The following is a 144,179-nucleotide window of genomic DNA, read 5'->3' as shown; positions in this document are numbered from 1 at the left end:
GACAGGGTTGTATGACCCCCTGCACGTGTTTCGAGGCAAAAATATCAAAAAAAAAAAAATTTAAAAATGACATTTTATTTGCCGTAGCAGTTTAAAAAACCGCCTGCGGTCATCGAGATTGCTAGCGGTTAGCGATAACCGCCTACGGTAAAACCGCCGGCGGTCCGTTGACCGCAGTGGCTCCGGTGACCGCTGCCGCTCAGTGGCCTTGCCGCCGGTGGCGCCTCCAGCCCACCACCGCAGCCACCGGAAGCTCCGCTCAGCCGCCGCTCCATGGGTGGCACATTTTTTTGGGGGATTTTAAAGTTTTTTGTTATTTTTTTATTAAAAAAAAAAATTTTCATGCATTTTTAGAGGCCCTATTGGTTTTTTCTCCGTAACTTGAGCATACGAACGTATTTTTTTGATCCAAAAAAAGTGTCAAAAAGCTGGTTCTGAGACGAAGATGCTGGTATAGGTGTTTTTGGGTTTTGATGTAGTTTGGTTACCTGTTTTGGCAGTCAAAGTTGAATGTTCTATTTTGCACTCTGAGAGGCGTATCTTGAGCTTCCGATCCTCGATTTTGGACTTCTTTATATCGTTGGAAAGCTCTTTCTACGCTCTTTCTAGTGATGCTAGTTGTTGTTCCAGATTATGTTCTAGGAACATCCTATTCAGTCTTTTGCATTTTAGCATTCTGGTGGATATTCTGTTTGTTTCAGGTCCGGAGATCGATTTTGTTGCTTTAGTTGCTTCGTTTTGGGCTTTAACTTTTGTTATTTCAGCCTTATGTTTTTTTTGATCATTTTTGATATTCATTGTAAGCATCTTTATGCAACGCACTGAGATAAAGTGCCACTCTTGCATTTCAGGATCTTTTTCATCATTGTGATTCGTTGTACTCGCACTATTTTATAAAGTGCCATGGGGGGGATAGTTGTTTGCCACTTATAGGCCCTCTTTCTCCAATTCCTCATGCAGTGTCGATGGCACGTGCCTTTATTGGTGTTTTGTACCTCACTCTCGATGTGTTTGGCTCTTGTGTTGTAGGAGATTCTTGGCCCATCTTTTCAGCTGCCTGTCACCTCACCTGCCTTAAGGGGAGGTTATATTGCTGTTCTATGCTTCTTTGGTTGATGGTTTGTGCCTTCTATTTCCATGGAGGTTCTACAGATCAGCATTTTGACAGAGTTTTGCGGTTCTTCATGCTTCAATGATTCTCTTCTGATCTCTTTGTTCCTTCTTCTGGAACATTCTTTGCTATCTCTTTTTGGAGTAGGGTTTTTCCCATGTGGATTTCTCTATTTCTCCTCTTCATAGAGATTTTGTTGTGATTGGGTACCTAATCTGGCCTTGTTGCCGGGACCCAATTCTCTTTCATAGCTGTGCTACGTTAGCTTCCTCCCAAGCTTCGCTTAAGGGGGGGTGTTAGAGTAATTATTTATTCTAACTTATTAATTAAATCAATTTGATTTAATTAATTAAGTTGCCTATTACTCTAGTTTTCTTAAGCTATCTTGTAGGTGCATATAATTAATATTTTATTAATTATATTGTGCAACCCTAGCTTTTTTAGGCTTTAGTTTCCCTTTTCGAGTTTCGTGATTCCTCTATAAGGATTCACCTCTTTGTATTTTAATCATTCACTTATTGGATTATATGTGATATTGCTCTTTGCATGTCCATAAGATGGATCTAGCTTTTTGGCCTCTATGATTTTTCCTTGCCTCTGTTCTTTGCTTCATCCATGTGACAGGTTTATGCATGTAGGTGTTCTTGGGAGATTAGTTTTTCACCTACTCTAACAAGAGTTAGCTCATTCCATTATAATAAGGAAACATATGTTTGGTAAGAATTTTTTTTTCTCCGACACTCAATCAATGATATTCAATGTGACTATCACCTAAATAGGATAGGGAAAGCTATTATATTAAGTACAGAAGGAAACAATATCTTGGCATTTTGAATCCACTATAATGTATCCAATAATAGATCAACTTTTCTTCAGCCCTTTTGGAGCAAAAGGGACACCATCTTATAATAGGTACTGTTAAAATATTATTATCTAGGTTACATTTCTATTAAGTTAGTGATCTAAACTAACTTAATGTAGGTTAACCTTACCAAATGAGAGAGATCATAAAGTGCCTTTCTAGAGATATGCACTTCCAATAGCTCAATAGCTCTCTCACTAGTGAATGTGGTATTAAGTTCATGCTATTGAATAAAATAATATATATAAAATAAGTTCATGCTTCAGTAAGCTATTGTCTAGTGAGAGTGCATATAAAATAAACTAACTTTGTGATTTATGTGTCATTGGAATTACATTTAGAGAGAGAAAGTGAGAAGAGAGAGTGAGGAGAAGGAAGTAAGAAGAGGGAGTATTAGAGTGAGGAGAGAGAAAGTGAGAAGAGGGATCTAGAGTTAGGAGAGAAATGTTGGAATTACAATAGGAAAAGTAAACTTGAGAGGGGGGAAGGGGGGGAAGGAGGTGAATCAATAGTTTAAACTTGGACCCATAGAACTTTCACCATACATCCATCTCATGCATTCAATAAGTAAATTGCAATAACATATAAAGCATATACATCTAAATCATAAAACATGTAAACATTCACACACATAACACCAAATATGATTACCCATAAATCCTCCAAGTGAGAAGGTAAAACTAGGGTGGGGATGACACCCACAAATCTTCACTACTGCAGCAATAAAGTGTATCCAATGAAGGTTACAATGTTTTGACCATGAAACATGATCTACCTTGTGAAAGGTCTACCCTATTAAAGGCTTACAAAGACTATTAGGTCTCACCTTGTTAGAGGATTTCAACACCCTATTAGAATGTCTCAGCATAGATCCTGTGGTTGGCACTTGCTTGCCTAATAACAGATCACCTCTATACAATGTCTTCTTGATCCTTATTGATTAGATGTCTCAATGTTGTATCCTTTTCTCTATCCTCTGTTCTGACCTAATTGATTCTACAATTCACATTTTCTTCAAAAATTCTAAGTCACCTTGAATGCTCTGTCTGTGCATGTAAACTATCCTCTTCACTCCTTCAACTCTCCTTCATCGATTATTCACCCATAAATAGTTTAGGGTTTTTTCTTCCTTAAGAAGACTTTGGTGGATTAGGGTTAGGTATGAATCTATGATTGAGATTCATCCATTTTGTCGCTTAATCCTTCCCTTTTTTTATTGGCTACATTTAATTGCATAGGGAATCCAATTAGAGATTCGTTCTTATCTCCAAAATATCATATTTTACCTCCAAGATGGCTCAAAAATGGTTTACATAGTTGTTTGTGCCATTACAAACAAATATGTCAAAACTATGTCACTTAGCATCTAAAGTTTTTGATGCTCTGCATGCACTAATCTTCATACTATGACTCAACACCTACATTGCTCAACATCTACTATTTACTCGATTCCTAAATCACTTGGCATGGTCTATCTACTCGGCACTTGAGTGACTTGGCACATGAGTGACTCAGCACATACTATAGCTTATCATGGTCTAATATTTATATGTTGTGCCCATCATGTATTACTAGTTTGACATGAACTAAGTAAATAGCTTAAGTGTGTTGACACTCATTTGTCAAAACCAATCTGAGGTCAACAATCTCCCCTTTTGACATTAGTGTCAAAAACACTTGAATTATACATTAATGTCCTTGATCTCTCGAGCATAACATATCCATGACTTGGTTTTTATACAAGACTTCAAAATTTCAAAATTTGCAATAACTTGTATACCTCAAGATTTGATAACTCCCTTTGAGTTGATATGTCTATTCTATAACAAAAATTCTATGCTCCTTTTGAGTAAATGTGTCTTTGTTGATACACTTTGACTTTGATGCCCTATTTTTGCTGATACTCTTTCATTTGATATGCTCTCCCTTAGCTGATATCTACTATTTTTCTCTTTCTCTACTTTATTTCTCCCCCAAAAATGTATATCTCCCCCTTTGTTCTTATTCTCATCAAAAATATTTCTTTTCCCCCTACTACTATGATCCCCCTTTCTATTTCTCCCCCTTTTTGATACTTATGTCAAATGGGCTATATACTTATTGTGTGTTTGTCCAAAAATGATTTATGGACATCCAATATGATCTTGAGGGAAACATCCCAATTATCACATGCAACATCCAATGACCTGAGTTGGATTGCAAGCTCAATAGCAAGGTGGACTAGACCATCTAAAGTAGAAAGATTGGGGTCTTTCTTTAGTAGAGTTTCAACATAGCCTAGCTCCTTGTGCAATATTTCCATTTGTGGGGTGAGGGTTGCTTGTATGCTTGTCAGTTTGGCTCTTATGTTAGTCTCATCCATTGTCAATATAGCTAACTGACTTTGTCTTTGAAGTAATGTCCTGAAATTCTTCTCACTTTGAGCTAGATTTGATGGTAGTCTTGCACTTGATGCAGAAATTTGACTTTCCAGACTTAGAATGTGACTTTTAGCCTCTTGGGTGAAGAGTGTTGGACTACACAATTTTGTGTACAATGAGAGTATGTTCTCAAACTTACCTTCTTCACATCCTCAACCATAGTTGCCAATGCAACTTGTTGTAGTTCTATCTCTCTGGATATTTTCTCATTGACCTTGCTTTGAAACTTCTTTTCTGACCATTCTAAAATTTTGGCATTTGTATCAAGGTTTTCATTACTAACCTTTTCCACTATATCTATCAGTTGTTCTATTAGTGGCTTGGTCTCCTCAGGAGCTAGTAGAGTAAATACATCTAGAAAGATGTCCTTAATGTCTTGAAGTTCTTGCTTTTGCCTATGTTCTCTCCTAAGAATTTCTTGATGCTTTTTTTCTTTCTAAGGCTTGTTGCAATATACTTATTTGTTCTAGTGTCATAGTATCATAGTCATATTTTGGAATAACAATTTCTTTATCAAGGATTATGTCTCCATAATGAATTAACTTTTCAACCTTTTATGAGCTTGGGCTAGGCATTGCGATCTGCAATGGAATAGCTTCTGTGTTAAGCTTCTAAAGAGTTTGTGTAGAAGAAGTGCCAGATGTTGGTAAAGCTACCAGTGCTTGGATGGCCACTTGTTCCTTCACCTTAGGTGTCTACTCACTCTCTTCAGGCTTGCCCTAGTCTACTACTATGACTTGAATAGCACCTTTTCTTTTTGTGTTATAGGTGCAGATGAGTCTATATGGCGTATTTCTTTCTACTATCCTACTATGATGACTTGCACTACTACTATTTTCTGCTCAACAATATCAATCTTGACAGATGTAACTTTAGGCATTTGCACCAAAGGTTGTATATTCATAACTAAAGGGATGATGGAAGGTGGTTCTTTTGGATTCACCTTTTCCCTTGTAACATCAATTACTGACTTTAATAGTTCTTCTACACTAACCAAAACATGATTGCCACAAAGTTTGGCATGCAATTTAGATTACATCCTTGATAGTTATAGTTTCAATTTTCTTTTTTATGTCATGGGGAGGACTGACACTCAATAATTGCATGTCATGCACACTTTTTCCTTCTTGTTGCTTAGGCTTAGCTGTTGCCTTGTCATTTTCTTTCATTTTTGTCTCTCCTCCAACTGTGCTATCTTTTTCATCATCTTCTTTATCATCATCTTCTTTTTCATCATCTTTACCCTTTGAAGGTTCAGGTTCTCCTTTCTTTACAGTGGTTAACCCATAAATGAGTTTCCATAATTGTATTGATTTCTTAACAACATCTTCAATATTATTTTGTAGAATGCTAAAGGCTCTATATTTAGGTGTGAACCTAACTACATACTTCTTTACAACCTTAGCAATTTGCTCCTTTGTCAATTTAGGTATCCCTTTGGCTAGTGTTGTCTCCCTAATTTGTCTTTCCACGTTTAGACATTGATGCCATTTTTGCTCAACTATGTCATAAAGACTTTTAGGTACCGAGTTGGAAAATTCTAAGGGTGTTGCCTTGAATTTTGACATCATGACATATAGGGCCTCTTCCACTTGATTTATCTCCTCTTTACCTAATTTATCAAAATCAACATGACTAAAACCTAATAGATCTACATTGTTCTTAACATTTTCACATAAATTCTCAAGATTTGAGAGAGGATTGTGACTCACCACCTTAAATTGGCTTTTTTTGTGTTAGTCTATCTTCTCTTCATTAGAATTTGGTTGTGTCACATCTTTCCTTTATCTTTTTTGCTCTTGACCTCCTTGCTCTATTTTCTTTGTCTTTTCTTTGGCCTTTTGAGTATTTGCACGTGCTTGCTCTTGTTGTAGGTGAAGTGGGCTTTGGTTGACTTGGTTTGACAAGTTTCTTGGTCCTTTCCACAGGTTGTGCCTTGGTCTTCCTTTTCTTTTTCTCGAAAGGAGTGGGTGCTTCCATGGCTTCTTCTCCCTTGGCACCTTGAGTTTCCTCCTCTTCTTTATCTTCTCCTATGCCTTGTGTCGAAGCTAGAGGTTCTTGCATTTGAGTTCCTTCTTCTTCTTAATCGTCTTCTTCTTCTTCCTCTTCCTCCTCGACATCCTCTCCAAATTTGGCTCTCAACTTCCTTACCAGCTTGTTGTTCTTCTTGATTGTAGAGGGAGTCTTCAATTCCATGACAATTTTGGATTTTACCATCTCATAGTTTCCAAAAACTTTTGTAGTCTTATCTACTTCTTTAGCTAGTAGAGTTGTGATGGCTACAGAGGCTTCATCTACATTTACCTCATACCCTAAGGGTCTCAACCATCTTACCCTTGGTGTGGTAGCTTTCAAAAATGTATAATCAGCATCTACAAGAGAACATACATCATTATAATGCTTTTCAACCAAAGATACTGGTATCCTTAATCTCTGCTTCATTGAATTTTTGAAATCTTCAAAGTAACTAGTCATTAAGGATTCAAAATTTTCTCCTAGCTACTCAATGTACTCACCAATCTTACTACAATTGATCTGTTGGTCTTCCATCTAATAGTACTAAATGAGGGGAATGTGTTTTGTACATAAAAGAATGTACAAATCAATATTGAACCAAATTTGCATTATGCACTCTTTGTTTTCCTGATTGGTCCAAGGTTCTCCATTAGTTGTTGTAATTGTAGTTCTACTAGATCATATGCATGATCTTTCTTGACAATATTATATCCAACATCAACTATATAGGGTACACTATTCAATATACTAGATTGATAGAACTTGGGTGAAATTACCCTTACAGTGAAGTTAATAAGAGGATCAGTGATTGTATCTATAGTCATACCTCTTTTATTCTAGATAGCTCAAGTATTCTTCTTAATCACTTCCTTGGAATCACTCCTTAGTTTTTTAGGCCAATCTAGGGTTGGGTAGCCAATAACCCTATGAATAATCCTCTTGGTAATTTTGATAGGTCCACTCTTAGTCATAAGGAATCATCATGAATTTGGCTTAGCACTATTCATATCCACTCTGCCTTAAATACATTTGGAAAATCTAGGGCTCATGTTAAACCCTTTTTCTCAACAATTTTATACTCTTCTTTCAAAACACCATTTTCACATAACTTGTTGTATGAACCTTTGATTTCCATGTCACCAATGCTTCCTATCTTGTAGTTATAACATTTTCTTACATCTTGTACCATTATTACATTTAGCGAGATCATTGACAATGCACCAGAAGGGTCTTGTTTATATGCGATGTCAGGAATGGCTTTAAACCTGAGCCGTTTAACTTCATTGCTCATTAACTGAACTTTTAAAACTTCCTTCCCTTCAACATTTTTTGAACTTGATGCCATTGTGTCAAACTAAGGTTTATGAAAATTAAAACTACATAGCTCAGCTTTTGATAAATACCTTTGGAAATCTGATGAACTGGAATGAGATCACTGCTAGAATCTTTTGCAAATTCTTTGAATGGATTTCTAGATTGCCTTCTACTCTTCTCTCTCTTTCTCAAATTTGAAATGATAGAGAATGAGCTAAAATTGATCAAATATCCTTTAAAACCGTTGCATTTAATGCTAAGTGCTTATACAACTATAAGATTGGCATCAACCAATTTTAAGTTCACTCGACATCCATTAACATTTCCTCCAGTTGGAAACCACTACGAGTTTGGCATCAACTAGCTAGATTGCTAGCTCAATATCTTCCAACATTCCACTTGGCATACATAGGAAAATTTTCATGCTTGGCAACAACATGAAAAACTTAAAGACTTATCTCAAATTTCTAACAATATCTTGCATCTTTATTCATGCTAATGTAATATTTTTAGAACTATCTCCTTTTGGAACTAATATATGATATAGCCTTTAAATATCAGTCCCACATACCTCTTGATTGTTCAATTTGATGAGATGTGATCACCTAACCCATTGGGTGAAGTGATCCCTTCTCCATTTGATGTCCTACAATCATCTTTCTTTTTCCATGTTTTATTCATCTCATCTTTGATGTGTTCAACATCTGCCTTGCCTCTACCTTTATCAAATTCACAACTTGGTTCCTTTGACCTTGTTTGAAAATACCTACTAATGTGACTAGTCTTCAAATAGTTGAAACATGTGGTTTGACTCAACCACCTTTTGTAATTTCCATTAAGTGTTTCCTAATATAATTCTCAGGAACATGTCCATATTCTTGACAATAATGATAGGTATATCTTGTATTATAATCCCAGTTGTAAGAGTTTCCATTGTTCCTTACCTTTGTTTTCTTATTTTATGACCATATGGGTTTGGATCTACATTAAAAGCTCTATGTCCATACTTCTAATAGTTGTAGCAACATCCTTCAAATCTTTGTGTGTGCATGGTCCTTGTTCTACATTCATGTGCTTGATGACCTTGCTTGTTGCACTTATGACAATGAATCATGTTCTTAGGCTTGACATTCTAATTTGTAATCTTGCTCCTACATACATTAGTAGTATGTCCTTTCTTACCACAATTATAAAAAGTAAGTTTGGAGTTCTTATCTTTGGTGTTCCTTTCTTTTGTACTTTTGGATGACTCTCCTTCTTCAATGCTTGTATATTCCACTCCTGATGTATCATTCTTGGATCCAGGGGATATCAATAATTGCTCAAAGTATTTGATGGCTTCATCTGTTTTGTTGAAACTCTCAACAAATTCTTTTTCTCTCTTTAGGTCATTCTACAATTGTCCATTTTGCAACTTCAATCTAGTTATCTCAATGTCTTTGACATTTAAATCATAGTTGGCATTCATCATTTGAGTTAGAGTATCCAATTTTATGTTGGAAATCTTGGTTAACTCTGTTGACTTTTCTTCAAGTGTGTTGTCCAGAATTCTTTTGTCTTCTTCAATCATGGCTTTGTGTAAGAATTTTCCTTAGGGAAAAATTCACCTAGGATCCAGGAACTTAAGCACAAGCATAGAATAGACCAGAGTATGATGAAAATAATAATATAGTATTTAATTGATGTACAAGTACACTAGGAGTGCTGATATATAAAGGCCTCTAAGATGTATCTAGAATGCCTAGAAGTTAACAACATGTTAAGTCTTACAACCAGGTACATGTCCATTGGGTGTGGGTTATCCCCCATTAAGCACAAGAGTAAGTGCAATGATGAGAGAATAAGCCTACAAAGGTGTAGCACAAAAAATAATGTTGTAGACACCATGCACTTAATTAAGAGTGCAAATAACTATGTTGTTTACATGAAAACTCAGTTAATTATGAAAACTCCAGTGTTGTAGACACCCTGTGCTAAATTAGAGTTGTTTACTTGTGTGTTGTCAACATGACAACTCATAAAAGTATGCAAAATCCTAAGTGTCAACCTAATAAATAATAAAATAATGCATTGACCTAAGTAAACTTAAGTAAAGTGTGAATAATGAATACTTATTTACACCAACACCCCCTCTTAAGTGCAACTTAGGGGAATGCACTTAAGCTCACAAATGCATGATGGGTTCTGGCTACGAGGCCATGTTTGGTACCCATGTACAAAAGAAGTGCTCTACATACAATGTGATGCAATGCAATATCTCATAAAGAAGAGAAAGAGGGAAAACCTCATGGGAAAAACCCTCCTCCAAGAAGAGAGATAAGTACAATAAAGAAGATGATAGAGAAGAATACCTTAGATGAGGAAAAGATCCCTCCCAAATGAAAGAAGAGAGAAATCAAGGGACTTCCCTCTCTGCAACATTCCACACCCCCAAGAGATTTTGCAAATGAATATACTTAATCTTAGTTAAGGGTTTGGTGAAGATATTTGCGACCTACTCTATTGTAGGACAATATTGTAATGCAATGATCTACTTATGTATCAACTCTCTAATGTATTTCATATGAACCTCAATGTGTTTGGTATACTAATGCTGAACTAGATTTTTTGAGATCTTAATAGTAGTTTGATTGTCACAATTTATGACTATAGGTTTAGGTAGATAAAATCCGAACTCCTCTAGGATGTACTATAACCAAAGAGCCTTTGTAGTTGCATTGACAGCTCCTTGATTCTCAGCCTCAGTTGAAGAAAGAGAAATATTATTTTGCTTCTTACTCTACCAACAAATAGGGCTGGAACCAAGGTGAAACCTATAACCTAAAGTAGACTTGCAAGAATCAAGATCCCCTACATAGTCTAAGTATGCATAGCTAACCAACTAAATACCTATACCCATTGTATAGTGTATCCCATGTGTATGTGTACCCTATATGTAGTGCAAGATGCACTTGGCAACCTTCCAATGAAGCTCACGTGTCTATTGCATGAAGTGAGAAACCATGCCAACTGCAAAATCTATATCATGGCATGTATGTGTCAAGTAGATGAGACTCCCAACTAACTATCTATAAAATGTAGCATCAATAAGTGGAGTGGTACACTTGGCCTCTAACTTGACACCTAAAAGAAAGGGAGTAGGAGTAGGCTTGTAGTATTCTTCCTTTCAGCAACACCATTCTGTTGTGGCATGAATGCAATTGAATGTTGAAGATCAATACCCTCATGAGTGCAAAAGTCTATAAACTTGGAGTTGACATATTCCTTGCCATTATTTGTTCATAGAATCTTGATGGATTTCTCTGATTACTTCTCAACTTGAGCTTTGAAGGTGATAAAATTATCAAATACTTCACTCTTATGAGAAAGAAAAAAGGCCCAAGTGTAGCATGAAAAGTCATCAATAAAGATGAGAGCATAGTGAGCCTTACCAAAAGATGGTATTGGAAATGGGCCAGCTACATCACTAAGAACCAATTCAAGAATAATAGTAGCCTTCCAAGACTTCCCCTTGTTATATTTCTCTTCAAGATGCTTGCTTGCTTCACAACCTAGACATACACCCTCTGAATACTTGACTTGAGGTAGATCAATGACCATATCCTTGCTGCTGAGTTGTTGAAGGTAGTGATAATTGAGATGCCCAAATCTCTCATGCCATAGTTTATTTTGTGAATTTGAATGAGTCAACAAGGAAAGGGAAGCATATTTAGGCACAAAATGAGAAAAAGAGTAAAGTCTTGTCTCATGATTAGCCTTTCCAACTGCCACCATAGAATCATCTTTGAGATTTTTCACCACAACTATATCAGGAAGGAACTCCACTTTGTTGCCACATCCATAGTGAGTTATTTGGTAGATGGAAAGAAGGTTGGTGCTAAGGTTAGGAATATGAAGAACATCCTTTAAGACACCATTTTCCAACTCAACATTCCTTTTCCCTTCAACTTACACTTGAGTGTCATTGCCCACATAGATGTAAGGTGCATTTGATGGTTTTAAAGAGTAAAAATTCTCCCTTGAAGCACCCATATGATGTGTAGCTCCTGAATCAAGAATCCATTCCTCACCATTGTTTGTACTTGTTACCAAAACTTGTCCCTTACTTTTTGATGTGGTTGAAGATCCCTTATCCTTATAGGCATTTGGTACATCAATTTTGTGTTTCCTCATTAGGTTTACCAATTCATCCATCTACTTATCCTTACACTCATGTTCATCATGACCGTTTTTCTTACAATAGGCACACATTTTCTTCTCCCTTTTGTTGGAGTTGTTCCCCTTCTGACTATTTTTGGAAAAAGACTTGCCTTTTTGTGAGGAAGATTGTTGAGTGGAAAAAGATTGATGCAAAAAATTGTTTTTTAGAAAAGGATTGTTGTGTGTAATCTTATGGCTTAGCCTTCTACTACTTTTGCTTCTTGTTGGAGTTTTTACCACTTGAATTCCCTTCATTAGCTGCCAAGGCTTTGGTCATGGAAGACTAAATAATTCCCATACTCACTAAATTTTCATGTTCTAAGACCAACATTTTTGAAAATTTCTCAAATGAAGGCTTAGTGTAGGCACTCTTTCTTGTTATTTTGTGAGTATTATAACCAAAAAAAAAAGGAGCATATTTAGGTGGAAGATGAGTCATTATATGTTTAATCATATTTTCATCCTTGATGGGTTCAACACAATCCTTAAGTTGTGCCATATACATGTCTACTTGGGTAAGATAATCTTTAACGGTGTTAAAATTTCTAGGATCCAACTTGAGAAGTTTGTCCTTAATGGTGTAGGCCATGTCTTCATCTATGGTCCCATACAATTCTTCAAGTTCAGCCCAGAGCTCTATTGGATTGGTAAGTTTTGTAACATGATATTTGATGGGAATTGAGATATTATTTAGTAAGGTATCTAGGGCCATTTCTTGTTTGGATTCCCAGTCTTCTTTTCGAGCTTCATCAACATCAATAGGAGGTTTCTTTGCTACACCAGTTACATAACACAAAAAACCTTTTTCAACTTATGGTTCCTTTATGTTTTCTTTCCAAGTAGCATAATTATATGGAGTTAATTTTGAAAAATAACCCATAATGCAAGAGCACAATATCAAGGAGATAGACAACCTCCCCCCCCCCCCCCCCCAAAATGAAATATTTTGGTACTTTGTATTAGTGCATTTACAATAGGCTACTTGTCAAAATGGACAAAGTGGGCTTCTGATTTTTCTCCTTTTGGAGTTCAAATCTGGAACTTTATAATGTAGTTTAGAAATACAACAATTTTGAAGCAATACAATACAAAATAAGACCTATTTCTAAAAGTGGTATTTTTGCCCACACAAGCCTATAATCTGATTGTAGATCTGGAAAGTAGACAAAAAATTATTTACTTTAAAAAAAATAAAACCTAACTATGTGTCCAGATGAGCCCCTACTAAGCATTTAAAGTTGCAAAAATTGAGATTTGCAATTTGTAGAAAAATTCAAGAATAGAGAGCTCAAACATCCTGCACCAATGTGTAGATCATGAAAATTTACCCCAAAACAAAAAAATTGCTCGCAAAAAGGAGTCTGTATAAAGAAGATATCACTATTTGAAAATCACCTCTGTTGTTATTTTTCCTAAATCGCTTCCATCACACCTCCAAAAATAAAATGACTATAAATTTCACCTCAAATGTCCAATTTTGGTGAAACAAAAGTCAATTTTGTGGTTCTTTGACCTTCTGAATATGATACCAATATATGATTTGCACTAGCAAGTAGTAATCTTCAACTGCAGAAAGTCTCTCCTACTGGCTTGATGGCCAAAATTTTTTGAAAAAAATATGTAGATCTGAAAAATAATGTAGAGAAATTGCAAAGACTGAAATAAAATATAAAAGTCTGAAAATTAAATTCTAAGATATGAAATGATCATACTAATTTTGCAAATCGGGCCTTTGGGTGCCGGTTTGCTAAAAAAAATTTCCTCAATTTTGACTATGGCCCAACATAGGTGAATTTATAGTCAATTTTCACCAAATCAATGCTCTAGATGCAATAGTGAGGTCTACTTTGGCTCTAGATACTCCCAGTGACTACATATTCTCTAGACTGAATTGGGTTCCTTCGAAAGATGAAGCAACAAGGTCTATAATGGCTATGTGAAGATAATCTCCCTTAGCTCTGATACCATGTAAGAATTTTCCTTAAGGAAAAATTCACTCAAGATCAAGGACCTCAAGCACAAGCACAAAATAGACCAGAGTATGATCAAAATAATAATATAGTATTCAATTGATGTACAAGTACAGTAGGAGTGCCAATATATAAAGGACTCTAAGATGCATCTAGAATGCTTAGGAGTTAGCAACATGATAAGTCTTACAACTGGGCACATGTCCACCATGTGTGGGTTATCCTCCATTAAGCACAGGAGTAAGTGCAATGAAGAGAGGATAAGCCTACAAAGGTGTAGCACAAAAAATAATGTTGTAGACACCATGTGCTTAATTAAGAGTGCAAATAACTATGTTGTCTACATGACAACTCAATTAATTATGCAAACTCTAGTGTTGTAGACATCATGTGCTAAATAAGAGTTGTTTACTTCTTTGTTGTCAACATGACAACTCATAAAAGTACACAAACTCCTAAGTGTCAACCTAATAAATAATAAAATAATGCATTGACCTAAGTAAACTTAAGTAAAGTGTGAATAGTGAATACTTATTTACACCAACACTATGTCTTCCATATCTTTCTTCTTTTGTTCAACCACTTCACATAGTAGTATGGCTTGTGTTTTGCTCTAATTTAAGATTTATGATTTCCTTAGCTTGGACTCTATTCTTTTCCTCTAGATCTGCAACTATTGCATCAAATTCGTTAGAGTCTCCATCTGCAAATAGCTTGGTAGTGTTGATCTCTTTGTATAGTGTGTCATTCTCTGCAATAGAAATTTCTTTTCTTCTCTTCAAAGATTTCTTTAGTTCTTCTTTTGCTTCATTCAATTAATGTAGAATGAGATGTATTTCAATCTCCTAGTTCTCAATGGTCTCTCCCAACTTGTAGACTTCCATTTCAAGATCTTTCCTCAAAGATGCAAAGCTTCTCTTTTAGAGAACAAGGCTCTGATACCAATTGTTGGAATTACAATAGGAAAAGTGAACTTCTGGGGGGGGGGGGGGGGGGGGGGGGGGTGAATCAGTAGTTTAAACCACCACGCATTTATATCATGCATTCAATAAGTAAACATCAATAACATATAAAGAATATACATCTAAATCATAGAAACATGTAAACATTCACACACATAACTCCAGATATGATTACCCAGAAATCCTCTAAATGAGAAGTTAAAATTAGGGTGGGGATGACACCCACAAATATTCACTACTATAGCAATAAAGTGTATCCAATGAAGGTTACAATGTTTTGAACATGAAACATGATCTACCCTATGAAATGTCTACCTTGTTAAAGGCTTACAAAGACTGTTAGGTCTCACCTTCTTAGAGGATTTCAACACCCTGTTAGAATATCTTAGCATAGATCTTGAGGTTGGTACTTGCTTGCCTGATAATATATTGCCTCTATACAATGTCTTCTTGATCCTTATTGATCAAATGTCTCAATGTTGTATCCTTTTCCCTATCCTCTATTATGATCTAACCGATTCTATAATTCACTCTTTCTCCAAAACTTCTAAGTCACCTTGAATTCTCTATTTGTGCATGTAAACTATCCTATTCACTCCTTCAACTCTCCTTCATTGATCATTCACCCATAGATAGTTTAGGGTTTTCATCATCCTTAAGAAGACTTTGGTGGTTTAGGGTTAGGTATCAATATATGGTTGAGATTCATCCATTTCATTGCTTAATCCTTCCCTTATTCTTATTGGCCACAAGTAATTACATAAGGAATCTAATTAGACATTCATTCTTATCTCCAAAATATCATATTTTACCTTTAAGTCAGCTAAAAAATGCTTCACATAGTTATTTTTGTCATTACAAACAAATATGTCAAAACTATGTCACTCATCATCTAAAGTTTCTGATGCTTGGCATGCACTGATCTTAATACTATGGCTTGAAACCTACATTGCTCAACATCCACTGTGTACTCCATTCTTGAATCATTTGGCATGGTTTATCTACTCAGCACTTGAGTGACTTGACAAATGAGTGACTCGACACTCAGTATAGCTTGGCATGATGTAATATTTATATGTTGTGCTCGACATGTATTACTAATTTGGCATGAACTAAGTAAATAGCTTAAGTGTGTTGACACTCACTTGTCAAAACCAATTTGAGATCAATAAGAAAGAGAGAAGAGAGAGTGAGAGTGAGGAGGTAGAAAGAGAAGAGACAATGTGAGGAGAGAGAGAGTGATGAGAGAGAAACTAAGAAGAGGGATCTAGAGTGAGCAGAGAAAGTGATTGGTAATAAAATGACCCGTGGAAGAGGCGAGTCTGTTAGAATTCTTTTAGAATAACTGAGAGGTGGGGTTGAATCAGTTATTCAAGGTCCAATAATGTCCAATACATTTTTTTTGAGATGATCCTTATTATTTTATTTTTTTAATCAGGCGATCATTAAGTATATGTAAGATTCAGCAAATAGGTTCAACAATAATCGAATTCAAGATATCTGGTTGTTACACTTATTACCCGAAAGCCAAGACAATATGGAGCGCTTGAGCTTTAGCAACATAAATATTGCTTTGCACACGAAGCGGCTATGTCAACAATCCAAATCCGAGGAAGTAAAGATAACGCACAACATCCATTTCAGAGAAAAAGGTAATGTAAGGCTTTAGTTTGCCACTATTCTGGATCACATCCCAATCTCCTCAATCTGTTTGAAGGATGAAGTCGTACATTACTGGCAACGCTTCCGACTGAGTCTAGACCCGTGCCCGTCAGCAAATCGTTTCTCCAGATCCGCGCGGATGATCCAAAATTGACTGTAATTGTCGCCGAAAATAATTAATAAACGGTCCTCCTGCTCGAATTCCTTCTCTGACCCTTTGATCTTTGGCGTGTATTTCCCGCAGCCGTTTAACTGAGAAATTTCGGGTGCGAGTTATTGTTTGCCGGCTAGATCTTCTGCAATCCAACCCTGGCCGAAAGATACTAAATTTCCTCCCCAATACTATCGGGACATCCACCTTTCATAACACCTGCGATGGGAAACTGGATGCTAAAATTGGAGATGCCTTAGGGTATTATACAACTCGTCCAAGCAAAAAATTCTGAGTCCTCCAAACCCTTGCGAGGAACTAAAATCTGCAATCCTGTCTCTTCCGAAAATGATCCTTCATGAAATTAATACAAGTGCCATAAAGTCGCCACCCTTCAAACAATCTGAATATGCAATAAGCCCCAAAGAAATGGTTGAAGACCACTTCCAGTGTGCAACCCTTCGGAGGATATCTCACCACCTCAGTTATGCAGATCCCAGGGAGTTCTTGTTCCCAAAGACCTAATGGAAATTTGCAGACCGAAGACCACAAATTGCTCCAATATGATAAATAGAGAAATCCACAAAATTGCTTGCTTCAAAGAGAGCCCTATGTCCTCTATTTATCTCTTTGCCGGGAAGTTTCTGGATATTATCCGAAATCATCTTGCACTACAAATATTAACTTTACAAAATTAAATAATTAACTTTATAAAGTTAGAATACAACCTTTATTTAATATTCGAATGAGTAGGCCCCGCTTACTTAATTGGAAGACAAAATCGACCCTCTTTCCCATAATTATTTGCCTACGAGAGTCAATGATAGGCAAATCCCCTGTTATAATTATGTTGCTAAGAGAGGGACATGACAGTCCGCCCTTCCTGATATTGCTTGCCCTCAAGCAATCTCAGAGCTGGATGCTGCAAAATGGTCTCATTCTCCCAAGTAGCATCTTCGACTGGTAGATCCTTCCATTTAACCAAATATTCTCTGATTACTCTTCGGCGAAGCTTTTTTTCTCTGCTTTCTAAAATGAATTCCGGTACCATGATCAATTTCCCTTCATCATCCAGAGGCGGCAAGACTGCAGAAGGTATCACATTCTGTCCCAATGCCTTTTTGAGACGTGATACATGGAACACATTATATACTTTGCTGTCTGCTGGAAGCTCAAGTTCATAAGCCAATTCCCCTATTCGCCTACTGATCCTGAATGGTCCATAATACCTGGGTTTAAGCTTCTCTGACCCACTCTTTTTGAGAGTAGATTGTCGGAATGGTTGGAGCATTAAGTAAACCATGTCGCCCACCTCAAAGCTTCTCTCCGTCCTCTTTTGATCTGCATATTACTTATACTGATTCTGTGGTCGAGCGATGTTATCACGTAGAGAGCTAATGATATCTTTACTTTCTTGCAGTAATTCTCCAGCACGTGGAACCCGAACATCACTCATCAATAAGTCAATGAAACTGGGTGTATCATAGCCGTATAAGGCTCGAAAAGGTGTCATTTGGATAGACATGTGGAAAGTGGTGTTATAGCAATACTCACACAAATAAATCCATCTTACCCAAGCCTTCTGCTGATCAGCTACGTAATTCCTTAAGTAGCCTTCCACCCATTTGTTAACTATTTCCGCCTGACCATCAGTTTGCGGGTGATAACTAGTACTGGGTGTGAGCTCAGTGCCGCATAATCGAAACACCTCTTGCCAGAAATGACTCAAGAATCTACTATCCCTGTCACTAAAAATACTGCGGGGTATCCCGTGTAACCTGAAAACCTCCCTGAAGAATACTTCAGCTACCTGTACTGCGGTATGAGTAATGGTGATGGGAAAGAAATGAGCATATTTTGTTAGCCTATCCACCACCACATAAATGCAATCACGTCCTTGAGCCTTGGGCAACCCGATAATGAAGTCCATGGATATGCATTCCCACTTCTGACACGGAATGGGAAGTGGCTGTAGCAGCCCTGCTGGAAAAGTGAGCTCCTATTTATTCTGTTGGCAAATGGAACACTCACGAACATACTGCAAAACATCCTTCTTAAGTCCTTTCCATGTAAACCGTTCTCGCACCTGTCTATATGTTTTAAAGTATCCGGGGTGACCAGCTATAGGTGAATCATGAAGAGCTCGCATAATGAACTGTTTCACCTTCGATCCTGGGACTAAAAATATCCTGCTCTTATAAATAATCAATTCATCCACAAGTGTGTACCTGGTATCAACAAGGGTCCCATCAACTATCCTTGATGCCCATGAATCTCGGGCATATTCTGCAATAATCAGATGCTTCCAATCCTCAGAGATTTCAATCATTGAACTAAGATGTGGCCTGCGTGACAAGGCATCTGCTACCACATTCTGTGTGCCCTTAACATAAGATATATTGAAGTCATATGCCTGTAACTTACTGACCCATTTTTGCTGTCTATCATTGAGATCCCTTTGCCCGAGGAAATGTCTTAAACTGTTGTGGTCAGTTTTTATGCAGAATTTGCCACCTACTAAGTACTGCCTGAACTTAGCTAGTGCATGCATGATAGCTAACATCTCCTTGTCGTAAATGCTGAATGATTTCTCGAGCCCACGGAGTTTCCTGCTTTCATATGCAATTGGGTTTTTATCCTGCATTAAAACAGCCCCAATACCATCTCCTGAGGCATCACACTGGAGTTCAAATGGTTTCGAGAAATCAGGCAATGCTAGTACCGGACATGAAGTCATGATCTCCTTGAACCTGTCAAAACAAGCCTGTGCCTTTGCTGTCCAAACAAAAGCTCCCCTCTTAAGCAAATCGGTTATAGGAGCCGCGTGTCGTGAATACTCGCAAACAAATCTGCGGTAGAATCCACATAAACCAAGGAATCCCCTTAACTGAGTTAGGTTCTCAGGAGTAGGCCACTCTACAATAGCACGAATTTTGTCAGGATCCATCCGTACACCTTCTCGGCTGATAATATGACCTAAGTATAACAACTCAGTCATTCCCAAATCGAATTTGGATTCTTTGGCATACAAGGATTCTTCTTGCAAAGTCTTCAATACTGTTTCTAGATGCGCCATGTGCTCCTGCCATGTTCGACTGTATACCAAGATATCATCAAAAAATACCAACACGAATTTTCTCAGCTGATGATGGAAGACCTTGTTCATGGTAGACTGGAAAGTAGCTGGTGCATTGGTCAATCCAAATGGCATCACTACAAACTCAAAATGCCCACAGTGGCACCTGAATGCCATCTTCTCAATGTCCTGTTCTCTGACTCTAATCTGGTGGTAACCTGATCTCAAATCAATCTTACTAAAGTAGCATGCCCCATGCAGTTCATCTATTAGCTCATCAATCCGTGGAATAGGATATCTATTCTTAATGGTTTTCTTATTCAGCATCCTGTAATCTATACACATTCGTAACGAACCATCTTTCTTCTTAACCAAAACTACTGAGGAAGCAAAAGGAGACTTACTAGGTCTGATGTGTCCCATTGCGAGAAGCTCCTTGATGGTTTTTTCTATCTCATCTTTAAGCCTTTTGGGATGCCTATATGGAGTAATCATGACTGGTTTAGCACCTTCTTCCAATTCGATGATGTGCTCGATCCCTCTATCAGGTGGTGTACCAGGTGGGATATCGCTGAATACCTTACTGTACTTTTCCCTCAATATCTGTATGTCGGAATGATATTCTGTCTTGGGTTGTTCCTCCTGTGTAGGCATGAGAGTACACATGGCTGCCCATTCAAGATCCTCATGTCTCACCAATCTTTCCAATCGTCTAAGAGAGATCGTTCGGATATCACTATTCCGAATAGCTCTCAATACATGCTGCCTCCCATCTACTTCGAACTTAATCTCCATGTCCCTGAGTCAGAAAGTAACTTCACCCAATAGACGTAACCATGTCATTCCCAAAACGATATCCAAATCACCCATATTGACCACGTGGTAATCTACTTTGAACTCATAATTATTCAGGCGTAAAGGCATGTCTCTGACTATCTTGTTACACTTAAGAGTGTATCCGTCAGCAACCTGTACACGAAGACCTTCAAATTCTTCTGTTTTAATACCACGACGTTCGACCAATCTTGCATCAATGAAGTTATGTGTAGCTCCGGTATCAACTAATGTAATCACCTTCTGTCCTGCTAGGACACCACGTAACCTGAAAGATCCTTCCTGTTGAATGCTAGACAAGCGCCCTTGCTGTAGATGCAATTTAGGTTCTTCTCTCTGTTCTGACTTTTCGGTCTCTTCCTCAGATTCTGAACCAGTATGTTCATCCTCTTTTGCCGTACCGTCAGAATCTGATCCCTCGTAATATGCCTACATGACTCTATTGGCTTTTCCCTTTGGTCGCAAGGGACAATCATGATCCCTGTCATATGGACCTTTACAATAGAAGCATAGTTTCTTCCTTCGCAAGTCATTTAATGCTTCTGTATCTAGGGATGTGGTAGATTTCCCTTTGGTTTCAATGCTTTTCCCTTTATTTTTATCAAACCTCCTATTGTCTTTGAAAGAGGTAGTACTTCTGGGAGGGAACCGGCTAGAAGGGGCTGTAAGTTCCATACTTCATGCTTTCCTCATGGCTTCCTGCAGTGTTGGTGGATCAAATGCCTTAATCCATCCCTTGAGGGGTTCAGACAATCCTTTGGTAAATAGGATAACTAACCTCCTTTCCGAAACATCTGGTACCATGACTGACAACCTCTGAAATTCACTAATATAAACCTCGATATTGCCAGTCCGTCTTAATTATGCAAGGTTGCGAAAATAAATTTCTGGATCCTTCTTATCAAAACGCTCAACCAATCTATCCACAAAGTCCTGGTATGATGTTACCTGATTGTGCTGTAAAGTAACCATTCCATGTGACCACCAATCATGAGCTGCACCTTCCAAATGCAAGGTGGCATACCGGATGGCGTCTATTTCTGACATAGGCCTTAACGCTAAAAAGGTATCCAACTTATGAATCCAAGCTTGTGCCGTCATCTGACCACTCCCATCGAAGAAAGGCAAAGTAAGTTTACTGACAGCTCGTTGTAACTCACTTTCATGACCTCCTCTAGGTCTCCTATTCTGGTGGCTATTCCTCATATGTTCTCTTCTTTGGTTTAGATATCGATCAAAGTTTAATAACTCACACACATGCGGGGGTAATGCTTGCCATTTTGCCGTAGCAGCCCTAAGATCATCCTGAAAATCTTCTGGTGCATCATCTTCTCATATCTCCTGAGCCTCTTCCCTTAGGAAGGTGGGATGAGTAGGCCTATTTGCTGTCCATGATCTGCGCCTAGGAGCACCTTGTGATCTTGCCACACTCCTATCATCGTGATCAGATGTACCTCTTCCTTGATCTTGAATCCTGGGCTGAATAACTCTTTCCATTATGGTAGTCAAAGCCTGTAGTGTCTGAGTTATTTCTTGTTGTCCGTTAGTCATGGTTCTGTAAAATTCTCTGGTTTCATCATCGTCGACTCTGGGAAATCTTGGCGGACTCTGTCTTTCACCCATATCCCTGTTCTTGAATATGGTTCTCGAGTACAACTCCGAAAATTAGAGTACTTTTACCCAATCAGGATGGCAGGATTACTGCTCTGATACCACTGAGATGATCCTTATTATTTTATTTTTTTAATCAGGCGATCATTAAGTATATGTAAGATTCAGCAAATAGGTTCAACAATAATCGAATTCAAGAGATCTGGTTGTTACACTTATTACCCGAAAGCCAAGACAATATGGAGCGCTTGAGCTTTAGCAACATAAATATTGCTTTGCACACGAAGCGGCTATGTCAACAATCCAAATCCGAGGAAGTAAAGATAACGCACAACATCCATTTCGGAGAAAAAGGTAATGTAAGGCTTTAGTTTTCCACTGTTCTGGATCGCATCCCAATCTCCTCAATCTGTTTGAAGGATGAAGTCGTACATTACTGGCAATGCTTCCGACTGAGTCTAGACCCGTGCCCGTCAGCAAATCGTTTCTCCAGATCCGCGCGGATGATCCAAAATTGACTGTAATTGCCACCGAAAATAATTAATAAATGGTCCTCCTGCTCGAATTCCTTCTCTGACCCTTTGATCTTTGGCATGTATTTCCCGCAGCCGTTTAACTGAGAAATTTCGGGCGCGAGTTATTGTTTGCCAGCTAGATCTTCTGCAATCTGACCCTGGCCGAAAGATACTAAATTTCCTCCCCAATACTATCGGGACATCCACCTTTCATAACACCTGCAATGGGAAACTGGATGCTAAAATTGGAGACGCCTTAGGGTATTATACAGCTCGTCCAAGCAGAAAATTTCGAGTCCTCCAAACCCTTGCGAGGAACTAAAATTTGCAATCCTGTCTCTTCCGAAAATGATCCTTCATGAAATTAATACAAGTGCCATAAAGTCGCCACCCTTCAAACAATCTGAATATGCAATAAGCCCCAAAGAAATGGTTGAAGACCACTTCCAGTGTGCAACCCTTCGGAGGATATCTCACCACCTCAGTTATGCAGATCCCAGGGAGTTCTCATTCCCAAAGACCTAATGGAAATTTGCAGACCGAAGACCACAAATTGCTCCAATATGATAAATAGAGAAATCCACAAAATTGCTTGCTTCAAAGAGAGCCCTATGTCCTCTATTTATCTCTTTGCCGGGAATTTTCTGGAAATTATCCAGAATCATCTTGCACTACAAATATTAACTTTACAAAATTAAATAATTAACTTTATAAAGTTAGAATACAACCTTTATTTAATATTCGAATGAGTAGGCCCCGCTTACTTAATTGGAAGACAAAATCGACCCTCTTTCCCATAATTATTTGCCTACGAGAGTCAATGATAGGCAAATCCCCTGTTATAATTATGTTGCTAAGAGAGGGACATGACATTTTTTTAATAAAATAGGGGTGAATTAGAAGTACTAGCCTTTTTACTTTCTTGTCAAATCCTTACTGGCATATAATTGAAATTATCATGCATGCAATTAAACATTAAACAATAATGAAAAGTAAACATGCATCACCTCATAACACAGGATTTTGGTGACCTAGAAACCCTCCAGGAATAAGAAGGTAAAACTGGGGTGGGGATGACACCCACAAAATAATTGTTCAATTGATTTCAACCACTTCTAATGGTTTTTCCTATTAAAGGCCTGCCTTGTTAAAGGCTTTACACACTGTTAGATGTGACCCTATTAAAGGATTTCTACACCCTGTTAGGAGTGTGCCCTATTAGAGGACTTAAGAACATTCAACTTAGAATGCCACCCTATTAAAGGATTTACACAGAGTTGTTAGGCCCACCCAAGTCCATGGGATTTACAGTCACCTTCTCAAAAGAATCTTTTATCCCTCTCTAAGGATCTCCTATCCTTCTCTTGAGGATCTCTTATCCTTCTCCTAGGGATCTTCTATCTTTTTCTTGAGGCTTATCCACCTAGCTATTAAGCTAACCTAGCAATGTAGGATTTCAATGTCTAATACAATGGTAAGAAAGTATTAGAAAGGTTTTGACCTAATAAAGATTGCAGCTCTAACCTTGCAAATTTCAGATCACTCTTCAGTTCTTTTCTTTGCTTGGCTTTTCTTCCTTGCAGTGCTGACAACTTGTCCACCCTTCAAGATCTATCTCCTTGAGTTCTTCCACTTGTTATGCTAATGCACTCTATGGTCACTTGATCAACTCAGAGTCTTGATGCTCTGTGCTTACTCCTCACGATGTCCTCTTCTTGACACTTCACACTAGCCTTCTCTTGGCTTCTTCACATGACTACACTTATGAGAAAATCACTCTCTCATTTTTGATCTCTGACCTATAACTCCTTATAAATATGTTTTATTGTTCATTTTTTGCTCAAGTCTTCCTGCTTATCAATTTGAATTGATTTTAGAAATTGTTTTCCCTCCAAACTGTTTCTTCTAGAAAATCCATCAGTATTTGCTTTGAATTGGTTTGCATGGTTTACATAAAATTCGGTGACATCTACTCATCATCCTTATCATCCAACTGATTCACAAAATTCAATGTAACAAACTTATCATTACTGATCTGGCAATTCTTTTGACTTAACAAATAATGCATCAACTTAGCATCATTGGTTTACTGATGCTCAACATTAACTGGGTTACTCGGCTTCTACTGCTATTTATTGATGCTCGTACCCTAAGAGATTTGTTCAACATCTAAAGAAATTTTCTTAGCATCCACTACCTTTTTTTGATGCTCAACACTTGAAGGATTGCTTGATATCTGAAGAAATTTTCTCAGCATCCACTACCTTTTTCTGATGCTCGACACCTGAAGGATTGCTTGGCACTCACAGATGAACTTAGTCATTCTTTGTAAATGGTTTAGTCAAACCTTACATTTTGTAGTGTTCATTCCATGTGTCTTAAAGTATGTCATTAATACATGATTTCATCATTGTCTTAGCTGATCCTTATACTTCATTACAACATCATAACTTCAACCTTTCTCTAAGTGTTCTAGTTACATCTTGTCAATCAACTAAGTGATAGTATTTGGATCACTTAAGCAATAGTCATTCCTGTAGTTAGAAAGTTTGACATCAATGAAAAAATAATGATTGAAAGAATTATTTACCAATTCCATCATTCTTCATTCAAAGATATTTTCAATCATTTCCAACAGTCTCCCTCTTTGGTATTGATGGCAAACCAAACTGATAAATTGATTGAGTTGATCAATCTAGTTACCACCAAAATTATATACCAAATAGAAAACTTGTTGTCATTATATATATCTTCCTTTTTGTATCATGTCTCCCTCTTTTACTGATACAAACTGAATCCTTTGCTCTACTTCTCCCTCTCGACTATTGCATCCTTACTCTGTATTCCTAATCCTTTATAGTTTCTTGCTAATCAATTTCTTATCTCTTCTGAATCTCTCTTTTTTTTTTTGGTCTACTACTGATCTCATACATTCTCATACATCTCCCTCTTACCTTTTATTGATTAGTTTCTCATAAATCTCCTTCTTTAACATAAATGCCAAAGGTGTAGCATCTTCAACATGCTGGTGTAAGCTTTGCATCTTATCTCTTTTTCCTCTGTCACCATGCTTGTGCCTGATCTAGAATTTTTGTTCCTATTGTCATCCTTTGCATTATTCTTCTGATATTTCAATTATCTACTCTTGTTGATGCAGGGCAACTTCTTTGTTGCTTTAGACTTCTTGAGTTAGGGGCTTTACCCCCAACTTGCCTCTAAGATATTCATAAGTATCCTTGGGCAATGGTTTGGTGAAGATATATACAATTTGTTCCTTTGTGTGAATGTACTCCATCTTCACTTGTTTGTCTTCCACCAATTCTCTGACATAGTGATACTTGATTGCAATATGCTTGGTTTTTGAATGCATTACTAGATTCTTGGATATGTTTATAGCACTTTTATTATCACAATACAGTATCAAAGGTTTGTTTACCTCTTCTTTCATTCCTTTCAATAGATTTTTGAGCCACACAATGTGTTAGGATAAACCACGACATAAATAAAACTACATGCAAATATAACCAATAACAAAAAATAATAGATCACACAAAAATGAACACAAGGCACCAAGATTTAACGTGGTTCACCCAATCCCTGGGCTATGTCCACCAAACAACAAATCCAATCTTATTACAATCTAGTGATTACAACCTGAATACAATCCGTAATCCCTTATAGCTCAATACCACCGCAAGAAGCAATTTTGCATCACAACATAATGAAAAATACCTAACCCTAAACCTTTTTATACAAGCATTTTATGCCATTTTAGGGTTACAACATGTCGTCCATATGTCGGTCATAACTTTAGTGGTGAATCTACGAATGGCAAATAGTACCAAAAAAATTTCTACGAATGGCGAATAGTACCAAATTTTTTTTTGGGGTGATGCCTCGAACACCACTAATTATGAAGTATGTACAATACTTTCCTGATTAGTCACCATAATTTAACAATCTTCCACTTGGGGACTGATCAGGCTCCACACTAAACAACAATCTCCCACTTGGAGACTGATCCTATAGCAATACCACTACCACATGGGGCTCCCACTGGATCAAACCACCCTGGACTCTGCTGTGCTTTTATTCATGTTCAGTCTAAAAGACCAACCGAAGCTAAAGATGAGTTCAACTTCTCCCTTGTTAAAACCTTTGTCAACATATCTGTTGGATTGTCATTGGTATGTATCTTCTCCATCTTTAACTGTCCATCCTCCAAAACTGACCGAATGAAATGGTACTGCAACTGTATGTGTTTGGTCTTAGAATGCAGAGCTGAATTATTTGCAAGATGAATGGCACTCTGACTATCTATATATAAATAATTATCCTTCTGGGGATGTCCCAATTCTTCCAAGAAGAACTGAAGCCATATCATCTCCTTGGCTGCCTTTGTAGCAGCAACATACTCTACCTCTGTAGTGGATAGAGCATTAATCTTCTGTAACCTAGAAACCCAGCTCACGACTGCCCCACCAATAGTAAAGACATAACCTGTAGTACTCCACCTGGTATTAATATCCCCTGCCAAATCTAAGTCAACATAGCCCTGTAAATCAGTAGTAGAGCCCCCAAAGTGTAAACACTTATTTGATTTTCCTCTCAAATATATGAGAATCCACTTGACAACATTCCAATGCTCAAATCCTAGATGACTCATATACCTACTAACAACTCCCACTGCATGGGCAATATCTGGCCTAGTGCATACCATAACATACATCAAGCTTCCTATAGCTGAAGCATAGGGTACCTTGGACGTCTTATCCTCCTCTTCTCATGTCTTAGGACACATCTCCTTAGTCAATTTCAAATGACTAGGTAAAGGTGTGCTGACAACTTGAGCATTCTCCATCGAGAAACGTTGCAACACCTTCTCAACATAATCATCTTGAGATAGCGTCAATGTTCTGTTCTTCCTATCTTTGCAAATCTTCATACCAAGGATTTTTTTTGCTGCCCCCAAATCCTTCATAGAAAATGCATGTGCTAACTGGCATTTCAGCCCCTTAATATGATCCATGTTAGACCCAGCTACAAGCATATCATCAACATATAAACATAAAATAATGTAGCTATCATAATCCAACCTCTTAAAATAAACATAATAATCTGAATGAAACCTATTATAGCCATGCTCATGCATAAACCTATCAAATTTTAGATACCATTGCCGAGGTGCTTGCTTCAAGCCATATAAACTTTTCTTCAATTTACACACTAAGTTCTCCTTACCTTTGACCTCAAATCCTTGTGGCTGAGCCATATAGATTTCTTCATCCAATCAGCATGAAGGAAGGCTATTTTAACATCCAACTACTCTAAATGCAAATCTTCAGTAGCCACAAGACTTAAAATAGTACGGATAGAAGTCATTTTAACAACAGGAGAAAATATCTCATCAAAATCAATTCCCTTTTTCTGTGCAAATCTTTTTACAACTAACCTAGCCTTAAATCTTTTCTTACCTCCTTCATCTTCTTTCAACCTGTAAACCCACTTATTCTATAAAGCCCTTTTACCTACAGGCAACTTGCACAAACCCCATGTCTTATTCTTCATCAAAGAGTCCATTTCATCTTTCATTGCAGACTCCCACTAAATCTTAGTATCCACCTGCACAGCTTCATCATAACTTTCAGGTTCACCAGCATCAGTAAGTAAAATAGAATACAAAGAGGGAGAAAATCTTTGTGGAGGTCTAATTTGTCTTGTTGACCATCTAACATTCATCGGTGTGTGTGGTATTTGGTGTTGCATTTGTTGCACATCATGAGGAAAGGTTGGAACATCATTTTTTGGAGTATCATCCAGCACTACATAATCATCTTCTTTCTTCTCATGTTGCTGCAACATATCTTTGTACAACACTTTCTCATTGAATATGACATCTTGACTTCTAAAAATTTTATGACTTTCAAAATCCCAAAGCCTATAACCAAATTCATTAATGCCATATCCAAAAAAGACACATTTCTTTGATTTAGCTTCTAGCTTGGTTCTATTTTTAGAGTCTATATGAGCAAAAGCTTCACAACCGAAGGTCTTGAAAAAAGAATAACTTGCCTTCTTACTAGTCCATGCCTCCTCTAGAATACCACAACCCAAAGGAGTAGAGGGACCTCTATTAATCAAATATACTGTAGTATTGATAGCCTCCATCCACATGTGTAAGGGTAACCCAACATGCAACCTCATGCTCCTTGCGCGCTCCATTATAGTCTTGTTCATGCGTTCAACCACTCCATTTTCCTGTGGAATCCTTGGAATAGTTTTCTATCTACAAATACCATTAGTGGAGCAATAATCTTCAAATTCATGACTGCAATACTCACCACCATTATCAGATCTAAGACATTTTAATTTCTTACCAGTCTCATTTTCAACCAAGCATTTCCATTTCTTAAAAGTTTGAAATACATCAGATTTTTGTCAAAGGAAATAAACCCATAATTTTCTAGTTGCATCATCAATAAATGTAACATAATAATGAGAGCCACCAAGGGAAGATACCTGAGATGGTCCCCATACATCTATATGCACAAGCTCTAATTTCTCCTTTTTGTTTTCCTTTCGAGTCTTTACAAAACTCACTCTCTTTTGTTTTCCATACACACAACTTTCATAGAAATCCATATTAACACATTTTAGACTTGGTAAAAATTTCTTTGAATTTAGTACTTTCATACCTTTCTCACTCATGTGCCCAAGTCTGTTGTGCCATAGCGTTGTATCAGAATCTATAGCAACTATTTGTTCTTCTTGCTCAACTACAATAATTGTTCCTGAACATTCATTTTCTCTGAAACAATAAAAGTAGAAGGAACAATATGACCTGTACAAAGATATAAGGTGCCTACTTTCACACCTTTTGCTACTATAAGGGAACCTTTTGAAACCTTCCAATTTTATCATTAAAAGTAACTACACAACCCTCATCATTGAGTTGCCTTGCTGAAATTAAATTCCTACTCAGCCTTGGAACATGTCTTACCTCATGTAGTAGCCAATGATTTCCATTCTGCAACTTAATCTTAAATTTTCCCTTTCCAACAATCTGACAGGGTTCATTATCCCCCAAATAAACAAGCCCAAAATCCCCTTGGACATAATCAGTGAAATAACCTCTATGAGGTGTAGCATGAAATGAAGCACCAGAATCTAAAACCCATGAATCATCAACACTTTCTAAAGATAGAAGCAAAGCATCCTCTTCAGATTTGTTACTTACCACATTTGCCTCCTTGTCTCCATCTGATTTATCTCCATTTTTCTTTCGATTCCAGCAATCTTTCTTTTTGTGCCTTGGTTTCCCATAGTACCAACAATCGTTTGGTCCTTTCTATTGAGACCTCCTCCCCTTTGACTTTCCTCTTGATTTCCCACATTTCCAGAGTTACTTCCTCTCTCAATCATCCTGCCCCTGCTTTGTGCATTCAAAGCACTTCCTAATGTAGATCCACTTGAGGATTTTCTACGAGTTTCCTCACTCAAAACAACACCAATCACATCATCATATTTTATGGTACTAGATCTAGGAACATAATTACTCATCACCATTACCAAGCCATTCCAACTTTCAGGCAAAGAACACAAAATCAAGAGAGCCCTAATTTCTTCATCAAAATTGATACCTACAGAAGATAATTGACTAGTAATAGTATTAAACTCATTTAAATGATTTGCAATAGATCCACTTTCTACCATTTTCATATTAAATAAATGCTTCATGAGAAATACCTTGTTTGCAGCGAAGGGCTTTTCATATAGTGTCGCTAGGGTTTTCATCAAATCTTCTGTCGTCTTTGATTTTGTAATATTAGATGCCACCGATGGTGCCAAGCATAACCAAATGCTTCTAAGTGCCTTTCTGTCTAAAAGATCCCATTCAGCCTCTGACATAGTTCCCTAATTCTTGGCTTTGCCTTCCAATGGCTTCCATAAACCCTTTTGATATAGATAGTCTTCTATTTGCATCTTCCATAACTGGAAGTTCTGCCCATTAAACTTGTCAACCCTCAGCTTACCCTCATCTTCCATTGCTCCCACTCAACTGTGAGACTCCCACTCAACTGTGAAACTTTCCTATAGAGGATAACTGAAAATCAGCTAGTCTCTAATACCACTTGCTAGGATAAACCACAGACAAAAATAAAACTACATGCAAATATAACCAATAACAGAAAATAATAGATCACACAGAAATGAACACAAGGCACCAAGATTTAATGTGGTTCACTCAATCCTTGGGCTATGTCCACCAAACAACAAATCCAATCTTATTACAATCAAGTGATTACAATGTGATTACAATCCGTAATCCCTTACATCTCAATAACGCCGCAAGAAGCAATTTCGCATCACAACATAATGAAAAATGTCTAACCCTAAACCCTTTTATACAAGTATTTTATGTTGTTTTAGGGTTACAACATGTCAGCCATATGTCAACCATAACTTTAGTGGCAAATCTATGAATGGCGAATAGTACCAATTTTTTCTTATGAATGGCGAATAGTACCAATTTTTTTTTATGAATGGCAAATAGTACCAATTTTTTTTTTCGGGCCGATGCCTCGAACCCCACTAATTATGAAGTATGTACAATGCTTTCCTGATCAGTCACCATAATCTAACACAATGTTTGTGCAATTGATTTTTGCTCCCACATATTCTACTTCTGCAGTGGACTAAGATGTGCATGTTTATTTCTTGCTAGTCCAAGTAACTAGCCTTTTACCTAAGAAGAATGCTCCTCCACTTGTGCTTTTCCTTTCATCAATGTTGCCTCCCCAATCTACATCTATGTATGCATTAAGCTCAAACTTCTCATTCTTTTTGTAGTATAGGCCAAAGTCATCAGTTCCTTTGAGATACCTCATTATCCTTTTTACTGCCATAAGATGATTTTCTCTAGGATTAGCAGAGAATCTAACCACTATTCCAACTGCTAATGCTATGTATGGTCTGCTATGTACAACATATTGTAGTTTTCCAATCACGGATCTGTACATTGTTTGATTGACTTCAGCTAATTCATCATTTTTGGATAGCTTATGTCCTATTGTAATTGGTTTGCTGATAGGTTTGGAGTCTTCCAATCCAAATGTCTTGAGTATCTCTTTGATGTACTTTGATTGTGTCATGAATATACCATGTTTTAGTTGATGTACTTGCAATCCAACAAAGAACTTGATTTCTCCAAACATAGACATCTCAAACTCATGTTTTAGTTTGTCAGCAAAACTTTTGCAAAGCACTTCCTTTCCTCCAAAAATTATGTCATCCACAAAGATTTCAGATACAAGGATATCCTTACCTTCTTCTAATTTGATGTACATGTTGTTGTTATCATCAGTTCTTTCAAATCCTATTTGCACTAGATACTTGTGGAGTCTCTCATATCAAGCTCTAGGGGCTTGCTTTAATCCATATAGAGCCTTATGCAATTTGCATACCTTGTTTTTGTTATTTTCATCAATAAATCCTTCTGGTTTCTCTATGTAGACTTCCTCTTCAAGTATACCATTCAGAAATGTGGACTTAACATAAATTTGATAGACTTTAAATCCTTTGAAGGCTGCATATTCTAGTAAGGTCTTTACTCCTTCCATTTTGACAACTAGAGCAAAAGTTTCTCCATAGTCTAGTCCTTCTTCTTGTGCATACCCTTTATAGACTAGTCTTGCCTTGTTCCTTGTGATTTCACCATTCTCATCTAACTTGTTTCTAAACACCCAGTTGGTTCCAATTACATTCTTGTCAGTTGGTCTTGAGACTAAGGTCCATGTCTTGCTCTTTTCAATTTGTTCTATTTCTTCTTTCATAGCATCGTACCAGTCATCATCTTTTATGGCTTCACTTATTATTTTTAGTTCTATTTTGTTTTGCAGACATGTCTCACTTCTGAGTCTATTCCTTGTCATTGGTCCTGCCTCTTTGTTTCCAATAATTTGATCTATAGGATGATATCTTCTTACATACTTTGCCAATACTGGTTCTTTCCTTGTTTGCATGTTGTCTCCTTCAGAATCTGAATCTTCATGTTTATTTTCATCGGATATTTCTTCATTTCCTTCATGTTGACAGTTCTCAGAATCTGAATGAACATTCTCTGTATTTTGCAGCTCAGCTTCTAAATGTGTTTGCTGCTCAACATTCACTATCTATGACTCGATAGATACTAGATTTTGTTGCTAATTGTCATTCTGAGTTGCAACTTCACCATTATTAGGTATACCTTCATAAAAGTATACAAAGGTCTTGTATTCTTCTTCTTTCTTAGTGTTCTCAACACTTTGAACTTCTACAAGCTCATCAAATTTCACATTTGTGCTTTCTACTACTTTGTTAGTGTTAACATTCAAGCACTTATAAGCTTTGCTTCTAGTAGAATAACCAAGAAATGTGCCTTCCTCACTCTTTGCATCAAACTTTCCATTTCTAGACTCTTTATATATATAGCATTTGCATCCAAATATTTGGAAATGTTTTACATTAGGAGAATGTCCATACCATAATTCCAAAGGTGTTGCATTTGTACCTTTCTTGGCTTGAACTCTATTGAGTGTGTAGACTGTAGTACTTACAACTTCTCTCCAGTACTTGAGTGCAACATTTTTCTCCATCATTAAGGTTCTAGCATAGTCAATAATTGATCTATTCCCTCTTTCTGCTATACCATTTTGAGGTGGAGTCCTGGGTGTTGATGTCTGCCTTTTGATCCCTCTTTCATTGCATAATTCTTCAAATTCTCTTGATGTGAATTCACCTCCTCTATCAGATTTGAGACATTTTAGGCTCTTCCTAGTCTCTTTCTCAACTCTGGCCAAGTACCATTTAAACATTTGGAATGCATCTAATTTTTATTTCAGGAACATGACTGTCATCCACAAATAGCATTATGTATCTATCACCTTTGAAGCTTTGCACTTTAATAGGACCACACAAGTTAGCATAAACTAGCTCTAATACTTCATTAGAAGTATAAGCCTTACTTTTGAAAGTTGACTTAGTCATCTTCCCTAGTTGGCATTGTTTGCACATGGTGTTATCAGGCTTCTTCAACTTTGGTAGACCTCTGAATTTCTTCGTTTTGTTGATGCTTATCAGATTGATAAAATTTACATGACATAGCCTCTTGTGCCATAACCATACATCATCAGTTCGAACAATGAGACAAGAAACATTTTCCATGTCTAGCTAGAACAAATTACTCCTAGTCTGGTCACCTTTTCCTATTAGACTTCCTTGAGAATCATAGATCTTGGAAAATCCATTTTCAAATTCAACCTTGCATCCTATGTTGCCTAACTGCGAGACACTTAACAAGTTATAATTTAGGCCTTCAACATAGTATGCATTATCACATGATATCTTTTTAGTAAGCTTGATACTACCTTTCCCTTTGATTTGACATGGTGCATTGTTATCGAATCTAACTCTATTTCCTTCATATTGAATAAAGGTAATGAAATTACTTTTATCTCTAGTCATGTGATGAGAGCATCCATTGCCTATGATCCATTTTTTATTCTTGTTCATGTAGGTTACAAGGGCAGTTGCTTCATCTTCATCTGATTCATCTTTCATAGCCACATAGACTACTTCATCATCATTCTCATCAGAGTCTTCTTCAACAATGTAGCATCTTTTGCCTTTACCTCTGTAGTCCTTGTTGTCCTCTTTCTTGCTCTTGAGGTTGCCTCCATCATTGTAATTTTTCTTTTGTGTGCATTTGGTTGCAATGTGACCAACTTCATTACAATTGAAACAAATGATTGGTAGCTTACCTTTGAATTTGCCTCTTCCTCTATGAAATATTCTTGTTAGTAATGCCTCCAATTGGTCCACATCATCTTCATCAGTGCTACTGTCACTAGATACATACTTTCCTTTTCCACTCTTTTTCTTTGTTTGCACCTGCTCGTTGTCTTTTATTGTCTTCTTGGCTTTGAATGCAGATTCAAAGTTTTTTGGCTTGTAGTTGTCAAATTTGGATAGCTCAAAGGTAGTGAGTCTTCCAATTATTCTTTCAAATGACATTGTGTTTCCTAGTACACACCTTAGCTCTTGGATGGCTAATACTCTTATAGCATAGATAGGAAGCAAAGTTATTAAGTATTTGCTACATACTATTTCTTTTGATAACTGTCCTCCTAGGCTTCTTATGGCACTTACCACTTCTTTCATTCTTGCACCGTATTGAGCAGCATTCTCTCCTTCCATTTTCATGTCATCAAAATTTCCTCTTAGGCTCTCTCTTTTAGCTCTTTTGACATTATCATCTCCTCCATAGATGTTTGATAATGTTTTCCACATCTGATGTGCAATACCATATTCTTTGATGTCATCATACTCGACATAGCTTAGTGCTAAAGAAATCTCTAACATCGCTTGATTGTGCTCCTTCTTCTTGTTCATGTCTTCTGTAGTGAGGGCTCCTGCAAGGTCTACATGATTAGCTATGATTGAGGTCTGTGCATAGTCACCTATTGATCCAAGATGCAACTTCATCATACTTTTCCATGCAACAAAGTTGTCTTTGTTTAGCTTGGGAACTTCTCTCTTGGACATCTTGATCTTCCTGCTGCTAGTACCTTGAAACAAATCAGCAGTGGGCTCTAATACCAATTGTTAGAATTCTTTTAGAATAACTAAGAGGGGGGTTGAATCAGTTATTCAAGGTCCAATAATGTCCAATACAATTTTTTTAATTAAATGGGGGTGAATCATAAGTACTAGCATTTTTACTTTCTTGTCAAATCCTTAATGGCATATAATTGAAATTATCATTCATGCAATTAAACATTAAACAATCATGAAAATTAAACATGCATCACCTCATAACACAAAGGATTTTGGCGACCCAGAAACCCTCAAGGAATAAGAAGGTAAAACTGGGGTGGGAATGACACCCACAAAATAACTGCTCAATTGATTTCAACCACTTCTAATGGTTTGCCCTATTAAAGGCATGCCTTGTTAAAGGCTTTACACATTGTCAAATGTGACTCTGTTAAAGGATTTCTACACCCTATTAGGAGTGTGCCTTGTTAGAGGACTTCAGAACATTCAACTTAGAATGCCACCCTATTAAAGGATTTACACAGAGCTGTTAGGCCCACCCAAGTCCATGGGATTTATAGTCACCTTCTCAAAAGAATCTTTTATCCCTCTCTAATGATCTCCTATCCTTCTCCTAAGGATCTCTTATCCTTCTCCTGGGGATCTTGTATCTTTTTCTTGAGGCTTATCCACCTAACTATTAAGCTAACCTAGCAATGTAGGATTTCAATGTCTAATACAATGGTAAGAAAGTATTAGAAATGTTTTGACCTGATAAATATTGCAGCTCTAACCTTGTAGATTTTAGATCACTCTTCAGTTCTTTTCTTTTCTTGGCTTTTCTTCCTTGCAGTGCTGAAAACTTTTCCACCCTTCAAGATCTATCTCCTTGAGTTCTTCCACTCGTTATTCCAATGCACTCTATGGTCACTTGATCAACTCAGAGTCTTGATGCTCTGTGCTTACTCCTCACTATGTCCTCTTCTTGACACTTCACACTAGCCTTCTCTTGGCTTCTTCACATGACCACACTTATGACCAACTCACTCTCTAATTTTTGATCTCTGACCTGTAACTTGTTATAAAGATGTTCTGTTCTTCATTTTCTACTCAAGTCTTCCCACTTATCAATTTGAATTGATTTTAGGAATTGTTTTCCCTCCAAACTATTTCTTCTATAAAATCCATCAGTATTCGCCTTGAATTGGTTTGCATGGTTTACATAAAATTTGGTGACATCTACTCATCATCCTTATCATCCAACTGATTCACAAAATTCAATGTAACAAACTTATCGTTACTGATCTGGCAATTCTTTTGACTTAACAAATAATGCAGCAACTCAACATCATTGGTAAATCGATGCTTGACATTAACTAGGTTACTTGGCTTCTATTGCTATTTACTGATGCTCAACACCCTAAGAGATTTTCTTGGCATCTGAAGAAATTTTCTCAGCATCCACTACCTTTTTCTGATGCTCGACACCTAAAGGATTGCTTAGCATCTGAAGAAATTTTCTTGGCATCCATTACCTTTCTCTGATGCTCAGCACCTGAAGGATTGCTCGACACTCACAGATGAACTTAGTTAGTTTTTGCAAATTGTTTAGTCAAACCTTGCATTTTTTTAGTGTCCATTCCCTTTGTCTTAAAGTATGTCATTAATACATGATTTCATCATTGTCTTAGCTGATCCTTATACTTCATTACAACATCATAACTTGAACATTTATCTAGGTGTTCTAGTTACATCTTGTCAATCAACTAAGTGATAGTATTTGGATCACTTTAGCAATTGTCATTCCTATAGTTAGCAAGTTTGAGATCAATGACAAACAATGATTGAAAGCATTCTTTACCAATTCCATCATTCTTCATTCAAAGATCTTTTCAATCATTTCCAACAGAGTCGTGAGATCATCGAGCAACATAGAAATTTTCCATTAGCTATCAAAATGATGGCCACATATCTCAAAAAATATTTTTTGTATCTTTATATTTTCCTCAAGGATATATAGTGGGAGAAAATTCTATATCTTTGGATACCAAAGGAGTTCATCCAACTAATAAGCATAGTGTGTCATACTAGCCAGATTCTCTTCTATAAACTCTAGGTATACCAACACGAGAAATGTTCTCAAAGATGTAACTTTGGTCATACCTATGTGTGAGATAGAGGTGAAAAGAGGATGGAAGATGAGCTCGTTTGGCACCTACTAAAGATGCATTGTATCACAAAAATCCATCAATTAAAACTATAAATATTGTCAATTAAAATATTTTGAGATATAACTCTAGTTATTAATTTTTAATTTTAATCAATTTTGTATATAGAATAATTATTTAATGTTAAAGAAAAAATTAAATTTAAATAAATTATGAATTATAGAAAATAGTAACAAATTATTACATTGTTATTATAGTATATTGTAATGAAAATAGTCCCAACTTAGAAAAGATTCTAATAGTTTTCCATAATGTATACCATACTAAGAAAATTGACTAATTTGTATGACATGGATTTCTAGTTATTTAAGTTTAAATTATTGTATTTAATCCCCAAACTAGAAACAACAATTAGAAGACCAAAAGTCACAGTTTGAATTCTAAAAAGATGTCTCTCATGAGATTTCAAGTAGAATCTCCACAATGAGAACTCAATGCTTCAATGAAGCTACACCTTTGGAAATATTTATTCTTAATTAAAAAAATTTATTGGTTTTATTAATGTGTGTATTTGACATATTTTGGCTTCTGATTTACTCTACTCTATTGAAATACAAAAATAAATACAAGTAGAGACGAGGAGAGATATATCTAGAAAATACATATATAGCACTTATTATCTCTATCTTTATACATCTTTTATAAATATGTGTATTTTAATATATTTTGACTTCACATTTAGTATACTCTATTTAAATATAAAGAGAATTAAAGGCAGAGATGGGAGAGAAATATCTAGAAAAATATATATAACAATTATTATATCTATCTTTATACATCTCCATGCCTACTCATCTCTCATTGTTTGCAAATTTATCTTTCCCTATCTATATCTCTATTTCTCTCTCTTTTTGTCTACTTTTATCCCTCCCTTTATGTGTTCATTTCTATCTTTATCTTTGCCTCCACCTCCACCTCCATTTTCTTCTATATTTTTCTCCATGTCTCTTTATCTCTTATAATCTTCATACATATGATTTTTTTCACATGAAACATGGTCATATATAACCTATAAGTTTCTACACATTTTATGAAAATTCACTTGCTATTCTTGAAATTAAAATTTAGAACAAGGTCAAATTAAAAGTATAATATGCATATGCAGCTCACTTGATATATTGAAGGGTTGTTAAGATGAAATATGTTCAAATATAATCCATCATCAATATTATACAACTTTCATAAAACTATTGGGTTATTATATTTGGGTCATATGATAAAATATACTTCATAATAGATAAAGCTACAACTCATAAATAATATTCCTAATATTTTTCAACATGGCTCAAAAATCAAATGTGACCTATAATTGATATAAAAAATTACTCTGCATTCATAAAAAATAAAAGATCACATTGTTTCTCATTGAATATTACAAATATAATCTAAAATTAATATTATCCATAGATCATATAAAATGATGAACATAAGGGAAAAATAATAAAATGCTTTCTACTTTCCATTAGCATTGTTTACTTAGTCACTAGATGGAGGAGATTTAGTAGGGAGATGAAGGCTCCTATAGTTACCATTACCCTATATTCTAGGGATTCAAACACAAACATCTCATTATAGAAATTCAAACTTTCTTTCTAAGGAGATTTTGATTTGGCTTTTTATCATGCGGAATGAGTGAGTGAGCCTCAAGTTTCTAATTGGTATGACAGAAAATAAAATGGTGAAGGGTAGTTTAAATTTGATAGGAGTGGGATCATACATTTGGTAAACACCACCAGTATGATATTTTTCACACCCATGCACAACAAGGTTAGATATATGAAATTTCTTTGTAGAGTAATGCTAGAGAGTGATGAAATCATTACACAGTATATGTAGAACTTGGATGAAAATGATTCTTCTTAGATGCTTGTATGGAAGCTTGTGAATGACTCATTTAGAGATGTTAAGTAGGGATATTTAGTATATAAAGTATTTATGGAAGTAAAAGCTAATAAAATATGACAATATGATAATATATGTTATATTCGAAATATAGAGAGGGAGAGATATAGAGGGACATAAAGCAATAGAGAGAGACAAATATAGAGGTGGAAAGAGTGACAAAGAAGGTAGTTATGAGATAGAGGTAGGGAGGAAGATAAGGATAGAGTTGGAGATTGATATGGAGGAAAGGGATATATAGAGAAGAAAATGTATTTATAAAGACAAAAAAGAGAGGGGTGGATAGATATGGTAGAGATAATTATATATAGAGGATACATAAAGGTAAAATGAGAGAAGGGGAGCTAAAAAATGAAGATAGGGATAGGAAGTTATATAAAAATAGAGATAGAGAGAGGTAGGGACCTGGAGGGATAGATAAAGATGGAAAGGTAATGTTTGTGTGTGTATGAGAGAGAGAGAGAGAGAGAGAGAGAGAGAGAGAGAGAGAGAGAGAGAGAGAGAGAGAGAGAGAGAGAGAGAGAGAGAGAGAGAGAGAGAGAAATATATTAAAGAGAATGAGATAGGAAGAGGTATATATGATGAGATAGATTGATACAAAGTTGAGGAGAATTAGAAAATATGAAAGGGAGAGAAGAAAAAAAGGATAAATAGTTAGTTGAACATCCATATATTTTCAGTGTACCCATTACATAATAAGGTGCAATTGCTAGTGTTATAAGAATGTCAAAAAGATAAAAATAGATCGACGCTTCATATTGTTTCAATGGTAGTAATTTTCTCTACACCATTTCCCACCTTTGGATTCAATTTTTAGCTCCTCACATTCATATAGGGAAATGCCTTGTAACAAGAAACAATTTTTAAAAAATAAACTAGGGGAGAGGACCCAATACTTTATGCATTCCAATTGTTGTAATAGAAGTTGTTGACTTGATACCTGCACTTATTGACTTAATTTCTAATTTTTTTGACAACATTGTACCAATACTTGTTACTACAAAGTTGTTAGTACAATGATGACTACCTAAAATTGAATAAAATGTACCCTTAGCTATAAAAATTAATCAATGATGTGATGCCATATCAGCTTTGCAAGTATGGGTACCCTTTATGCATGATCATTGGTCTCACTTTTTATTTGGCTTGTTTTGGAAAACTTGGCAAAAAAATGCTGATGTGGCATCATAATGGGTGATTTGGACTTGAAATCTTAATTATAAGTAGATTTATGTGAAAAATCGAGAGTGATTTGACATTTCCACATAGGATTTTGATAAGCATGAAGTTAGGGTGTTCAAGTACCAGATCCTCTCCCCTAAATACAAAAAAAATACTCATGGTATGATTTTTGATTTTCAATTTTCATTTTTGGTGGTTTCATAGCATGCCATTCAATCAAGATCTTCCTATCAAATGAATTGTCCATCTCCATTTCTCATGATTTAGTGTGTCTTTGGGAATAGTTTTAGTGGGAGCAAAGGCTAATATCTCAATTGGATAAGCTTAGATTGTAGGAGTAGCAAAAGAACAAGGTGAGGAAGTTAAAGTTTAAAAACCATGGCCAAAGTGGGTAAGTTTCTAGAACATGTGTTTCAAGTCTGAGAAATCTCTTTATTAGCTTTTCAGTCCTTAAGGTTACTGTAATGCCCACTATGTATCTTAGTGTTTCTATTCAACTTAACCTATCTGAAGGGGTTCTGTGCTCTACAAATGCTGCTAATTCTAATTATATCAAAGGCTTTTAAGAATATCCAAATCTAGTAGCTTCATGCCTTGTTCAATTAGAGTGATACCAAATTCATATGGATTCCCTAGGAAATGGAGAATCATGGCAAGCAATGAAGTTGTGGGAGAAGAGGAGAACAAGAAGACTACCTCTATGGAGGAAAAAACCCAAAAGAAGTCTATGTTAAAAGGTGGTAAGGATTTGGTCACCTAAATCAAAATCCCTAGCCCTAGTGAAAAAGAAAGGTAGTAATGGGGCTAAGGAAAACAAGGAGAGAACGAGCAACATCCCTATAATTCATAGGACTCTTCCAAAAAAGCCATTTTTAGTTCAAAAAATTGAATAGAATGAGGGTGCTTTTCTTGCTGCTTTTGGAATCCTGATTCTTGTGGAGGGAGTTGTTTTGGCCACATCAGGTTAAGTTTATTCAATTTCTATTATCAGTTATCTGATACATTGATAGTTGTATTTTACATTTTTGTATAGTATGCAAAAAGGAACCTAGTGTAAACAATAGAAATGGAAGAAAATGAAAAACCCAAAAGGTAGAGATTACATTGCAAAATCTATTTAAAATTTTCAAGTGAAAAATAGGTTTAGTCACATATTAATCTAGTCATCTTTACTGAACTAGTTTTCTCTAGTAAGAAATAGTTGAAGAGAAATAAAGTGAGGAGAGAAAGTTGGTTTAGATGGCATTGAAAAGAGTGACACAAAGTTCATTCTAGTGATTTATTAACATATATCTAGTAAATTATATTTTGTTTAGATCTATTGATACACAATTCTTCAACTATAATTTTAATTATTATTGATTTAATTCTTTCGATAGGCTATATCTCATTATTGTATTTTTTGAAGGCACATACTATTGCAATCACTTGTGCATAACAAGTGATTAATTCTTCCTAGTTCAACCAATGAAATGCAAGTTTTTTTTAAATTGGTAAATGGTCGAAGCATTTTGATTATATTACTTTAATAAAAAAAATCAAAATATGTTCATTCAAGTAGGCACTGGTAGGAAAGAACAGAGAAGAAAACCTCTAGTCTTGCCCGAGACCATGGTCCTATATTATTACATTATTAAAAGGGGCATACCCTAGTTACCAACTTTCAACTTTTGTTTTTAAATACAAAATAAATGACTAGATTTCTTCTCTACATTTTGTAAGTTCTAATGATATCTATCATGATTACTTATACTATTCATTATCTAAGATGAGTGTGACAAAATCAACGAGATCTTTATATACCTTGTAATAACCTCTTCTTTTATTATTCTAGATGATGGTTACACCTTGCTAACCTACTGATCAGTGATGCAACTCAAAATAATCATTAGTACTGTTAGTTAAAAGCAACATTTTAGATAACCCTAACTTTCTGGTTGGAAATCATTATGTTTCTTTCATTTAACATTATGGATAAGATTATTGAAATCAATCGTAAATTTTTTGAACAATCTCACTCAAACTCTAACATATATTAAAAGTTATGGTGATATTATATTGTTTGTATCCCTATCATCTACATTATCCATCAAGGCTAATTTAACTAAAAGGACTTAAAGTTACATTATCCAGTTTTGTTTAATACTTCTATTTTCTTTCTGATAAGTTTACTTAGAGTTAAATATTTAGAAATTTTCTCCATTAGCTCCTTTATTTTCTAACTAATCTGCTTCTTTATTACCTTCCCAAAAAATATGTTGAATCTAAATTTCTTCAAAATGGTCCAGAAGATATAGTACTTCTTCCAATTTGGAGTTAAGAACCCAATTTGGTGTCTCCCTTTTCTTGATGGTATTTAGGACAATCTGAGAGTCTTCTTCAATAATCAGTTTTGATATACTTAGATCCAGGCAAATTTGGATACCTTCTTGAAGGGCTTCTAATTCAACGATATTGCTAGTCGTTGATCCACTAAATTTGGCCCTTTTAGTGATCTAATTGCTAGAGTCATTATTAATGATGTATCCTATTCCAGTAGTACTAGGGTTGCCTCTCGAGGCTCCATCAAAATTTAATTTGGTCCATCCTATCAGGGGTGGGAACCATTTACATTTGTTCCTTGCCTCTTTATTCTTGTTTTTATACATAAGCAGAGGGTTAATTAGGTTTTTGCATCTTTTTGTCATAAAACCATCCCATTCTGAAAATGATCCTTACTCTTTCAAAATTTTCCTAAGGTGAGAGTTTAATGTTTCAACTATACAAGCTTCAATTTTATTAGTAATCTCAAAAACCATTATATCTTGATCATGAAATATTCTCCTATTCCTTTCTTTCCATACTTCCCAAACAAGGATAGAAGGACAAATATTCTAGAGGTTACCGGATACAACAACTACTATTAGTGGACCAACCTTTAAGTAGATCGTTCAGAGTTTCAAGCAAGGGTGTGGTCCAACCCAACATCTATCTGAGCCATTACCAACATTGTTGTGTATATGGGCACTTATATAATAGATGATCTGAGTCTTTTTTTCTTTCTTACATAGCACACATCTAGAAGGCCCCTCAATGCCCATTTTTCTAAGTTTGTCAATAGTTAGAATCCTATTCTGAGAAGCAGTCCATAGAAAGAAGCCCGCCTTTGGTAGACAGGAAAAGTCCCAACAAAGTCTAAGAGGAGTGAAAACTTCTTCCTATCTTTGAGACTAAGTGATTGCTTTATATCTATTTTTCATGTTATATCTTCCATCTTTTGATGCTGCCCATATAAGTTTTTCATTTCTCACTAATTGTTTTATTTTCCTCTTATTAATGATATTTTCATATACCTTTTTAACTGCTGGTTGTAAGTCAATATTATCTAAAGTTTTCCATTCCCAACTTATACTACCATTAATATCTTTTTTGGTTTTATAATTTTTGACCTTGCACCCCTAGAGTTTGACTAAATGGTCTTTAAGACCAGTTGGGATACTCATTTTATCTATTGGGGGATGCCCATCCCAAGAATCCTCTTAGAAGAGAGCTTCCTTACCATTTCCAACATCCCATGTGAGATATTTTCTAATCAAGGGTCTTTTTTTAACTATAAAATTCCAGCTCTTAGATCCTTTAGGAAGGATCCTCATTCTAAACAAGGAGTAAGGATCAACTGCATTTTGCTATTTGTTACACAATTTTTTTTTCCCATTTTTGGTTTCTTTCTATGAATAATCTCCATGTCAATTTGGCCCCTAATGCTTCATTTTTCCAACTTAAATTTTTGATACCCAAATCTCCTAGTTCCTTAGGTTTACATAATTTCTCCCATTTTATCAGAGCCATTTTTTATGTTCTTCCATGTTATTCCAGAAGAAATTTATAAGTTTTGCCTCAATCTTCTTATTCAGACTTTTAGAAGGAGGTAAGCATGAATGAGGTTATGTTGGAAGGGTTGATAAGATTGCTTTGATCTTTAAAGCTTTGCTAGTTTTTGTAAGCCATTTATCTTTCCAACCTCCTTTTTCTTAATCCATTTTTTCAAGAATATTATCCCAATCCGTATTAGTTTTACTACCTTCCTCTAGTTCTATTTCTAGGTATTTACATGGAAATGTTCCTCTTTTATAACCCAAAATATTAAAAATCTAGTTTTCTCTTTCAGGTTTACTATTAATGATTTTTTTTTCCTAATTTTTTGGCATTCACTCTTTGCCTTGAAGCTTCCATATACTGTTGAATGATTGATTTGAAGTTTAGGGCTTCTTTTATTGTACTTTCTCCTAATAGAATGGTGTCATTTGCATATTGTTGATGTGTTATATTAGGAACATTCTCAGTTATTGAAATTCCACTAATTTTACTATCTGAGTATGCTTTGGAGATTGCTCTACCAAAGGCTTCTGCTATGATGATCTATAAGAATGGAGATAGGGGGTCTCCTTGTCTTATTCCTCTTGATGTATCAAAGAATCCTTTAGGAGTTCCATTGATAAGAACTAAAATTTTACTTGTTGAAATGCATTGGTATATAAAATTAATCCATTGGTTTGAGAATCCGAAGGCTTCTAGAGTTTTGCATAAGAACCTCCAATCAACCATATCATATGCTTTATGAATATCCAATTTTAGGAACATGCTTGCAATTTTATTCTTATTGGTTATGTGTAATTTTTCTTGTATAATGATTATCCCATCTAGAATTGATCTTCCTGGTACAAAACCCATTTGTTCTTATGATATAATCTTATGTAAAATTGGTTTTGTTCTATTTGCTAGAATTTTGGATATGATTTTATAAATGGTGTTCTAGAGAGCTATAGGTCTGAAATCCCCTGAGGTTTCAAGATCATCTTTTTTGGGTATTAAGGTGAGAAAGGTATTATTAATTTTTGGAAGTAATGATCCACCATTTCTCAAAGCTTCAATGGCTTTCTAGAGATTAGTTTCGCTAATATCTCAACATTTTTGATAGAAGAAAGACTGGAATCCATTTGGACCTGGTGAACTATCAGAATTCATGTTGAATATAACAATTTTGACTTCATCCAAGGATATGGGTGTATTTAATGCTTTATTTTCTTCTATAGAATTTGAACTATCAAAATTATTTAATAGCTTATTGAAATGCTCTACAAATATCTTTGCTATATTCTCTAGATTTTCAGTAATAGTTACTAACACATCTTTAATTTTTTATAATTTTTATTTTTGTTCTATTGTATATAATATTATTTTGAAAATATTTTGTATTACGGTCCCCTTCTTCTAAACATCTTTCTCTTGATTTTTGCCTCCAAAAGACTTCTTCCTTTGCAAGAATGTTTTCCTATTTTGTTAGTAGATCTTTTTCTAACACAAAAGTCTCATTATTCATATGTTTTTTTACTTCTATATTTAATTTTTTTAGGCTTTCCTCGATGCCTATTTTTCTTTAAATATATTGTTGAATTGTTCTTTATTCCACTTAAGTATCTTCTCTTTAATCATTTTCATCTTAGATACAAATATGTACATTTTGGAGCCTTTAAAATTGCTTTGATTCCACCATTTTCTTATGAGTTCCATGAAATTTTAATCTAAAAACCACATTTTTTCACATTTAAAGGATTTTTGATAGGTTTACTAGGCTCTCTAAATTCAATTCTAATAGGATAATGATCAGATCTTGCTATAGGTAGTATTGATTCTTGTAAGTCTAACTCTAATTCACTTAATTCACCTTTGAACAAGAATCTGTCCAGTTTTTCAGCTATAAATGCAAAGTCTTTCCTTCTATTATTCCATGTGTATTTACCATTGTTAATAGGAATATCAATAAGATTATTAATGTCTATCTAGTTTTTAAACTCTATTGATGCTTGAGAACTTTGCTGGACACCTCCAAAATTTTCATCTACATTTATGATCACATTAAAATATCCACTTATAAGAATGCACTCATTCCTATGATTTTTTATAACTGTACTTATTTCTCCCCATATCAATTTTTTATCTATGTTCTGGGTCAGTCCATATAAGTTTATTAAAAATAGTTGTATGTTCATTTTTATGCTTTTAATTCTACTACTCATCCAAGAATTATTTGAGTGTATTACTTTTTGACTTACTTTCCTAGGATTCCAAATCATTCCTAATCCCCATAAGGCTCCTTTGGATTCAAGTAAATTGACGTTCCAATTACTTAATATCTTTTCTAGCTTAATTCCTTCTTCCTTATTCAGTTTTGTTTCTTGTATCATTATAATTTCAGAATTGAATTGTTTTAAATTATATTTTAGTAATCATTTCTTGCTAGGTGCATTTAAGCCCCTAGCATTCCAGGTAGTGATCTTCATACTACCTTGGGAAGGATCTTTCCCTTCCTTGTGTTAAGTAACTGACTAATCTTTTGTTGTTCTCTTGCTTGACCATCTACTTCTCTGAGTTCTTTTAGAGACTTCCTTCCTCTTTTAGCTTTCACTTTTCCATATTTAGGGGAATTTATCCCTTCCTTATTCATCAAAATACCCAGTTGCTCTATGTTCTCTTGTGAATTTAAAGAAAATTTAGATTGCTTTACCTCTTTCTCACATTTTTCTTCTTTTTCTAATTCTTTCATTATTTATTTTGCTAGTCTTGTTTGATTCCCTACATGAGTACCATCTACTAAGGATGGACTATACACTATTCTATCTAACTCCATACCCTCTCCTTGATATGTTATTGTTCTAGTTTTGGTTGTTTGAAAACTCTATTTCTCTTATCTTCATCCTCAATGCTTAGCATGTCTCTTCTCAAATCTTCAAATGTGTAATTATCTCCACCTATTTTTAATACTTGTTGTATTAACTCCTCTTTGTGTAAGTCACTACTATTATTAATATTGTCAAAGTTAAAAACTCGAATCAATTCATTAGTTAATAGTTCTAGGTTCTCTTTGTGTATCTCATTTGAAATTATCATTTCCATATCTTCATTCTTTGGTACATCATTATTTAGGAAGTTGTGAAAATCTTGTATAATAATTCCTTTTGTCTTACTTTGATACTTTCCCTTTGTATTTTACTCACTCTTCTTAGAGAAAGGAGATTCTTGAGTTGTGGTTGGTGTCTGCCAAATTTTGGTGCATCATTTTATTGCCTCTTTTTTAGTGTCTATGTTCTCTTTCACCAGTTCTTCTGTATTTTGTTGTGGTGTTTCCGTTATTCCTTTTAAGCATTTAGCATTTTTTCATTTTGTGGACTCCTCAGCAAAAAGAAGTTTTTTTTTTTTTTTTTTTGCCTCTTCAAGATTTTGATTGTTATTCTCCAATATCTTTTCCTCCTGGCATCTCAATTCCTTTCCTGACATTTTCCATTTCCCATTTATATCCTTACTACTCTTAGTTTTTTGTGTCTTCCTCTTCTTTTTTGCTTAATCTTTTGCTATTTTTGACTATCCTTAACTTCTTTATTTTAGAAATCTTAACTTTTGTTATTTCTTCTTTTCTCCTTTTGATTTCTTTATCATTTTGATCTACATAAGTAAGCTCTAGAGTCATTTGTGGGGTAGAGCCCTTACCTTCTTCCATATTCAATAATTGAATGGTTTCTTTATTGTTTTTTGGAATTAAAATCTTTTCCTTCTCTATGATTTGAGCCTCTTTTCCTTTAGATTCTTGTAGTATTTCCATTTCTTTCTTCTGATCTTTTTTGGGGGTTAGTTTGAAACTATTGCCCATTTCTATAGTAGCAGTTGTAGTTTTTATTTTACCAAATCTACTTTTCCCATCCTTCAATTTTGTTTCTACTTTCCTTGATGTAACCTTACTAGATTCTAAACAATCTATCTCATTTATGATCTTCCCCTATTTTTCTTTTTTATTTCTAATATTAATCATGGAGAAGATATCCTTAAGATTTGATGTCAGTTGAAAAGTTTTAAATGATAGCTTTCTCTCATTGTCTAATTTGATTATTTTTGATATTTTTCCTTCAAATCTAAGATATTTCAATTTATATATAGAGTTGTCTGGGATTAACTTAATTGTATTGTGTTTCAAATTTTTATTCTTATCATTAATCAAAAATTTAACAGTATTACAATATTTATAAGAAGCATTGGTTCCTATCAAATTACCAATAGAACGTCCAATTTTCCTAAGAATCTATAAATACATTAGTTCAGGAGGTAATGATTGAATGGTCATCCAGGGTGGCATGGAAATATTTAACTATTCTTCCTTACAATCTGGCATCCATTCAATGAATTTGATAGCATAACCTTTATAATAGCAATCAAAACTAAAGAGGAAATATTTTTTCACATGCTTATTACTACAATGAATATATATCAATCTATTAGAGTGGTGAGATATACTTACTTGATTTTCACAAAATTCCTTTATCCAGCCAATGAGATTGGTGATTTCCTATCTTGTTCCATTCCAAAATGCAAATACACAAACCTTTTGACATTCCTGCCATCGCTCTTTGCTGACTTGATTGCTTATAATTAGAATAATATTCTTTAGATTTATCATTAGTGATTTGCAATGTCATAAGGGTTTGAATGGGGGAATGACAAGGGAAAATGAAGGGCCCATTCCTGCGATGTGGTGGGATATATGTAGATTTAATATGTGGTTGGGGTTTAGTATTTTCTGTCATTCTAAGATCAGTTTCATGGGTCCTAGCATTAGATTCAGCAAGAAATCCTTTCTATTGGGAATAGAGAGATAAACCATTTTGTGTTGCATATTTTTTATGATTAAAGAAGAAAATTTGTTTGTCTAAGCTTGCAGTGGAGAAAATGACATTAGGGAAAAACCCATACCTAGTCGATGTGTTGCCTACTTTGAAGAGATCATCTCCAATAATGTTTTGAGGAGGTACCAGAGTCTAACTTTCCTTACATTGATCAAATGAGGGTTGGGATGGATTTGCCTAGTTCTTTTCTAATTTGGGTCTCACTTTGTTGTTCTTATTGACTTTTGTGACTGGTTGCAACCCTAATCTTTCTGTGGATTTTGCTATTAGCATTTGAGTGGATACGCTTGCATTTTTATTATCAATTTTCTTAGTATGTTTTTCCTGTGAAGAAATAATCTACTTGAAATCATCATAACTAATTAAGGCTTCAAATGGATTCGATGTTTTAACTGAAAGTCAACAATTTACACCTGGAGAAACATTGACACGTGGGGTGCCAGTACCAGGAATTCGACTCTTATCTACTTCTCTAGTAGATCTTTGTTGTGATGTTCTTTGTTGAAACACTGGATGTATTTTAGATCCCTACAAAGTCTATTTTGAATTGGTCACCATTGACACTGACTATTTGAAAGGCCTTACATGTCTAGTTCATTATATATTTTTATTTACCACTTTTGCATACTTCACAAAATATGCTCTACCTTCCATTTTTTGCTCAATATTCCTTTAGATTTTTGAGAATGATTATTGCATGTGCAATGACTAATTTTCATTCTTTAGTTTGACTTCATCATTCATATTCATGCAATGACTCTATTTTTTCTTTGCCCACAATGACTCTACATTTTTTTTCGATTACAACAGCTCTACTTTCACACGCTTAAGAGTGTTGTCAAGTAGAGGCTGTCCCTTTTACATTTATTAATAGTGCTAATAATTCCTTTTCAAACTTAAGAAAAATCCCTTAAAAAATTAAACTGAGAAGACAAAAACTATAGAGGTTGGAGGTGACAAAATAATAGAAATGATTTTCAATTCGTGCTACTGCAAACATTCACAATCTGGAGAGCTTGTGGATATCTTGAATATTCTAATATCTTTTGGTAAACAAATTCCTTGTGAAGTTAAGTAAAATCTGACAATGTGTCTACTTTTCTTGTGAGGGGCAGAAAAAAGGTGTCTTCTTGTTCAATTGAAGATACAATTGTCTAAGGTTGTGGATTTTGCAGATTCCTAGTCTAGATTTTTGTTTTTAATGGACTTATTGAAGGTTCCTGCATTACGATTTTTCCATGGAGATTCCCTGCATGACCCTTTGTCTAGTGTCATCAAACTTGTGACCTCTTCTTCTTTTTCTTTGTGATCTACAAAAAGATTTCATTCCTCAAAATTGATTCGTAACTCAAAATGTAAGTATTTTTATAATTAATTTAATCCTTTGATTTTTTCTAATGTTTATATGTCAAATCTTAATTTCTAAAATAATTTAAAATATTTTACTTTAGTTTGATTGGCTCATATTATTTGAGTCTTATAGGAGTGGATTTCTAGGAACCACTACCCTATATTTAAGGATTATATATATATATATATATATATATATATATATATATATATATATATATATATATATATATATATATATATATATATATATATGAAACACATAAGACTTATATCAAACTCATAACACTTATCAAATAATTTTTTAGAGTTACATATTATAAATTCAAAAATATTTTTATGTTAGAAACTATTATTTGATATATGTAATTTGAATGATAATTGTTTTTAATCTTAATAATCTAAAGAGAATAAATATGAATTCTAACATTACACTTATATGATATTTTTTAAAGAAATTATTATTCTTCAAATATTTAAATATGTATGAAGATATTTTTTAAATCTTAAATAAATATTGATTAAATTATATTAAATTAGTATCATTATAACTCACTATTAAATTTTTATTCTTGAACTATTATAACTTACCTCAATTATTTTCTAAATATTAAAATTTTAACCTTAAACTATTACAACTTCTGGCAAATACAAGCCACTGCATGGCACTTGTTGTTTTGGTGAGTGGCTATACACTAACAATAAAGTGCTACCAGTCCCACGCCAATGCCCTCCAATAGCTTCTTAATTTTTTTTGCATATATTCTATTTTTCTAGTCTACAAGAAAATAGACAATATTGTTAAATGAAGAATTACAAATCGACTTGTAGTGTAGATTTCTAACATAAGACATGTAATGATTTAAACGTGATATTTCTGAACAATTTCTATTAGAATTTTGAGTTGGGTGAGGTGCTTTCACCAATGTCCCGATTGCTCTGTTTTTGGATCCTTTTGTAAAACCTCCAATTACCATTAGAATCTCTCGAGAATGGCGAATGAGGAAGTCTAGCCTTATGATTTGGGTAGTAAATAATTTAGTTCATTTATTTCACATTATTACATTTATAGAGCATGTGTGTAGTTCAATTTTTAAGTATTTGATCTTTCAATATATTATAGGTCTTAGAATATTGTTTTAGTATACTGATTCAAGCAAAATAAATCATTAAATCAATATTTATCTTTTGGATTAGAGAAAATGTTTTATTTGATTTATAGATTTATTTCTTGTGAATGAATTTTTTATTTCCTAAGAAAAATGTTTTACTATAATTTGTATTAAAATATGAAAGTTTGGGTAAGTTTAAGTTTTAAATATTTAAAGCTCTCTCTCTCTCTCTCTCTCTCTCTCTCTCTCTCTCTCTCTCTCTCTCTCTCTCTCTCTCTCTCTCTCTCTCTCTCTCTCTCTCTCTCTCTCTCTCTGTTGCAAACATAACATGAGCTTGTTGGTAATGGATTAAATGATCTTCTTGGGGGAGAGAGTGGGGATGGAGGTGGGGGATACATATAGGGATCATGGAGAGATACCAAGATAGAGATAGATATAAAGGGAGAGATCGGGGAATACATATGAAGATGTGGAGATTCAAAGGTATAAGAGGGGTGGGTGATAGGGAGGGATAGAGATAGAATGAGGGAGATGTGTAGAGGGAAAAACATATGGGAGAGTAAGGAGATAGAGAGTGTTATGGAAATGGAGATTAGAAGAAGAGAGATATAGAGAGGAGAAAGAGAGAGATAGAGGAAGGGAGTGGGGATGGAAGATATAAACATATAAAGAAGATATAATGAGAGACAGAGAGATATTAAGATAGGGGTAGAAATTTATATATAAAGAGGGGTGGAAAGGGGGAGATATATTTGGATAGAGAGGGACATAGAGATAACAAGATAGAGAGATAGATAAAGATACAAATGAGGAAAGAAATATGATGTAGAGATTTAAAGGTACAATAGGGAGATGATGGAGAGAGACATGGATGGATATGGAGAGTAGATGTGTCTACTAATTCAGGAAGAAGAGTAAGAAAAATATGAATACTAATATAGAGTGAGAGGATGAGAGTAAAATAGAGAGAGAGCAAGAGAGATGTAGATTGAAAGATAAAGATACAAAGAGATCTAGAGAGATACATAGAAGTGCATTGCAAGGGGGAGATAAAGAGGATGATACATAAAGATGTATAGATGGGGAGATATATTGATAGAGAGATAGGGAGATATAAAGTGGATCAGAGGGAGTAATGAATAAATGGATGGGTATTTAAATGACCTTCTAAAACTCTATGGCATACTTATTGCACACTAAGATGCAATTGCTAGTATAGAAAATAATGTGGATATGGAGGTATATGTGGTTCCATAGTCATCTACAAAAAATCAATGCCAAGGCCATAGTAAAGCTCTATTGATGCAAATCTTTCAACAACTTGTACCTCCTCTATCAAGATAGTATATTGCATGTACACAAAAACCCATAGGACCTCACTTTCCTTTACCTATGGGACCTCTCTTTCCTAAAAAATAGAGTTGAAGTCCTTCTCATGGAACTCCTACTTAAGTCCCATTCTGCTCCCCCCACACACAACTTCTTGTTCTAGTTGGCATCCCCTCCTTTTAATGTTTGATTTTACATTCCTTTAAAACCCATTAGATAATGCAATGAAAACCATTGGATAACACAATCATCATGCGTGTGCACATGTGTATGTGTGTGCATGTGCGCATGCACGCGCGCACGTGCACACACACACACACACACACACACCTTCCTATTCTAGTTGGCATCCCCTCCTTTTAATGTTTGATTTTACATTCCTTAAAACCCATTGGATGACACAATGGTTGTGTCCTTTCATAGCTTATGGTTGGATACAAGAGGATTAATTTATTTTTTGCATAATATTAATTGTATATGAAATATTTGAATGATATCATAAGATGATGTATTAAATATATGTTATTACTATGAATATTAATATTATATAGGGTGTGATGATAATACTGTTATCAAATGTCCATTTAATTATCATTATATATATAATTGGTTATGTCATTATTTATTAATTATTAAATATTTAACTAATCTAAATTATATTTATTATTGTGTCATTATTTATTGAGTTTTATCTTTTAGATAGGGGATTCATAAAATTGAGTAGGAAATCAATATAATAAGTGATGACATCTTCTTTATACATAATTGTGGACACATAGTCACAATTTTATAGAAAGAGAAATTATTAGTGACTGCTTGTGTTTAGTATCCTTGAATTAGGTCCAATATTCTTTAGTTCACATATTTAATCATGACTATTTTATTTTAGTATTTGGATCCATTGTTGGGAACTTCCAAGACTAATGTCTAAGGTGAAAAAACTAAACCTATGTTAATAAAATTTGAGGATTGAGTGGAATCAAAATTAAAGCTCTTCTAATTTGAATTAGAAAGAAACTTTGAAAATTATGTCAAAATGAGAGAGATATTCTCTAGAGGTGTTTTTGTGGTGTCCACAACACATGCCCCATTCCTCACTAGGAATGGGGACCCCCTACTTTTTTTTGTTTAGGCATTTGAGAGGGTAGTTAAGAGCTTCACTGGAGAAGAGGTCTTAGATCTACGACCTGATAACATCATTCAAGTCTTCCATCTTCCCAGAGCCAATCAATTCATTCAACTCTCCTATGAGGCATCTAAAATATGGTATAAAGATCATCACCAAGAAGCCATTGACATCATACATTCCTTATACTTTATTGAGAAGCCACCTTGGGGAAAAACAATCAGCAAAGTGTATATGACTCAGGGATACATGAAGGATGACAACAGATAATCTATCATTCTCTTGAGTAGAGTTATGGGCTTATCTATAGTAGGTTATCTTGCTCCATTCATGGTCAACTTCATAGAGACCATCAGGCATGCAAAGATACCACTATATTGGGCCACCACACTTAGTGAGAACTTGTGCGAGCAACTAAGGATAGTAAAGGACAAGAATAATTTATATATGACTTCTTACATGGTGTACCTAATAGTAGCAAGGGCAATGAACTATCATGGGTTATACATGAAAGGTAGTATGTAGGACCCCAATGCATGGCCATACATAGTCTATCCTCAGTTAGTGAAGAAGAAGCTCTCACCACAGAGCAAGGAGTATAGAATTGTAAATGATGCCCTCATCTTTTCCATCATTTGATTCATCAAGGGAGACTATGGGAAGAGGTTATCCGATGAAGCTAAGGCATAGATCACAGATCTCGAAGCATATTTCATCCAGTTTAGGACATTTACATATATTTAGGTGGGTGGTGCATCTATCAATCCAAAGAAACTCCCAAGGTACCCAAGTGACAAGTTGGTCCTAATGGAAATATCCCAACACATTGAGTCAGCTTGTGAGAGGATCAAAAGACAACAGAGACCTTGTTGGGAGTGGCTATTGCTCATAGGAGCATATCAAGTGAAGAAGAAATAGGATATCCCAACTGTTGAGTGGGAATGGGAGAACTACCCTCTTGAAGAGTATAACCTCCTTGGCCATTCTTTGAAAATGTTGGTAAAGTGGAAAACCTAGCAAGGAAGGATTTTTATCATGAGGATGTCATTGAAGATCATTCGATGAACACCACAAATGACCAAGCAGAGAATGCTCTCCATTTGACCATCCCCAATGAGATAAAGCTATAAGAATCCAAGGAACTACTAGATCCCCTATTCAATGTAGATAAAGTTGGTGAGAGACCCATTTTGAATGCAGAAGTTGATAGAGAGGAAGGAGATGATATCAATCATCAAGCCAGACATGTCATTCTAATGACATAGAGTTGGATTAAGAAGCCTTTTCCACTCAATCTAATTCTAGATACAATGATTTTCCATGCACATGCTCACCCAGAAAGGGGTAAAGGGAGGAAAGTCACTATTCCTACCTTTGCACTACAATCTCCTATCAGGCTTGAAACATTTTACCAGCTTGATTGCCCAGTGGGATATTATCACCCTTTAGAGAGGAAGGGAAAGAGGAAGAGAGCCTCTCCACAAAAGATTTAGATGGAATCTGTTGTAGAACAGGCGTCTTCCTAGCAATGGGAGCCAAGTCCACAAGAGCCCCAGGATGGTGGAGCTACACAAATCCAGGTTGAAATTTAGTTGCCTCCAGTTGTGTCAAGCCAACTAGAAGAGGGAGAAATTCTAGAGACCTCTATTCCTCCTGTGCAAGAAGAGTCTACTTATCCTACATTTCTAAAGAGACAAAAAAGGATCAAGGTTAGGATGAACATGAGTCAAAGAGTTAGTAAGACATTAGTGCCTAATCCATTAGTTCTTGAAACCATTCCAGAGGAAGAAACAGATGAGGAAGAAACAAAATCAGATGAGGAGGAAGAACAAGTGCACCTACAAAGAACAACTTGGTTAGCAAAAGCCATAGAGTTGGAAAGAAGAAAGAGTGCCACGAGTACCCCACCACCCACCCAAGTAGAACCTGTAGAACTCTCTTCTTTGGAAGATGAAGTGAAACAGTGAGTGAATGAGAAAAGGGAGCAAGGTGAGGATGTTTTCTCCATCCCATATTTTGATTTCATGCCTATGGGTACAGAGTTAGTTGGAGGTAAGATCATGGACACCCCTATAGGTGAACTTCAATAGAAAGACTGGACATAGATGCCACAAGAGACACAGGGTCTTGATCTCACTCCTCCATCTCCACCATGGATTACAATGGTAGATAAGGGTTTAGTCACTCCTCCACCTCTGAGTTTAGAAGATGAACATGTTCAAAAGGAACCATCATTACAAGATCAACCAGAACTAAGGATTACTGATGAGGCATCAAAAGAGGCACATTTAGTAGAATATGCACAACAACCTTCTCAAGATGTTGAGGATCAAACTAGAGGATCTATAGAGACTGAGACTACAGAAGAAGAGTCCTCACAGAAGGAAACTCTGAACAAGAGTGATAAAGGGAAGGAGGTAGTTGAACACACCCCTTCATCATCTAGAGCCAAGGTTGTTGAGAGACACATCCCAAGATGGTTACAAAAAGAAATAATGAGAAGTGCCAAGCATTAGTTTTGTGCTTCAGAGGATGACATTTGTGATATTGCAGAGATCTTGAACAAGCTTGAGTCTCCATTACATGATGAAATGCCATTTGTGTTTGTCACTACCACACAAAACCAAGACTTATTTTCACAAGTGGGTCATCCTCTTGAAGGTATAGATGCAGAAGCTATTAGTCTTGAGGACTATGAAGTGAAAGATATTATGTTGGGAAATCCTACATAGGATATAGCCTGACAAATGATGACTATGGGAGTCAAAGATGTTCTTAGGCACATGGAATAGGATGAGATTGAAATTAGAACACTTTGAAGGCAAGTTGAGATCCTAAACGGATATCTAGCCAAAGTTTTTGGTCCTCTTGATCTTGAACACCCCAAGGAGACTCTAAATACCATTCTTAAAGAAGGTGAAGGTGTATGGCTCAACATAAAGAAGGTGAAGGTGTACGACTCAACCCATTTTTGAAAGCTTGTCTGAATGGTGAGATAGCCTTGAGGATAAAGGTGTCACTATAATCATAGGAAGTTTGAAGTTTTTGCATTCTATGCAAGAGAATGTTGATAAGATCATGGAAATTTTGAGGCAAGACTTTAGTATCATGGATGAGGTACGGGCATGGAGCAAAGATTTGCAAACTCTACAAGCCATAAAAGGGAAAAGGTACCACATTTTGATTGATGTATATACTAGAGAAGAGCTAGTCATGATAGATGATTGGATAGAGAAGATTGCAGATGGAAATAAAGTGATCGAAACATTGCATGATGAGATACATAGGCTCAAGGATCAAGATCAAGAGCAAATTTTGGAAGCAAAAAAGTTGTACAGTGATGCATGCTTGAACATCTTTGAAAATGAAGAATGAGAGAAGCTATTGCCAGTTGAGGTGGTAGTGGAGAATTTCAAGAAGACTTTAGAGGAAGCATCCAATGATGAAGACATCAAACAAGCCTTTAGGATAGAGGAAGCACTGTTAGAATTGGACACCAAACTCAGAGAGTTTGCAAAGACTCAAATTGAGGTGGACAACTATAGACAGAAGGTCAAGGACAAGAATGAGGATTTAGATCTTCCAGATGCTGCTAAAATTACTGAGATGATAGAGAAATTCAAGGGCAAACATCCAAACTTAGCTTTGGGATGAAGATGAACAAAACCCAAATGCCAAAATTTCAATTTTGACACTTAGTAAAATTTTGAGTTTTTTGACCTAGTCAAGGTTCGCAGGTCCACATTTTCATGTAGCTCCGCAGGTTTGTAGCTCTACAGATATGCAATTTAGAGGTGCATTGATAGTTGACTGCCAATTCCAAAAATAACACTTTCCATGCATCAAGAGTGCATTTTGATGGCAAGTTAACTCTGACACATGCTTAGTGAAGGGCTAGCTTCTATTTCTGGTGTCTCCATGTACTTCCACTTTTATTTATGGCTTCCTCCTACTTTCTCTCTCATTTCTTCTTTCTTTTTGATATGTAAAGGGCTCATGCATCCAATTAATGAGTAAAACATGGATGGAGTCCCTCTAAGCACTAGATTAGTTGATAGTCTGTAAATATTTAGTTTATTTTTATTGTTAAAAGAATTTTATTGCATGAAAGATATCTCTCACTCTCAACACAAATTGAGGAGATGATTTCTTATAAATATCCCATTGTAAAATGTAATAAGGCCGTGGTTATTATGCAATAAAATTATGCTTTTGGTGTTTGCATTTGGTGTGTAGTCATTCTTTCCTGAATGTGTCATATTTTTGTGAATTTTATTCATGAGATTGTCATTGAGCCAATGGTTTATTGCGTTGTTTCTGGTTGTGCGATCTTTTAGTTCTGGTGTTTTTTTTACAAATATACGAATTTCTTTGACGTAATGAGCTTGAGAAGAGATCACTTGATTGTGTCTACATAGATTTTTGTCTCACATGAGTGTACTTTCTGCAGCCTTGTGATTTGATGAAGAGTGAAACATCATTTGATTTGTTAAATATTCTCACCAACGATTGCATCAGTGGATTCTAGGAAGCATTGCTCCTATTTTCATTGGTTTCCTACCAATTTATTTGAAGGTTTAAGTTGCAATGTGTTGTGTTCTATAGCTTATGTCTGTTTAGGAATTTCAATTTCAAGTCATTTCAATTTCATGTTATTTTCTTTTAGTTTCGTTATTTTCTTTACTAAACCCCTGTTAGAATAGGACCTCATAGTAGCTACATTGTTAGAGTTGCATTCATTGAAAAATAGAAAATACAAAAATATTGTTCTCTTTGGTGTGTTATTTTGAGAAAATGAACATATTTACTTCAATTTTGAGACAAAAGTTCTTTTAGAACCAAAAAAGGCCTCCTCGTGAACACTCACATTTATCTTCTACAGAGCAGATTTTGGTACATCGCAACGTAAATACTGAACCTTCGAGCAGATCTTTAAAAAGATTTTCTTTTCAAGAGAGGAATTATGCAATGGATTCCTTCCATTGATCTCATGCAAAATGAACACCCAATAGGTATGTGCCTTCATATTGAGAGTAACAAGCTATTTTTTTCAAGTTGTAGATATAAACTATGGGCTTTAAAAGAAATTGATAAAAGATAAAGGTTCATAAATTTCTTGTTTGAAACTACTCCTCATTTATTATTGTTTGGACAATCAGGACTAAAGTATTCTTGAGAGCTTGGTAAATTAAATATAGAAGATAATAATATAAGGGCAAGGTTCTATTGTTACTGTATACATTTTCAAGGAAGAGAGATTTTTCCCTTAGTTGTTGAAATTTTACTTGGGTAAATTTTTGTGAACACAATTCACTTTAAACTAGAGTACCCTTTGTTATGAGGAGGGATTTCTACTCTCCCTTAGCCTATCCACCAAGACACTCAATGCCCTTCTATAGCCTTCTTATGGTCTCATCTTCACCCTAACCCCAAGGGAATACTTCCTTTGTTCCCTTACTCCACCAATCCACTCACATCAATGTGAAACTCTTCTCAAGCTCCAAGACTCAACTCCATTCCTTATCTTGAATCTAACTATAGGATGCACCAAGACATCTACCAGGCTCCCATGACTAGTTGAACTCCCATTCTATCACATTCCATGATTTTCAAGATATTTGAAGACATTTTTGTCTTTGGTTTTATATGATCTCAAGATTTCCTTGTCTAAGAGAGCTACTAGGGCTAGTAGTAAATAGGCCTCCCAGTTGACCTTTTGGTCCCTAATCCCAAAAATTTACAAACTACTTGTCAAAAAAAACTATAGATTAGGATACCTTTTTTATATTACTTAGAGATTCATTTGGTTTTAGGTCACCAAGGTATTCATACAACTCTTTCCAATTTTGATCCTATTTTAAAATGTTTTAAGGCTTCCAATCAACAACTTACTAGGGTCAACTAAGACATATTGAGGATTGATTTCCCAAGAACTTTACTTTGGTTTGGAATATCTCCCCTCATCACCATTCCCATCTAAATTGGATTGATCATCTCAATCCATTTTCTACACCTTTGACCTTTGTCTTGTTATTCTTCACCTAACTGGGTAGCCTCCTACTCACCTAGGGCTTTGGTTTAAAACTATAAAACTATCTTCCCAACACCCAAAAATGGAAATACATACAATATATACATTTCTCTTCTTCATTCTAAATCAACATAGATATTTGACCATTGGAAATCAAGAGAGATCCTTATTCTCAATGTTGCTCCAAACAATGCAGTGTGTTGTACAATTACAAATTAATTTTCAAACACCTACTTCAATTGAAATTCAAGAACTCAAATAAAAAAAGTGAAAACTACATTCAATCCTCTAACTAGAAATTCAAAATAACAAGCCCAATCAACCCATTCTCTTTTGGATCTTGAGTGTGCAAGCTGATTATAACACTTAACTACATATATACATGAATCTAATCACACCCTTGGGGCTTCATATTTAGCCCTAATTCCTAGTCATTGGCTAAAACCACCTACAAGCCAAAACTTCTAGGACCCTTTTCCTATGATCCCTAGATGATCCTGCACTATTCTCCCCTTGCAACAAGAAACTAAGTAAGATCTTTAGGTAGTCCATCCAAGTCAATACCTAACTTTTTGAAGTCAGTCTTAGGTACCCAAGTATCCTCTGTAGTAGTAAGACATTTCCACTTTACAAGGTGCTCCATGTAGATTTTGTGCCTAGTCTTCTTCTTTACCCTAGAATCAAGGATCCTTTCATCGTGTAGCTGAATTGGAGTAGGTATTCTAATATCCTTGATCTCCTTATCAACCTCTAAGTTCTTTGTATCCTTTGTCAATTTAGAGCCTTTGTATAGAACTAAATCTTTCACATTTAAGATGGGTGAAAGGCCTAACTCCTTAGGAAACTCTATCTTATATGCTTTCTTCCCATACTTTTCCAGGACCTTACATGATCCTATCCTTTTCATTTGAAGTTTACTTGCAACTCCCTTTTGAAATATAGACTTGTTTATGTGTACTAGCACCCACTCTCCTACTGCAAACTGAATATCTCTTCTTCCCTCATCTAGCTTTCTTCTTAACTTTTGATTAGCCTCTATAAGAGTCTTTTTGACCTAATCATGGATCTCTTTCATGGATTGGGTGAAATATTCATCATGTCCATTGACTTCTTCACACTTCCACAACTCTCTAAGATCACAAACTCCCCTTGGATATAAACCATACACAACTTGAAATGGACCTTTCCCTATCATTCTATTTGTTATATCATTATAGGAAAAATCAGCTTGTGGTATGATTTGATCCCAAGACTGACCATATTCTTTGGTTAAGAATATGAGTAAATTTTTGAACACTTTATTGATTGCCTCTATTTGACCATAAATTTAGGGATTGTAAGATGAACTATGAGCCAAGTTGGTGGCTAACCTCTTCTATAGTGTTTTCCAAAAGTGTTCCATGAATTTAACATCCCTATTTGATATAATGTTAATAGGTAGTCCATGAATCCAAACTACTTCCCTAATGAAAAGTTGTGCTGTGTAGTTGGCATCATGAGTTGTCTTGCATGGTACAAAATGACTCATCTTACTAAATCTATCCACTACTACAATCACACTATCAAAACTAGCTCTTGTCCTTGGTAAGCCAACTATGAAGTCCATAATTATACATTCCCAAGGTTTGTTAGGTATTAGTAAAGGTTTGTATAAACTAGCATTTGAAGAAGTTCCCTTAGCCTTCTGAAAAATGAGACATTGCTCGACATATCTTCTAATATCTCTTTGTATTATTTTCCAATAATAGTGCCTACTTACAATTATTAAGGTTTTATTTAGTCCAAAATGCCCACTCAAGATCAACTTTAAAATTTAGTTTGGCAAGAGGAGATTTTTTAGAACTAGAAAGTCCATTTTATTATTTTCAAAATTGTATATCACTAGGAAGGTATAAAAATCCTCTAAAGCTAGTTCTTATTTTCTCTCTCCTCACTCTCTCTCTTCTATTTCTCTCTCCTCACACTCACTCTCTCTTCTCACTTTCTTTCTTGATTCTAGATCCCTCTTCTCACTTTCTCTCTCTAAATGTAATTCCAATGACACATAAAACGCTAAGTTTATTTTACATGCCCTCTCACTAGACAATATCTTATTGAAGCATGAACTTACTATATATATATATATGTATATATGTATGTATATTTATTTATTTAGTAGCATGAACATTTTACCACATTCACTAGTAAGAGAGCTATTGAGCTATTAAAAGTGCATATCTCTAGGAAGACACTTTATGATATATATTGATATATATATATATATATATATATATATATGTATGTATGTATGTATGTATGTTTGTATACACATACACACACACACACACACACACACACACACACACACACACACACACACATTTAGTAGCATGAACATTTTACCACATTCCCTAGTGAGAGAGCTATTGAGCTATTAAAAGTGCATATCTCTAGGAAGGCACTTTATGATCTCTCTCATTTGGTAGGGTTAACCTAGATTAAGTTAGTTTAGATCACTAAGTAAATAGAAATGTAACCTAGATAATAATATAGTAATAGTTCCCGTTACAATATGGCGCACCTTTTGCTCCAAAAGGGCTGACAAAAAGTTGATCTATTATTGGATACATTATATTGGATCCAAAATGCCACCAAATAATTATGTAATATTTCATACCATGCTCTCTGGGACTGTTTCAATCCATAGAGGGCTTTGTTTAGTTTACATACCATATTCTTCTTGTCTGAATCTATGAATCCTTCAGGTTGATCAATGTATATTTCTTCCTCCAATATACCATTTAAAAATGCAGATTTGACATCCATCTAATATACTTAGAATTTGGTGTAGGTTGAATATGCAAGAAAAGTTCTAATTCCTTCAAATCTTGCTATAAGAGAATTTTTTTCTCCATAATCAACTCCTTCTTGAGCGTAACCCTTGCATACCATCCTCATTGAGTTTTTTTCTAAAAGCCCACTTTGTACCAATGAGATTTTTGTGTTTAGGTCTTGGCACCAAAGTCCAAGTATCATTCTTCTCAATTTTTTAAATTTCCTCCTTCATTGACTGAATCCAATCTTCATTCTCAAAATTGTTTTTCACTGTTTTGTGCTCAAATTCATAAAGTAAGCATGTGTCATATTTGAGTTTGTTTCTTGTCATAACACTTGGTTCAACATCACCAATGATTTGATCAAGTTTGTGATGTCTTCTCACATATTTTGCTAGCATGGGTAATTCCCTTCTTTGTTCTTCTACAAGGTTATCTTGAAAATTAATCTCAAGCTCATTTTCTCTTCCTTGTTTAGGTTTTGGTCTAGCTTTTGCATGCTCAACATTTGCAATCTAATGGTCAACATTTCATGTCCATGACTTGGTATCTTTAGGTTGTTGCTCAACATCCACTCTCTACCGCTTGACAATTTGTCTCTCTGTAATATTTCATGTCTACTTAGAGATTGCAACTTGGTTTTCTTTCTCATTAGGAGTTCTTTGATAAGATTCATCATCCACATAGATGAATTTGGAATATCCTTAGGAGTGTTGGAGAATCATCATCCACATCTAGATGAATCATACACTTATAAGCTTTGCTCTTAGTGGAATATCCTAGGAATATGCCTCCCTCACTCTTTGCATCAAGTTTTCTATTCCTATTATCTTTAAGTATATAGAATCTACTTCCAAATACCACCTTTTTCAGATCTCAAGCATTTTAGACTCTTTCCTATTTCTTTTTCAACTCTGGCTAAATACCACTTGAATGAGTGAAAAGCATTAGATTTAGCTTTAAGAAACATCATGGTCATCATCCTAGAGTAATCATAAACAAATAGAATGAAATACTTATCTCCACTAGTATCTTTGAACATTAATGGGTCCACATAGGTCAGCATGAACCAATTCCAAATATCTCTCGAAGTATATATTTTTCTCTTAAAACTAGACTTGGTCATTTTTCCCAGTTGACATTGTTTACACATGGAATTGTTAAGCTTCTTTAGTTTAGGTAGTACTCTTACTTTCTTCATCTTCTTGATATTCAACAAATTGTCAAAATTTACATGACATAATCTCTTGTGCCATTCCCAAACATCTTCTTATTATGCAAACAAACATGTCTCATTTAATAATTCTAGATATAACAAGTTACCTTTTGTCTGTTCACCACTTCCAACTAGTTTACCATCACCACCATGTATCTTGGCCTTTCTGTTGTGAAATTCAACTCTGTAACCTAATTTGTTTAGCTATGAAATACTCAACAAATTATGGTTAAGTCCTTCAAAGCATTAAACATTGTCACATTTTATCTTATCATTCAGTTAAATAGTCCCTTTACCTTTTAGAATGCATGGAAGATCACTACCAAATTTTACACATCCACCTTTGTATGGACCAATGTCCTCAAATTTTTCTTTATCACTAGTCATATGATTTGAACATCCACTATCAATTATCCATCTATCACTTTTGTTTACATATAAAATCAATGCAGTTTTCTCATCTTCATTAGAGTCTTATTTTAGAGAAACATATACTACTTCATCATCATTACTTTCATATTCATTATTAGTTTCTTCTTCAGTACTATAATAGGATTTCTTACCTTCTTCATCCTTCTTTCTCTTGAAGTCTCAGTCATCTCTTCTTCCTTTGTACTTGCTTTCCTTCCTTTCATCCTTATACTCTCTATTAGGACACTTAGAAGCAATATGACCTCCTTTGTTGCATGAAAAATAGATAATAGGTAGTTTACCTTTGTATTTACCTTTTCCTCTTCCATATAATTCTTCAATAAGGGCTTCAAGTTCATCAATCTCATCATTAGAACTATCACTATCAGTCTTCACATGTTTTCCTTTCTTTTTGCTAAGAACCAATTGTGACTTAAAAATAGATTAAATAGTAGCAGGTATGTAGTTATCAAATCTAGACATTTCAAAAGAAGTAAGTATACCAATTACACCTTCTAAGGTCAAAATGTTACTTGGTGTGCATCTCAATTCTTGGATTGCAAAGACTCTAATGACTTAGATAGGGAGTAGAGTCCTCAATACCTTGCTTATCACAATTTCATATTTGATTTCTCCTTTTGCACCATGAATAGAAGTAATAACTTATTTAACTCTTGTACAATATTGAACTATATCTCACCTTCCACAATTCTCATGTCATCAAATTTACCTCTCAGGCTTTCTTAGTTGGCTCTCAAGACATTGTCATCACCTATATATATGGTCTTCAGTTTGTCCCACATTTTCTTTCCATTTTTACAGTCTTTTAGGTCATCAAACTCATCATAACTTAGGGTGAGTAAATCTCCAACATTGCTTGGTTGGGTTCTTGTTTTTTTTTTAGTTGTTTAGGTGTTAGAGGAGTAGTTGCTGCCTCCACATATTCATTATCCAAAAAATTGATAGCAACATCACTGATACTAAATATGTACAATCTCATCAAGGTTTTCCATGCAAGAAAGTTTTTTTTATTTAGCTTGGACACATCTCCCTTGTGAGTCACGATCTTTAGATTTACGTACATTCAAAATTCTCTCTATAAGCACTAAGATCTGATGCCAATTGTTATAAATATTTAGAATAATTTTGGGGCAGGGGGGAGGGGTGTATTAGTTACTCAAAGTCCTTAAGTACCATTTAAAATTTTAAACATAAAACTCTTACTGTTCTACTTATCTTGTATTGCTCTATCTCTACTATTACCTAATCTCTACTATAAATAAAATTTATTGTTTCAAATATAACATTCTCTACTAAATATAAAATGTGAAACATATAAAGAATTCAATATAGATTTGACACTAATATTTTTATGTAGAAACCCAATTTGGGAAAAAATATTAGCAACAAGCCACCAAATTTTTACTCTTTCAAAGTGAGCTTTGTTGGGAGCACCCCTATTAAAGGCTACAATACACCTTGTTAAAGGTGACCTAGTTAGAGGATTTAATCACCCTATTAGGTGTGGCCTTGTTAGAGGATTTTGATCATTCCATTTAGAATGTCACCTTGTGAAAGGATTTATATAAACTATTAAGTCTTTCAAATGATTATTAGGTCAACCTCTGTTAAAAGGATTTCAATACAATCTATTTACAATGATTAGAAAGAAAATAGTAAGGTTTTGATATGTGTGATTACAACTCACTTTGCATGTTCAAATCTCTATTTGGTTCAAGTGTTGATTTAATGATAAGCTCTCCACTATCATCTCTATTATTGATTCACTTGACAACCTTTCAAGCAATTAGTCTTCCCCTTTCAACAAAACTTAAGCCTTCTTTCTTAGATTTCACTTATCACTATCACAAACATCTCTGTAAGCTTTATCCTTTAGCTTCACATTCAATCACACACTTGTGCATTTCTGATCCACCTTGCTCTATATGCCTCTCTTCACATATGCACTTGCACACACATACATTATTTGGATCTGCACCTCTTTAAATAGATAATTCTTTCTTTACCATTTTTTATGATCACCATAGATCTTAGGGTTTATGATTAGGTTCAACATGATTCACTGTATTTGTCCATCTTCTTGATCTTCTTCTAGAAACTTCTCTAGAATTTGTCTATTAGGTCTTTACCTAATCCTAGGTTTGAATTTAATGATCCAACTCATCAATCTTATCTTCATCATAGTTTACATCTCCCAAGAAATCAATTGAGTTGAATGGGAATCATGATTTCCTCAAATTCATCTTCAACATTTTTACTTGGCAATCACTAAGTTCTAACACTCAATCATGACTTAACACTCGGGCATTGTAAAAATTTTCTAGCTTGACATTGACTAGATTGGTTGGTCGATACTGATGCTTGGTCAACACTAGATTTTCTCAGCACTAACTGTGTCCCAATTGACACTAGCATCACTCAAAATTCCTTTTCCATTTACTCTATTTCTCGACTTGGCTTAAGTTTCTTGACATAAACAATCACTTTTCTTTATCAAAGTCTATCTAATAAAATGTCCTTTGTAGCTTCCTTTTCATAACTCAACCTTTCCTCTAGGTGCTATTGTCATGAGCAATTTCTCAAATCCTCTTTTTCAATAAAATAGATATGACATTTAGATTAGGTAGTAATATGTCTCATCAATGGATTTGACATCAATGACAAAACAACAATTGTTTCAATTGTAAGTTTCCAACAAAAATATGATTTATGTGATTTGAAAATGAAATTGTTTGAAACCTAATTTAGATGATTTGAAATTGAAGTCTTTTGAAAAATGATTAGGTGATTTGAAAATAAAATTTCCTAGCTTGAAATCTGATTTTATTTCAAAAGGGAATTCTTGAAATTGCCAAAAATCTATGCAAAACACCATTAATTACACCCCAAGAACATTTTAACCCTTGATGAATTTGAGTAGAACAATTTATGACACCAATATTTTTGAGATGCCTTCCTATCAGCACCAAGTTACAACACAAATGCAACCCCATGCCTAGCTATATAACACACCCATTCCCATGACATTCATATATTCATTTAGTATTTGCTAACCTTGATTATGTTTTTATTTTTAAATTTTGGTTTGTGTAGTTTTGATTTATAAAGCTAGATGGGATTTGATGAGAAATAATTGGGATTTTTGAAGGTTGATAAGAATATAAATATTCATGACTGACCAAGCACTCAATAGTGTAGTTCCTTGTTGTACATAGATTTTATATGGTGCTTTGACCACAGGCTCTTTACTCTCTCCGCTTTATGTATACACAAATAAATGATAAAGAGAAACCATAGGGCTACACAATGGAAGCCTTTTTTGAGTTGGGGGGATGAAAGGGAAACTAAAAGTCATTAAATTTTGATTGATTGTATTTAAACTTATGTTGGTTCCAACTAGTTCTAAGAGTGGGGGTGGTGGGTGAATCAATACCTTCTTTAAAAGTAGTTATTTTTCTAACCACTTTAAATAGGCTTAATGTAAGTCATTTAATGGCTGAAACCAAAATAAATATAGTAAGGTAAGAGAAAGTAAGTTCACACACAAAAAAATTCATCATGTTCACATAGATATTTTGTATGTGGAAACCATTAGTTATAGGTTGGAAAACACAGTGGGGATAATATACCCACTAGCCCTTATAATGCATGTTAAGGGTTGTTTTTCATTAAGTAAAACAGGTTTTACAGGGATCCTGAAACTCAAAAGTATTATAGTATATCAAAAATAGAAATATTTAGTAAAGTCTAGCATAAACTATACAGCTTAACAAAAGCCAACCAAAAAAATTGGCCCGTAGCCAAGAACAAAAAACCAGCAAAATTGGAACAAAAAAGAATCAACTACACTAGGAAAGAACAACAACCTAACTATCAATTCTCTTTTTCAAGAACTTGTAGGGATTCTATAGCTTCTATGGTCTTCCTATTTTCCACATCCTCTTGGTCCTCATTCTGAGCATCCACTTGGTCCTAGTTTTGAGCATCCACCTAGTCCTTGGTCTCTTTTGGATAATCCTTAGCCTGCCCATTTTCTAGGTTGGACTTCTTTAGAATTTCCCTACCAAATCCAACACTAATTAATGATTCAACTAGGTTATTAATATTTTCATTCAGGGTATTCAAGGTGCCGATCACCTGATTCACCAAGTTCTGGTGGAAGAACTCCATCCATTGGACTCTTTGTTCAACCTTTGTGATATTGTCCTCCTGGTCAGCCCTATGATCCTGGATGTTAATATGTTGTTGGCTTCCATCCTGGCTTCTATCCTCTTCATTGTGCCCTTGGTCGGTACCTTTATTTTGGTCACCTTCCTGGCTTTTTCTCCCCTTGATTTCTTAAATTTTATGGAACAACCACTTGATAGACCAGAAATTGTCTATCATGTTGTTCCTAGCATTGTCCAAAAGATTAAACCTAGTTTCCCTTGCATTATTTGAGATCACAACCAGACTAGGATCAATGAGATCATCATAATGGGTTTTGCCATCAATGTCCTCCATCACTTGAATATTCAAAGGCTCAATGACAATCCCCAATTTGGCTTTATTATGTTAGGAGCTACAAGTGTTTCTTCTAAAAATGAATCCTATTAGGAAAGCCAACAACATGTCAGGCTTAAAAAATCCTATGAAAGCTACCTTCTTAGAGGATTTACAAATCTCCTTCTGAGAGACAAATTTTTATAGGATTTTAAAATAAGCTTACTAATGAAGCTTGCCCTATTAAGAGCTACAAATAGATGCAATGGTAAGAAATCATACTATTGTGTTTAGAAATTATATTTGACACTGATATTTCCATTTTCTTGGTGATTTATGTGATCTTACCTTTCCCCTTGGTTGTTTACAAAAACCTATCACTATCCCTTTTTCCTCTACACTTGCTTGGTCTATTGGCCTACTTCTTGTTGTACTTCTATTCTCTATTCACTTCTCCTCTTTTTACAGTAGAAAAAACTTCAACAAAAACTATATTTGATTTAGATGTTTATATCCATTCCACAATGTTAGGGCACAATTACCCATTACCATATTTTTCTGGCTCATTTTTTAATTTAAATTTTGTATTCCATGTTTGGTTCACTCACAAGAAACCTATGACCCTTATGATTAGGGCCTAGACTGGTAGCCCTACCAGTCCTTCTATGAACTAATAGTGGCCATCATTCTTTCCTGCTTGTATCATGTCACTCTTACCTCTTATCACATCACTAGTGACTCACTTTGTTGTTAACTCAGATCAACTATTCTTTATATTTGTCTTCCTTGGTTGTCGTGGGTGTGCCCAAGTGTATACTAGTTTTCTCTTTAACTAATATTTGTTGACTTATTTCTTTCTCTCCTTTAATCAATTTTCATCCATTCTTCCAATCAAAGATGTTGGCCATCAATGAAAACACTTCATACTTCTTTCAATATTTGTGCCAAAGAGACTTGTAGGGTCAAAAATCTCCTCCTTTGGCATTGATGAAAAAATATCATTTACCAACTATCTTCATTTCTTCTTTCTAAAGTTTCTTTGATGGAAATAGATTCATTCTTATGTTTATCATTAGAACTTTGTTTCCAGTAGATGGACTTTGGCATTAGATTATTAGAACTCCACCTAACAATGTATTTCTTCCTCCCCCTTTCTTTGTTGTGATATTCTCCTTACTTTGTTGAGTCTTCCTCTTGCCTTTTCTTTCTACTAATGTTTCTCCTTAGTCTATTGATTCTTGCCCTTTCCTATTCTTTTTACTAATTATATCTCCCCTTGTTTGGCTTTCATATTTTTCCCCTTTTTGTCATCAATGAAAAAGGGTCCAAAGAAGTGTCTACACATTGTCAAATGTATCGTTATATTGACTTTGTAGACTAGTGAGATGGGTATCCCATGATACCTTGAGGTTAGTGAACACAATCCTCTTTGTCTTGAGGTCTCATAATAATGAATCAAGCTCATTTATCATTTTTCTTAGTGCTTGGGCATCAAGTGTTTTTGCATTGACAATATGTATTTGGATGATTCCTATCATTGGAGATAATTTGCACTATACATCCATCAATATGATAGTTCTCTTCTCTTTCTCATCTTTGATCTAATGAATGAGGTTTAGTGTCCTTTGGGTTTCAGAAAAATAGTCAACAATAGAATACGTGACTATTTTGAAGGTTTTCTTTAATGTTTGTAGCTCTTGTTGAGCTTGTTGTAACTTTTGTTCTAGAACTAGTAAGAATTCTCATGAAATTGATGTAAGTAGATTAATATATGCCAAGTTATTTTCCTCCTTTTAAATGTGGGACATCTAAAAGTCCTCAAGATCAGTTAATAGGCACTATATTTGACTTATGTGTTTATCAAGATGCCAAGACTCCATCTTCCCTTTCTTGATTCCATTAATAATAATCTTTGAATCTCCTTCGAGATGCACTTGATGGATGTCCAGTTTAACCCCTAAAACTAAAGTCTCCTTTGCTGCATACTAAGACAAAGAAGATTTCTTTTAGGTATCATTACTTGAGGGAACTAGTATAAGATAAAGAAGTGAAACTAGAATATGTGAACACCAAAAAACATATTATTGACATATTCACAAAATCCTTACCTAAAGATGCTCATGAATATCTTAGAGGTCAACTAGGGATGATTCCCCTAACCAAAGATACTTAAGGAGGCAAGGTGCATTGCATCAAATGTACTAATCAAAATATCTTACACATTGATGCAATATAGTTCTACTTAGGGACATGCCTAAGGTAGATAGTCAAGTACAACATAATAGATCAGTCATAGACAAAAGACAAAAATCAGCTAGACATGTAAAATCTACATAAATCATATGTATGAAGAGATTGAAGCTAAGAAATCTTAGTGTCTTTGGTATTGTTGTCAAAGAGGGAGAGACATACAGGGAGAGACAGATAAAAGAGGGAGACATAAGTAAAAGAGAGAGGGATAGACAAATAAGAGAGTTATATCAAAGTGGGAGAAACCTTTTTGGATTGTATGGTAACCAAGTGAGTTACGTTAAGATATAGAGATTGTTGGAATATAGAGATGTTGCCATCAATTCCAAAGAGGGAGATTGTTACAAAATTACAATTGCAACAATTATTTTTTTGTCATTGATGTCAAATCTATTGATGAGACATATTGCTACCTAGTCTAAATGTCATATCTATTTGATTGATCAGAGGATTTGAGAAATTGTTCATAACAATAGTACCTAGAGGAAAGGTTGAGTTATGAAAATAATGTGGATATGGAGGTATATGGTGTCTCATAGTCATCTACAAAAAATCAATGCCAAGGTCACATTGAACCTCTATTGATGTAAATCTTTTTGCAACTTGTACCTCCTCTATTAAGATAGTATATTGTACGCACACAAAAACCCATGGGACCTCTCTTTCCTTTACCTATAGGACCTCTCTTTCCTAAAAAATGGAGTCAAATCCCTTCTCATGGAACTCCTACTTAAGTCTCATTCCCCCCCACCCCACACACACAGACACCTTCTTATTCTAGTTGGTATTCCATCCTTTTAATGATTGATTTTACATTCCTTTAAAAAACATTAGATAAGCACAATGAAACCCATTGGATAACATAATGGATGCATGTGTGTACATATGCATGCATGTGCGTGCACACACACACACACACACGCACGCACGCACGCACGCAAACACACACATCTTCCTATTCTAGTTGGCATCCCCTCCTTTTAAAGTTTAATTTTCCATTCCTTAGAACCCATTGGATAATGAAATGGTTATGTTCTTTCATAGCTTATGGTTGAATACAAGGGGATTGATTTAGTTTTTGCATAATATAGTTATATAAGAAATATTTAAATGATATTATAAGACAATGTATTAAATATATGTTATCAATATGAATATGAATATTATATAGGGTAGGATGATAATACTGTTATCAAGATGTCCATTTAATTATCATTATATAGATGATTGGTTATGTCATTATTTATTAATTATTAAATATTTAACTAATCTAAATTATATTTATTATTGTGTCATTATTTATTGAGTTTTATCTTTTAGATAGGGGCATCATAAAATTGAGTAGGAAATCAACATAATAAGTGATGACATCTTATTTGTACATAATTGTGGACACATTGTCACAGTTTTATAGGAAGAGGCATTATTAGTGACTACTTGTATTTGGTATGCTTGAATTAGGTCCAATCTTCTTTATTTAACATATTTAATCACAACTATTTTATTATAATATTTGAAATAATTGTTGGGATCTTCAAAGACTAATGTCTAAGGTTAAAAACCCAAACCTATGTTAATAAAATTTGAGGATTGAGTCGAATCAAAATTGAAGCTCTTGTAATTTGAATTAGAAAGAAACATTGGAAATTATTTCAAAATGAGAGAGATATTCTCTAGAGATATGTGCCTTCATATTGAGGGTAAACACTATTCTTTCAAGTTGTAGATATAAACTATGGGCTTTAAAAGAAATTGATAAAAGATAAAGTTCATAAATTTCTTGTTTGAAACTACTCTTCATTTATTATTGATTGGATAGTTAGGAATAAAGTATTTTTGAAAGCTTGGTAAAATAAATAATAGAAGGGAAAGGTTCTATTGTTACTGTACTCAAGGAAGAGAGGCATTTCCCTTAATTATTGAAATTTTACTTGGGTAAATTTTTGTGAACACAATTTGCTTTAAACTAGAGTACCCTTTGTGATGAGGAGGGATTTCTACTCTTCCTTAGCCTATCCACCAAGACACTTAAGGCCCTTATATAGCCTTCTTAGGGTCTTATCTTTACCCTAACCCCAAGGGAATACTTCTTTTGTTCCGTTACTCCACCAATCCACTCCCGTTAATGTGAAACTCTTCCTAAGCTCCAAGACTCAACTCCATTCTTTGTCTCGAATATGACTATAGGATGCACCAAGACATTCATCAGACTCCCATGACTAGTATAACTCTCATTCTATAACATTCCATGATTTTCAAGATGTTTGAAGGCATCTATGTCTTTGGTTTGCATACGATCTCAAGATTTCCTTGTGTAAGAGGGCTAATAGGGCTAGTAGTAATTAGGCCTCCTAGTTGACCTTCTAGTCCCTAATCCAAAAAATTTCCAAAGGATATGTCCAAAAAATTTTAGATCAGGATACCCTTTCTAGATTACTTCAAGATTCATCTAGTTTTAGGTCACCAAGGTGTCTGTACAACACTTTCTAATTTTGCTCCTATTTTTAAAGGTTTTAAGGCTTCCAATCAACAACTTACTAGGGTAATCCAAAACCTATTCAAGATGGCTTTCCAAAGAATTTTACTTTGGTTTGGCATATCTTCACTCATCAATCTTCCCATATAAACCCTTAGATTGATCCTCTCAATCCATTTACTACACCTTTGACCTTTGTCTTGCTGTTCTTCACCTAGCCAAGTAGCTTCCTACTCAACTAGGGCTTTTCTTTAAAACTAGAAAACCATCTTCCCAACACCCAAAAATGGAAATACATAAAATATATACATTTCTCTTCTTGATTCCAAATGGACTTAGAGATTTGACCATTGGAAATCAAGAGAGACTCATTATTCTCAATGATGCTCCAAACAAGGCAATGCGTTGTACAATTACAAATTAATTTTCAAATACCTACTTCAACTTAACTTCAAGAACCCAAATAAAAAAAGTGAAAAATAAATTCAATCCTCTAACTAGAAATACAAAATAACAAGCCCAACCAATCCATTCTCGTTTGATTCTTAAGCGTGCAAGTTGACTGTAACAGGAAAATGCTTCAAGTTTACTATTACTTCAAAATTGAACCTGCACAATCTAAACACCAACCCTTCTCATGAGTGTAAAATGGTGTTTTATACCCCTTTTACACATATGGAAACTTCTTGTATCGACCCATAACCAAAAAATTGCAAGTTGCTTGGTTTTGGCAAATTGTTGTCAATGTTGCCAAATGCAACTTTTGCAAAATGCAAAATTGCTTGAGCAACTTCTTACAAGTTTTCTCTTTGACCATAATTAGACCCCAAAATACCTTGGATGAGTCTAGTAAAGTCTAAAATCAAATTTTAACATGATTCCCTAACTCAAAATTTTTTGGTGAAAGCTTGGTCAACCCTTGACCAAATCTAGCAATTTTAAGCAACTTAAAATTCTAAAGATACTACTTGAATCCCCACTTTCTCACACTCAACTAAATATATACATAAATCTAGTCACACCCTTGGGGCTTCATATTTATCCCTAATTCTTTGGTGGTTGGCTAAAACCACCTACAAGCCAAAACTTCTAGGACCCTTTTCCTATGATCCCTAGGCTCTCCTACACCATGCTCCCCTTTCAACAAGAAACTAAGTACGATCTTCAGGTAGTCCATCCAAGTCAATAACCAACATTCTAAAGTCAGTCTCAACTACCCAAGTAGCCTCTATAGTAGGAGGATGTTTCCAATTTACAAGGTGCTCCATGTAGATTTTGTGCCTAGTCTTCTTCTTTACCCTGGAATCAAGGTTAATTTAAGCTTGTGGCTTAATTGGAGTAGGTATGTTGATATCCTTGATTTCCTTATCAACCTTTGAGTTTTTTGTATCCTCTGTTAATTCAGAGCCTTTGTATGGAAAGAGATCTTTCACATTGAAGATGGGTGAAAGGTCTAACTCCTTAGGCACCTCTATCTTATATGCATTCTAACCATACTTGTCCAAGACCTTACATGGTCCTATCCTTTTCATTTAAAGTTTACTTGGAACTCTCTTTTTCAATTGGGACTTTTTTAGGTGTACTAGTACCCATTCTCCTACTTGGAATTGAATATCACTTCTTCCCTCATCTACCTTTTTTTTCAACTTCTAATTAGCCTCTATAAGAGTCTTTTTGACCTGATCATAGATCCCCTTCATGGAATGGGTGAAATCTTCATCATGTCCATTGACTTCTTCATGCTTCCCCAACTCTCTAAGATCACAAACTCCCCTTGGATATAAACCATAAACAATTTGAAATGGATCTTTCCGTGTGATTCTATTTGCACTATCATTATAAGAAAACTCAACCTGTAGTATGATCTGATCCCAAGACTGACCATATTCTTTGGTTAAGAATCTGAGTAAATTTCACAACAATTTGTTGATTTCCTCTATTTGACCATCAGTTTGGGGATGGTAAGATGAACTATGAGCCAAGTTGGTACCTAACATCTTCCATAGTGTTTTCCAAAACTATCCCATGAACTTAACATCCCTATTTGATACAATGTTGATATGTAGTACATGAATCCTAACTATTTCCCAGAAGAAAAGGTGTGCTATGTAGTTGGCATCATGAGTTCTCTTGCATCATACAAAATGACTTATCTTACTAAATCTATCCACTACTACAAACACACTATCAAAACCAGATCTTGTCCTTGATAAACCAACTATGAAGTCCATACCTATGCATTCCCAAGGTTTGTTAAGTATTGGTAAAGGTTGGTATAAACTAGAATTTGACAGAGTTCCCTTAGCCTTCTTAAAAGCGAGACTTTGTTTAGCATATCTTCTAATATCTCTTTGCATTCTTGGCCAATAATAGTGCCTACTCACAATTTCTAAGGTTTTATTTAGTCCATAATGCCCACTCAAGATCAACTTTTCTTAAAATTTAGTGTGGTAAGAGGAGATTGTTTAGAACTAGAAAGTCCATTTTATTATTTTCAAAATTGTATATGACTAGGAAGGTATAAAAATCCTCTGAAGCTAGTTCCTAGTTTCTCTCTCCTCACTCTCTCTTCTCTTTCTCTCTCCTCACTCTCACTCTCTCTTCTCACTTTCTCTCCTGACTCTAGATCCCTCTTCTCACTTTCTCTCTCCTCACTTTCTTTATTCTCACTTTCTCTCTCTTCACTCTCTCTTCTCACTTTCTCTCTCTAAATGTAATTTAAATGACACATAAATCACTAAGTTCATTTTACATGCTCTCTCACTAGACAATAGCTTACTGAAGCATGAACTTATTGTATATATATTATTTTATTTAGTAGCATGAACTTTTTACCGCATTCACTAGTGATAGAGCTATTGAGCTATTGAAAGTGCATATATCTAGGAAGGCACTTTATGATCTATCTCATTTGGTAGGGTTAACCTAAATTAAGTTAGTTTAGATCACTAACTTAATAGAAATGTAACCTAGATAATAATATACTAATAGTGCTTGTTACATAATGGTGTGCCTTTTGCTTGAAAATGGTTGAAGAAAAGTTGATCTATTATTGGATACATTATAGTGGATCCAAAGTGCCACCAAATAATTATGTAATATTTCAAACCATGGTCTTGGGGATTGTTCCAATCCATAGAGGGATTTTTTTAGTTTATGTACCATATTCTTCTTATCTGAATCAAAAAATCCTTCAGGTTGATCAATGTATACTTCTTCCTTTAGTATACCATTTAAAAATGCAGATTTGACATCCATGTAATATACCTTGAAATTCTTGTAGGCTAAATATGTAAAAAAAGTTTTGACTCCTTCAAGTCTTGCCATAGGAGCAAAATTTTCTCCATAATCAACTCCTTCTTGAGCATAACCCTTTCATACCATCCTCATTGAGTTTTTTTTTTCTAAATACCCACTTTGTCCCAATGACATTTTTTTTTAGGTCTTGGCACCAAAGTCCAAGTATTGTTCTTCTCAATCTATTCAATTTCCCTATTCATTGCCTAAATCCAATCTTCATTCTCCAAAGAATCTTTTACTAATTTGGGCTCAAATTCGTAGAGTAAGTATGTGTCATCTTTGAGTTTTTTTATTGTCATAACACTTGATTCAACCTCACCAATGATTTGATCAGGTTTGTGATGTCTTCTCACATATTTTTCTAGCATGTTTAGTTTCCTTCTTTGTTCTTCTACAAGTTCATCTTAAAAATTAATCTCAAGCTCATTTTCTCTTCCTTGTTTAGGTTTTGGTTTGCCTTCTACATGCTCAACATTTTCAATCTAATGGTTGACCTTCCCTGCTTGTGACTCAGTATGTTTAGACTATTGCTTGACACCCACTCTTTGCTATTGAACAATTTATTTCTCTGCAACATTTCATGTCTACTGAGAGACTATGGGTTATTTTTCTTGTTCATTAGGAGTTCTTGGATAATCATCATCCACATAGGTGAATGTGGAATATCCTTAGGTGTGCTTGGAGAATCATCATCCACATAAATGAATCATACACTTATAATCTTTGCTCTTAGTGGAATATATTAGGAATATGCCTTCCTCACTCTTTGCATCAAGTTTTCTATTCTTATTATCTTAAGTATATAGAATCTATTTCCAAAGACCACCTTTGTCAGATCCAAAGCAATTCAGACTCTTTCTTGTTTCTTTTTCAACTCTGGCAAAAAACCACTTGAATAAGTAAAAAACATCAAATTTAACTTTAAGAAACATCACAATCATCATCTTAGAGTAATCATAAAATAATAGAATGAAATACTTATCTCCACTAGTAGCTTTGAACATCAATGGGTCCACATAGGTTAGTATGGACCAATTCCAAAATAACATTACAAGTATATTTTTTTCTCTTAAAACTAGACTTGGCAATTTTTACCAATTGACATTTTTTATAGATGGCATTGTCAGGTTTCTTTAGTTTAGGTAGTGCTCTTACTTTATTCATCTTACTTATATTCACCAAATTATCAAAATTTACATGACATAATCTCTTGTGCCATACCTAAACATCTTCTTGTTGTGCAAACAAATATGTCTCATTTGATAAATCTAGATAGAACAAGTTATCTTTTATCTATTCACCACTTCCAATCAGCTCACCATCAACATCATGTATCTTGGCCTTCCTTTTGTGAAATTCAACTCTATAACTTGATTTGTTTAGCTATGAAATACTCAAAAAATTATAGGTAAGCCCTTCAAACTAGTAAACATTGTCACATTTTATCTTATCATTCAGTTGAATAGTTCCTTTACCTTTTACAACAAATGGAATATCACTACCAACTTTTACACATCCACCTTTGAATTGGCCAATGTCAAAATTACCTTTATCACCAGTCATATGTTTGAACATCCACTGTTAATTATCCATCTATCAATTTTGTTTACCTATAAAATCAATGTAGTTTTCTCATCTTCATCAGAGTCTTATTTCATAGAAATATAGACTACTTCATAATCATTACTTATAGATTCATTATTAATTTCTTCTTCAGTAATATAACAAGATTTCTTACCTTTGTCATCCTTGTTTCTCTTTAAGTCTTGATCATCTCTTCTTCCTTTGTACTTGTGTTCCTTCTTTTCATCCTTATCCTCTCTGTTAAGATAATTTGAAGCAATATGACCTACTTTGTTGCATGAAAAATAGATGATAAGTAGTTTACCTTTGTATTTACCTTTTCTTCTTCCAAATCATTTTGCAATAAGGGCTTCAAGTTCAACAATCTCATCATCAAAACTATCACTATCACTATTCATATGTTTTTCTTTCTTTTTGCTAAGAACCAATTGTGACTTAAAAAGAGATTCAATAGTATTAGGTGTGTAGTTATCAAAGCTAGACATTTAAAAGGAAGTAAGTCTACCAATTAAACCTTATAAGGTCAAAATGTTACTTGGCATGCATCTTAGTTCTTAGATTACAAAGACTCTAATAACATAGATAGGGAGTAGAGTCCTCAATACCTTGATTATCATAGTTTCATCTGTGATTTCTCCATTTGCTCCACAATAGAATATACAACTTCTTTAACTCTTGTGCAATATTGAACTATATTATCACCTTCCATAATTCTCATGTCATCAAATTTACCTCTTAGGATTTCTTATTTGGCTCTCAAGACATTGTCGTCACCTCCATATATGGTCTTTAGTTTGTCCCACATTTTCTTTCCATTGTTATAGTCTTTTAGGTCATCAAACTTGGCATAGCTCAAGGTGAGTAAATCTCCAACATTGCTTGGTTGGGTTCTTGTTTTTTCTTTAGCTGTTCATGTTTTAGAGGAGTAGTTGTTACCTCCACATATTCATTGTCCACAAAATTGATAGCAATATCACTGATACTAGATATGTGCAATCTCATCAAGGTTTTCCATGAGGAAAGTTATCCTTGTATAGCTTGGGCACATATCTCTTCTGAGTCATGATATTTAGCTTTACATACCTCAAACTTCTCTCTATAAGCACTAAGATTTGATACCAATTGTAAGAAATATTGAATAACTAAGAGGGGGGGTGAATCAATTACTCAAGGTCCTTAAGTACCATTTGAACTTTCAAACATAAAACTCTTACTATTCTACTTATTCTATATTGCTCAATCTCAACTGTTACCTAGTCTCTACTATAAACTAAATTTATTGTTCCAAATATAACATTCTCTTCTAGATATAAAATGTAAAACATATAAAGAATTCAACATAGATTTGACACTAGGATTTTTACATGGAAACCCAATTTGGGAAAAAACATTAGCAACATGTCACCAAATTTTCACTCTTTCAAAGTGAGCTCTACTAGGAGCCAACTGTGTTAAAGGCTACACTACACACTCTTAAATGCAACCTAGTTAGAGGATTTAATCACCCTATTAGGAGTGGCCTTGTTAGAGGACTTTGATCATTCCATTTAGAATGTCACCTTGTGAAAGGATTTATATAGACTATTACATCTTTCAAATGAATATTATGTCAACCTCTGTTAAAAGGATTTTAATACCACCTATTTACAATGATTAAAAAGAAAATAGTAAGGCTTTGATCTATGTGATTACTACTCACTTTGAAAGTTCAAATCTCTATTCAATTGAGGTGTTGATTCATTGATAAATTCTCCACTATCATCTCTATTCTTTATTTATTCAACAACCTTTCAAGAAATCAGTCTTCCCCCTTCAATAACACTTAAACCTTCTTCCTCTGATTTCACTTATTGCTATTAGCGACATCTCTGCAAGCTTTCTACTTTATCTTTTCATTTAATCAAAAAATTTTGCATTTCTAGTCCACCTTTCTTTGTATGCCTCTCTTCATATATGCACTTGCACACACATACATTATTCAGCTCTGCAACTCTTTAAATAAGTAATTATTTCTTTACCATTTTCCACAATCACTGTAGATCTTATAGTTTATGATTAGGTTCAACATGATTCACTGTATCTATCGATCTTCTTGATCTTCTTCTAGAAAATTCTCTAGAATTTGTCTCTTAGATCTTTACCGAATCCTTGCCTTGATTTAATGATCCATCTCATCAATCTTATCATCAACATAGTTTACATCTCCCAAGAAATCAATGGAGTTGATTGGGAATCACGATTTCTTCAAGTTCATCTTCAATAGTATTACTTGACAATCATTAAGTTGTGACATTCGGTCATCACTTAACACTTAGGCACTATAAAACTTTTTTGTCTTGGCATTGAATAGCTTGCTCGGTCATGTTAGAAATAGATAATACTGAGAGGGGGGTGAATCAATATTTTTAATCTTTTTGCCCACAACTTAATATTATTAATTACTTTGCCACATGCATAAGAAAATAAACTAACAATGTTGAATAGCAAAAAAAACCATACATAGAGAGAGCTCATAACACCATATTTTGTTATCTAGGGAAACCCTAGCCAAGGGAAAACCCTAGTGGAGATGAAACCCACTAGATGATTCACTATATAAAAGAATCTAGTTAAGGATATTAACCCTGTTAGGAGTCTATGAAGAATATATATTGTCTCAAGTCCTTGTTAGGAGATTAGACCTTGTTAGAAGCCTCAACTCTCTTAGGAGTTTCTTCAACCGTATTAGGATTTGGTAGATCATATACAAATGTGTGCAAGAAGAACCCACTACCCTAACATGAAACTATACAATAAGTTCTTCAAGAGAATAGGTATACATACAATACTAAATCACTTGCTATACTTTTCAATACTTTTGATTGTCAATTCTTCATACAAGAATGACTGCACACATATCAATTTGCATCATATCTCGCATAACATTGCTTTGCATCACATATCATAATATCACATTCACACTTTAACTTCGCAATTGAAGTTATTTTCTAATTTCAAATATATTAATAAATTCTTCCTATGTCAGCTCACATATCATCCTTAGAGTCAGCTCATCAAGATTTAGTAATCAAAACAATTATGTAAGTCATATAAGTCAATTTGTTGACATGCTCTATTCTGCACTATGAGGTGTCTACATCAATATTTCCTCCATAACTTGAACTCAGTTGATCGTATGGACATGTGCACTAGTATGCATCATCAAGATGACATCATGCATCTAGGGTTAACTATGCAAGAGAATATTCCAAGTGAATATTTTGCTATCAACAAATCTTGTCATGTTGTTGTAATGTTGTCCAAAACTTAGACAATTTTCCTTCATAAATGATCATGACTAAATTGCAAAACAAATGTTACCATAAATGACAACCACATATCTCACCTTATTTGATTGATTGGTCATATTTCCAACAATCTCCCCCTTTGGCATTGATGGCAACATTTTGGGAAAATTGGATAAGTCCCAAACATGCTACCATACCAATCAAAGTAAATAACCATAACATAGTAAAAAATTGTATTCATGTTTTGAAAAGATTACATCCCTTATAACTCCACCTATAAAGCTTGCTTAAAGCAAAACTTACTACTATACTTCAAAATATAACTATATAACTTAAAATTACAATTTTCCTTATTTCTCCCCTTTTGACATCAATGAAAAAGGTGCCAATAAAAATAAAAATCCTATAAAAATCTGAAAGCTATATCAAAACTTGGAAAAGCAATCATTGAAGTTAGTCTTCAACTACTCAAGGTGTTTCTTCCAACTATCTTTTAGTGCATCAAACACACTGATTAACACACATAGAGCATATGCGACTAACTCCACTGCATTCAAATCTATAGCTACAAACTTTTCATATGAGGACTTGGCTGCCAAGTATTATTCCAACTAATTTTGTAATAATGTAATCTGTGGGGGTAAATGGTCTCTTAAAAGAGTAAATCTTTTCACAGCTCTCTCCTTTTTTTCTTGTATATCACAGATGTTATCATGAAGTTCCTGCATTGTATGCTCAATGGTTTCTAACTTTTGATTCCATTTCAAAAATTTATCAGTGAGCGTTTGAAGCTCTATTACCTTCTCTTTGATTTGCTCATCAAAACTATGAAGATGAAGGTATGCCATGTTGCACTTAGCATATATGTGCTTCCCTTCTTCCATACTTTGCCTTAATGCCTTAATGCATTCATTTAGAGTTTCTATATCATTCCTTATATTTGTACACATGGTTTTAAGAAATTTACCATCATGCTTAGTTTTTGCTTGAATTGTAGCCACATTGGTAAGTGTTGTAAACTCATTATCAAAGGTTTTACACAAAATTGTACTCTTTGTTGGATGTGTATAGGTGTACCAATAAGACTTACTATCTTCTCCAATCTATCTAAAATTGAAGTTAAAGTTTTCTCAATAGACTTGATAGGTTTCTTCTTTTCAATAAATTTACTTAAAGAAGATATAAGATTTTGTGCCTCATTTTCTTCATCTGACTGTACTACTATTGCTGTGACCACTATTACTCCTGTTCTTTTTCTTTATCATATGAGTTTCTATAATCAACAATATTTCCAACAATGTTAGAACCAAAATCCTTAAATGGGTCCTCAGTTCTATCCACTATCACATTGGTGTCATCTATTTGCATAGATTCACTGCCAATGGTAATATGTGGTGAACACTTGGTTGCTTAGAATTATGGGGTGGACTAACTGTTACCCAAGTAGGACTTGTCTCCTCTATCTACACACCCTTCTTAGACTCCTTAGGCATAGGGCTTGCCTTCTCTGGTTGCGCACTCTCCTTTGGCATAGTAGACATATATGTGACTATTTCCTTTTGAGTTTTCACATTTAATTCTTCATAATTTCCTCGCACGAGGAGAATGGATCTCTTCTTATTTCTCAATAATGGTGTTATTCGGTTTAGAATTTCTGTTATTTATTCCTCATTATTTACAATACATAGCTTTTTCACCATATTTATCCTTATTTGCTTATCTTCCTCAATAACTCTTCTTTTTTTGTTTAAAAGTCTATTGTACAGGTATTCAGTTATTTGACCTATTATGCTATCAAACCTTTAATCTTTTAGGATCATATTTCTAACTACAACATTCTCTAGCTGTCTTCTATCCATATTATTATACAAGTCATAGAAGGGTATGTGCAAGATCACGGTGTTCCAAAAAATGGCAATTTGAAAAATCTGTAGTTATGAAATATCTCAAACCATTTCAAAATCTATTTCAACTTTTTTCCCACCCACCTTGATACTAAATGAAAACAATTAATATCTTTATAAGGCCTACTATATCTTTTGATACCAAACCTATATGGTCAACTTTAAAAACATCCTAAGAATGTGCTTTTGGCCTATTTTTATGTGATTTTTACTTCAAACATGTAGCTAACAACTTTTTTTTCACCAAAATTTAATGAAATGAAAAGGGGTTTTTAAGAATGTTCTTATCTTTCCATAAATGTAAGGTTTTTTAAATTATGAGTTTAGTAAGTGATTATTACTTATTTTTTAATGGAGTTACGTATAAAGTGCCGACTAACACACTACTTGAAAAACAACTATAACTTTCAAATGGTACAACATTTTTTAAATCCAAAAAATGCATGACATTCTATGTTTCTTCTACTATAAGGAAAAATAATGAAAATTTGATTTTTGCAAAGTTTCAAATTAGTTAAGGTGGTCAAACATGAGAGTTTTTTAATTCCAAAAATACTAAAGTCAAAAATTAATTATTAATTATTTATTTAGAATAAAAATACCCAAAAATATGTGTCATATCCAAGCAAGAGTCTACTACTTATATCTAGAATATTATTAAAAAATATTATCATTTGTTTTTTTTTAAGCTGGTCAGACATACATCTACTTCTTATTTTTATTCTAAATTTTTTGTAATATTGCATTAAAATTCAAAATTTTGACCAATCAATTTTTAGTTTTTTGAGATTAGTCCTAGTAGTTTAGAAAGTAGATTCAATTTTCTAGAGATTCTTTTCTCTCAACTTTTTGATATAAATTTAATAACAAATAGAAAATTGCACATCAAGTTGACATAACTCTAATTTTTTGATTTTTTATGGCCACTTAAGAGCATAGTTTGGTTGACCATGATCGTGCACATACCTAGTACTTATTTAGTTGCAAAAAAATTGTTGTCATTTATAATTTGCATGTTAAGATTTTCTACCTTTGGTTTCCATTCTTTTCTTCCTGTTGAAGTCTTTGCTTCCTGATCTACTGGCTGTCACTAGTTTCTTCTTTAGATTCAAAGGAACTAATTTGAAGGTTCTCCTCCTTCTTTTTCCACTTGTATTTTTCTTGAATCTCTTCTTAGAAGGGGTTTTCTCAAGCCTTGTGGACTTCCTAGGTGCTGGAATTTCCTCAATTTTCTTTGGATCCCTCAGAGGTTATTGTTGCACCACTACTGCATATGGCACTGTAGGTGATTGCACACTTGTATAAGTAATTGTGACCTCTTCAGTAGGTCTGGCCATTGCAATAGGTATAGGGATCAATAGTTTAGATTAACCACTGGCCTTCATTTCCATGGCTATCCCTTTCACCTCTTCATATTCTTTTCTTGATATTCCTGATTCCTTCAAGATAGAATCAATCGCTTTTTCTACCTTCTTCTTGGAGTCCTTGATTATCTAACTTGTTTTAACTTCTCTCATCTTCTCAGTATATGTCACCAATCTAGGACATTCAGAATCAACTTCTGAGTGTAGGATTATCTGCGCATATCCTTCAATAAGTTCCTCACTCATTTCATAACCCATAGGTTCAATGAACTTTACTCGAGGAACTACTGCCTCCATACATGTTAAATATATTTCTACCATTAAGCATAGTTCATCCTTATATTTCTTTACTAGCGTAGAAGGTATCCTATACCTTTTCTTCATTTCAGCTTGGAAAGATTTCATCATTCTGTCAATATCATTATCTTTGAGTATTTTTGGTTTGGTTCTGTACGCACGAGTGATAGTCTGCATTGCGCACTCACTTCCATCCCAATTTGAGATGCCAGGAAACTTCTTTGTTGTGTAGAAGAATATATGTGTCAGTAGGGATTCAAGTCTAAAGACTGCACTCCTAGACTTCTTGATTTTTGATATGTTATTCAATAACTATGTTTAGATAATGTCACATAGATTAACCTCTTCACCCTTTACTGCCATATAAGTTGCATGAAGAAATCCAGTAGGGACTGAATCTATCCTAGATCCATGGTTGAACTTATATCCCAAAATTTTACTAATAAGTCTCACTCCATCATCTTGAATGGTATTGACCTTCATGATTCTGCCATCAAAATATGTGTTGAGATTTATTTCAACTAACTTGCACACATTCTTTATGTTCACTGGATTGCATCCTTCATTGCTTAAACTTATGACCTTGTGAATTAGGTCATTATCAATGCATATGATAAAATCTCCCAGCCATACAAGGTCATCATGAACTCTATTCAGAAATATTCTTGTCCATTCATGATTATCAAAGTCCATATAGAACATGTGTTTGAGAGGTTAAATTGTTCTATGTATGCATGTTCTGGTTTCAGTGACAAATTATTGTTGCACATTTTCTCTAATTCCTTGTGAATCTTTATATCTCCTATGCTTTCAATTTTATAGTGAATATTTAACCTCTTATATCCTTGACATCAAGAAAATTTTCTAGTACATGCAAAAATGCTCCAATGGGGTCATCAAGTAGAGAAACAAATGGGTGTTTCTTGAAGTTATATCTAGTTCTATTGCTTACATTAAATTCTTCTTGTCCATCTAGTTCTAAAAATATACTCAAAAAATTTGAAAAATACCTTAATTTTGCATTTTAGAGTTTTCAGTGATTTTGTGTATCTCCAAACTTCTTCAACACTTCAAGTCTCTCTTCATTCTCGCACTTAAGATTTTGCACAAGAAAATGATGTTCATAAATCAATTTGCATCCTTTAAATCTTTTGTAATCTGTACTTCGCATTAAATGCATATCTGCCACTATTCCTAAATATTGTCTCTATATAACAGAGAGGTTATTCTTCTTAAATATCCTTATCCTAATCATATTAAGCAATGTGCACTTAACTATAGACTCATCTCTTTGTCTAGTATATACAGCTAACTACACAACTTGTGATATTCTTTTTGACATTAGTTATGATTAAGTGATGCACTATTTTACTGAGAATGCTTAATGCGGGTAAGATGGGTCACAAACTGTTAGAAAGGTTAATCTTCCCTTGGATGTATTTAATTGGGATATTCCAAGGATCCCTAAATGTAGTTTGTCCTATTGTACACATGTGGAGGACATGTCATTGTTTGTCCTTTATTCCACATGTGAGGACAACTCATTTTTATAATTCCTTTATTAAGGAATTTAGTTTATCCTCCTTAAGAGGATTGTGACACTTTGCACACACCTATTATGAATGTGGCATTCATAGAAATGGGAGTTACACATGCAACTCCTTTCTCATCTCTTTAAAAGAGATGCTCCTCCTTCTTTCTTCTTTACTCTCATCACTTTGATGTCATTGTATTGAGCTATTTTGCTCCAACACACACTCTCTCTCTTCTCTAGGCATTTGCCTTCATTCATAATACTCACAAGGGGTTTTTTTTGCTTTCCCCTTATAAATCCTTGTCTCCATTGTTGAACCATCTTGGTGTATGCTCTTGGATTTTTCTTATCTCATGGTAACATTGTTTCACACTTAACTTACTTGGATTGTTTCTCATTCCTTGCTCAATCTTATCGTTTCTTACATGGTATCAGAGCTTGGCTATCTAATCCTTGTTTTAAGTTTTGTGTTGAAGGTTGCCATTTATTGGAGCACACCTTATTTGGAGACGTCATTGAGAGAAGAAATTTGTGTTGCGATTTTCTGCTCATTCTAACATCCTTTGTGTGAAGATTTTATTGCATCATTTTTATCATTGTTTACAGACCCTCTTTGGAAGGCTTGCTGCCAAAGGGTTTTCCTATAAAAATTTCAAATTTTTTTTTTCTTGTTTTGGAAGGCGTGCCACCAAAACAAGAAATATTACTTCATATCACTCATTTATTATAAAGTTGTGCATTTTTTTAAAATTATATATATATATATTCTCCTTATTATTATTGACGGATATCATTATTTAAGTGTGCTTTTAAAAAATTTAGGTCATTCAATAGATTAGTTTTAAAAAAATTGAAATTTAAATCATTCCTTATATTTCTATTTTAAATTTTATATCTCATTTGAGATATTTTAAACCTTTCATAGTCATATTTGAAAAAATGAATAAATATCTATTTTGAGTTATAAATTTTTTTAAAAAAAGAAAATCTATGAGATATTAGATATCTCATTTTTTTCAAATCTTTGTTCAAGTTTTTAAAGTAACTTTCTTTCTTTCCTATTGTTTCTTTCTTTCTATTCCGAATAAATCTATAGTAATTTTTTGGAAATAAATATGCTCACAGCCAATGCCTAAATCTGGAAGGTCTGGCTGCCTTCTACCAAAAACTAGACAAATAGGTTTTCGGCGGTTTCAGAGTCCTGCCTCTTACTGTACAATCTGCCTGATCTCTGTGATATCGGAGGCATCAAGCTAGACGACACTTTCGCCTGCTTTTATAAAAAATTGAAGGACACCGCCCTAGGATGTGAGCGTTCCTACCTCCACATCTGGTATGCTTTCAAAGACTGATAAGAGCTTCTTGTTCTCATTTGAATCCCAGCCGCCTCAGAGACCAGTGCATACACAAACCAAATCAAAGGCGTGGACGACAGGAGAACCAAGCCATACAATAAGCTCCTGATGCTAGCATTGCCAACGATTCATTTTAATCCATTGACAACTTTGTGGTTTGCTCCACCTATTTTTCTAGTAGAGAAAGGACATCCTCTCCCTCATTTCCTTCCTTTGACTGCTTCATTTGTGTAAACAGTTTGATCTAGATGCCCAAAAAATAGGGCTAAATTCAATTTAGAGATCCCTGCAAGAGGGCTAAGTTTGTTTGATTCAGAGCTAAGTTTGTTTGTTGCGAAGCTTGCTTAGAAGGTTGTGGTGCCGTCTGTGGGAACTGCCAAACGTCAAAGGTTGAAGGCCCATGCAACTGCCAAACGCTTTGTCAAACCTGCTCTAGCTGCGAAAGTAATGTTTTCTATCATTTATTTTCCTTGCATGAAGTAACGCGTTTACGTTTATTACTCATACGTTTTCTTTCTTTAATCATTCTGTATCTTAATTATAGAAAATTAGATTCCTCTATCTTTTTTCAATAAAAAACACTTAAATGTTGTATTACATTTTTTTAATCATTAGGAATCATTAATATAGCCATCCTAAATATAGAAAATTGGATTCATTGTTTTTTTTAGGCTATAATCATTCTAAAAACACTTTTGCAGGATTCTTTTTTATTTCAAATTAATCCTTGTACTAACATTTTGTTGTAGAGTTATATCATTTTTATTTTTTTTTCAAAAACTTATTCATAGTTCCATCATCACGTTTTGTTTTCATTCAAGTTAACATATAAGTCATATTTCTATTAGGGGGGACATTTTTTTTTCATAAAGATGTCAACCTTAATTCCAGAAATAAAACTTAGTCATTCTAATTATCATTCTTGGAAAACTCATATTTCATTCATTTTTCGTTTTAAACACCTCTTCGAGATAGCCACTGATCCTTCTGTTAAACCTGGTTCAGCGGTTACCCAAGATGAAAAGATACTCGGAAAACTAAAAATGAAGAAGCTTTAGGTTTAATTGGTATTTCCATTATTCCAGATTTATATGTGTTAATTACACACTGTTCTAAAGCTCATGATGCCTGGTCAATCTTGCAAACCAAGTATGACAGTGGAGATGAATACCGCAAAATACAGTTGCAGGATCAACTTGAAGATCTCAGGTATACAGATTTTAAGAGTATGGATGAATTTTTGTTAAAACGTGATTCTCTTAAAAGCTAAATTATTGCTTTAGGTGTTCAATTAGAGGACATTCGTTTAATTCATCTTATTCTTAAAAAGTGTCTTCCTAGATAGTTTCAACAATTTATAGCTAATGTTCATGCACAACTTGCTATTCCTACTTTAACTTCTCAGTTAACTTATGTTATTTTTCAAACTTTATTAAGATAGGAAGAAGCTAAGCTAATTCAGTTTGGTACCCTTAAATCAGCTAAACATGCATTTATGGCTCAAAATTCAAATAATAATAATTTTCGTTCAAATAATAATAATAATAACAACAAACAATATGATACTAATTCTAATAATCCCAACAATAAATTTCATGCAAAATATAACAATAATAACAATCATCATAATAACAATCGTAATACTAATAATCAAAGGAATCATTCCAATTCCAAACCTCATTGTTCTTATTGTGGCAAAGATGGTCATGTTGTCAATAACTATTTTAAAAAGCAAAATGATAAAAAACCTATGAATATCAGTAACCATAATCAAAAATCAAATCATAAAAAAGGTAACTCGACTGGTTCTAATTCTCGTCATGCTTTTACTTGTAGCTTTAATCTTTATAGACCTTTAGAATGGATTGTTGACAGTGGTGCATCACAACATGTAACTTCTCATAAAGAAATTTTTGATTCTCTGCAACCTGATATTGCTAACATTCCTATTCAGTTAGCTAATAATCAGACTTGTAAAGTTGAAGGTTTAGGTGATGTAACTATTCCTAATGGTAAATTGCATGATGTATTGTATGTACCTGATTTGAAAACTAATTTGCTTTCTGTTTCACAGTTATGTGAGGACTATAAAGTTGAATTCTATAAAGATACATGTTATGTCATAGATTCTCAAACTAAACAAGTGATTTCTCATGCTAAAATGGATAATGACAACTTATTTAAATTCCATTAATTTTCTAGTTCACGATATTCTTTACATACTTCTATTGATTTCAATATATGGCATGAAAGACTTGGCCATTTAAATTCGGATTATATTAATTTAATGCAAAAAAGCAATATGGTTGATGGCTTGCCTCACATTATTCCTTCTAAGATTGCTTGTACAGGTTGTATGAGTGGTAAGATGCATAGCGAGCCCTTTCCAAATGGAAAATCATGGCGGGCAACTAATAAGTTGCATCTTGTCCACAGTGACCTTTTGGGCCCCATGGAGAATAACTCCATCCAAGGTTCTCGGTATGCACTTACCTTTGTTGATGATTTATCTAGATGAACTTGGATCTATTTTTTGCATAGCAAGGATCAAGTTCTTGATATATTCATTGAATTTTAGTTATATGTTGAAAGGCAATCTGGTTTTAAACTTAAAATTCTCAGAACTGATAATGGAAAGGAATATGTGAATAATGCTTTCCACTCTTATTTGAAATCATGTGGAAGTAACCACGAGCTTACTATTCCTTATACACCACAGCAAAATGGTGTGGCAGAAAGAAAACATCGAACCATTGTTGAAATGGCTAGAAGCATGTTGCATGCTAAGAATCTGCATTATTAATTTTGGGCTGAAGCCATGTTTTGTGCAACTTATATTCTTAATAGGACTCCTACCAAAGCTCTCAAGGATATTACTCTAGAAGAGGCTTGGTCTGGTAGGAAACCTGATTTACATCATTTGCAAATTTTTGGATTTGTTGCTTATGTTCATACTCCTAAACAGAAAAGGCATGAATTAGATGCTAAGTCATCTCCTTATATGTTTGTTGGTTATGATGAAAACACTAAGGGTTATCGTGTTTATGATTCCACCACTAACAAAGTTCAAGTTGCTAGAGATGTTTGTATTGCAGAAAATGGAGTCCATGACTGTTCTACTACACATGATGCAGAATTCAGTGGCACTAAAATTGTGCTGGTGGAGGACCAACCTCCTTCTCTTAACCCTACTCCTCCTCTTAACCCTTCAACTCAAGTACCACCTATTATTTCTGCTCCTACAAGTAATGATATTCAAGTAGCTACTAATGATGATTTTATTGCTAATGATTCTTCCTCTAGTGATAATTCCATTACAACTAAATGTAAACCTAAATGGGCTCAAAACTTAATCAATGAAGGTGATGACTACATTTCTAGATTTGGTGGAATTAAACATAGAAGGATTAATTATTGTAATTATGCTTTGATGACTACTATTATGAATTCTAACGATCCTAAGTGTTTTGATCAAGCTAACTCTCAACCTCATTGGAAAAAAGCCATGCAAGAGGAATATGACTCTTTAATTGCTAATCAAACTTGGGACTTAGTCAAGTTACCTTATGGCAAGAATATAGTTTCATGTAAATGGTTAGACAAAACAAAATTGAATACTAATAATGAAATTAGTAAATTTAAGGCTAGACTAGTTGCTAGAGGTTTTTCACAAATTGAAGGATTAGACTATAATGAAACTTTTGCTCCTATAGCTAAAATGCCTACTATCAAATTAATTCTTGCTTTAACATCTAAAATGAATTGGCCCATTCATCAAATGGATGTTAAAAGTGCCTTCTTAAATGGTGATTTACATGAAGAAATCTATATGGCTCAACCTCCTGGATTTGTTACGAAAGGTAGTGAAAATCTGGTTTGCAAATTGAAAAAATCTATTTATGGTCTTAAACAATCACCTAGAGAATGGCATTCTAAAATTAATTCTTTCTTTATTTCTCAAGGTTTTTCTAGAAGTAAGAATGATCCTAATTTGTATATTAAACATAGTAACGATGATATTATCATTGTTATTGTTTATGTAGATGATCTAATTCTCACTTCTAGTTCAGATGCTTTGATTTCTGATATTAAGTTTCAACTTAAACAGAAATTTTAGATGACTGATTTAGGTATTTTACATTACTTCTTAGGTATGCAAATTTGCCAAACTCCTAAGGGTATCTTTCTTTCTCAAAGCAAGTATGCTCATGATCTTTTAGAAAAATTTAAGATGAATGATTCTAACCATGTTTCAATTCCATGTGAATTAGGAACTAAATTAATGGCTGATATGAATACTCCTTTTGTTGATGAAACTTTGTATAGACATTTGGTAGGAAGTTTAAATTATTTAACTCTTACTAGACCTGATATTGCTTATAGTGTTGGTTTAGTTTCTCGACCTCAACAAACTCATTTTAAAGTTGCTAAACGAATCTTAAGGTACATTAAAGGAACTATTAATATGGGATTATTCTATGATGCCAATTTTAAATTTATTTTACATGGCTATACTGATTCTGATCTAGGTGGAGATCCCAATGATGGGAAATCCACTTGTGGCTATTGTTTCTTTGTTGGTTCAGGTGCAATTTCTTGGAAAAGTAAAAAAGAACACTCTATTTCCCTTTGCTCAACTGAAGCTGAATACAAAGGTTGTACCAATGCAGCTAAGGAAGCTTTATGGATTAGAAGACTTCTTGATGATTTGGGTCTACCTCAACAAGCACCTACCCCTCTACATTGTGACAATCAAAGTGCTATTGCCTTGGCAAAAAATCCAGTTTTTCATGCAAGGACCAAACATATTTCACTTCAACATCACTTCATTCAAGAACAAGTTGAAGCCAAGAAAATTACTCTTCTTTATTGTAAAGGTGAAGATCAAGTGGCTGATATTTTAACCAAACCACTTTCTAAAGAGAGATTTCAATTCCATTGTAAAAATTTGGGTTTACAACCCGTTGATGTAAACTCCCTAAGTAAAGATTAAGGGGGGGTGTTAGAAAGGTTAATCTTCCCTTGGATGTATTTAATTAGGATATTCCAAGGATCCTAAATGTAGTTTGTCCTATTGTACACATGTGGAGGACATGTCATTGTTTTTCCTTTATTCCACATGTGAGGAAAACTCATTTTTATAATTCCTTTATTAAGGAATTTAGTTTATCCTCCTTAAGAGGATTGTGACACTTTGCACACACCTATTATGAATGTGGCATTCATAGAAATGGGAGTTACACATGCAACTCCTTTCTCATCTCTTTAAAAGAGATGCTCCTCCTTCTTTCTTCTTTACTCTCATCACTTTGATGTTATTGTATTGAGCTATTTTGCTCCAACACACTCTCTCTCTCTTCTCTAGGCATTTGCCTTCATTCATAATACTCACAAGGGGTTTTCTTTGCTTTCCCCTTATAAATCCTTGTCTCCATTGTTGAACCATCTTGGTGTATGCTCTTGGATTTTTCTTATCTCATGGTAACATTGTTTCACACTTAACTTACTTGGATTGTTTCTCATTCCATGCTCAATCTTATCGTTTCTTACACAAACAATAAGTGACTTTACTATCTTGTCAGGTACATTAGGATGAGCTTCTTCCTGAACTATATGAGAACTTCTAGCTTCTCTTACTTTTACAAATATTTCCTTAAATTCTATTGTCAGCTCCTTCATTTCTTCCTTTAGACTGTCATCATTTCTTTTGTTGTTCCTTCAATGATTCTAATTCCTGTTAAGGTTTCTTCTATCTATTCTGCAAAACTTTATTGTGTATCCAAAGTTATTGAATAATTGGCATATAGGTACATTCCTTCTTTGTTCATTATTCTAGTTGTTAGGTGCTCTACAATTCCTCACTATGTGTCCAAGATTGTTGCATCTGTAACAAACAATTTGTCTTCTATCTCCACTTTCATTGCTGTGAGATCTTCTTCTATTGCCTACACGATTAGTGTTCCTAAACATTCTACTATTTGCATTATCACTATCAAATTTAGGTTTCTTACAATCTACTGCATAATGTCCATATCCATGATAATTATGAAAATAAAAATTTGAAATAGCTTTGAAAGACTTACCTTTGCAATCATCTCCAGTATGTTCAAGTTCATTACACTAGGCATGAGATTCCTTTCTTCTATTACCCTCATCTTGATTAGATTCTTTAGATTTCTCAGATTGAGCAACATTTTCCTTTTCCTTAGATGTATCATCTATTTTTCCTATGCTTAGATACTTTTTGACTTCAATGGTAAGAGGTTCTTTTCTCTCAATATATTTCTTGGTGGATTGTACAAGGAAGAATCCAAGTCCAGTCTTGTCATAACTAGGTCTCTATATAGATATTTGTTCTTCAATCTTTTCACTGCTAGTATATAATTTCTAAAGTTGTTGCTTGGTTTGCATCAACTCACCTTTCACAATAATGTTGTATTTCTCAAAGAATGACTCTAAAATAAAAGCTTGAGTTCAACTATTTTTAACTCATGTTTCAAGATCTCATTTTCTTTCTTTAGGTCTTCAATATCATCATTACTGGTTTGCTCACTAGGTCCTTTTTGCTTCAAGTCATCTATCTTGTCCTTTAGCTCACCTTGATGTAAGCTTTTGCATCTTTATATCTATCTTTAGGCCATCTCTTTCATCACTAAGGAGATCAATTTGTTTAAGAGCTTATTTGAGATTCTTCTTCAATTGTTCCATATTCATAGGGATCTTATTCAAGCTGTTAAGTCTCTTCTAAATAAGTAGGCTCTGATACCAATTGTTAAAAATAGATAATACTGGGGTTGGGGGGGTGGGGTGAATGAATATTTTCAATCTTTTTCCCACAACCAAATATTATTAATTACTTTGCCACATGCATAAGAAAATAAACCAACAATGCTGAATAGTAAAAACAACCATACATAGAGAGAGCCCATAACACCATATTTTGTTAACTAGAAAAACCTTGGCCAAGGGAAAACCCTAGTGGAGATGAAACCCACTAGATGATTCACTATATAAAAGAATCTAGTTAAGGATATTGACCCTCTTAGGAGTCTATGAAAAATTTATAGTGTCTCAAGTCCCTGTTAGGAGACTAGGCCTTGTTATAAGGCTCAACCTTGTTAGGAGTTGGTAGATCATATACACATGTGTGCAAGAAGAGCCCATTTCCCTAACAGGCACCTATAAAATAAGTTCTTCAAGAGAATAGGTATACATAAAATACTAAATCACTTGTTGTACTTTGCAATACTTCTGATTATCAGTTCTTCATACAAGAATGACTGCACACATATCAATTTGCATCATATCTCACATAACATTGCTTCAAATCACATATCATAATGTCATGTTCACACTTTAACTTTGCAATTGAAGTTCTTTACTTATATATCAAACATATTAATAAATTCTTCCTAAGTTAGCTAACATATCATCCTTAGAGTTGACCTGCTATGTTCTGCACTATGAGGTATCTGCATCAATATTTCCTCCATAACTTGAACTTAGTTGATTGTATGGACATGTGCACTGGTATGCATCATTAGGATGACATCATGCATATAGGGTTAATTGTGCAAGAGAATATACTGAGGGAATATTCTACTATCAATAGATCTTGTCATGATACTATAACACTATCCGATACTTACACAATTTTCCTTCACAAATGATCATGACTATACCGCAAAACAAATGTTGCCATAAATGACAACCACATATCTCACCTTATTTGATTGATTGGTCATATTTCCAATAGGTTGATATTGATGCTCTTTCAACACTAGATTTGTTCAGTGCTAATTGTGTCCCAGTTGACACTAGCTTCACTCGACATTACTTTTCCATTTACTCTATTTCTTGGCTTGGCTTAAGTTTCTTGACATAAACAATCACTTTCCTTTATCAAAGTCAATCTAACCAAATGTCCATTATAGCTTCATTTTCATAACTTAACCTTTCCTCTAGGTGCTATTATTATAAGCAATTTCTCAAATCCTCTTCTTCAATCAAATAGATATGACATTTAGATTAGGTAGCAATATGTCTCATCAATAGATTTGACATCAATGACAAAACAACAATTGTTCCAATTATAATTTTCTAACAATATCCCTCTTTGGCATTGATGGAAACATCTCTATATCTCAATGTATCTCACTTGGTTACCATACAATCCAAAAAGGTTTCTCCCTCTTTGATATAACTCTCTTCTTTGTCTATCTCTCTCTGTTTTACTTATGTCTCCCTCTTTTGTCTATCCTCTCCCTATATCTCTCTCCCTCTTTGATAACAATGCTAAAGACACTAAGATTTCTTAGCTTCAATCTCTTTATACATTTGAGTTATGTAGATTTAACAAATGTCATATCTATTTGATTAATGAAGAGGACTTGAGAAATTATTCATAACAATAGCACCTAGAGGAAAGGTTGAGTTATGAAAATGAATAGCTACAATGAACATTTGATTAGATTGACTTTGATAAATTAAAGTGATTGTTTATGTCAAGAAAGTTAAGCCAAGCCTAGCAATAGAGTAAATGGCAAAGGAATTTCGAGTGATGCTAGTGTTAACAGAGCCATAGTTAGTGCCAAACAAATCTAGCTTTGACTGAGCATTAGTATCCACTAAGCCTAATAGATGTTGAGAAAGAATTTTTTTATAGTGCCCAAGTGTTAAGTGATGATTGAGTGTTAGAACTTAGTGATTGCCAAGTAATACTGTTGATGATGAATTCAAGGAAATTGTGAGTCCCAGTCAACTCAGTTGATTTTGTGGGGGATGTAAACCATGTTGAAGATAAGATTGATGAGTTCAATAATTAAATTCAAGGTGAGGATTATGTAAAGACCTAGCAGATAGATTCCACAGAAGTTTTCATGATCTCACAACCCATCATTACCTTGAGTTAGCACCTTTATAATAGTCATTGTATCTCACCTATCTCTCTCCTTAGCTGGCTAACTTATCAGTTTTCTCCTTCTATGTTAGTGCTCAAACATTAATTAGTTTTGAGGAAAATATGTTAGTATAGCTTTATTATGGAGTACTCCTACTACTTTATATATCACATCTACCTCAAAATTAAAATTCCAACAATGCTTAATGACTCAGTAATGTACTTTCTGTTGTAGACCAATTGATTCCTTTTTAAACTTAATTATAATTTATGTCTTTCATTTTATATCCAATCTTTCTTACTGTATTTAAACAAGAGTAATAGCTATAAAAAATAAGGTCCCATATTCATTTGAATAAAAGTGTCTCTTTGATAGAAGGTCTAAATTAACATTTTAGATTTTAAATCTATTTACACATATTGTGAAGTTTAATGTAGGTCATTATTTTGAGTTTTTCCTTTGAGCCACGGTGATATTTCTTATAAAAAATTTGGTTGATCTCTTCTTTGTAAACATTTTTCATATTCATAAGAATACTTTTTCTTATCTATCATGAAGAGACAAGCCTTATTAATAAAAAAAAGTATAAAATTGTATTATTAATTATGGTTTAGATCTTAGGAATTTTTATGTTATTTAAATTTTCTTAATAAGATTATATAGATTTTAGTTAAGTATCTAAATGTAAATGTAATTTAAAGTCACGAAGTAAGTGACCTATGGAAAATATCATTTAAAGTTGCTTTTATAGGGTAAATTAAAAAGAAAAAGAAAAAATTATGAATTTTTTGAAAAGGATTATTTATTAATAATTTTCAAATTTATGAATTTTGTTTAATCAATGGGTAAATTTTTCTAATGGATGTATAATGTGATTTAGTTAGAAATTTTTCATGTTGTAGAAATTATGTGAAATTCATTATCATAATTCTATGATGTTAAAATAGGTTTTATATGATCATAGATGGAAGTTTATTTTTCTTTTCATAATATTGTATGTCAATTTATACAATAATAAAATGTTATTAATATACAATCTTTGAAAGAACATAAGTGTCTATTTATTTTCAAAGTTTCTTGAGGTCACTTGTACAAATGCATGTGAATTTGGTCATAGATTTCATATGTATTTTCACACCTGAGATGAAAGTCTATGGACACTAAGAGATAATGTCTTGCCATAGGGTTGGTATAGTAACCTATGGAAAGTGATTAATCAATTGCAAAATTGATGAATAAATTATGGATGTCACTAAGATAAAATGTGCCTCACCCTTGTCTTGCATGCTAATTTGGGCTCAACAAGGGAGTGAGAGAAGATCCTTTCAGTGTAATGCATAACTAAGTATCTTTGTCAATATGAGAAGATGGTTTGAATCCACATTGGCTATTCTTAATTAGGGGTATGTGCCCTAAGTGGTCAAACTTGGGTAACTGGAGGACAAAACCATGTGATGACACTCTTTCCTTGTGAGTTCTTGTGTGTACTCCTTATTGGTAATGATGTGATTTTAAATGCCAAATATGACCCTAAAGTTGAAATACAATCATCACCAGCAATTTTAATTACATAAACTAACACTTAGCAATGTGTACCAAGTAGGACTAGAAGCATACTCTATACTTAGTATATCCAAATGGACACCATACTCTTTTGCAAAGAAAAAGTGGATGATTCCTTAGGGAAGCACTACCTATACTATGGCTATACAAAAAAGCACACATTTGAGTCTAATTGTGAGGGATGATAGTGTTGTTATACTTGGCCCACTCAGAAACTTCACAACCATTGCAAATTATGCAACTGAGTTTCCACATGCTATGATTTTGGGTTCTATAGCCATGAACAACCCTATGCAATAATGACAACCACATTTTCATCATGCTCAATCAACAAAGATTACATGAACAAACTATGGTCATATAGATAATTTGTGTCTAAATTTAATGGAGTGATCTTGTTTACCTAAACTAAACATGGCTATGCCAAGGCCCAAGACCCAATTTAGTTGAAATCATTTTCAATGATTTAAATATGGATATAGTGTACATCATCATGGACTATTTCAAGTTGAGCACATATTGTTTCCCTAGTTCATAATAACATGTAAAATAATGTGAAAATACAGAAGACTAATCACTCTAGATTTATTATAAGTGAAATATTTAAAAAATTCCTATAATATTTCTAGATGTCCCTAAGTTTGAAAACTACATAATTTGTTTGAGGATTTTGTATTAAACATAGTGTACTAGACAGGCTATAGTTAGATGAAATTTACTATTAAAAATATTGTACGTACATGTAGTTTGAGTCCATGTACTCCAAGATTTTTATTCCATTATCAATAGATTCATGTTATATTTTTAGTAGGAAGAAAGTATCTAGATAGAAAGTGTTATATAGAGAGATAGAGAGAGGGAGAGATTTAAGGTAGAGATAGATGAAGGGAGTGGTGTGTGTGTGTGTGTGTGTGTGTGTGTGTGTGTGTGTGAGAGAGAGAGAGAGAGAGAGAGAGAGAGAGAGAGAGAGAGAGAGATGTAAGCATGGTTTTTTGATATGTAATTATTGTTATAGATGTAATAGTTGTACAAAAATAACCCAGTCAATTGGTTTTTATTTGAGTTGGAACTTGTTGTGATGTGAAAAGATGTAAGTATGGTTTTTTGATATGTAATTATTGTTATAGATGTAATGGTTGTAAAAAAATAACCTAGTCAATTGGTTTTTATCTAGGTTGAACCTTGTTTTGATGTGAAATGATGTAAGGTCTATCTACATGTACACCAAAGTGGATTGAACATAAGACATGTTAAAGTATGATTTGAGTGAACATATATGGCTGAAAATTTGGGTAGACATTTATATACATAATTTTCATTTTAAAAATTGCATGTAAAATCTATGTGGCCAAAATTCCTTATTTTTGCAGAACAATTATTGACAAAGCATCATTTTCCTTTTTAAAGTTATCGTCAAATATTTAATGTGTGCGAGTGTAAAAGAGTATGTTTTTCCTTATATAATATTTCATGTAAAATTTTAGTTTCACTTTTTGTGAAATAATTAATTAATTTATAAATGCGTTGAAAGAGAGAGATACCATTGAGGGGCAGGGAGTGGGGTGGATGGGAAAGAGAGGGGAAGGTTGAGAGAGGAAATTTTGTGTAGAAAGAGGAAGGGATATATACATAGAGGGGGGAGAGAAGAGGGGGCTAGGTCGAGAGAGGGAGAGAAGGAGGAGCGCGCGCGCGCGCACACACACACACACACATAGAGAGAGAGGCCTAATTATCTTCAAGTTATCTTGAGGTTTGGTTTAAGGCATGTTTGGATTCTTTTAAGTGGATATATAGTTGATTTTAGACTATCATGTGCTACATAAATGTATACATAAATACATTGTTTTCTATAATTTATCTCCAAAATATATTCGACACACCCATTGCACACCAAGGTGTAATTGCTAGTATTGTAATTTTGTTTAAGTGTTGAGAGCATCTCTTCCATTTTGTTATAGTGTTGAGAGGATAGTCATCGAGATGCCATAGTTGAGTGGAAACTACTTCCCTAATAAGGAGCACATGGGCATTTATGGAGAGTGATCTAGTTTGGGTTAGTTTAGGAGCACATGGGCATCATCACTTTGGAGTCAACACATGGTCGATGATTTCTACAACATTGATCATCAAGCCACGTGGAATGATAAAGTAAAGATGGGATGTTACAAATTACATGACCTAATTCTCCAGTTTATTTATCTTGTGTCTTTGGGAACTACAAAAATAGAGCGGCAAGCATTCATTGTAGAAGATATATTGCTGAGCGTATTGACTAAGTTCAGGAAGCAAGAGACTTCTATTGTTCTACTGGTGAAGTTGAATGGCTCACAAAGAGCCCACCAGGGATCAAGTCTTCTTGCCTGTAAGGCTTTGACACCATCAGGGATGAGGTCGGGATCATGTCTTGGGTGATTTTGACGGCGTGAATGTCCCTCAGTCCTTGGCTCTAAGCCGAAGAGGTTTCAGGCACGTGTGGGTCCGTATCGGGTTCCTAAAACTGTTTCGTGGTGGCTTTCGCTAGTTGGTAGCTCACAGGCTTTGTGCCTCGTTAGACATAAAACACTTTAATTAGTTTATCCGCTAGTATTAAGGGCCTGCAATTTGACAGTCACACTTATCTGTTATAGGAAATTTTTACAACATTTTGGTATTTTCGATGCCCTCTATCAATATTTTATCAAAAAAATGTATTGATTGTAAGCAAAAATAATGTATGGGTAATCTGTTATATGTAAATGTTTTTATCAAATTTATCGATCGCTGAGGTTGCTTTTTACAGGATTATCTCTGTTGGCCACCCAAACTAATATCTTGGGAGACATTTGTGCGTACCAGATGCCAACATAAGAATTATTAGTCCTTCTGGGACTGAAAAGTCCCAGTTTAAAATTGCCATTCTTTGATATTATGGTTTCCAGCGAGCAAATCACCCGGCAGAAGCGTACCCCCACCATCTAGTGCAAATGAGCTGCAATTATTCCGTGCAATAGTCAGAGAGCTTGCAAGAACGAAATACTTCAACGTCATTTCAAAACAATAGCTATTTTATCCAAAGAGCGAGCTTTGAATAAATATATATGAAATAGGCAATAAGCTTGTCGTTGTCTGTCCATCCTATTATGAGTTCATACTATTCTATGCAGAGTTGACGTCAAAGTAGAAGACAGTCCCATCCCTAAAACAAAATAAGACTTTTTCAATATCCATACCAACTTTATTTATTGAACTGAGTTTCAGTGAAGATTTTATTAAAAATTGATTTTTAAAGTAGTTCATTCCCGCTTGTTGTTATGTTAATTAATCTTGGGAATCAAAGTAGAAAACAAACAGGCTACGAAATGAAGGAACATTTCATAACTAGTGCCGAGGATCGCGGGGAGTTATTTAACAAATTCCAATGTTGAAAAATAAATCCATTTTCATCCTTCCTAATATTCTTCTCTAGAAAAATAGTAGTGCAGTAAATTGTTCTTAATATTATAATATCATTCCTAATACAGGCTAAGCATTATCATCATGATTATAATAATACGGGGGTTTACATTCCCATTTGAATCCACTGCCTTTGACTCCATGACTTTGCCGAAAGTCCTGCGGGCATCTTTCAAGCTCTTGTCATCTGTGGACCAGGAAATGCCACCAACAAAGCACCATAATTCATGAAAAGCAGTGGAAAAATCTAGTAAACTAGCAATCACACCTTAGTGTGCAATAGGTACGCTATATTTTGGTGTAAAATTTGTTCTTAACGAACAAAAATGAGGCATTTATTTGTTCTTCTCAGTCTCCATCTCCACACATCTTTCTACCCCCTTGCTCTCTCATTCTCTTCCCTCTACACCACTCCCTCTATATTTTTCCTCTCTCTCCCTCTCTCTATCTCTCTCCATCTCTCCATCTTCATCTTTCTTTGTCCCTCACTCTCATTCTTTCCTCGTGTCTCCTTTACAAATATTTTCTATATAGTATTTAATTAAATTAATATCAAGACATTAGATTCTACAATATATATTATTTAGAGTAGGCTTTGGATTTAACTATTTGAATTTTATTTAAGTCAAATAATGTTTCAAATCATACTGAATGAGCCACCATCCAGAAATTGTATCATATCTATCTTTACTTCTTTCTTCCAATCTATCTCTCTCCCTTGTTTGTATCTCCTTACCTTTCTCCACCCTATCTCCCTAAATACAAATCTTTTCTATCTCCCTACCTCTCCTCACCCCCTCTGCCTACATATGTAGGCTTTCTTTCTCCCTCCTTTGTCTCTATCTCCTTATCTCTTCTCGCCCCCTTTCCCCTTTCCTACATATGTATCCTTTCTATCTCCCTCCCTTATCTCCAACTCCTTACCCCCCCTCACCCCCTCTCTTTACATATGTACCCAATCTCTATGTAGATCTATCTACAACTCTAAAGATTGTAAAATAGATATCAAGGATCTTCAACCCAATTTCGACACTAGTGAGTTGTTTCGTTGAAATCATTTCTACGACAAAAATATTCTGATCAACCCTCCTCTCTACCTCGAATCCTTATGTTGAATCAAGCTGTTTGTTTTAGTACTGTTTGATTTATAGTTTTCTCCAAGCGAGGGATTGTGTTTAGATGTGAGGAAAAGAAGCTGAGAATGCAAAAATTCTCCCTGTAGCTACACATTTCCATAGGGTCATCTCGAGAATGCCTTGGGATTGAGTTGTGACTCGAACCCTTGACTTATAGGATGTCTGTTGTTCTAGCAAAAATGTCCATCAATTCACCATTTTTTTCGTGATCAGGTTGAGAAAAATGGCAACCACTTGGTGCTAGGATTCTATTCATCCGATTGGACTATCTGTGTGCTTTCGTTCTTCCACCGACATCACTCCTACTCATTGGCTCCCATTATTTTCCAACTCTATTTGCAGATTTGGAGTGGAGGAGAGGTGCTCATTGTGGTGCTGCACCATGATCTGTGATCTCTTTGTTCCACTGGGCGAGTTCAAGGGATTGTAAAGTAGTATAGTTAGAAATATTTTTGATATCTACTAATGTCAAACTTTGTCACCGTGTTCTTGTCGTAGAATTTAAACTCCTTCTCGTGAAATCCAATGATGTACGATGTTGTGATGGTAGTTCATTCTTGGAGCATGCTATGAACCGTCAGATTATAAAATCAGCTCTAAAACTTCATATAAGGGAATGCCACTAGGAGATAGTATACTTGGGCATTTTCATGTTGGCTATATGTCATATACTGACATTGACCCCATTGTCCATTTGATGTCCCATCCACTTAAAATATAGCTGTTGTGCTATTAACAATGATGAAGGGCGAGGATTGGAGGGTCCCAGATGAAAATAACGTTGGCAAGAAAAAGAAAAATTGACCAACGAGAAGAAGCCAAAATGTAACGATTTAGATGAAAACAGTGGTCATCAATCTCTATTATGCTCTTTACATTGTTGATCTCTTACAACCAGAAACATGACATGTAAAGTGGCCATAAAAAATGGACGCATCGGATTGATTCAATGGTAGTCATTGCCTCTTGAAGATTTGCAGTCATTAGATTAAATACTGAGCTCCTCATCTTCATATAGGGAACGCCTTCGGTGTAATTATGCCTGGAAGTTTTGCATCACATTGATCTTAATTCTTGAAGCATATTCTATGTTGGTACACATGTCAACTGCAACACGGCAGGAAGTAGGTCATTCTTTGATTTAAAACACAAAAAGGGTTTGACACTTCATCTAATGTCCAATTTTTTGGATATGGACTGACATCAATTGATATGTTTGCCACTTAGACTTAGAAAACACGTTTGACAATAAATAATTCGAGTCTTCGTTGCGTGGGTGACCCAAAAAACATGGATATCAAGCCCAGTGAAGTGAACCGTCACATCGGACTTCATAAAAAGTCCTGTGTTCGATGAGAATGAAATTGAAATAAAGGCCTTGCAATTTTCTCTAGTGTCATATGATAGCGATGATATGGTTGCAACTCAGACTTTGAAGGTATTCGAGGTCTATATATCAGAGACTTTGTGATGGATTTTACCCTTGAAAATTAAGAGAATAATAGTATATTAGCAATCACATTTTAGTGTGTAATGGGTATGTCGTAGAAGAATGGAAGATAATTTAAGTATTCTTTCCTTTATGTGTTTCTTCTTCCCATCATCTCTATATCTCTTTCTCTTTATCGTTCCCTCTCCATGTCATCCTCTATATTGCTCTACATATCTTCCTGTCTTTTCCGCTTAATCTATCTTTATATATTTATATGTGTTTCTCCCATTTTTACACTCTATATTAATGCCCATGGCTATACAGCCATGAAAATGTACTTCCTTTTACATTTCTTTTTTTAACTTTTAAAAAAAAATTCTAAGTCCTCTCCTTCATAAGGAAGTGCATTTTCGTGGCTGTATAGACGTTGCCTATATTAATATCTATCTCTATCTTCTTCTCCCCCTCCATATCTAGACACATCTTCCTCTCTATATCCATCCATTCTTTCCATCATCCTCTCCTTATACTTTTAAATGCCTACATCTCTATATTTCTTCCCTCATCTCGATCTTTGTCTCTGTGTCTTTCTCTATTTCTATCTCATTATCTCTCTTATCCCTCTCCATTCCTATATATCTCCCCCTTTCTACCTCTCTCTATATTGCTTTCTACCTCTCTCATTATTTCATTTTTATATGTTTATATCTTCCATCCACACTCTCTCTCCCTCCCCCTCACTAAATCACTCTTTTCTCTCTCCATATCCCTCTCTTTAATATCCATTCATATTCTTACCTACCAACATATGCATTCATTATACATGTCACTAGTACAAGATAATATATGGAAAAAAAGTAGTAAGAATATAAGCACATATCAAATCACGTACAACTTTGATTTCCTATGAAGTATAAAATTAAAATATTTTGTTTAAGATAAAAATAAGTTAATTCAAAGATCACAATTAAATGTGATACATAGTCAAAGTGTTGGCTTAAATCATTTGATTTTGTATTGTTATAATACTTGAGATCTCTGTCAGCTAGATGCCAAACCCACTTCTTGATTGAATAGGATTCTCAACTTCAAACCTACAATCTAAAAACCCTTTTTGAGTAGGTGTCAAAGAGATTTTTCTAGACTTGATTTTTTATATGCCCTATATAAGACTGAAGATCTAGAAGCCTATTGCATTTGATTGCTTTCTTAGCTTCCTATTATGAATTGTCTAGTCTAGCAAGTGTTGAGAATGATAGGAGTATTTTTGGCAATTCAATCTAAATTTTATGCTCAAATTGAGTCAACTAAGGCCCCAACTCCATGGCTATTGATAGGGGATTTTTTGAAACCATGCAAGGGTAGATATATGTTTCCTTTGATTATTCAAATTCTTATAATAAAAATATGAATGTGAGAGCTACAGTCCTAGATTCTGCTTCCACCATTAGACCTAATTATGAGAGTGTTGTAATGGTAGCAATGCTCATCCCTAGAGGAAGGAAAAATGATTGGATCTTTTCTACAGAGTCTGGACATTACCAACTTAAATCCACTATCTAGGGATCTCATTTAATTCTAAATATATTAAATGGTTGGGATCTCATTTAATTCTAAATCTATTAAGTGGTTCATGAGAACATATGTTGAATGTGGATTTTTTTTTCTTTTTTGATGATTATATTGTAATATGGAGAAGATTTATGTTGACTTTTCATGCAATACATTGACATAGAATACTATTGGAATGCCCATAAACTTTTTCTTATTTATGTGGCCTAAATAAAATATTGTATTTGTCCCTTTCTCTATAGAGGTATGAAATGCTCTCTCTCTCTCTCTCTCTCTCTCTCTCTCTCTCTCTCTCTCTCTCTATATATATATATATATATATATATATATATATATATATATATCCTTATTTCTCTATTGATCTATCTTTGTCTATTTTTCTATCATCCTCTCACTCTATATTCATTTATGTTTCTATCTTCCTCACCCCTACCCTTATTTCCCTCCCTCTGGTTTGTACTTGTCCCTCTTTCTATCCTTGTCACTATGAAAACTCCCTCTTTGTATCCCTATTTCTCTATCCATCTCCCTCTATTTATCTCTCTCCAAATCTTGACCTTTAAAATAGAATTGTTTTATCATGTGGTTTTATTGGAAATGCAATTGTAAGTTTGTGAGTTGAATTGGATCTACATAAAAAATTGTGGCATTTCATCTAACAAATAAAATCATCTTAGTTTCATGCACACATCATCAAAGGAATTGTTGATTTGGAAGAGGATAATATTTTGTTTACTTGTGAGTGTGTGTGTGTGTGTGTGTGTGTGTGTGTGTGTGTGTGTGTGTGTGTGTGTGTGTGTGTGTGTGTGTGTGTGAGAGAGAGAGAGAGAGAGAGAGGAGAAGGGGAGGGGGGTTTATTTAAATAACTCATGTTACTCATACTATATGACAACTTGAGGACAACTATCTTCCTACCATGTTTGTGATGGAGGACAAATGCATCTAGGTGACCATAGTCTACATTAAAATGTTGGTAGTAGGAGGGTACATTTGTGTTTTAATCTTGGTGAGTGAGAATGTCTCATACAAAATGATTACTACAATCACAACTAATTAGAAATTAGGGCCAACTGAATACAAAAGTATAATGTCTGACATGTTGATCTCTTACAAACTATTGATACTAGGAGAAAATAAACATTAAAATTATAAGATGTGAATTTGACATGATTCATTTAAATTAGAATTATAATCTAAATTAAATTCTTTATTGAATATTCAATTTAATATAATATATATATTTGTAAACATTTATTTATTAATTTATTAATTATTGTTTATCTAAATTAATAATTTTGTCTTTTCGAAAAAGTTATCCTCAAACTGAACAAATGTATTTATAATATGGCCCAGTTTTGTAGATTTTTTATGGAAGTCAGAATAAATTTTGGTACAATAAAGTTGTAGGGTTGTGCATTAACTATATTTCTTTTGTTTGGGGGTAAAATTGTGGTTTCTAGAGTTCCTAATTATGGAAATTCTATTTTGGAAGAAATCTTTGTTTAGTAAGTTTGGGTTTTCTATTGTTGTGTTGCAAATAAAGAATTAGGAATTCCTTTGTGATACAGATAATGTATGTTCTATTTCCTCTAGACACTATCTTCTTTCTTCCTCTACATTTAGTGGTTGAAATAAAAAATAGTAGTCTTTTTAACTCAACTTAGCTGAGAAATGTTTATATAAGGTTTGACTGATCCTGATTATAAAATTGAGGATGCAATTGTTCCTAATCACAACTCTAAAACAAAGGATGAATTAGAGCATAATTAAGTTGAAAGTATAAATGACTTTCCTTCATTTCCTTGCCTAATGATTTTTGACACAAGGTTGAGCAAACATGAGAGTTCATTTCAAGAGGAGCTATGCCCACCATTTTTATCAAGAACTCAAATTTTGACATATATTAGATTCTAGAGATTTCCACTACTAAAGACACGGGACACTATAATGACTTCTAAACAAACATTGTCAAACTCTATCGCATAGTGAAATTATCCAGTATATGTTGTGCTACAAGATGTGCTAGCCATTCCCTCTCATTGGCATTTGAGCCATGTATAAATGCCTTGTGCCTACTCTTTCTTACATTCAACTCATTTATAACTTAGCAATCCCAACGATTAATTTTGTTGAATATTGAAGGCCAACAATCACATGGGTATTTTCCCTCCACTTGTATTGTGTCTCTTCAACTCATCATTTGTGATCTATAAATGCTAATGGCATCTATTTGTAAACTCATTCTATTTCATCAATATAAGTCCTCTGCTCTCAATGTGGATGTAGCCACAATTTGTGGTAAACCATGCTTTTTTGTACTTTTTATTTGCATTCTTAATTAACTTACAAGTGTTATGAGATCCTGCAATCAATTTTGGTGATCAAATTCTAAAGTCATGGAGGATTTTAGTTTGTGGAAGGTATAGATGTGATCATTACTATTCATGCATGATCTTGCAATTACAATTACAGGTAAAGCAAAGAAGCCAACCTCCATGACAGATGAGACTTGGAATAAAACTAATGAAAAGACAATGGCAGAGATTTTTCTCTCACTGTCTAAGAACATGTTATTCAATGTGAACAATGAAAACTCAACAAAGGAGGTACGAGACAAGCTTCAAGGTATGTACAAAACAACATCTGCTACAAACAAAATTTTTATCATGAAGAAGCTTTACAAGTTGAAGATGATGGACAAAACAATGACATCAAATCATATAAACAAGTTAAATACTCTTTTACATCAGAAAAACTTCATTGGTATGCCTCAAGATGAAAAAAATAAGGAGGTCATGTTATTATGTTCTTTACCAAACAACTAGGATGGTGTGGTAATAGTAGTCAGCACTTCCATTACTAGTAAAAACAAGCTGGTCTATGATGAGGTGGCTTCTATGGTTCTTAGTGAGGACATGAAGAGAACCAATAAAGAGTCTTCATCTGACGATGTGCTAATGATGGATAGTATGGAAAATAGAGGAAGAACTCAACATAGAGGCAAAAATAATAATAATTGAAGGTAAAAATCAGCTAGAAGATCATAGACCTGGGGTAGACAAAGAGGTTGTTGGTTTTGTGGAAAGGTTGGTCACATTAAAAAGGACTGTAAAAAATATAAAAGAGCTCAAGAAAAAGTTTTGAAAAATGGAGCAAACATCATTCATGATTAGGGTGATGGTGTTATGGTTCTTGCGACAAGTGACACAACTTCAAATTCATGGGCAATTGACTTCAGGGCTTCATTTCATGCATCTTCTTCCAACAAAGCCTTCACAAACAACAAGGAAGGTAAATTTGGGATTGTTTATTTGGGTGATAACAAAGTTTGTGAAATTGTAGGAAAGGGTGATATTTTGTTATCAATAGAAGGAGGTGCTCAATTATTGCTTCAAGATGTTAGGCATGTTCCCAAATTAAAAAGAAATTTGATTTTCATCACTTAGTTATATGCTCAAGGTTTTCTTACACTCCTCATGGACACATGGAAAATTACCAAGGGTTCCATGATTATTGCCAAAGAGGATAAATTTGGCATCCTATATGTTGTAGAAACTAATGATGAGGTGGGAGCTATGATGACTGTTGTGACAATGATGCTACACTTTGGCATTAAAGATTAGGCCACATGAGTAAAAAGGGGCTAAAGGTTCTGCTTAATTGAGATCAACCTTTGGGTCTCCAATCAATAGACTTAGAATTTAGTGAGCATTGTCTTCATGGGAAACAAAAATGTGTCATATTTTTGAAGAATGGCTATGAAAAGAAGACACCACCATTGGAGTTAGTGCACTCAGATGTCTTCGATCTGACAGAGGTGACTTCTCATAGAGATGCAAATTTCTTTGTTTTCTTTCTTGAGGATTGTACTAGAAAGATTTGGGTCTATATGATGTCCAGAAGGTCTAAAATTTTCTCAAAATTAATTTTTTTAAAAGCTTTTGTTTAAAATCAGATAACAGAGATGAATTATATTTGTTGGAGTTTGATAACTTTTGTGGAGATCAAGGTATTTGATAGGTGAAAGTTGTCCCATTCACCCCTCAAGAAAATGGAGTAGTGAAAAGACTAAATTGAACTATACTTGAGAAAGTTTGATGCATGCAATCTAATGCTAATTTAGGCAAATAATTATGCATAGAGGCATGCAATACAATAATGTATTTGATTAATCGAAGTCCTTCATCTTGTTTGGACTTTGGAATTCTAGAAGAGGAATGGTTGGGTAGTTGGATTTCCTACTCACATCTTTGAGTGTTCGGGTGTCAAGCATTTATTCTTGTTCCTAAAGAAAAAAGGAGCAAATTGGATTCAAAATCACAATAGTGTATCTTCATGGGCTATAGTAAAGATCAGTTTGGATTCTGATTATGGGATCCTATTGCATAGAAGATTGTACGGAATAGAGATGTCATCTTTAATGAGACAAAATTTCCAACTCTTCAATCAACATCTTAGGAAGTACCTACTGAAGAATTTATTCCTATGTCTTTGTTTAATGAGAACAATTTTTCATTAAATCCATAGTCTCAGTTTACTATTTCCACTCCTACCTCTATTTTTTAGCTCCATTTCCTGGTATCAATAGTGATTCATCTAAAAATATCATAGAGTCATCTTCTACTATGCTGCTGACAGTTCAGACAGAGCCTATTTCTCTCATAAATTGCTTAATAACTTGTGATATGGAGGGACACTGTTCTGCAAAAATAGAACAATTACCTTTTGCTAATGAGGACTCTTCATGATAGATGGAATTGGATTTTGGTTTTTCTACTATCACAACAAGGTAGAACAAAGTCATTACTTCCCTTGGCCTAAGCAGTGGATAAGAGAAATCAACAACTGTGCCTTGACGAGTACCAAGGAATTGGTCACAATAATAATTTTGGGCAGCTTTCACTTGCTTTATAGACAAATACCATTGCACGGTAGATAAGATAAGTCTTTTGAGATCAACAAGCTGATAGGACATCCCCTTCACCATTGCACACTCCATGCAGGGTATTGGAGACCAATCTTAATAATGAATACTTTCACTAGTGCAAGTTAGAATGTACCAATCTCAGACCAACCACTGATGAAAGAGTTGTTAAAAAATTACAAAGAAAAAATGATGCACTTGAGACGGGTCATGATAGTGATAATATGTTTAAGGATGTTGATGGATTGTTGCCAAACGCTCCTATCGAATCCACTTCACAATTGGGAATGGGAAGTCGAATCAACCACAACTTTGGGGATGGAAAGATGTTTTCACATACCTTTGTAGCTATGTCTTTTTCGCCACACACCTCTTATTTTTCTACACACATCCCAGATTGTGGTATTGGGGATTCCTCTCCATTGGCAGTAGAAAATGAGAGAAGCATCTTAGTCTCAGGCTCTCAATTTGAATTGGTCCCTTCTTCAAATAACTCTAGTCAAGATAAACTAAAATATTCTACGTTTGAATTAAGGAGGTCTACAAGGAAAAGAAGAATGCCTACCACGTATTTTGATTATGAATTACTTTACTCTAAGGAAGCAGAGCATGAGATTTTAATCTCTGATCAAGTGGAACCAGTTAATTTTAGAGATTCTTGCAGAAGTACTAATAAAAATCAATGGATGATTGTGATGGAAGAAAAGATTAATTCTCTTAAAACCAATAAAACTTGGAATCTAGTTCCACTTCCACCCAACCATAAAGGTCTAAAAAATCATTGGGTATAAAAAGTGAAAGAGGGAGATGGTGGTAGAAAGAAATATCATGCTTAGTTTTTTGTCAAAGGGTATGCTCAGAAAAAGGGGCTAGACTTTGTAGAGATTTTCTCACTAGTTGTGGGAATGACTACAATCTAGGTAGTTTTGGGATTGGTAGCCATTTGGGATATTGAACTTGAATAGCTTGATGTCAAGACAAATTTTCTACATGGTGACATTAATGAGGAATTGTACATGGAATGGCTTGAATATTTTGTTCAAAAGGGGAAAGAACATCTCTACTATCAGCCGAAGCAAAGTTTGTATGGGCTTAAGAAAGCTCCAAGATAGTGGTACATTAAGTTTGATCAGTTCATGGTTGAACACAACTTCACCTCGTACAAATCAGATCCATGCATCTACTATAAAAGACTTCCTAGTCATGAGTTTGTCATTCTTCTACGTTATGTTGATGACATGTTAGTTGTTGGTTCCTCTCCTCAAATAGTCGGCAAGTTAAAGAAAGAGCTAGCTTCTCAGTTTTCCATGAAAGATCTAGGGGCTGTCAAAAAGATTCTTGGAATGACTATCTGTAGAGATAGACAAAAAATGTGCTTACTTTGTCACAAAAATCATACATTGACAAAGTTGTAGAGTGGTTTTTTATGGATGAAGCTAAAAATATTCCTATTCCTCTTGCTCCTCACTTCTACCTAGGTTCTAATTTGTGCCCCAAAAACACAAGAAGAGAAGGATTTTATGCATGATATTCCTTATAAATCAGTAGTCAGTAGCATAATGTATGCTATGGTTTTTACACGTCCTAACATTTCTCATGTAATGAGAGTAGTTAGTAGATTCATGAGCAATCTCTAGAAGCCTCATTGGGAAGTAGTAAAGTGGATAGTGCATTATCTCAAGGGCACTTTTGATTATGCATTGTGTTTTGGTAGAAATTATGCTTAGCTGCAAGGATTCAATGATTCAAATCTTGCCAGAGGTCAAGAAAAATGCAGGTCTACTACTAGTTATGCTTTCATATTTTTTGGGGTTGCTATTAGTTGGGCCTTAAGGCTGCAACATTGTGTTGCACTTTCTTCTACTGAAGCCAAATACTTGGCTCTTTCCAAAGGAGCTAGAGAGATCGTTTGGTTGCAATTCTTGTTCAATAATTCACATTGGCAACAAGATGATTATGTTTTATTTTCTGATAGCCACAGTGCAATTTATGGCTCACAATCATTCCTCTTGGTGAGGCTCCAAACATATTGATAAGCATGCTCACTATGTTCATTATGTGGTAGAAGAAGGGAAACTAAAGGTTGCCAAAATTGATACAAAGATCAATCTGGTAGAAATGTCGATGAAGGTTGTTGCTAAGGAGAAGTTTGAATGTGCCAGGACTTCTCTTGGCCTTTTTGAAAAGAAGCAGGTCAGCATCTAGAGTAGGGTAATGGGTGATTAGCTGGTGTATCTATTGTCTTCAAGTTGGAGATTGTTGAATATTGAAGGCCAACAGTCACATGGGTGTTTTCCCTCCACTTGTATTATGATTTGTGATCTATAAATGTTGATGACATCTGTTTGTAAACTCATCCTATTTCATCAATATAATTCCTCTTCTTTTAGTGTACATTCTTAATTAATTTATAGATTTAATTTTTGCACTTTGTATTTGAACAACATCTCTCATGTTTATATGATATAAACATCATATAATTAAAATAGATGGATCAATTTGGGGTAGTTGCAATAATCAATTATTTAACTTCCTGGAGGCTGAGCTTAACGAAGGGAAATGAAATGAGTTTTACTAATGTCGACAAGACCTATGGGCCCAAAAAAGGGGGGTCCACTAAATATAATGCTAATATTTTTCTAGGCTATCCCTTCTTTCGTGGAGCTACATTAGCAAGGTGGCCACCTTGTGAAGTCTTGGCCCCTCAAAAAATTCTTTATACTATTCACTTGTATCGTGTACCTAAATTAGACCCAGATGTCTTTGTATGGCATACATTCCTTTATAGTGTCATTCAATCTCCATTGTGCCTTTTTTACAAATCCTACAAATTCTCTCCTCCCACCTTGCTTTAGGGATCTTCCATTTGTCAATTTCTCACCTCAAGTGATGTGAAATGGACCTTAGATGGGCTATCAAGATTCTTACCTTACCTTTGATGTCATCTCCTAGTTACTCTTTATCACTATGCGTGTAGGTGTGGTTAAATTTGTTGACATAGTAGACCTTTGTTCTACCTACCTAATTTGTCCACATGACAGTCCTAAATTTTTCTAATATCCAATTTTTTAATCTTCATGTTGGTTTTTGGGCACTCTTGATACTCAATGTTCCACTTGTTGAGCCATTTATTATTTTGTTTCCTCCATGTCTTCTTTCATCGGTCTAGCTTATCCTCAACCACTAACTTAGGCCAACAGTTAGCATCCATCTTTTCTAATTTTTTAGATAACTAAGCAAGCGAATAACTATGTATGCTTCCATTAGGAACATGCCTACTTCAGCTAGAAGAATCTCATAGGGAACCATTGGTTTGACTTTGAGGTTGGTAGTGATGAAATGTTTTTGAATTTTTTCTATTTGTCTCCATTTATGGTTTGGTATGCTAGTCCCCCATATTTCGCTATCGTATAGTACAATTGGGATCACCAAAAGCCCAAATAGGACTTTCCTAGTCTTCCAGTCCCACAACTCCACTTTTTTGCACCTATTCTAAAGGAGGTGGGAGGCCTTCCATCCCCCTTGTATCAACAAGTTTCCCATCCTAGCTAATAATGGAATTCAACCCCTAAATACTTGTATTCTTTCACAATTTCTAATGTGTTACCCTTAAATATGAATGCATGTTGATGTCGTCTTATGTTCAAGGAGAAGATCATGATTTTGTTCTTATATGTTTTTGATCTACAAGTTTCCCATCCTAGCTAATAATGGAAGTCAACCCCTAAATACTTGTATTCTTTCACAATGTCTAATGTGTTACCCTTAAATATGAATGCATGTTGATGTCATCTTATGTTCAAGGAGAAGATCATGATTTTGTTCTTAGATGTGTTGACTTCTATCCCTATATTCGTGCAAAAGGTGTCTAGTTTACTCAAATTCTCCCTCAAGCCTCTATCAGTCTTAGTAATGAAGATGAGCTCATCCATATAAAGAAGCAGGCTAACCATGTAATTAGCAAGTTGGATACCTTCCCCATTGGCCTTGTTTATCTATTCTTCCATTTTGTCTTTATAAAGTCCAAACAAGGTAGGGGAGAGCGGGCATCCTTGTTTGACCCCAATGTTACTCTCAAAGCACTCTGACATGCCCTCTTTAGTTCTGATTTTTGCTTTAACCTATTCATATAGCTTGTAAACAACAACTATGTATTCATTTGGCACTTCCATTTTTTCCATTCTAGTCCATAGTTTATCTCTAGGTATAGTATGGAAGGCTTTCTTAAAGAAAACAAAGCAGCAATAATATTTGTCACCTTGTTTCTCCTAGACCTTTTCTACAAGGAATATAAAGGTAATGCAATGATCTATGGTGGAGTGCTTTGATCTAAATCCTTCTTACCCCTTCACTCTTTTTGCCCTTTTTTCTACCCAACTACTAATTCTATGTTCTAGCATAGTCCCAAAGATCTTACCTAAGAGAGGATTCACCTTGATGGTGTGATAATTGGAGGTTTGTTGACATCCCTACTCTTGTGAAGTTTGATAACTATGCTGGTGGTCCATTCTACAGGAAAGCATCCTCGAGAGACTATTGAAAATGTTTTGGATGTGTGGTGCCAATAAATCTATTTTAAGAATTCTTCCTACAGCCCATCAATATGTGGGGCATTTCCACTTGCTAACCTCTTTATCCCTAGTTTGATGTCCTTTATTAAGAATAAGTCAATCGAGTTGTTGATTATAGGGGGGTGTCTCTCCTTCTGGTCTCTCATATAACAATTTTACATATTCTAGCCATTAAGAATCCATATGTTTATTTTCAACATGTTTTCTAACCTATTGTAGCTCTCTCTAGAATCCTTTAGGGTTAACTTTTCCTAACTTGATTAACTCCTTCCTTCGATTTATCACATATTCATCATTTTTTTTTATTTGATCAGTTATTTGTACTACTTTATTGTTGCTTTGTTTTCTTTTTTTCCCTTTAAGACCTCTTTTGGCAGCCTTACATTCTTCATCATACCACAAATTATATGGGAACATGTTTGATAGGTTTTTCCTCATTCTTTTTCTCTTAAAACCTTTTAGAGCTTTTTAGATTAGAGAAATAATTGAGTTGCTACTGATATACTCTTTATTCTTACTATCCCCCTCAGAATTTGTGTCATTATGTGCCATTTGAATCAGTTGTTCTAAAGTGACATAGAATATCATTTTATTCTCATTGCTTATAAGTATTTTTCCCTCTTTGTGACTTTTTTGTGTTGTCTCCCAAGTGTTGAATGTTGTGTGGTCTATTTTTTGATCTTAGATTGGTTTTGACAAGTGAGTGTCTATACACTTAAGTCATTTACTTAGTTCATGTCAAACAAGTAACATATGCTGAGCACAACATGTATAAGTTAGAGCATGTTGAGTCACTCACGTGCCGAGTCACTCAAGTACTGAGAAAAAAGTACATGCCAAGTTATTCAAGAGCTAAGAAAATAGTATATGGTGAGTTATTCAAAAGGAAAGTGATAGTATTGAAGTAAATATGTACCAAGCACTAGGGACTTCAGATGTTGAGTAACATAGTTTTGTCATAGTTATTTGTACTGGCACAAACTACTATGTAAATCATTTTTGATCTGATTTGAAGATTGACTTACGCTATTTTGGTGATAAGGACGAATCTTAAAGTTTGAATCCCTATGCATTACATGCACCGAATCAGGTAAAAGGGGGTTTAAGTTGCAATATGGGTGAATCACGACCATTGATTCATACCTAATGCTAAGTCACCCAAAATTTTCATAGAGCATGAAAGGGAATGAATGAATGATCAAGAAGAGTTTTGCATGCACAAAATAGGACATTCATAGTGATCAAGGTATTATGATCTAAATTTTATTGTAGAATCATATTAAAGGAGAACAGAGGAAGGAAATAGTGAATAGCAGAGAGACATCTGATCAAGAAGGATCAAGTACACAACATGATAGGGGTGATCTGTCATCAAGCATAAGAGTGCTAACTGCAGGACCAATGCTGAGACATTCTAATATGTGAATTAGTTAAATCTCTTAACAGAGTAGTCCTAATAGGTCGTATTGAAATCCTCTAACAAGGTGCTTATTGAATTGTGAGTTTAAGTCCTTAAATAAGGCACACTTTTGATAGGGTGTTGAAATATTTTTACAAGGTAAGACCTAGCAATCTTTGTAAGCCTTTAATAGGGAAAACCTTTCACAACATAGATCATAGTTCATGATCAAACATTGTAACCTTCATTGGATACACTTTATTACTGTAGTAGTAAAGATTTTTAGGTGTCATCGCCACCCCATTTTTACCTTCTCATTGGAGGGTTTTTGGGTAATAATATCTTGTGTCATATGTGTGAATGTTTACTTTTTTACATGCTTTACATGGTATTTTATTTTACATATGTGAGATGGATGTGTGGTGAATATTTTATGGGTCAAAGTTTGAAGCACTAATTCACCCATCCCACCCCTCCCTCTCAGAAGTTTACATTTCTTATTGTAATTAGAATAGTTGGTATCATAACCTTTTTCTCTAAAAGAGAAGCTTTGCAACTTCGAGGAAAGATATTGGAAATGGAAGTCTAAAAGTTGGGAAAGATCATTGAGAATCAGGGAATTGAAATACAACTCATTCTACATCAGTTCAATGAAGCAAGAGATCATCTAAAGAAATCATTGTAGAGAAGGAAATAAATCACCATTGAGGAGAGTGACATACAATTCAAAGGGATGGACACTGCTAAGCTATTTGCAAATGGAGACTCCAAAGAATTTGATGCAATAATTGCAGATCTAATGGAAAAAAAATTAGAACCCAAGCTGAAACAATTAGAAATCTCAAGACAAAACAAGAATCACAAGCTATATTACTATGTGAGGTGACTGAATAGAAAAAGGAAGCAGTAGAAGACAAAGCCATGATTGAAGATGACAAAAGAGTTTTGACTAGCAGATTGGAAGAGAGATCATCAGAGGTAACTAGGATTTCTAACATGCACTTAGAAACTTTGGGTCAACTGATGAATGCCAACCATGAACTAAATGCAAAGGACATTGAGATAACAATACTAAAGTTACAAAATGAATAGTTGAGCAATGACCTAAAAAGGGAAAAGGAGTTTTCTAAAAGTTTCAATAAACCTAGTGAAGCCATCAAGTATATTGAACAATTGATGAGATCCCCTAGATCTAACATTAATACATTTGGACTAGGATACACAACTACTAAAGAAGGAGAATCATCCAAAAGTGTTGAAGAAAGGAGTAACAAAGGTAAGAATTCCAAACCTACTTCTCCTAATTGTGGTAAGGGTGTACTACCATTGTGTGCAGGAACAAGACTGTAAATTAGAATGTTAAGCAGAAGAGCATGGATCATTGCCATAAGTGCAACAAACAAGGTCATCAAGCACATGAAAGCAAAACCAAGACCATGCACATTCAAATGTTTGAAGGATATTTTTATAACTGTTAGAAGTATGGACATAGAGCTTTTGAGTGTAGATCCAACCCAATGTGGTCATGAAACCAAAAAAAAAAAGGTAAAGAACAATGGAAATTTTTATAATTGGGACTAGATAATACAAGGTATAGTTGTCACTACTATCAAGAGTATGGACATATTCATAAGAACTATATTAGAACACACTTCAGGAGTGACTACAAAAGGTGGTTGATTCAACCATGTATTTTAGCTATTTGAAGACTGGTCACATCAGCTGACATTGTCCAACAAAGTCAAAGACACCAAGTTGTGAGTTTAATAAAGGAAAATGAAACACATATATTGAAAATATTAGAAATGAAATGAACAAGACATGGAAGAAAAAGGAGGATTGCAATGCATCAACTGGAGAGGGGACTACTTCACCCAGTAGGTCAGGTGATCACACCTCATCAAACTAAGCAATCAAGAGGTATGTGGGACTGATATTTAAAAGTTATATCATACATTAGTTCCAAAGGATTTAGTTTTGAAAAAATTGCATAAGCATGAAAAAAGATATACATTATTATTAGGAATTAAAGAAAAATCTTAAGTTTTGTTAGTCTTTCATGTCACAATTGAGCATGAAAAGTTTCCTATGGTTGCCAAGTGAAATGCTAGTGGATGCCAAGCTAATAGATTGGCTAGTTGATGCTGAGATCGTAATGGTTGTCAAGCGAATCGAAAGACAAGTGGATGTCGGGTGAGCTAGAAATTAGTTGATGCCAACCTTACAACTATGTAAGCACTTAGCATTAATTATAGTATTTTACAGGGGCATTTGATTGATTTCTTCTCATTTAACATCATTCAAATTTGAGAGAGAGAAAGAAGAGATAAAGGCAATCTAGAAATTTCATCCAAAGCATTGTGAAGGATATTTGAGTAGTTGTTCGACATCATTTCATCAAGATTTACATGGTATTTATCATGTGTCGAGCTATGCTATTTTGAATTTTGTAAACCCTAGATTTATATAATGGCATCAAGTTCTTTGAAAGTGAAAGTTGTAGAGGGAAAAGAGGTTTTAAATGTTCAATTATTTAGCAATGAGATAAAACCACCTATTTTCAAGGTCATTCTAGATATAGCATACAAACAAAATCCTTTGGTGCATTATCTATGATACCACCACAAGTTTTAATGATTCAAGATGTCAGAAAGTGTTATAATTGTAAGATTGGTACTATTGCTGACATGGAAATCATAGAAGCATATGGAAGACTATGTGAAAATGGAGTATTGAGGGAAGAATTCAAGATTGTAGAAAAGAAAGGGTTAACTCATGCCCTAGATTTCCCTAACATTTTCAAATCTAAGTGGATCAAGATTTTTTTGAGTAGAATTCATGATAACTCGGTGTGGTTAGATAATGGACCAATCAAAATCACAAAGAGAATAATTCATAAGGTAATAGGGTATCCAAACCCTATATTAGCCAAAGACTATGAGAAGTGAGTCCAAAGAATTTATTGAAAAGAACACAGGAATTGTGTGGAATAAGACGGGAATGACCATAGACATAATCACAAATCCTTTGAAAGCTTTTACAGTAAAGGTAGTTGCACATAAGTTTTATCAATCAAGTAGATTAAGAAATGTACCTTGCATTGTAGTGGATATGGGCTACAAGATTGTAAAGAAGGATCATTCATATGATCTTGCTGAGCTGCAGCTACAACAATTAATTGAAAACCTAGCAGCAATAAGGAAAACAAAGAGTGCTCAGTGTAAATTTGTATCTGTTTTGGTATGTATCTTCTTTTATGTACATAACACATTTCCTACATTTTGTACTATTGCATGGAAGACAAATAGGTCTGTTGTAGTTCAAATAGGAGAGTTCATTGAATAGTTATGTGAAAACTTTGAGTCAGTAATGACTAGCTATTTTAAGGATTTCAAGCAATCCATGAAGAATAGATTAAGGATTCTAGTGTCATTAGTGGAAAAGCATTATGATGATGTTTTTTTCCTAGTTGATGTTGATTACACATTTGTTCAAGTAGAAATTCCTAGAGTGAGATGGCTAAGGCCATTAGGTTATGTGATTAATATTGATGAGGCCTCTACAACAATCACAACATTACTTGCAGAAGCAGTGGACAAAGATGCCAAAGATTTTGGTAGCTATGGGTTGGCCAAATCAAAGATTACTATGGAGTTGAAGACTACCTCTATAATTAGGAAGACAGATAAATTAGTAAAGAAAATAAAAGAGAAATTTGGTGAAGGTTTTGAAGAGGACAAAGAAGAAGAGGATGAAGACACTCAGATTCAAGCACCATTGGCATTGACACAAGGTCAAGGTGAGGATTAGAGAGAGGAAGAAATAGAGACTGCAAAAGTTGTCAAGAAAGAAGAAGCCAATGAAGCACCTATTCATATTGATTAGAAGAAGAGAAATTCCAAGGTACAAGCAATGAAAAGACCTAAAAGGGTTGTTAAACGAAGCCAACCCAAACCCATAGCACCTACTACAAGGGCTAGTACATGTGTCATTGTATAAAAGCCTAAATAGAAGGTCAAGTGTATAGAGTAGGAAGGTGGAGCACAAAAAAGACCTAGAAGAAAATATGTTGCTCAGGTCGAATCTGATGACATCAACTAATTCCAAGTGGTGAGTCATAATCCATCTTCAGATTTGGATAACTTATGTGAGAATGTTAGAAACAATGCTAACTTATCACGTTTCTCTCATATTGATTTTTAAAATCTTGGAAAAGTTGAGAAGAATCAAGTGGAGGACGTAATATAAACCATGATGACTACTTTCAAGAAGGTTCCTCTAGAAATTGCTAACTCCATACCTAAAAGTTTATATGAAAGAGTTAAGAAAAAATGACATTATTGTTTGAACTTAGAAAGGAAAATTAGGGAGACATCCCTTGCCCAAGTTATGTCAAAACTTAGCAAGGCCTAAATATCCAAATCCATAGAGAAATATGTTGTTAGATTTGTTCCTAAATATAGTGCATTTAGCACACTACAAAACAACATTGAGGATGTTGTTCACAAGTTCTAACAAACATGGAAGATCACATATGGACTAGCCATAGTCAAAGAAGGTGAACAAGAACCTATTGAGGTCAAAGATGATGAAGACGGTGATGGTAAAGAAGGCATAGTTGAGGAAGGTATTGATATGAAAATACATGATCAAGCAACAGTTAAGGAAGAGCAACAAAAAGAACAGATTGTACAAGATACAAAAATATTGAGTGTCAGCACTCCACAGGTAATAATTGTAAATACTAAAACTATTACAGTAAAGGATGTTTCTGATTCTACTACTTAGAACATCAATCCCCTAATAGAGGAAGACTTGTAAAAGATACTTGACCAATCTACATTACAGGCCAAATTATATGACAACCCTATATTGGTGAGTGTAGATAAAATTTAGAAATTAGTGACTATGTCTACAAGGGAGGAGGTGAAAACACAAGAACTACCTACAGTCACTCCTCAAGTCACTAGTGTACAACCTTCACAACCCTTGGTTGTATATCAGAGGAAGAAGATAGAAAAATGCACTATCAGGACACATATAGATGACACTCCAATCTCAAAAAATGTACCAAAAGTTACAACAAATAAGTTTAAGACAATTGGAGAGGATAAAGTGGAAACTCAAGTCACTAATGAGATACAGAGTCAAACAGGTCAGATAGATTCATCTACACCTCTAGCACAAGAAAAAGGTGCAATTCAAATCAATAAGCAAAAAAGGACAAGCTTGAAGAGACTGCTTTGACACCCAAGCTAAAGGAGCTAGAAACAATTCAAGCACTGGTAACTTTACCAAAATTTGACACTCCTTCCAATCAAACTCTTCAGAGGTCAAGCACAGATGCAACACCTTTGCAATTCTTAGTGCTAAGTTCGAGTTCATCTAAAGCAGAAGAGGTAATAACCTATGGAGATGTTAGCCTAGATGAAGAAATTATATTGCCCATGTTTGATCTTGCAGTAATAACAATTGAGTAGATGGGTGTACTTCAAGAAGCCCTACCAAGAAAGAAACATCAACAACTGCTTGGAAAGGAGCATAGGCAGAGGCAAGCTTTGCTTGATATCAAAGACAGGTAAAAGTACAAAGTTGTCTCACCTTTTAGGCTAACTTATCAAAATGACTGAATTTGAGTATTTCTATCTAAAAATCTATTTTTTTAAACATATGATCTAGATAAATTCATTCTGGCTAAGTTATATATGGTCTCACTTTTTCAATTGGAAATATCTATTAAATGCATATTTTATACTAGTTTGTATCCAATTACTAAATAAATAAAATTACTTTAGAAAAGTGGTGTTTTAATACCTCCATCTAATCTTTTATAACATTTTTTTTATAATATATAAACACCATTTTATAATGCTTGGAGTCAAGAATATTCTCATATAGAGTTTAGAGTGTTTTAATTAGATATAGTATATTATAATTAAAACATTCTACAACCACATATTTTAACACTTGAAAAGATGTTAGTTTTGAGAAAGAAAAAAATATTAGATCATATTAAAAAATCTAAAAACTATATGATGTTCTAGAGGAGAGAGTCCTCTTCTAGAATGTATAGTTTTTCTCCTAGTTAGATTATATATATATATATATATATTTTTAAAATGTGGTGGGAGATGAAAACTATCGATTTCAGGTGAGTTGAGATTTCAATCCTTATAAAAGAGAAAATATTGGTCTAAAGCTGATTTTTATTTTTTATTGTTCTATATATATTTATATATGTTATCTATAACATACTATGATATCAAAGGGAAATAAGTTTATTTCCATATAGTTTTGTGGTGGGAACTAGAACCCTAATTTTTAGTGTTTTTTAGCACCTAAAAAATTATCTATAAAAATTAGGAAACTATATCAATTCTTATTCCAAATAATTATTAAAAATTATAATCCTAAACTTAATCCATTTCTACACATTTCATTAGGTTACTTCATTTCGAAATTCAAAATAATAATACCAATTTTATGTCATTGAAGGTGAACAGTAATACTTTTGTTAGCCTTTTCTTTTACAAAAGGGTGACACAGGTTTGTGCTTTTATCCAAACATCTTCTTGGATGCATTCAATCTGCCTACTCTAGATGAAACAAAGCCACATATTGAACAATTGACAAATATAATAGAAAAAATAAGTGATACAGACCTTGATTCTAAAGCAAAATTATTAGAATATTTGGTCTGAGAATAAGTTTCAACATAAAGTGAATGAGAAGATATCTAGTGATATAGCACTTGCACAAGTTGCATTGGAAACTAAGATAGAAAGTGTGAAGAAGGTACTATAGAACATTTTCTCTTTGTACACCAAACTATATAATCCTACACTCTTCACACAAGAAATAAGGAATCACATCCTAAGCTTGGAAAGTCAAATGTAGTCATCTAGAGAAAAATTTCCCATGACTCCAACTCAAAGTGAGAAACACTAAAACACCCTATTGCAAACCCAAAGTCAGTTAGCAACATTATCTGTAGATGAAGCCAACATAAGGGCTAAAATAATAAGCATCTAGAAAACATTGACTCCTCACATGGACATTCTACACAGGGAGTTAGGCAATGCAGAAACTCTTATGAAGAAAGACCCCAATATTTCTACATTAGATGTCCCAGTACACCTTGCTACTAAGCTAGCCATCCAAATCAAGTCTTTGGTGGTAGCTTGTGACAATTGGGATGCCATTGTTAAGATTATTCTTGAGGTTTGTAAATCTTTTTTGGACAAACACACTATTAGTGTATAACCCATTGATATCGATGTTAAAACGAGGGAGTAAGAGCAATGGGGGAGAAAATATGGGGTAGCAAGAATGAGAGAAAGAGTATCAACAGTTGAGGCAAATCTACTCAACAGGAGAGATTTTGTTACAGAATACAGAACTAATAAAAAAAATCAAGGGGAGTTATGAGATTTTTGAGGTGTAAGCTATTGCAAAATTTTGATAATTTGAATAGAAGCTGACTAGTTATGTTATGTTATGCTCGTAAGGATAAAAGTATTAATACATGACCAAGTGTTTTTGACACTCATGTCAAAGGGGGAGATTGTTGATCTCAGATTGGTTTTGGCAAGTGAGTGTCTATACACTTAAGTCATTTACTTAGTTCATGCCAAACAAATAACATATGCCCAACACAACATGTATAAGTTAGAGCATGCTGAGTCACTCAAGTACCAAGCAGACAGTATATGTCGAGTGATTCAGAAGTCGAGAAAAAAGTACATGCCAAGTCATTCAGATATCAAATGATAGTATTCAAGCCAGTATGTGCTAGGCACCACGGACGTCAGACGCCAAGTAACACAGTTTTGTCATAGTTGTTTGTATTGGCACAAACTACTATGTAAATAATTTTTGAGCCAACTTGAAGATTGAATTACAATATTTTTGTGATGAGGAAAAATCATAAAGTTGGAATCCCTATATGCATTACATGCACCCAATTAGGTAAAAGGAAGGTTTAAGCAACAAAATGGGTGAATCACTACCGTTGATTCATATCTAACCCTAAGTCACTTAGGTCTTCTTAAGGAAGACAAACCCAAAATTTTCATAGAGCATGAAAGCGAATGAATGAATGATCAAGAAAATTTGTGCATGCACAAACTAGGACATTCATGGTGATTAAGGTATTATGATATGAATTTTATTATAGAATCAATTAAAGGAGAAAAAAGGAAGGAAACAATGAACAACAAAGAGACATCTAATAAAGAAGGATCAAGTACATAATAAGATAGAGGTGATCTATCATCAAGCATAAGAGTGTTAATAGCAAGATCAATTTTGATACATTCTAATAGGTGAATTAGTTAAATCTCTTAATAGAGTAGTCCTAAAAAGCTATATTGAAATCCTCTAACAAGGTGATTACTAAATTGTGAGTTGAAGTCCTTTAACAAGGCACACTTTTGATGGGGTGTTGAACTCCTTTAATAGGGTAAGACCTAACAGACTTTGTAAGCCTTTAACAAGGCAGACCCTTCACAGGGTAGATCATGGTTCATGATCAAACATTGTAACCTTCATTAGATACACTCCATTACTGCAATAGCGAAGATTTGTGGGTGTCATCCCCACCCCAATTTTTTGGGTAATCATATCTTGTGTCATATGTGTGAATTCTTACTTTTTTACATGCTTTAGCTGTACATTTTGTGCATGGTATTTTAGTTTACATATGTGAGATCATGGATGTGGTGAATACTTTATGGGTCAAAGTTTGAAGCATTGATTCACATCCCCCCCCCTCCCCCCCCCCCCCCCTGCCTCAGAAGTTTACCTTTCCTATTGTAATTCCAACACTATTAACTCTGATATTGTACTTAATATAGAGAGGCATATGGTTTGAATTTAGCTCTATCGGGAAACACTTGACCTTGAAGTCTAATATTTTGGTAATAGATAAATGAGAGCATATCGTGTATTCCACTATGCTTTTTCCATTGTAAGTTTTACATGGGATAACTAGAATATATATGTTTAATTTTAATGCAACTGTGGACAAGATGAATGCTTTCAGGAAACATTCCATGGTTGCCAAGTGCTCCATTGATAAATTACAATGAAGTGAGCACAAACTCATATGTTTCCTATGTTAGATTGAAAATATTTTCATGATGCATCGATTAAGAATTTTACCGAATTGGCTTTGAGAGGTGGGCATAGTTTTTGAATTAGGAAAGAGATAAAGATGATCACTTGTTGTGGGGATTCCCACCGAGAACAAAATGGGAGTGAGTCATTTGAAGCGACTTGTGTAGATTATGCAAGTAAATACATATAATTCCTTTTCTCCCTAACTTTCAACTATATCTACAAATGCCACTAAACTCAAAACTCTATGCTTTAGGACCATAGAACCGTTCTCCTTTCAAAAGAAGGTTAGTTATATGGAGCTACAAAAGCCCAATGGAAGGGAGCTCCAAATGATTTTATTATCATTCTATTCATTATCCATACAACTAGTGTATTTTCTCACCCCACTTTTCTTGGCAAATCTACATAGAAACACCTCAATAAATACCCACAATCACATGCTAGATAATGAGTTGTAGGAAACCCCATCTCTAATGATATTTTTCTTCTAAAGAGATGGGGACCTAACCAATAGCAATGGAAATGTGAAATATCTTTCTCTATATATTTCAAACTTTGTCAATAAATAGATGCACACAAAATAATTGTGTATAAAGATATTGTAGATAAACTTTATTTTTCAATCTTTTGTGTGTGTGTGTGTGTGTGTGTGTGTGTGTGTGTGTGTGTGTTTATAGATATACTATTCTTGGTATTTTTATATTGGGAAAATAATTTGGGGTTGGGTTTTGCATATCATAGTCATTAGATATTTCTCAAAGAAGCACTTTGAAAGATGAGATTAGTAAATGAGATTTTTTTCATATGGTTAAATTAGTATCTCTTTTGTGTTATTTGGGGGGCTTAATATGAGTTAGTTTTTTTTGGGTCTAGCTATTAAAGGAGTTTTCCAATGTTTCATTGACATTTTTTAACTTTTTACTCACGTATGATTGTCATATATTTCATTAGTTGATAGGACATTATTAGTTCTCAATTTCATCAAATATCTACAAAATCATTATTGAGTGGAAATATTTTGATTTAAAAATCTAAGGGAATTAAAAATTTTGGTAGCAAATGGCCTATAGAGTTCAACTTTACCACTAATTTTTAAGATATGAATTAAGAACTAACAAGTAGAAAAATGAAAAATACATATGATAAATTGGAAACAATCCTTTTGTCTCACATCCTAGGTTTATGTTTTTTTCTTTGCATCTTCATTCCTTTTTGCACTTGGTTGTGTACCCTTTATTGATCTTTGGCATGTTTTCCATTGATGTAAAAACATATAATATTATAGTGATATTTATATACTTGATGATATGCTTTAGTATGATGACATTGTAGTAAGATCATATTGGTTTTCATAGTGCATTTCATGACATTCTTGCAGGAGTGACTTACTATCACTCTAGTGACAAGAACTCTAGTTTTTAGTTATGGATCACTACATAAGTATTTTGGTTGATAAGGTTACAAAGTATATAATGTTAGATTAATAATAATATTCTTCTTACAATTAAAGATAACTATATTTTTACAAGATAGTAATTATTCAAAAAAAATTAAGAGACATTAATGAAGGCAATTTAACAAATTTATTGACAAAATTTGAAATATTAATTTATATTTTATGAGAGTGGTTTTTCAAACAATAAACATATCAAGATCAAATTTCATAAAAGGGTCGGGCCATAGTAGTGGTCCCCACTTTTCATCACAAACAAATCAAATGAAAAGTGTGAGTTTCGATATTTAAATGCTTTGGACGAAGCTTGGGCTTTACATACAACCATCACATGGCTTCACATGAAGCCATGTGGCCAAGGCTTGTCACAAATCCATGGACATCACACGAAGCTTGATGGGGTCATTGTTCCTATAGGGCTTTATGAAAAACCTATCTATCAAAAATGGCTTTTTAACTACCACTTTATCATTTTACATTTCATTTTTTTGGCTACAATTTCTTTTTTTTGGATTGGTAAATGCCCAAAGCCTAGATTAATTATTGTTATTTGTTGGAATTAATTAATGAGAAGCTTACAAGTTACTGTTGCATTGTAGGCATTTGCCTTTTTTCGGCTACAATTTTATGGAAGGGCTTAGAGAGAAATTTGTGATGTCTTTAGCTACATCATCATTCTAGCCTACAATTTTGACCTTCTTCAAGCATTTAGTGTATGAAGTATGTTCATTTTTTAAATTTTTGTGTTTTGAATGAATATTTAATTATTTTTAATGACTATTTAGCTGTTATTGACGAATGTTTAGTAGTTTGTAATGAATATTTAGTTGTTTTTTATGAATGTTCTATTGTTTTTAATAAAATTTTATTTGTTTTTAATGAATATTTAGTTACTTTTTATGGGTATTTAGTTATTTTTAGTATATGCTACTTAGTTATTTGTTTATATGTTGTATTTTAGTTTACATGCTAGAAAATATTTTTAAAACATAGTTAAAATTGTAGTTGGAAGAAATAACATGGTTAGAAATATAAATAATTAGGTAGATAGATTAAAAAAAAGGATTAGGTAGATGTAGAAAACATAAAATTTATTTAAAACTCTAGATGAATAAAAAACTAAAAACCTAGAATATGTAGAAAACACACACACTCTCTCTCCCCTCAAATGATTTAAAATTCTCGAGCTCTCACTTTCTCTAGGTCTTCAATCTCTCTCTCTCTCTCTCTCTCTCCCCCCCCCCCCCTCTCTCTCTCTCAAGCTTCTCACTTTCTCTCTCCTCTCTCTCCTTTCTCTTTCCCCTCATTTTCTCTCTCTTCACTTTCTTTTCTCACTCTCTCTATTCTCACTTGCTCTCTCCTCACTCTCTCTTCTCCCTTATCTAGATAAATGTAATATCATTGCTTGTGAAAATTTTATATACATTTAGTCATACATGAGATTTTGACTTTATAAATAAATAATTCATTGTGATATTACATTTTAATTAACAATTAATTTTGATTGTGTTATTTACATTTTTATATTACTATAAATAAAGATTCTCTAATCATTATGTTTCATTCCTTTATTGTGTTGCAAATTATTATGTTTCGACATAGAATGATATTCTTAGAATACATTTAGTTAAATCTTAATTTTGAGAGTATTTCTTTTTATAATTATAATCATAAAATGTTTTTTTTCTAAATGTGATTTTAAAAAACAAAAATTCCTTAGAGGAAAATAAAATACATATATATTTTAAAAGAAATTTGGTAAATTATAAGTTAATAATTTAAGATTCTTTTTATTTGATTGATTGAAATAAATAAATAAATAGTGTATTCACATAATCTGATATTTTAACATGATGGATCATGTAGTGTGATTACAAAAGTGGATGTAAAAGTTCTTCACAAAGTTGAATCTAGAAAGATGACCATAGACAATCGAAATCAACATCTTTGAATATTGTATTTTTCTATTTATCATTTTCAATTTATTTGAGTTGAATAATTTGTATTGAATTTGAATTTGTGGAAAAGTTGCAAAGTTAATAGAAGAATTGATTCTTATGCTCACACTTGTGTACTCATAAATCTCCTAATGTTATATAGCATAGCTGAACTTATTTACCTGGGTAGGTTTAGAATAAATAAATTTAATAAAGCTTCAATTTTTTAATTGGTCTTGTTTGATTGGGGAAATTCTATTTATGCACAAAATGTTGTTGACTAGGCTATAGAAATGTTAAACCAATCACAATTACTAGGTGTGAAGCCAATCTCTCCAACCATCACTAATATCCTCTTTCTAGAATTGAGTTGGATAAATTGAAAAATATGAGTAGTTGAGGAATAGGGGTGTTCTTGTTTGGATGTCCAATAGTTTAGTTTTAGTAGGATCTAAATTAAGTTTTGAATCAAACATATCAGGGGAATATAATTACCTTTTTTTTCATAGTTGATCTGAATTTCTAGTCTTGATGAATCTTGGAGTAGTGTGACCTATTAGAGCTTCTAGGACCTTTTTAAAAACTTAAAAACCCCATTTGATGGACAACTAAATGTCTAATTAGCTTATAATTAGTCCTACCTGAATTAGATCCATGCAGCATATTTAAAATACTTAGGTTACTTTATTCAATATTCATTAATATCTCCTAAGGTACATTTCCAAAATCTTCACAGTGGAATCAGTGCTAATTCATTAATCTCATCAATCATAAGGCTCAAAGACACACAAAATTATCTAATTCGTGCATATTATCTTTGAGAAAAAATATTAAAATAAATAAATTAACACGTAACCAATAGAAACTTTATTGACAACAACCTTAAAAAAAAATCTTTTTCACAAAAATATTTACATATCGTATTTAGAAGGAATAGTTGGTTGCTAGGGAGAAAAACATAACATATGTAAGAAAAGTTGTCTCTCTTGATAGATTCATCTTCAGATGAGCTTGAGTATCATTGTCATTTAATAGAGGCCAAGTATGCTCCCTTATTAGCATAAATATGTTATACGAAATAACTAGACACATGGACTTTTGATAGAAAGCCTTAATAGAAGGATAGTTTCTAGATTTCAATGATAGGCAAGAATTCATAAACAAAATTGACAGTCATAAAGTAAAATTCCATATCTTCTTCCAACAACCCTACTATCTGTCTGAAGTGAATGTTTAGGAACAACTGTATATTGAAGTTATTATTTTTGGGTAATACCTAATTAAAGGAGAATAAAACACAAAAGAATGAGCTTGCTAACCTTGTTATTGTTAATTTTAAATTTACAAACAAAAATAACCAATCTATGTCATTTCTTTTCTTCAATTTAGAATGAAGAATCTATGTGGCTATGTTTGTGACTACGCCATGGTTTTGATTTGGGGGAAAACTATGCTCCCAACCTCACTAAAAATAAACTCCAAGCAATCCTTAACTCGATTTGTCTAATCCAAATGCTTCTATTTCAGAATGAATCTATTAAATTTTTTGAATTCTCCATACTATGGGATTATGGAAATAGTTAAAATAGTACCAATGGAATATATATAGAACTAGAGTGTATAAATTTTTGAAAGAGATGGGAGCTACACAAATGAGGATTCCTCGGTATTACATGTTCCTCATATTGGTACAAATTATGCAAGACTATTTTCACAATATGAACGGGCATCAATTAGTGCTGATAAGAATAAAGACGCGGCTTTGCATCTGGGCGACAAATCTTCAACATGTCGTAGCAGGCTCATGTGTAGCCAAAACAGTTAAAATGTTAATAAGAATTTCCAATGTGTTTAGGTGTCTACACCATCCATGCCTCACAACCTTTACAGGAGTCTCTGAGAATGTCAATATTTGTTTATTCAATTGCGTTGATATGTGTGATGCATAGATTATTTTGAAAAAGATCTCGACAACCCGATCAAAATGGACAAATTAGTGCCACGCGGATTAACTAACTGAATTTATAACCTTATTCTTTCATTAATGAAACAATTAGTGAAGATATCAATTGTTATTTCATTTTGATGGGTTAAAACAAAGGATGCAACATCAAATTGGGGTGGTTACACACGACAGTACGTAGTTAAATGAGCCTGAGAAATATTCCTTGGGGATCACCACTGGGAGAAGGTGAGGGAAGGGGGAACTGGCAGCGGCTGGAGGTTGGACGAGAATTACAGCATTGGAAAGGATTTGGATAAGAACAGACTTTTACAGGTGCCTATTCTTGTTTATAGAAAATGTTAATTCTATGTTATCCTTAGCAGAATGTAAAGGCAATGTGTGATATGAATGGTAGAATTAATCCTACTGAAAGTGGTAGTTGTGTTGTAATTCTGAGTAAATTAATTTTTTGAATTGACCAATCTCTCCTTAATTTTGTGGAATCCTAGTGCGGAGTTGATTAACAAGAAAACCACATCAGTTGCTTTCTACAACATTTTACTTCCCTCATATTATGACGGCTGAACCAAAATGGGGTTGAGATGAATATAATCGAATGCTCCTTTTCCTTAAACTATGATGCCTATCTCTTATAAGAATGACCTCCATCCATGTGCTTATTTTCCATTTCTTGAGTAAATGAGATTTCATTGCATGACAAGATGCATTCTCGAATGCATAGTAAAAACTCTTGGAAATATATAGTTGCTCTGTCCAAATTTGCATTAGCTATACGATGTATAGTTATCCTCTTTTCATTTGCAATGGATGGCTACTTCTCAATACTGTCATAGATATAACTCAGATATCTGGGCGTAATGATAACTCTGTGTGTAACATTCTTTGTTAACTCGTGTTCATCCCAACGCTGAGTCATCGTGAATGGTAGGAAATGAAATATGATGCTTATGAGATCGTCATGTTTACAACTTAATTGTCATTGATTTCCTATATTTCAGTTGTATTTGAAATGTTACAATGGTAACCATTCCAGTCTGAAAAATGGCTTTGAAGTTGATTAACGCTGATCTTGGAGGCCTCGAACCAATAGGTAGAATAGGAAGCAATGAACTATTCTGTTATAATGACGAATGGGCATTAACGAGATGGGTAAAAAATTGACTACACAACAGGTGTGAATCATACAAACGGAAACTAGTCATACCAACCACTAGGAAGGCAGAAAACAAACAATTGGTGGTTTAAGATTTGAGAAATCGCTAATCTGAAATTCTCGTTATGCATTGATAACAAGACCAGTGAGCATTGTGTGATGCGTACTTTGAGTACAATGTAAATACCATACCATGCCACAATTTCTCAACTATAGATTCTGACGCCATAACTCAATAAACGTCACCTTTACATGGATGGACGAGTGCCATATAGCGGTGGCAATGGATATGATAAAAATAAACCTTTTATAAATCTCCTTCCAAGTTGACACCCAACCTTCGTACGCTGCTTAAAGATAGACTCAGGAGGCGGCCAATGGCATTAAATTCGGAAGCACTTGATTAAAACTTAGAACTGGATCTATCAAGAAACTTAAACAATCTTTTACTTGAAACAATCCGTTGATAAATCACCGATCAGTCATGGGCCTCATGTATTGAGATATCTTCTTCCAAATTGGAATTAAACCAAAATGCCGTAAAGAATTCAAAATTCTCAAATGATGATTATCCTCATAATTAATAGTGAAGAGTGAATCTGTGGGCTGTTATTTATTTCTGTATAATCATCCAATCGTTGTTCTTCTATAAGCATATATAAATTCGTGAGGGTTAGAAGTGTTGACCAGTTCCCGCGTTGGAAAAATGCAAATTGAAAAAGGTGGCAAACTTGACATATTACACATATCGTTAAAAAAGGGTTTGAAAATGGTAAATGTGATCAATTGAAAAGTTTTGAAAAAGTCTAAGAAAATAAACATAAAAACAAAACAAAAGCTTTGAGTACTGTTTCTATGGTAGAGCCTTAAAAGAGATTTTAAGTGATCAGTACGTGGCTGTAAATAACAGCCTGCATGCTCCGCCATGTGTCAGGGTTGTATGGCGGACTCCAAAAGGAATTGAAATTGACGTAAGGTTGTGTGTATTGATTTTGATAGACTTTCTAAAGATTGCGGACAGTATTGTGAAGGTTTTTGCAAACTGGTAAGGTGTTTGTTGTTCTTTAGTGAAGAATCTCTTGGGTTTTTGAGGCGTGAGAATATGGATTGTTTTCTCTTCGAAGTGTTATATGAAAAAATGAAGGTTTATAAACTAGAAACATTTTTCTTCTACTGGTTTCTTTTTATCTGCAATGTTGAAGGATCTTGCTGGCTTAGTAAAGATTCAGTATATTTTTTTGGTACATGAGTTTTGGTCCCGTTTGGTTGGAGAAGATGATTTTTTGACATAACCAGGTTATCTTATAACCAGGTTTTCGAAAACCTAGTTTTGTGGTTTGGAAAGCCAATGGTCCGTTTGGTTGACACGGAAGATGAATATACTGTGGACCCCACAATATTATTAAAAAAACTGTCATAAAATTCAAAACCTGGTTTTGATTTCAAAAATTGGAAGATGAAATTGAAAACCAGGTTATAATTTTAGTCAACCAAACACCAAAGTTTTTTTGCAAAACCTGGTTTTGCCTCTGATAACCCAGTTTTGGCCCTCATCTTCCAGCAACCAAACGGGGCCTTTATGAAGAAAATGGTTTTTATCATGGCCATAATTTTTTTTTTTCTAATTTGCGGTTTAATTATTTAGATACTCACCTTCTTCTTTGTCTCATCTATGATTGCATGGCAAAATGAGATAAGGGTCTTTCAAATTCAGAGAATAATGGAAGAAAAAGGGCATCTCAGGTCAGTTTAATTTGTTTGAAATATTTATTTCATCAAGCTGCAAGTATGTTTCACTGAGCCAAGGTATGTTGTCTTAGTTTTGTTCATCAGTTTGAAGACTTGGAATACTTCAATTTAAATTTGTGTTCCTACAAACAAAAAGAAGAATAAAGTCTTCAATGAAAATAGTTTTCATGTTCTAGTTCAGCTTTTCGAGAAGCAAAGTCTAAAAATCTGTTTTGATATGGAAAATAATAAAAACATAGTCAGTATCATTTTGAAATATAGTAATTTGCTTCAAAAGAAGAGAGAACAAGGGTAAAAGGATTTCAAAGAAATTTTTTTTGCCATAAAGATTCATTTATTTCTTTAAAAGAGATTCTTCATATCTGATTTCGAATTAAAGTCTTTTAGAAGAAATTTTTTTAAACCCGAGAAGACAACCTTTTAAAGACAAAGAAATTTCATTCAAAAAGTGGAAAATCTAAAATGATTGTTACTAGTTTTTCAAAGGAAAAAATGATTGCGGCTATTTTCTTCAAAGAAAAGATTTAGTTTTTTGAAAAACAAAAAGGGTTGCTGATTCAAACCCTAAAAATGACAATTTTTAAGATTTCTTCATTTGATTGAAAAGGCACTACTTTGAGGATTTCAAATATGAAATCCTACTTGCACAATATGAAGTTTATATGGCTAAACATAGACAAATTTGAAGATTAATTGATTCAAGTTGGTTTTATAAACAACATTTCATAAAGGAGTTTTTGAAAATGAACCTCATTGGTTTAGTTGGCTTTGTAATTGATTCACTTCAAAAATTTTCTCTATATATAGAGAACATTATAAAATTTGAACGAGAAGTGTGTGAAAAAGGCATTGAAAGAGACACATATACATTTGTGAAAAATTTGAAAAGAGTCGTATTTAAAAGCTATATTATAAGCTTGTATATATGTATAGATGCAACATATACATTTGTATGTGTATATGAGATTGTAAGAATAGCATGAGATAGAAAGGGTTGAACACCCTGAGCAGTTTTAACTGCTGATTATAAAGGAATTGAACCTCAATAAAGATTATAGCTTCACAGAGTGGTTTTTCTCCCTATGACGAATCCTATTTGAGGAATTTTGAAGGTTTCCTACTCAAAAAAATGCGTGTCTCTATACTTCATGAGTTGGTATTTCTTTTTGTTCATAGTGAATGTTTTTAATTTCCAGTACTATTTTATATTTAGCTATGAATGGTTAAAAGATTGAAATCAATATTTTGAATTAAATTTACATAGTTTTGATTCACCTCCCCTCTCGGAATTGTGGTATCATAGCATGTAGGATTCCTCATTGGAATTGTTCTTGGGATTATTTGGAAGTTATGGCACAGGATGAAGGAGCTTCCCTTAATGGGGCTCCACTATTTGATGGAAATGATTATATTTTTTGGAAAGTAATGATGGAAGCCTTTATACATTCTTTAGATGTAAGAATGTGGGATGTTGTCATGAAAAAATATGTTGTTCCAGCAATAGTCCCTACTGATCCAAATGATAAACTGACATTTGAGTTGGATAAAAAGGCTAGATATGCTCTTCTTTGTGGTCTCACAAAAGAAGTTTTTGGTAAAGTTGTTTATTGCAAGTCAGCAAATGACATCTAGGTCAAACTTGAAACTATCTATCAAGGAGATGAAAAAGTAAAAGAATCCAAATTGCTAACTCTCAAAACATAGTTTGATAATCTAAAAATGAATGAAGATGAAACTATTGTGGCATACTTCTTAAGAATTGATGAAGTAGTAAATGCTAGAAAGGGTCTAGGTGAACAGATAGAAGAACATGATGTAGTTTCAAAGGTCATTAGGTCATTATTACCTAAATTTGAAACTAAAATATCAACATTGGAAGAAAATTTATTCAAAAATGACCTTGCATCAATTACAAGGAACTCTAACTGCATATGAAATGAGGATTAGCAATCAAGCTAGTTCCTCGTCAAAAGAAACTACTATTAAGGTTGAAAAAAATGATGAGAGTGATTCAAATCTAATAGATGCTTTAGAAGCATTATTGGTCAGAAGAATGAGAAAAAATATAAAGGAAAACCTAAATGTTTCAATTGTGGACAACTAGGACATTTTGCTGCAAAATGTCCAAATGTTGAATTTGAAGATTGTGATGAGAAAATTGAGGAGTTTTCCAAAAAGAAGCTTTGGAATCAAAACAAAAGATTCAAGGACTATAAAAAGAAAAGTCTTCTGTCAAAAGAAGATTCTAATGAAGAATCTAGTGATGCTGATGAAGAAGGGGAAATACTATTCATGGCTGAAATAGTCCACACGCCTAAAACAGAATCGAATGAATCTGAATCTTCATCTGATTTAGATGAAGAAGTAGATCTTGAAGAAGAACTTCTAAAATCTTTGCAAGAACTTAAAAGATTAAAGAAATTAATTTCAAATAATGAAATTGAAAGTTAAAAACTTCAAAAAGAGTTAAAAGAAGATAATCTAATTATAGAAAATAAAAAACTCTTACTTGATGAAAAGGATAAGAAATTGAATATTTTACAGAGGTCATCTAAAGAATCTACTAGTCAGAAAACCAATTTCTTTTTTAATGGTTACTGTTTCAATTGTAATATCTTTGGGCACAAGGCTATTTTTTGTAAAAATAGCACTAGTCAAGGAAGAAGAAAAAATATTAGGTGCTTTAAAAGTTTTCACTATGGCCATTATGCAAATCAATGTAAATTGAATTTGAGACCTAAATAGATCTAGAAGCAAGTGAGGATAACTGAAAAGTCTGTAATTGTTGAAACAACCCTATTTTCTCAAAAACCAACGATGTGGGTCTTGGATAGTGGCTGATCACACCATATGACTGGGTGTAAAAGAAAATTCAAAACCCTAGAAAATTTTGATGGAGGGTTTGTATGATTTAGTGATAATTCAGGAGCCTATATAACCGGAAGACACTCAATAATTTTGAACAAGGATACACCAATTCATGATGTATACTTTGTTGAAGGTTTAAAACATAACCTTTTAAGTGTTAGTTAGATTTGTGACAGTGGGTACTCTATTTCCTTTAATGCAAAAGGATGCTATATTAAAAATGGAAGAGATCGAGTCATTGTTAGTGGGTTAAGAACAGGCAGAAATATTTATAACCTAATAGATTCAACTGTCCAAGAAACTTCATTGGTTAATACTTGTCTTATGCATCAAGTAGAAGAGAATTAGCTATGGCATAAGAGATTGGGACATCTAAACTTTGATAATCTTGCTAGAATCAGCAAGAACAAAAAGGTCAGAGGACTACCACAAGTAACCAAACCAACAAATATTTGTGATGAATGTATTAAGGGAAAACAAACGAGAGTATCTTTTAAAACAAAAGAATACTCATCAAGTAGACCACTTGAATTTGTGCATACTGATTTGTGTGGTCCAACTAAAACTGCTTCATTAAATGGTGAAAAATATTTCATGCTATTCATAGATGATTATTCAAGGATGGTTTGGGTAACATTTCTGAAACATAAATAAGAAGCCTTTGACTATTTTAAAATTTTCAAAAAAATGGTAGAAAGGGAGACTGATTTAAAATTGAAATGTTTAAGATTAGATAGGGGAGGAGAATTCATCTCTCAGGAATTCATTGAGTATTGTGAAAAACATGGCATAAAAAGACAATACTCTACTGCTAGGACACCATAGTAAAATGGTGTTTTAGAAAGGAAAAACAAAACCACAAAAGAAATGGCCAGGACCATGCTGAATGAAGCAAAACTGCCTAATAAATTTTTGAAAGAAGTTGTTCATACAACTATCTACATCCTAAATAGAGCACAAATAAGAGTTAGAATAGCCTATACTCCATATGAATTATGGAACGAAAAAATAGAAAATGTCAAGAATTTCAAGATTTTTAGCTGTAAATGTTTTATCAAAAAGAATGATGATTCTCTAGGGAACTTTAACTCAAGATCTGATGAAGGGATTTTACTTGGGTACTCCACGCATAACAAAGCTCATAAATGCTATAATAAAAGGCTAAAAAAAATTGTAGAAGCCATAAATGTAATATCTGATGAAAATTCTGTGCAGTAATGACAAAGAAGATCAGGAAGATTCATCTTTCCATAAATCATAAACTTTACATGATGAACATCCTAAAAATGATAAAACTGAACTTGTTGATGAAAATGAACTTGCTAATGAAATTGAACCAGAAAACTCCTCAAGCCCCAAAATAACAAGTGCTAGTTCAAGAATTATTTTTTTTTCTAGAATAATAGCAAAGAGACATCTTAAGTCTCAAGTTATTGGAGATGTAGAAAAAGTAATTTTAACTAGAAGAAAAGCCAAAATAGGTGAACAAGTGAACATTACTAAACATTTTTGCTTGATATCAAATTTTGAACCAAAGAGTGTTGCTGAAACTTCATCAGATTCCTATTGGAAAAATGTTATGCAGGAAGAAATAAACCAAATAGAGAAAAATAAGACTTGGGAACTTGTTTCTAGACCTAGTGAAAAAAATGTTATAGGTGGAAAATGGATATTCCATAACAAACTGAATGAAGATGGCAAAGTAATTAGAAATAAAGCTAGATTTGTATGCAAAGGCTATGCTCAGCAAGAAGGAATTGATTTTGGTGAAACCTTTGCACCAGTTGTAAGGATGGAATCAATCAAAATCTTTCTTGCATATGCCAATTATAAAAAAAATCACTATTTACCAAATTGATGTTAAAACTACATTCTTGAATGGGTGTCTTGAAGAGGAAGTCTATATGGAACAACCAGAAGGATTTGAATCTCCTAACAAACTTGATTATGTTTATTGACTCAAAAAGGCTTTATATGGTTTAAAAAAAGTTCCTAGAGCTTGGAATTCTAGGTTGGATAAGCATTTAATTGCAAATGGATTTTCTCATGGAAAGGTAAACAATACTTTGTATATCAAAGTCATAAATGATGACATTTTAGTAGTAGAAATCTATGTGGATGATATTATTTTTGGGTCTACTAATGATGAATTAGCAAAAAAAATTTCAAAAATTATGGAATCTCAGTTTGAAATGTCATTGTTGGATGTGCTCACATTTTTCCTTGGTTTGTAAGTCTCACAGCTTGAACATGGATTGCTTCTCTCAAAAATAAAATATACAAGAGAAATGTTGTGAAAGTTCAATATGGCTGACTGTAAACCAATAAGTACTCCTATGGAGACAAGCTGCAAACTAAGAAAGAATGATAACTCACCTTTAGTAAATCAAACTCTCTATAGATCCATGATTGAAAATTTTTTATATCTTATAGCAGCTAGACCTGACATAATGCAAGCAGTATGTATGGTGTCAAGATTTGAATATGATCCAAAATAATCTCATCTAAATGCAGCTAATAGAATACTGAAATACATTCAAGGAAAACTTGATTATGGTTTATGGTATCCTCATAGCAATGATTTTACACTTTCTAGTTATACTGATGTAGATTGGGGTGGATCTGATGATAAAAAGAGCACCAGTGGTGCAACTTTCTTCCTTGGTGATTGCCTAGTTGCCTAGCATAGTAAGAAACATTATTGTGTCACTCTGTCTACTTGTGAATTTGAATATGTTGTTGCTATAGCATGTTGTACTCAGTTAATTTGGATGGATTATCAGTTATTTGATTTCAGCATTCAAATTTCAAAACCCATTTCTATCATGTGTGATAACATGAGTGTTATTCAATTAAGCAAAAATCTAGTAATGCACTCACACACAAAACATGTGGCCATTAACTTCATTTATTGAGAGATAAAGTTCTTAATAATGAGTTCAAACTGGTTTATGTGCCTACTCAAGGATAGGTGGTAGACATTTTTACTAAAGCTCTACCTAAAGAATTGTTTGAATAGTTAAGAACTCGATTGAGAGTTTTCTCTCAATCAATGCTGATATAAAATCCTTGCCAATAAACATTCTATGTTAGGTTTTCTGCTCCTTTCACATAAATTGTTCATGAAAAGCAGATGGTCAATTTTTTGATGCAAATTTTTTTTGCGGGAGATATAAATTAGAGTTGTGTAATTAACATATTATGGAATTATCAGCACTTGTGTGATTAATCTTCTGCATTCTTTATTCATTATCTTGTATATATGAGATGGAATGTGTATTCTATTTTTTATATTTCACCCTATATATATGAGATGGTGAAATTTTTTTGCTTCAGAGAATAATGGAAGAAAAAGGGCATCTCAGGTTAGTTAAATTTGTCTAAAATATTTATTTCATCAAGCTGCAGGTATGTTTCACTGAGCCAAGGTATGTCATCTCAGTTTTGTTCATCGGTTTGAAGACTTGGAATACTTCAGTTTAAATTTGTCTTCCTAGAAAAAAGAAGAAGAATAAAGTCTTCTATGAAATTAGTTTTCATGTTCTGGTTTAGCTTTTCAAAAAGAAAAGTCCAAATTTTTTTTTTGATCTGGAAATTGATAAAAACACAATTAGTTTACTATCATTTTGAAATACAGTAATTTTCTTCAAAAGAAGAGAGAAAAAGGGTAAAAGAATTTTGAAGAATTTTTTTTTTCTAGAAGGATTCGTTTATTTCTTTAAAAGAGATTTTTCAGATCTAATTTCAAATTAAAGTTTTTTAGAAGAAATTTTTTAAAACCCTAGAAGTTAGCCTTTTAAAGACAAAGAAATTTCATTCAAAAAGTGGAAACTTAAGAATGATTGTTACTGGTTTTTCAAAGGCAAAAATGATTGTGGTTGTTTTCTTCAAAGAAAAGTTTCAATGTTTTGAAAAATAAAAAGGGTTGCTGATTTAAACCCTAAAAAATGGAAATTTTAAAGATTTCTTCATTTGATTGAAAAAGCACTACTTTGATGATTTCAAATATGAAATCCTACTTGCACAATATGAATTTTATATGGCTAAACATAGACAAATTCGAAGATTAACTGATTCAAGTTGGTTTTTTAAACAACATTTCATAAAGGAGTTTTTGAAAATGAACCTAACTAGTTTAGTTGGTTCTATAACTGATTCACTTCAAAAAAATTCTCTATATATAGAGAGCATTGTAAAATCTGAATGAGAAGTGTGTGAAAATGGCATTGAAAGAGACACATATACATTTGTGAAAGATATGAAAAGAGTTGTATTTAAAAGCTATATTATAAACTTGCATACATGTATAGATGCAACATATACACTTGTATGTGTATATGAGATTGTAAGAATAGCAAGAGATAGAAAGGGTTGAACACCTTGAGCAGTTTTCACTATTGATTGTAAAGGAATTGAAGCTCAATAAAGATTACAACTTCATGGAGTGGTTTTTCTCCCTATGAAGAATCCTATTTGAGGAATTTTGAGGGTTTCCCACTTGGTAAAATATGTATCTCTATACTTTGTGAGTTGGTATTTCTTTCTGTTCATAGTTAATGTTTTTAATTTTCGGTACTATTTTATATTCAACTATGAATGGTTAAAGGATTGAAATCAGTGTTTTGAACTAAATTTATATAGTTATGATTCACACACTCCCGTCCCCCTCCCCCCCCCCCCCCCCCCCCCCCAAAGAACTTTAACACAAGTCTAACAAGAAGAACAGGAGTAGCCAGTTCTTATATTCATTTTCTGTTTAGATTATACACTATGTTGTTATGAGAGAATCAATATGATAACCTGAAGTTTTTTTAATTTTTTTCCAAGAAGATGAACGCGTAAGCTTTCTTATCTAAAAATCACTATTTAAGTGGTTCATATGTTTGGATTACTTTTTAAAATGTGTGGTTGTTTCATCAATAAAGTACTCTTCAATTCAGATTAAAAGGTCATTGTCTTAGGAAAACCTTAGACTTGAGTACCAATAGATGGTAATTCCTTAAAAAAATCTTCCATTTTGTAGAGAATACCATAATCATCGAATCGAAAGTAGGGTATGAGTAAAATTTTCTCAGGTTTAAATAGTTGTTTTCAAAGTAGAAAAGTACATTATTCTAAATGTATTGTCAAGATGAATGTAGATAAGTACTTTCTTTGAACCGTATTGATGGGCTAAAAGTAGATGAGTTCATGTTTGGAGATATTTTGAGATGTTATTACATGTTTTTTGTCTTGAGTGTTTAATTAATTCCATGTTTGGGGTGTAATGTGACATTAAAAGGGGGGGCTAGAGATGGGTACATTATGCTTTGCTTTTCTCTATCCACCAATTTTGTTCAAATGGATTCTGTATTGTTTTGTTTCTTCTATGTTATGAAAGTGCTTTGGCTAGAGCTAGTTAAAATTTATTGCATATGTGTAGATATGTCATTAATTCATTGCATGTCATATGAGTAGATATGCTTTCCTTTATTCATTGCATATGAGTAGGTGTGTATTCAATCATTTTAGTGCAAATGAGTAAATAAGCTATTATGTATTATAATGCATATGTTGAAAATAGTATATTTCACATCTGCACCAAATCCATCCGATCCTCTTGTTCTAAGTTGCTAGGCTTTTCATCTTTATTTTCAAAGAATTTAATTATATTAAACTATAAGATCCCTAACCTCATGTTTATGGATCCCTTTATATTCAAATGTGTGCTTCAATACTATCTTTTATTGGTAATCCATATTATTATCTTATTTTCTATGTGTTTTATGATGTTTTTATTTTTTATTACTATTACTTATTATATGATATACATGAGTTCCCATTCCATTTTCTAATTGTTTTTCCTCTTGTCATATTTTCTTGGATTGTGCCACATTATTTGGCGATTCACATTCTAATCCTATTATATTTTTTTAATGGAGACAAAACATATATTATAGATCATCTAGTAGTATCTTTTTTCTCTCTCTGTACTTGTCTTCTATCTACTCCTAATTTATATTGTAAATTAAATCAATTTTCTAAATAAATAAATAAATTTGGAAACTAGCAATACATGCAATTTCTAAGGGATATGTGGTCAATTTGTTTACCAAATAAGGTAAGGGGAAATTACATGTTATGTAGTGAACTTAAGATATATGAGTAACTTAAGCAATACTTAGACTTAATCTTTGGATTTATGAGAAAATGTAGTAAATTAAAAATCAACTAGTACCTTTTTTGAAATGCAAGAATGTAGATTATTACTCTCATTCAAAATGGTTTTATGACATCAAATTGATCTCTCCTATAGTCTTTTAGATGACTCTACTTTGGTTGAAGTCAAAATTGTGGAAAAAGTTATATTAAAAATGTAGTACAAACCTTATCCAAACACGTAAAATATATAATATGAGGATAAAAATGATTTTTTAGACATTTTAATTGTGAAATTATTCTTCTTGACTTCTAAAATCTAAA

This window comes from Cupressus sempervirens, chromosome 3 (assembly GCF_028749045.1).
Source record: "Cupressus sempervirens isolate cs-2001-9-10 chromosome 3, ASM2874904v1, whole genome shotgun sequence".
Lineage (NCBI taxonomy): Eukaryota > Viridiplantae > Streptophyta > Pinopsida > Cupressales > Cupressaceae > Cupressus > Cupressus sempervirens.
Note: the sequence above shows the minus strand (reverse complement) of the source record.